Here is a 141,458-nt window from a genome sequence, read left to right as displayed (position 1 = left end):
CCGCTGGGCAGGGATTGCCACCGTTTCCGTAGTGTAGTGGTTATCACGTTCGCCTCACACGCGAAAGGTCCCCGGTTCGAAACCGGGCGGAAACAGACCGGCTTCCTTTGTCGGCACGCACAAAAGGGGATTGGGGATTCGCCTAGCGCAGTGATCGAACAGACCCACTCACCTCTTAGTGTGGCGGGATCTGCACAGTGCATGTCGCAGCGCATCCTGCTTTCACTTCAATGCGCGTCCTGATGTACCCCAGTCTCCCGCGTGACAGGTGCGGATAATCACCACTATACTAACGAGGAAGACATCGCTCTCTCCGACCCCCGGCATCGTGTCCCGACCCACCGTGCTGGAAGCCGACGCCTGCTGTGATTCCTTTACGGAGCAGAAATGACAAACGACCAACTCGGAATGATTTGCCTTTGATGCTTTCAAAGCGTTCTTTGTGCATCGAACAGACCCACTCACCTCTTAGTGTGGCGGGATCTGCACAGTGCATGTCGCAGCGCTTCCTGCTTTCACTTCAATGTGCTTCCTGATGTCGAGTCGTGTGCCGTGCGGAGGCTCTGAAAGCGAGAGCAATGAAAAGGTGCACGGCGCTGTGAAAGAAAACAGAGAAGTGAAAGGCAGTCCTTTCTCTAAGGAGGTAAAAGAAAAGCTTTCTACTCCCCGTCAGGGAATCGAACCCTGGTCTCCCGCGTGACAGGCGGGGATACTTGCCACTATACTAACGAGGAAGACACCGCACTCTCCGATCCTCGGCATCGTGTCCCGACCCAGCGTGCTGGAAGGCGACGCGTGCTGTGATTCCTTTACGGAACAGAAATGACAACCGAGGAGCCGAGAGATCATGTCAGCATTTCGCGTCTGAACGGAAAACACAAACGACCAACTCGGAATGACTTGCTTTTGACGCTTTTCAAAGCGTTCTTTGTGCACGACGACTGCGCCGCCTAGCAGATACAGATGGGTTGTACAACTCTGAACTAGCAAATGGAAGAGGGCTAAGCCCCCTCTCTTTTAGCCCAGGTTCGATCTGTCTCCCAGAATCACCAGGGCGCACGCACACACACACACCCGTGCCGTTGAAGTGCTCTGCTTCATTTCTAAGGGCAACTCAACATTCACTCCTACCCCGAGAACAGAAAAGACAGCGTCCGCAGCAACAACAGCTCAGGTCTCTGCACAGGAGCTAAGCTGCCCCCATCTCCTCTGCTCTGCGGCTCCTGCGGAGTGGAGTCCTGCCTGGAGCCGTGTTTGCAGGCGGCGGCTCCCCGCGCTCTGTCTGTGCGTCCAAGAGCTCCTGGGAGGAAGAGAGAGCCCTCCCACTCGGGGGCTTTTCCACGGTCTGTGTGAGGAGGGGCGGGTGTGTCCAGTAGCTTATCGAGCGGAAGCCTGGGGCGGCGGAGAGCTGTGATCGTGCAGACCTTGAGGTGTCACCTCTTTGTCTGCTTTCCCGCCCCCCCTCCTCCCAAGCTCTGCTCCAGAGTAGCCCGGCAACCCCTCACACCTGCACGTGTCACAACCTAAGGTGTGGTCATGAGACACCCATGGGGTGCTGCTCTGTTCTTGCTAATTGTTTCCTGCCCCTCGCAGGCAGGAGTCCATGCGAGGAAGATGCGCTGGACAGAGCTCAGAGGGCACAGCTGGGTGGCTTTCCTTCTGAGTGACGTTCCTGCAACACTCTCCCGCTCCTCTTGGTGCGCTCATGCCGCAACACAGGAAGGCTGGAGCAGGTGGCTGTGGGCTCTGCGCACTGCCGAAATAGGTCAGTTGGGAGAGCGTTAGACTGAAGATCTAAAAGTCCCTGGTTTGATCCCGGGTTTCGGCATTTTGTTTCATCGCGCCCTTTGTTCCTCTCTCCAGCGCCCCCTGCCTAAAGTGACGCTTCCCTTTCTCAGCCCGAAACGCAAGCGAGACACCAGCAGCGGTCCTTGCAGGTTTCCGTAGTGTAGCGGCTATCTCGTTCGCCTCACACGCGAAAGGTCCCCGGTTCGAGACCGGGTGGAAACAGCCTCTTTTTGCACGCTCCTGTACTTCACAGAGGTCTTGAGCGACCGGTCATTTGTTCCCAATGTATTTCCGGTGCCTTCATGCACTCTTGTACCAAACGCACGTTCCTTCTGTACGCGGAGCCGATCATTTGCAATTGGGCTGTGCCGACAGACCAGGACGAGCTCTGTCGGCTCAAAAGCAGCGCAGGACCTGCAACAACAACAGAAAGATTAGCATCCAGCGGGGGCCTCTTAGTGAGCCCAAGATCTCATCAAGAATCGGCTCCAGCAACAGGGCTGGGCGCATTGTTCCATTCTCCGACCACTCTCGGTGTAAACAAGTCCCTCCTGGTCTCTGCTTGAAATGCACTTTCCTGCGTTTGCTTTGGTGTAACTGGCTTCCCCTGCATGGGCGAATGTGAAGAAGATCCTTAGTAAGTCATTGAAGAAAACCGAGAAGAGGTCAGAGTGGCCTCTGTCGTTCATCAACGATCCAGTCAGGCAGTACTCCTCTGTAAAGCGCCGTTCGTTCACATCGATTGGCTTTTTTTTGCCTTCATTCGCGCAAGTAGTCAAAGCAGACGCCCCTATTCTGCCGTGACCCGGATTCGAACCGGGGTTGTTGCGGCCACAACGCAAAGTACTGACCACTATACGGTCACGGCGAGTTACCGATACACACATGGTACGGCGGAAAAGGCTGTGCTCTCTTCGTGTGACCTAATTCGGAAAAGTCCTGACGTTGCATTTCAACTGAGCCCCAGTATACATCGACCGTTCGACACTCTGAGTGACAACTCTCTTGCGTGTTTTCTCATATTTATGTAGTTTGCTTGCATGATGCCCGGAACAGCGGGGTTGTGTGCTCCCATATGGTCTAGCGGTTAGGATTCCTGGTTTTCACCCAGGCAGCCCGGGTTTGACTCCCGGTATGGGAACGTGTCAGTTTTGCCTCCTGCTTTCCAAAAGATCAGCACCGTGTACGAAGGAGCCGCATTAAAACCACTCGAACGTGCAAAACGCGCGAGAAGAGGGGGCGCTTGTTTCCAACCGAAGACTTCTCGCGTGTGAGACGAGCTGATCATCGCTGCAGGAGGTGGGAGGGTTACTCTGGTAGACAGGGCTGACCTTCGGCAATAGGATTTATACTCTCCAAGATGATATTTGCACTTTCTGGAGAGGCGATTTTCTCCACTTCAGTAGCCCGATTTCGTCGATTGCGTGGAGAGGGCTGTAGAATGTGGCGCCGCTTTTCCTGCTCCGTCCATGACAGGCGTGCTGGTCTCTGGAGAGAGAGCACGGTCCATCAGCGCACTCCAATAAAGGCACTGGAAGCAGCTGAATCGCATTGGCGAAGCTCAGCACTGGGCCGCTGGGAAGGGTTTGCTACCGTTTCCGTAGTGTAGTGGTTATCACGTTTGCCTCCCACGCGAAAAGTCAATGGTTCGAAACTGGGCGGAAACAGACCGGCTTCTTTTGTCGCCACGCACAAAAGGGGATTGGGGATTCGCCTAGCGCTGTGATCGCACAGACCCACTCACCTCTTAGTGTGGCGGGATCTGCACAGTGCATGTCGCAGCGCATCCTGCTTTCACTCCAATGCGCGTCCTGATGTACCCCAGTCTCCCGCGTGACAGGTGGGGATAATCACCACTATACTAACGAGGAAGACATCGCACCCTTCGACCCCCGGCATCGTGTCCCGACCCACCGTGCTGGAAGCCGACGCGTGCTGTGATTCCTTTACGGAGCAGAAATGACAACCGAGGAGCCGAGAGATCATTTCAGCATTTCGCGTCTGAACAGAAAACACAAACGACCAACTCGGAATGACTTGCCTTTGACGCTTATCAAAGCGTTCTTTGTGCATCGAACAGACCCACTCACCTCTTAGTGTGGCGGGATCTGCACAGTGCATGTCGCAGCGCTTCCTGCTTTCACTTCAATGTGCTTTCTGATGTCGAGTCGTGTGCCGTGCGGAGGCTCTGAAAGCGAGAGCAATGAAAAGGTGCACGACGCTGTGAAAGAAAACAGAGAAGTGAAAGGCAGTCCTTTCTCTAAGGAGGTAAAAGAAAAGCTTTCTACTCCCCGTCGGGGAATCGAACCCCGGTCTCACGCGTGACAGGCAAGGATACTCGCCACTATACTAACGAGGAAGACGTCACACCCTTCGATCCCCGGCATCGTGTCCCGACCCAGCGTGCTGGAAGGCGACGCGTGCTGTGATTCCTTTACGGAGCAGAAATGACAACCGAGGAGCCGAGAGATCATTTCAGCATTTCGCGTCTGAACGGAAAACACAAACGACCAACTCGGAATGACTTGCTTTTGACGCTTTTCAAAGCGTTCTTTGTGCACGACGACTGCGCCGCCTAGCAGATACAAATGGGTTGTACAACTCTGAACTAGCAAATGGAAGAGGGCTAAGCCCCCTCTCTTTTAGCCCAGGTTCGATCTGTCTCCCAGAATCACCAGGGCGCACGCACACACACACACCCGTGCCGTTGAAGTGCTCTGCTTCATTTCTAAGGGCAACTCAACATTCACTCCTACCCCGAGAACAGAAAAGACAGCGTCCGCAGCAACAACAGCTCAGGTCTCTGCACAGGAACTAAGCTGCCCCCATCTCCTCTGCTCTGCGGCTCCTGTGGAGTGGAGTCCTGCCTGGAGCCGTGTTTGCAGGCGGCGGCTCCCCGCGCTCTGTCTGTGCGTCGTGTCCAAGAGCTCCTGGGAGGAAGAGAGAGCCCTCCCACTCGGGGGCTTTTCCACGGTCTGTGTGAGGAGGGGCGGGTGTGTCCAGTAGCTTATCGAGCGGAAGCCTGGGGCGGCGGAGAGCTGTGATCGTGCAGACCTTGAGGTGTCACCTCTTTGTCTGCTTTCCCGCCCCCCCTCCGCCCAAGCTCTGCTCCAGAGTAGCCCGGCAACCCCTCACACCTGCACGTGTCACAACCTAAGGTGTGGTCATGAGACACCCATGGGGTGCTGTTCTGTTCTTGCTAATTGTTTCCTGCCCGTCGCAGGCAGGAGTCCATGCGAGGAAGATAAGCTGGACAGAGCTCAGAGGGCGCAGCTGGGTGGCTTTCCTTCTGAGTGACGTTCCTGCAACACTCTCCCGCTCCTCTTGGTGCGCTCATGCCGCTGGAGCAGGTGGCTGTGGGCTCTGTGCACTGCCGAAATAGCTCAGTTGGGAGAGCGTTAGACTGAAGATCTAAAGGTCCCTGGTTCGATCCCGGGTTTCGGAATTTTGTTTCATCGCGCCCTTTGTTCCTCTCTCCAGCGCCCCCTGCCTAAAGTGACGCTTCCCTTTCTCAGCCCGAAACGCAAGCGAGACACCAGCAGCGGTCCCTGCAGGTTTCCGTAGTGTAGCGGCTATCACGTTCGCCTAACACGCGAAAGGTCCCCGGTTCGAGACCGGGCGGAAACAGCCTCTTGTTGCACGCTCCTGTACTTCACAGAGGTCTTGAGCGACCGGTCATTTGTTCCCAATGTATTTCCGGTGCCTTCATGCACTCTTGTACCAAACGCACGTTCCTTCTGTACGCGGAGCCGATCATTTGCAATTGGGCTGTGCCGACAGACCAGGACGAGCTCTGTCGGCTCAAAAGCAGCGCAGGACCTGCAAGAACAACAGAAAGATTAGCATCCAGTGAGCCCAAGATCTCATCAAGAATCGGCTCCAGCAACAGGGCTGGGCGCATTGTTCCATTCTCCGACCACTCTCGGTGTAAACAAGTCCCTCCTGGTCTCTGCTTGAAATGCACTTTCCTGCGTTTGCTTTGGTGTAACTGGCTTCCCCTGCATGGGCGAATGTGAAGAAGATCCTTAGTAAGTCGTTGAAGAAAACCGAGAAGAGGTCGGAGTGGCCTCTGTCGTTCATCAACGATCCAGTCAGGCAGTACTCCTCTGTAAAGCGCCGTTCGTTCACATCGATTGGCTTTCTTTTGCCTTCATTCGCGCAAGTAGTAAAAGTAGACGCCCCTATTCTGCCGTGACCCGGATTCGAACCGGGGTTGTTGCGGCCACAACGCAAAGTACTGACCACTATACGATCACGGCGAGTTACCGATACACACATGGTAGGGCGGAAAAGGCTGTGCTCTCTTCGTGTGACCTAATTCGGAAAAGTCCTGACGTTGCATTTCAACTGAGCCCCAGTATACATCGACCCTTCGACACTCTGAGTGACAACTCTCTTGCGTGTTTTCTCATATTTATGTAGTTTGCTTGCATGATGCCCGGAACAGCGGGGTTGTGTGCTCCCATATGGTCTAGCGGTTAGGATTCCTGGTTTTCACCCAGGCGGCCCGGGTTTGACTCCCGGTATGGGAACGTGTCAGTTTTGCCTCCTGCTTTCCAAAAGATCAGCACCGTGTACGAAGGAGCCGCATTAAAACCACTCGAACGTGCAAAACGCGCGAGAAGAGGGGGCGCTTGTTTCCAACCGAAGACTTCTCGCGTGTGAGACGAGCTGATCATCGCTGCAGGAGGTGGGAGGGTTACTCTGGTAGACAGGGCTGACCTTCGGCAATAGGATTTATACTCTCCAAGATGATATTTGCACTTTCTGGAGAGGCGATTTTCTCCACTTCAGTAGCCCGATTTCGTCGATTGCGTGGAGAGGGCTGTAGAATGTGGCGCCGCTTTTCCTGCTCCGTCCATGACAGGCGTGCTGGTCTCTGGAGAGAGAGCACGGTCCATCAGCGCACTCCAATAAAGGCACTGGAAGCAGCTGAATCGCATTGGCGAAGCTCAGCACTGGGCCGCTGGGAAGGGTTTGCTACCGTTTCCGTAGTGTAGTGGTTATCACGTTTGCCTCCCACGCGAAAAGTCAATGGTTCGAAACTGGGCGGAAACAGACCGGCTTCTTTTGTCGCCACGCACAAAAGGGGATTGGGGATTCGCCTAGCGCTGTGATCGCACAGACCCACTCACCTCTTAGTGTGGCGGGATCTGCACAGTGCATGTCGCAGCGCATCCTGCTTTCACTCCAATGCGCGTCCTGATGTACCCCAGTCTCCCGCGTGACAGGTGGGGATAATCACCACTATACTAACGAGGAAGACATCACACCCTTCGACCCCCGGCATCGTGTCCCGACCCACCGTGCTGGAAGCCGACGCGTGCTGTGATTCCTTTACGGAGCAGAAATGACAACCGAGGAGCCGAGAGATCATTTCAGCATTTCGCGTCTGAACAGAAAACACAAACGACCAACTCGGAATGACTTGCCTTTGACGCTTATCAAAGCGTTCTTTGTGCATCGAACAGACCCACTCACCTCTTAGTGTGGCGGGATCTGCACACTGCATGTCGCAGCGCTTCCTGCTTTCACTTCAATGTGCTTTCTGATGTCGAGTCGTGTGCCGTGCGGAGGCTCTGAAAGCGAGAGCAATGAAAAGGTGCACGACGCTGTGAAAGAAAACAGAGAAGTGAAAGGCAGTCCTTTCTCTAAGGAGGTAAAAGAAAAGCTTTCTACTCCCCGTCGGGGAATCGAACCCCGGTCTCACGCGTGACAGGCAAGGATACTCGCCACTATACTAACGAGGAAGACATCACACCCTTCGATCCCCGGCATCGTGTCCCGACCCAGCGTGCTGGAAGGCGACGCGTGCTGTGATTCCTTTACGGAGCAGAAATGACAACCGAGGAGCCGAGAGATCATTTCAGCATTTCGCGTCTGAACGGAAAACACAAACGACCAACTCGGAATGACTTGCTTTTGACGCTTTTCAAAGCGTTCTTTGTGCACGACGACTGCGCCGCCTAGCAGATACAAATGGGTTGTACAACTCTGAACTAGCAAATGGAAGAGGGCTAAGCCCCCTCTCTTTTAGCCCAGGTTCGATCTGTCTCCCAGAATCACCAGGGCGCACGCACACACACACACCCGTGCCGTTGAAGTGCTCTGCTTCATTTCTAAGGGCAACTCAACATTCACTCCTACCCCGAGAACAGAAAAGACAGCGTCCGCAGCAACAACAGCTCAGGTCTCTGCACAGGAACTAAGCTGCCCCCATCTCCTCTGCTCTGCGGCTCCTGTGGAGTGGAGTCCTGCCTGGAGCCGTGTTTGCAGGCGGCGGCTCCCCGCGCTCTGTCTGTGCGTCGTGTCCAAGAGCTCCTGGGAGGAAGAGAGAGCCCTCCCACTCGGGGGCTTTTCCACGGTCTGTGTGAGGAGGGGCGGGTGTGTCCAGTAGCTTATCGAGCGGAAGCCTGGGGCGGCGGAGAGCTGTGATCGTGCAGACCTTGAGGTGTCACCTCTTTGTCTGCTTTCCCGCCCCCCCTCCGCCCAAGCTCTGCTCCAGAGTAGCCCGGCAACCCCTCACACCTGCACGTGTCACAACCTAAGGTGTGGTCATGAGACACCCATGGGGTGCTGTTCTGTTCTTGCTAATTGTTTCCTGCCCGTCGCAGGCAGGAGTCCATGCGAGGAAGATGCGCTGGACAGAGCTCAGAGGGCGCAGCTGGGTGGCTTTCCTTCTGAGTGACGTTCCTGCAACACTCTCCCGCTCCTCTTGGTGCGCTCATGCCGCTGGAGCAGGTGGCTGTGGGCTCTGTGCACTGCCGAAATAGCTCAGTTGGGAGAGCGTTAGACTGAAGATCTGAAGGTCCCTGGTTCGATCCCGGGTTTCGGCATTTTGTTTCATCGCGCCCTTTGTTCCTCTCTCCAGCGCCCCCTGCCTAAAGTGACGCTTCCCTTTCTCAGCCCGAAACGCAAGCGAGACACCAGCAGCGGTCCCTGCAGGTTTCCGTAGTGTAGCGGCTATCACGTTCGCCTAACACGCGAAAGGTCCCCGGTTCGAGACCGGGCGGAAACAGCCTCTTGTTGCACGCTCCTGTACTTCACAGAGGTCTTGAGCGACCGGTCATTTGTTCCCAATGTATTTCCGGTGCCTTCATGCACTCTTGTACCAAACGCACGTTCCTTCTGTACGCGGAGCCGATCATTTGCAATTGGGCTGTGCCGACAGACCAGGACGAGCTCTGTCGGCTCAAAAGCAGCGCAGGACCTGCAAGAACAACAGAAAGATTAGCATCCAGTGAGCCCAAGATCTCATCAAGAATCGGCTCCAGCAACAGGGCTGGGCGCATTGTTCCATTCTCCGACCACTCTCGGTGTAAACAAGTCCCTCCTGGTCTCTGCTTGAAATGCACTTTCCTGCGTTTGCTTTGGTGTAACTGGCTTCCCCTGCATGGGCGAATGTGAAGAAGATCCTTAGTAAGTCGTTGAAGAAAACCGAGAAGAGGTCGGAGTGGCCTCTGTCGTTCATCAACGATCCAGTCAGGCAGTACTCCTCTGTAAAGCGCCGTTCGTTCACATCGATTGGCTTTTTTTTGCCTTCATTCGCGCAAGTAGTAAAAGCAGACGCCCCTATTCTGCCGTGACCCGGATTCGAACCGGGGTTGTTGCGGCCACAACGCAAAGTACTGACCACTATACGGTCACGGCGAGTTACCGATACACACATGGTACGGCGGAAAAGGCTGTGCTCTCTTCGTGTGACCTAATTCGGAAAAGTCCTGACGTTGCATTTCAACTGAGCCCCAGTATACATCGACCGTTCGACACTCTGAGTGACAACTCTCTTGCGTGTTTTCTCATATTTATGTAGTTTGCTTGCATGATGCCCGGAACAGCGGGGTTGTGTGCTCCCATATGGTCTAGCGGTTAGGATTCCTGGTTTTCACCCAGGCAGCCCGGGTTTGACTCCCGGTATGGGAACGTGTCAGTTTTGCCTCCTGCTTTCCAAAAGATCAGCACCGTGTACGAAGGAGCCGCATTAAAACCACTCGAACGTGCAAAACGCGCGAGAAGAGGGGGCGCTTGTTTCCAACCGAAGACTTCTCGCGTGTGAGACGAGCTGATCATCGCTGCAGGAGGTGGGAGGGTTACTCTGGTAGACAGGGCTGACCTTCGGCAATAGGATTTATACTCTCCAAGATGATATTTGCACTTTCTGGAGAGGCGATTTTCTCCACTTCAGTAGCCCGATTTCGTCGATTGCGTGGAGAGGGCTGTAGAATGTGGCGCCGCCTTTCCTGCTCCGTCCATGACAGGCGTGCTGGTCTCTGGAGAGAGAGCACGGTCCATCAGCGCACTCCAATAAAGGCACTGGAAGCAGCTGAATCGCATTGGCGAAGCTCAGCGCTGGGCCGCTGGGCAGGGATTGCCACCGTTTCCGTAGTGTAGTGGTTATCACGTTCGCCTCACACGCGAAAGGTCCCCGGTTCGAAACCGGGCGGAAACAGACCGGCTTCCTTTGTCGGCACGCACAAAAGGGGATTGGGGATTCGCCTAGCGCAGTGATCGAACAGACCCACTCACCTCTTAGTGTGGCGGGATCTGCACAGTGCATGTCGCAGCGCATCCTGCTTTCACTTCAATGCGCGTCCTGATGTACCCCAGTCTCCCGCGTGACAGGTGCGGATAATCACCACTATACTAACGAGGAAGACATCGCTCTCTCCGACCCCCGGCATCGTGTCCCGACCCACCGTGCTGGAAGCCGACGCCTGCTGTGATTCCTTTACGGAGCAGAAATGACAACCGAGGAGCCGAGAGATCATTTCAGCATTTCGCGTCTGAACAGAAAACACAAACGACCAACTCGGAATGATTTGCCTTTGATGCTTTCAAAGCGTTCTTTGTGCATCGAACAGACCCACTCACCTCTTAGTGTGGCGGGATCTGCACAGTGCATGTCGCAGCGCTTCCTGCTTTCACTTCAATGTGCTTCCTGATGTCGAGTCGTGTGCCGTGCGGAGGCTCTGAAAGCGAGAGCAATGAAAAGGTGCACGGCGCTGTGAAAGAAAACAGAGAAGTGAAAGGCAGTCCTTTCTCTAAGGAGGTAAAAGAAAAGCTTTCTACTCCCCGTCAGGGAACCGAACCCTGGTCTCCCGCGTGACAGGCGGGGATACTTGCCACTATACTAACGAGGAAGACACCGCACTCTCCGATCCTCGGCATCGTGTCCCGACCCAGCGTGCTGGAAGGCGACGCGTGCTGTGATTCCTTTACGGAACAGAAATGACAACCGAGGAGCCGAGAGATCATGTCAGCATTTCGCGTCTGAACGGAAAACACAAACGACCAACTCGGAATGACTTGCTTTTGACGCTTTTCAAAGCGTTCTTTGTGCACGACGACTGCGCCGCCTAGCAGATACAGATGGGTTGTACAACTCTGAACTAGCAAATGGAAGAGGGCTAAGCCCCCTCTCTTTTAGCCCAGGTTCGATCTGTCTCCCAGAATCACCAGGGCGCACGCACACACACCCGTGCCGTTGAAGTGCTCTGCTTCATTTCTAAGGGCAACTCAACATTCACTCCTACCCCGAGAACAGAAAAGACAGCGTCCGCAGCAACAACAGCTCAGGTCTCTGCACAGGAGCTAAGCTGCCCCCATCTCCTCTGCTCTGCGGCTCCTGCGGAGTGGAGTCCTGCCTGGAGCCGTGTTTGCAGGCGGCGGCTCCCCGCGCTCTGTCTGTGCGTCCAAGAGCTCCTGGGAGGAAGAGAGAGCCCTCCCACTCGGGGGCTTTTCCACGGTCTGTGTGAGGAGGGGCGGGTGTGTCCAGTAGCTTATCGAGCGGAAGCCTGGGGCGGCGGAGAGCTGTGATCGTGCAGACCTTGAGGTGTCACCTCTTTGTCTGCTTTCCCGCCCCCCCTCCGCCCAAGCTCTGCTCCAGAGTAGCCCGGCAACCCCTCACACCTGCACGTGTCACAACCTAAGGTGTGGTCATGAGACACCCATGGGGTGCTGCTCTGTTCTTGCTAATTGTTTCCTGCCCGTCGCAGGCAGGAGTCCATGCGAGGAAGATGCGCTGGACAGAGCTCAGAGGGCACAGCTGGGTGGCTTTCCTTCTGAGTGACGTTCCTGCAACACTCTCCCGCTCCTCTTGGTGCGCTCATGCCGCAACACAGGAAGGCTGGAGCAGGTGGCTGTGGGCTCTGCGCACTGCCGAAATAGGTCAGTTGGGAGAGCGTTAGACTGAAGATCTAAAAGTCCCTGGTTTGATCCCGGGTTTTGGCATTTTGTTTCATCGCGCCCTTTGTTCCTCTCTCCAGCGCCCCCTGCCTAAAGTGACGCTTCCCTTTCTCAGCCCGAAACGCAAGCGAGACACCAGCAGCGGTCCCTGCAGGTTTCCGTAGTGTAGCGGCTATCACGTTCGCCTCACACGCGAAAAGTCCCCGGTTCGAGACCGGGCGGAAACAGCCTCTTTTTGCACGCTCCTGTACTTCACAGAGGTCTTGAGCGACCGGTCATTTGTTCCCAATGTATTTCCGGTGCCTTCATGCACTCTTGTACCAAACGCACGTTCCTTCTGTACGCGGAGCCGATCATTTGCAATTGGGCTGTGCCGACAGACCAGGACGAGCTCTGTCGGCTCAAAAGCAGCGCAGGACCTGCAACAACAACAGAAAGATTAGCATCCAGCGGGGGCCTCTTAGTGAGCCCAAGATCTCATCAAGAATCGGCTCCAGCAACAGGGCTGGGCGCATTGTTCCATTCTCCGACCACTCTCGGTGTAAACAAGTCCCTCCTGGTCTCTGCTTGAAATGCACTTTCCTGCGTTTGCTTTGGTGTAACTGGCTTCCCCTGCATGGGCGAATGTGAAGAAGATCCTTAGTAAGTCATTGAAGAAAACCGAGAAGAGGTCAGAGTGGCCTCTGTCGTTCATCAACGATCCAGTCAGGCAGTACTCCTCTGTAAAGCGCCGTTCGTTCACATCGATTGGCTTTTTTTTGCCTTCATTCGCGCAAGTAGTCAAAGCAGACGCCCCTATTCTGCCGTGACCCGGATTCGAACCGGGGTTGTTGCGGCCACAACGCAAAGTACTGACCACTATACGATCACGGCGAATTACCGATACCCACGTGGCAGGCCGGAAAAGGCTGTGCTCTCTTCGTGTGACCTAATTCGGAAAAGTCCTGACGTTGCATTTCAACTGAGCCCCAGTATACATCGACCCTTCGACACTCTGAGTGACAACTCTCTTGCGCGTTTTCTCATATTTATGTAGTTTGCTTGCATGATGCCCGGAACAGCAGGGGTGTGTGCTCCCATATGGTCTAGCGGTTAGGATTCCTGGTTTTCACCCAGGCGGCCCGGGTTCGACTCCCGGTATGGGAACCTGTCAGTTTTGCCTCCTGCTTTCCAAAAGATCAGCACCGTGTACGAAGGAGCCGCATTAAAACCACTCGAACGTGCAAAACGCGCGAGAAGAGGGGGCGCTTGTTTCCAACCGAAGACTTCTCGCGTGTGAGACGAGCTGATCATCCCTGCAGGAGGTGGGAGGGTTACTCTGGTAGACAGGGCTGACCTTCGGCAATAGGATTTATACTCTCCAAGATGATATTTGCACTTTCTGGAGAGGCGATTTTCTCCACTTCAGTAGCCCGATTTCATCGATTGCGTGGAGAGGGCTGTAGAATGTGGCGCCGCCTTTCCTGCTCCGTCCATGACAGGCGTGCTGGTCTCTGGAGAGAGAGCACGGTCCATCAGCGCACTCCAATAAAGGCACTGGAAGCAGCTGAATCGCATTGGCGAAGCTCAGCGCTGGGCCGCTGGGCAGGGATTGCCACCGTTTCCGTAGTGTAGTGGTTATCACGTTCGCCTCACACGCGAAAGGTCCCCGGTTCGAAACCGGGCGGAAACAGACCGGCTTCCTTTGTCGGCACGCACAAAAGGGGATTGGGGATTCGCCTAGCGCAGTGATCGAACAGACCCACTCACCTCTTAGTGTGGCGGGATCTGCACAGTGCATGTCGCAGCGCATCCTGCTTTCACTTCAATGCGCGTCCTGATGTACCCCAGTCTCCCGCGTGGCAGGTGCGGATAATCACCACTATACTAACGAGGAAGACATCGCTCTCTCCGACCCCCGGCATCGTGTCCCGACCCACCGTGCTGGAAGCCGACGCCTGCTGTGATTCCTTTACGGAGCAGAAATGACAACCGAGGAGCCGAGAGATCATTTCAGCATTTCGCGTCTGAACAGAAAACACAAACGACCAACTCGGAATGATTTGCCTTTGATGCTTTCAAAGCGTTCTTTGTGCACGACGACTGCGCCGCCTAGCATTGCTCTCCTACCCCGGAGAGCAATGAAAAGGTGCACGGCGCTGTGAAAGAAAACAGAGAAGTGAAAGGCAGTCCTTTCTCTAAGGAGGTAAAAGAAAAGCTTTCTACTCCCCGTCAGGGAATCGAACCCTGGTCTCCCGCGTGACAGGCGGGGATACTTGCCACTATACTAACGAGGAAGACACCGCACTCTCCGATCCTCGGCATCGTGTCCCGACCCAGCGTGCTGGAAGGCGACGCGTGCTGTGATTCCTTTACGGAACAGAAATGACAACCGAGGAGCCGAGAGATCATGTCAGCATTTCGCGTCTGAACGGAAAACACAAACGACCAACTCGGAATGACTTGCTTTTGACGCTTTTCAAAGCGTTCTTTGTGCACGACGACTGCGCCGCCTAGCAGATACAGATGGGTTGTACAACTCTGAACTAGCAAATGGAAGAGGGCTAAGCCCCCTCTCTTTTAGCCCAGGTTCGATCTGTCTCCCAGAATCACCAGGGCGCACGCACACACACACACCCGTGCCGTTGAAGTGCTCTGCTTCATTTCTAAGGGCAACTCAACATTCACTCCTACCCCGAGAACAGAAAAGACAGCGTCCGCAGCAACAACAGCTCAGGTCTCTGCACAGGAGCTAAGCTGCCCCCATCTCCTCTGCTCTGCGGCTCCTGCGGAGTGGAGTCCTGCCTGGAGCCGTGTTTGCAGGCGGCGGCTCCCCGCGCTCTGTCTGTGCGTCCAAGAGCTCCTGGGAGGAAGAGAGAGCCCTCCCACTCGGGGGCTTTTCCACGGTCTGTGTGAGGAGGGGCGGGTGTGTCCAGTAGCTTATCGAGCGGAAGCCTGGGGCGGCGGAGAGCTGTGATCGTGCAGACCTTGAGGTGTCACCTCTTTGTCTGCTTTCCCGCCCCCCCTCCTCCCAAGCTCTGCTCCAGAGTAGCCCGGCAACCCCTCACACCTGCACGTGTCACAACCTAAGGTGTGGTCATGAGACACCCATGGGGTGCTGCTCTGTTCTTGCTAATTGTTTCCTGCCCCTCGCAGGCAGGAGTCCATGCGAGGAAGATGCGCTGGACAGAGCTCAGAGGGCACAGCTGGGTGGCTTTCCTTCTGAGTGACGTTCCTGCAACACTCTCCCGCTCCTCTTGGTGCGCTCATGCCGCAACACAGGAAGGCTGGAGCAGGTGGCTGTGGGCTCTGCGCACTGCCGAAATAGGTCAGTTGGGAGAGCGTTAGACTGAAGATCTAAAAGTCCCTGGTTTGATCCCGGGTTTCGGCATTTTGTTTCATCGCGCCCTTTGTTCCTCTCTCCAGCGCCCCCTGCCTAAAGTGACGCTTCCCTTTCTCAGCCCGAAACGCAAGCGAGACACCAGCAGCGGTCCTTGCAGGTTTCCGTAGTGTAGCGGCTATCTCGTTCGCCTCACACGCGAAAGGTCCCCGGTTCGAGACCGGGTGGAAACAGCCTCTTTTTGCACGCTCCTGTACTTCACAGAGGTCTTGAGCGACCGGTCATTTGTTCCCAATGTATTTCCGGTGCCTTCATGCACTCTTGTACCAAACGCACGTTCCTTCTGTACGCGGAGCCGATCATTTGCAATTGGGCTGTGCCGACAGACCAGGACGAGCTCTGTCGGCTCAAAAGCAGCGCAGGACCTGCAACAACAACAGAAAGATTAGCATCCAGCGGGGGCCTCTTAGTGAGCCCAAGATCTCATCAAGAATCGGCTCCAGCAACAGGGCTGGGCGCATTGTTCCATTCTCCGACCACTCTCGGTGTAAACAAGTCCCTCCTGGTCTCTGCTTGAAATGCACTTTCCTGCGTTTGCTTTGGTGTAACTGGCTTCCCCTGCATGGGCGAATGTGAAGAAGATCCTTAGTAAGTCATTGAAGAAAACCGAGAAGAGGTCAGAGTGGCCTCTGTCGTTCATCAACGATCCAGTCAGGCAGTACTCCTCTGTAAAGCGCCGTTCGTTCACATCGATTGGCTTTTTTTTGCCTTCATTCGCGCAAGTAGTCAAAGCAGACGCCCCTATTCTGCCGTGACCCGGATTCGAACCGGGGTTGTTGCGGCCACAACGCAAAGTACTGACCACTATACGATCACGGCGAGTTACCGATACCCACGTGGCAGGCCGGAAAAGGCTGTGCTCTCTTCGTGTGATCTAATTCGGAAAAGTCCTGACGTTGCATTTCAACTGAGCCCCAGTATACATCGACCCTTCGACACTCTGAGTGACAACTCTCTTGCGCGTTTTCTCATATTTATGTAGTTTGCTTGCATGATGCCCGGAACAGCAGGGGTGTGTGCTCCCATATGGTCTAGCGGTTAGGATTTCTGGTTTTCACCCGGGCGGCCTGGGATCGACTCCCGGTATGGGAAACTGTCAGTTTTGCCTCCTGCTTTCCAAAAGATCAGCACCGTGTACGAAGGAGCCGCATTAAAACCACTCGAACGTGCAAATCGCGCGAGAAGAGGGGGCGCTTGTTTCCAACCGAAGACTTCTCGCGTGTGAGACGAGCTGATCATCCCTGCAGGAGGTGGGAGGGTTACTCTGGTAGACAGGGCTGACCTTCGGCAATAGGATTTATACTCTCCAAGATGATATTTGCACTTTCTGGAGAGGCGATTTTCTCCACTTCAGTAGCCCGATTTCGTCGATTGCGTGGAGAGGGCTGTAGAATGTGGCGCCGCCTTTCCTGCTCCGTCCATGACAGGCGTGCTGGTCTCTGGAGAGAGAGCACGGTCCATCAGCGCACTCCAATAAAGGCACTGGAAGCAGCTGAATCGCATTGGCGAAGCTCAGCGCTGGGCCGCTGGGCAGGCATTGCCACCGTTTCCGTAGTGTAGTGGTTATCACGTTCGCCTCACACGCGAAAGGTCCCCGGTTCGAAACCGGGCGGAAACAGACCGGCTTCCTTTGTCGGCACGCACAAAAGGGGATTGGGGATTCGCCTAGCGCAGTGATCGAACAGACCCACTCACCTCTTAGTGTGGCGGGATCTGCACAGTGCATGTCGCAGCGCATCCTGCTTTCACTTCAATGCGCGTCCTGATGTACCCCAGTCTCCCGCGTGACAGGTGCGGATAATCACCACTATACTAACGAGGAAGACATCGCTCTCTCCGACCCCCGGCATCGTGTCCCGACCCACCGTGCTGGAAGCCGACGCCTGCTGTGATTCCTTTACGGAGCAGAAATGACAAACGACCAACTCGGAATGATTTGCCTTTGATGCTTTCAAAGCGTTCTTTGTGCATCGAACAGACCCACTCACCTCTTAGTGTGGCGGGATCTGCACAGTGCATGTCGCAGCGCTTCCTGCTTTCACTTCAATGTGCTTCCTGATGTCGAGTCGTGTGCCGTGCGGAGGCTCTGAAAGCGAGAGCAATGAAAAGGTGCACGGCGCTGTGAAAGAAAACAGAGAAGTGAAAGGCAGTCCTTTCTCTAAGGAGGTAAAAGAAAAGCTTTCTACTCCCCGTCAGGGAATCGAACCCTGGTCTCCCGCGTGACAGGCGGGGATACTTGCCACTATACTAACGAGGAAGACACCGCACTCTCCGATCCTCGGCATCGTGTCCCGACCCAGCGTGCTGGAAGGCGACGCGTGCTGTGATTCCTTTACGGAACAGAAATGACAACCGAGGAGCCGAGAGATCATGTCAGCATTTCGCGTCTGAACGGAAAACACAAACGACCAACTCGGAATGACTTGCTTTTGACGCTTTTCAAAGCGTTCTTTGTGCACGACGACTGCGCCGCCTAGCAGATACAGATGGGTTGTACAACTCTGAACTAGCAAATGGAAGAGGGCTAAGCCCCCTCTCTTTTAGCCCAGGTTCGATCTGTCTCCCAGAATCACCAGGGCGCACGCACACACACACACCCGTGCCGTTGAAGTGCTCTGCTTCATTTCTAAGGGCAACTCAACATTCACTCCTACCCCGAGAACAGAAAAGACAGCGTCCGCAGCAACAACAGCTCAGGTCTCTGCACAGGAGCTAAGCTGCCCCCATCTCCTCTGCTCTGCGGCTCCTGCGGAGTGGAGTCCTGCCTGGAGCCGTGTTTGCAGGCGGCGGCTCCCCGCGCTCTGTCTGTGCGTCCAAGAGCTCCTGGGAGGAAGAGAGAGCCCTCCCACTCGGGGGCTTTTCCACGGTCTGTGTGAGGAGGGGCGGGTGTGTCCAGTAGCTTATCGAGCGGAAGCCTGGGGCGGCGGAGAGCTGTGATCGTGCAGACCTTGAGGTGTCACCTCTTTGTCTGCTTTCCCGCCCCCCCTCCTCCCAAGCTCTGCTCCAGAGTAGCCCGGCAACCCCTCACACCTGCACGTGTCACAACCTAAGGTGTGGTCATGAGACACCCATGGGGTGCTGCTCTGTTCTTGCTAATTGTTTCCTGCCCCTCGCAGGCAGGAGTCCATGCGAGGAAGATGCGCTGGACAGAGCTCAGAGGGCACAGCTGGGTGGCTTTCCTTCTGAGTGACGTTCCTGCAACACTCTCCCGCTCCTCTTGGTGCGCTCATGCCGCAACACAGGAAGGCTGGAGCAGGTGGCTGTGGGCTCTGCGCACTGCCGAAATAGGTCAGTTGGGAGAGCGTTAGACTGAAGATCTAAAAGTCCCTGGTTTGATCCCGGGTTTCGGCATTTTGTTTCATCGCGCCCTTTGTTCCTCTCTCCAGCGCCCCCTGCCTAAAGTGACGCTTCCCTTTCTCAGCCCGAAACGCAAGCGAGACACCAGCAGCGGTCCTTGCAGGTTTCCGTAGTGTAGCGGCTATCTCGTTCGCCTCACACGCGAAAGGTCCCCGGTTCGAGACCGGGTGGAAACAGCCTCTTTTTGCACGCTCCTGTACTTCACAGAGGTCTTGAGCGACCGGTCATTTGTTCCCAATGTATTTCCGGTGCCTTCATGCACTCTTGTACCAAACGCACGTTCCTTCTGTACGCGGAGCCGATCATTTGCAATTGGGCTGTGCCGACAGACCAGGACGAGCTCTGTCGGCTCAAAAGCAGCGCAGGACCTGCAACAACAACAGAAAGATTAGCATCCAGCGGGGGCCTCTTAGTGAGCCCAAGATCTCATCAAGAATCGGCTCCAGCAACAGGGCTGGGCGCATTGTTCCATTCTCCGACCACTCTCGGTGTAAACAAGTCCCTCCTGGTCTCTGCTTGAAATGCACTTTCCTGCGTTTGCTTTGGTGTAACTGGCTTCCCCTGCATGGGCGAATGTGAAGAAGATCCTTAGTAAGTCATTGAAGAAAACCGAGAAGAGGTCAGAGTGGCCTCTGTCGTTCATCAACGATCCAGTCAGGCAGTACTCCTCTGTAAAGCGCCGTTCGTTCACATCGATTGGCTTTTTTTTGCCTTCATTCGCGCAAGTAGTCAAAGCAGACGCCCCTATTCTGCCGTGACCCGGATTCGAACCGGGGTTGTTGCGGCCACAACGCAAAGTACTGACCACTATACGATCACGGCGAGTTACCGATACCCACGTGGCAGGGCGGAAAAGGCTGTGCTCTCTTCGTGTGATCTAATTCGGAAAAGTCCTGACGTTGCATTTCAACTGAGCCCCAGTATACATCGACCCTTCGACACTCTGAGTGACAACTCTCTTGCGCGTTTTCTCATATTTATGTAGTTTGCTTGCATGATGCCCGGAACAGCAGGGGTGTGTGCTCCCATATGGTCTAGCGGTTAGGATTTCTGGTTTTCACCCGGGCGGCCTGGGATCGACTCCCGGTATGGGAACCTGTCAGTTTTGCCTCCTGCTTTCCAAAAGATCAGCACCGTGTACGAAGGAGCCGCATTAAAACCACTCGAACGTGCAAATCGCGCGAGAAGAGGGGGCGCTTGTTTCCAACCGAAGACTTCTCGCGTGTGAGACGAGCTGATCATCCCTGCAGGAGGTGGGAGGGTTACTCTGGTAGACAGGGCTGACCTTCGGCAATAGGATTTATACTCTCCAAGATGATATTTGCACTTTCTGGAGAGGCGATTTTCTCCACTTCAGTAGCCCGATTTCGTCGATTGCGTGGAGAGGGCTGTAGAATGTGGCGCCGCCTTTCCTGCTCCGTCCATGACAGGCGTGCTGGTCTCTGGAGAGAGAGCACGGTCCATCAGCGCACTCCAATAAAGGCACTGGAAGCAGCTGAATCGCATTGGCGAAGCTCAGCGCTGGGCCGCTGGGCAGGGATTGCCACCGTTTCCGTAGTGTAGTGGTTATCACGTTCGCCTCACACGCGAAAGGTCCCCGGTTCGAAACCGGGCGGAAACAGACCGGCTTCCTTTGTCGGCACGCACAAAAGGGGATTGGGGATTCGCCTAGCGCAGTGATCGAACAGACCCACTCACCTCTTAGTGTGGCGGGATCTGCACAGTGCATGTCGCAGCGCATCCTGCTTTCACTTCAATGCGCGTCCTGATGTACCCCAGTCTCCCGCGTGACAGGTGCGGATAATCACCACTATACTAACGAGGAAGACATCGCTCTCTCCGACCCCCGGCATCGTGTCCCGACCCACCGTGCTGGAAGCCGACGCCTGCTGTGATTCCTTTACGGAGCAGAAATGACAACCGAGGAGCCGAGAGATCATTTCAGCATTTCGCGTCTGAACAGAAAACACAAACGACCAACTCGGAATGATTTGCCTTTGATGCTTTCAAAGCGTTCTTTGTGCATCGAACAGACCCACTCACCTCTTAGTGTGGCGGGATCTGCACAGTGCATGTCGCAGCGCTTCCTGCTTTCACTTCAATGTGCTTCCTGATGTCGAGTCGTGTGCCGTGCGGAGGCTCTGAAAGCGAGAGCAATGAAAAGGTGCACGGCGCTGTGAAAGAAAACAGAGAAGTGAAAGGCAGTCCTTTCTCTAAGGAGGTAAAAGAAAAGCTTTCTACTCCCCGTCAGGGAATCGAACCCTGGTCTCCCGCGTGACAGGCGGGGATACTTGCCACTATACTAACGAGGAAGACACCGCACTCTCCGATCCTCGGCATCGTGTCCCGACCCAGCGTGCTGGAAGGCGACGCGTGCTGTGATTCCTTTACGGAACAGAAATGACAACCGAGGAGCCGAGAGATCATGTCAGCATTTCGCGTCTGAACGGAAAACACAAACGACCAACTCGGAATGACTTGCTTTTGACGCTTTTCAAAGCGTTCTTTGTGCACGACGACTGCGCCGCCTAGCAGATACAGATGGGTTGTACAACTCTGAACTAGCAAATGGAAGAGGGCTAAGCCCCCTCTCTTTTAGCCCAGGTTCGATCTGTCTCCCAGAATCACCAGGGCGCACGCACACACACACACCCGTGCCGTTGAAGTGCTCTGCTTCATTTCTAAGGGCAACTCAACATTCACTCCTACCCCGAGAACAGAAAAGACAGCGTCCGCAGCAACAACAGCTCAGGTCTCTGCACAGGAGCTAAGCTGCCCCCATCTCCTCTGCTCTGCGGCTCCTGCGGAGTGGAGTCCTGCCTGGAGCCGTGTTTGCAGGCGGCGGCTCCCCGCGCTCTGTCTGTGCGTCCAAGAGCTCCTGGGAGGAAGAGAGAGCCCTCCCACTCGGGGGCTTTTCCACGGTCTGTGTGAGGAGGGGCGGGTGTGTCCAGTAGCTTATCGAGCGGAAGCCTGGGGCGGCGGAGAGCTGTGATCGTGCAGACCTTGAGGTGTCACCTCTTTGTCTGCTTTCCCGCCCCCCCTCCTCCCAAGCTCTGCTCCAGAGTAGCCCGGCAACCCCTCACACCTGCACGTGTCACAACCTAAGGTGTGGTCATGAGACACCCATGGGGTGCTGCTCTGTTCTTGCTAATTGTTTCCTGCCCCTCGCAGGCAGGAGTCCATGCGAGGAAGATGCGCTGGACAGAGCTCAGAGGGCACAGCTGGGTGGCTTTCCTTCTGAGTGACGTTCCTGCAACACTCTCCCGCTCCTCTTGGTGCGCTCATGCCGCAACACAGGAAGGCTGGAGCAGGTGGCTGTGGGCTCTGCGCACTGCCGAAATAGGTCAGTTGGGAGAGCGTTAGACTGAAGATCTAAAAGTCCCTGGTTTGATCCCGGGTTTCGGCATTTTGTTTCATCGCGCCCTTTGTTCCTCTCTCCAGCGCCCCCTGCCTAAAGTGACGCTTCCCTTTCTCAGCCCGAAACGCAAGCGAGACACCAGCAGCGGTCCTTGCAGGTTTCCGTAGTGTAGCGGCTATCTCGTTCGCCTCACACGCGAAAGGTCCCCGGTTCGAGACCGGGTGGAAACAGCCTCTTTTTGCACGCTCCTGTACTTCACAGAGGTCTTGAGCGACCGGTCATTTGTTCCCAATGTATTTCCGGTGCCTTCATGCACTCTTGTACCAAACGCACGTTCCTTCTGTACGCGGAGCCGATCATTTGCAATTGGGCTGTGCCGACAGACCAGGACGAGCTCTGTCGGCTCAAAAGCAGCGCAGGACCTGCAACAACAACAGAAAGATTAGCATCCAGCGGGGGCCTCTTAGTGAGCCCAAGATCTCATCAAGAATCGGCTCCAGCAACAGGGCTGGGCGCATTGTTCCATTCTCCGACCACTCTCGGTGTAAACAAGTCCCTCCTGGTCTCTGCTTGAAATGCACTTTCCTGCGTTTGCTTTGGTGTAACTGGCTTCCCCTGCATGGGCGAATGTGAAGAAGATCCTTAGTAAGTCATTGAAGAAAACCGAGAAGAGGTCAGAGTGGCCTCTGTCGTTCATCAACGATCCAGTCAGGCAGTACTCCTCTGTAAAGCGCCGTTCGTTCACATCGATTGGCTTTTTTTTGCCTTCATTCGCGCAAGTAGTCAAAGCAGACGCCCCTATTCTGCCGTGACCCGGATTCGAACCGGGGTTGTTGCGGCCACAACGCAAAGTACTGACCACTATACGATCACGGCGAGTTACCGATACCCACGTGGCAGGGCGGAAAAGGCTGTGCTCTCTTCGTGTGATCTAATTCGGAAAAGTCCTGACGTTGCATTTCAACTGAGCCCCAGTATACATCGACCCTTCGACACTCTGAGTGACAACTCTCTTGCGCGTTTTCTCATATTTATGTAGTTTGCTTGCATGATGCCCGGAACAGCAGGGGTGTGTGCTCCCATATGGTCTAGCGGTTAGGATTTCTGGTTTTCACCCGGGCGGCCTGGGATCGACTCCCGGTATGGGAACCTGTCAGTTTTGCCTCCTGCTTTCCAAAAGATCAGCACCGTGTACGAAGGAGCCGCATTAAAACCACTCGAACGTGCAAATCGCGCGAGAAGAGGGGGCGCTTGTTTCCAACCGAAGACTTCTCGCGTGTGAGACGAGCTGATCATCCCTGCAGGAGGTGGGAGGGTTACTCTGGTAGACAGGGCTGACCTTCGGCAATAGGATTTATACTCTCCAAGATGATATTTGCACTTTCTGGAGAGGCGATTTTCTCCACTTCAGTAGCCCGATTTCGTCGATTGCGTGGAGAGGGCTGTAGAATGTGGCGCCGCCTTTCCTGCTCCGTCCATGACAGGCGTGCTGGTCTCTGGAGAGAGAGCACGGTCCATCAGCGCACTCCAATAAAGGCACTGGAAGCAGCTGAATCGCATTGGCGAAGCTCAGCGCTGGGCCGCTGGGCAGGGATTGCCACCGTTTCCGTAGTGTAGTGGTTATCACGTTCGCCTCACACGCGAAAGGTCCCCGGTTCGAAACCGGGCGGAAACAGACCGGCTTCCTTTGTCGGCACGCACAAAAGGGGATTGGGGATTCGCCTAGCGCAGTGATCGAACAGACCCACTCACCTCTTAGTGTGGCGGGATCTGCACAGTGCATGTCGCAGCGCATCCTGCTTTCACTTCAATGCGCGTCCTGATGTACCCCAGTCTCCCGCGTGACAGGTGCGGATAATCACCACTATACTAACGAGGAAGACATCGCTCTCTCCGACCCCCGGCATCGTGTCCCGACCCACCGTGCTGGAAGCCGACGCCTGCTGTGATTCCTTTACGGAGCAGAAATGACAACCGAGGAGCCGAGAGATCATTTCAGCATTTCGCGTCTGAACAGAAAACACAAACGACCAACTCGGAATGATTTGCCTTTGATGCTTTCAAAGCGTTCTTTGTGCATCGAACAGACCCACTCACCTCTTAGTGTGGCGGGATCTGCACAGTGCATGTCGCAGCGCTTCCTGCTTTCACTTCAATGTGCTTCCTGATGTCGAGTCGTGTGCCGTGCGGAGGCTCTGAAAGCGAGAGCAATGAAAAGGTGCACGGCGCTGTGAAAGAAAACAGAGAAGTGAAAGGCAGTCCTTTCTCTAAGGAGGTAAAAGAAAAGCTTTCTACTCCCCGTCAGGGAATCGAACCCTGGTCTCCCGCGTGACAGGCGGGGATACTTGCCACTATACTAACGAGGAAGACACCGCACTCTCCGATCCTCGGCATCGTGTCCCGACCCAGCGTGCTGGAAGGCGACGCGTGCTGTGATTCCTTTACGGAACAGAAATGACAACCGAGGAGCCGAGAGATCATGTCAGCATTTCGCGTCTGAACGGAAAACACAAACGACCAACTCGGAATGACTTGCTTTTGACGCTTTTCAAAGCGTTCTTTGTGCACGACGACTGCGCCGCCTAGCAGATACAGATGGGTTGTACAACTCTGAACTAGCAAATGGAAGAGGGCTAAGCCCCCTCTCTTTTAGCCCAGGTTCGATCTGTCTCCCAGAATCACCAGGGCGCACGCACACACACACACCCGTGCCGTTGAAGTGCTCTGCTTCATTTCTAAGGGCAACTCAACATTCACTCCTACCCCGAGAACAGAAAAGACAGCGTCCGCAGCAACAACAGCTCAGGTCTCTGCACAGGAGCTAAGCTGCCCCCATCTCCTCTGCTCTGCGGCTCCTGCGGAGTGGAGTCCTGCCTGGAGCCGTGTTTGCAGGCGGCGGCTCCCCGCGCTCTGTCTGTGCGTCCAAGAGCTCCTGGGAGGAAGAGAGAGCCCTCCCACTCGGGGGCTTTTCCACGGTCTGTGTGAGGAGGGGCGGGTGTGTCCAGTAGCTTATCGAGCGGAAGCCTGGGGCGGCGGAGAGCTGTGATCGTGCAGACCTTGAGGTGTCACCTCTTTGTCTGCTTTCCCGCCCCCCCTCCTCCCAAGCTCTGCTCCAGAGTAGCCCGGCAACCCCTCACACCTGCACGTGTCACAACCTAAGGTGTGGTCATGAGACACCCATGGGGTGCTGCTCTGTTCTTGCTAATTGTTTCCTGCCCCTCGCAGGCAGGAGTCCATGCGAGGAAGATGCGCTGGACAGAGCTCAGAGGGCACAGCTGGGTGGCTTTCCTTCTGAGTGACGTTCCTGCAACACTCTCCCGCTCCTCTTGGTGCGCTCATGCCGCAACACAGGAAGGCTGGAGCAGGTGGCTGTGGGCTCTGCGCACTGCCGAAATAGGTCAGTTGGGAGAGCGTTAGACTGAAGATCTAAAAGTCCCTGGTTTGATCCCGGGTTTCGGCATTTTGTTTCATCGCGCCCTTTGTTCCTCTCTCCAGCGCCCCCTGCCTAAAGTGACGCTTCCCTTTCTCAGCCCGAAACGCAAGCGAGACACCAGCAGCGGTCCTTGCAGGTTTCCGTAGTGTAGCGGCTATCTCGTTCGCCTCACACGCGAAAGGTCCCCGGTTCGAGACCGGGTGGAAACAGCCTCTTTTTGCACGCTCCTGTACTTCACAGAGGTCTTGAGCGACCGGTCATTTGTTCCCAATGTATTTCCGGTGCCTTCATGCACTCTTGTACCAAACGCACGTTCCTTCTGTACGCGGAGCCGATCATTTGCAATTGGGCTGTGCCGACAGACCAGGACGAGCTCTGTCGGCTCAAAAGCAGCGCAGGACCTGCAACAACAACAGAAAGATTAGCATCCAGCGGGGGCCTCTTAGTGAGCCCAAGATCTCATCAAGAATCGGCTCCAGCAACAGGGCTGGGCGCATTGTTCCATTCTCCGACCACTCTCGGTGTAAACAAGTCCCTCCTGGTCTCTGCTTGAAATGCACTTTCCTGCGTTTGCTTTGGTGTAACTGGCTTCCCCTGCATGGGCGAATGTGAAGAAGATCCTTAGTAAGTCATTGAAGAAAACCGAGAAGAGGTCAGAGTGGCCTCTGTCGTTCATCAACGATCCAGTCAGGCAGTACTCCTCTGTAAAGCGCCGTTCGTTCACATCGATTGGCTTTTTTTTGCCTTCATTCGCGCAAGTAGTCAAAGCAGACGCCCCTATTCTGCCGTGACCCGGATTCGAACCGGGGTTGTTGCGGCCACAACGCAAAGTACTGACCACTATACGATCACGGCGAGTTACCGATACCCACGTGGCAGGGCGGAAAAGGCTGTGCTCTCTTCGTGTGATCTAATTCGGAAAAGTCCTGACGTTGCATTTCAACTGAGCCCCAGTATACATCGACCCTTCGACACTCTGAGTGACAACTCTCTTACGCGTTTTCTCATATTTATGTAGTTTGCTTGCATGATGCCCGGAACAGCAGGGGTGTGTGCTCCCATATGGTCTAGCGGTTAGGATTTCTGGTTTTCACCCGGGCGGCCTGGGATCGACTCCCGGTATGGGAACCTGTCAGTTTTGCCTCCTGCTTTCCAAAAGATCAGCACCGTGTACGAAGGAGCCGCATTAAAACCACTCGAACGTGCAAATCGCGCGAGAAGAGGGGGCGCTTGTTTCCAACCGAAGACTTCTCGCGTGTGAGACGAGCTGATCATCCCTGCAGGAGGTGGGAGGGTTACTCTGGTAGACAGGGCTGACCTTCGGCAATAGGATTTATACTCTCCAAGATGATATTTGCACTTTCTGGAGAGGCGATTTTCTCCACTTCAGTAGCCCGATTTCGTCGATTGCGTGGAGAGGGCTGTAGAATGTGGCGCCGCCTTTCCTGCTCCGTCCATGACAGGCGTGCTGGTCTCTGGAGAGAGAGCACGGTCCATCAGCGCACTCCAATAAAGGCACTGGAAGCAGCTGAATCGCATTGGCGAAGCTCAGCGCTGGGCCGCTGGGCAGGGATTGCCACCGTTTCCGTAGTGTAGTGGTTATCACGTTCGCCTCACACGCGAAAGGTCCCCGGTTCGAAACCGGGCGGAAACAGACCGGCTTCCTTTGTCGGCACGCACAAAAGGGGATTGGGGATTCGCCTAGCGCAGTGATCGAACAGACCCACTCACCTCTTAGTGTGGCGGGATCTGCACAGTGCATGTCGCAGCGCATCCTGCTTTCACTTCAATGCGCGTCCTGATGTACCCCAGTCTCCCGCGTGACAGGTGCGGATAATCACCACTATACTAACGAGGAAGACATCGCTCTCTCCGACCCCCGGCATCGTGTCCCGACCCACCGTGCTGGAAGCCGACGCCTGCTGTGATTCCTTTACGGAGCAGAAATGACAAACGACCAACTCGGAATGATTTGCCTTTGATGCTTTCAAAGCGTTCTTTGTGCATCGAACAGACCCACTCACCTCTTAGTGTGGCGGGATCTGCACAGTGCATGTCGCAGCGCTTCCTGCTTTCACTTCAATGTGCTTCCTGATGTCGAGTCGTGTGCCGTGCGGAGGCTCTGAAAGCGAGAGCAATGAAAAGGTGCACGGCGCTGTGAAAGAAAACAGAGAAGTGAAAGGCAGTCCTTTCTCTAAGGAGGTAAAAGAAAAGCTTTCTACTCCCCGTCAGGGAATCGAACCCTGGTCTCCCGCGTGACAGGCGGGGATACTTGCCACTATACTAACGAGGAAGACACCGCACTCTCCGATCCTCGGCATCGTGTCCCGACCCAGCGTGCTGGAAGGCGACGCGTGCTGTGATTCCTTTACGGAACAGAAATGACAACCGAGGAGCCGAGAGATCATGTCAGCATTTCGCGTCTGAACGGAAAACACAAACGACCAACTCGGAATGACTTGCTTTTGACGCTTTTCAAAGCGTTCTTTGTGCACGACGACTGCGCCGCCTAGCAGATACAGATGGGTTGTACAACTCTGAACTAGCAAATGGAAGAGGGCTAAGCCCCCTCTCTTTTAGCCCAGGTTCGATCTGTCTCCCAGAATCACCAGGGCGCACGCACACACACACACCCGTGCCGTTGAAGTGCTCTGCTTCATTTCTAAGGGCAACTCAACATTCACTCCTACCCCGAGAACAGAAAAGACAGCGTCCGCAGCAACAACAGCTCAGGTCTCTGCACAGGAGCTAAGCTGCCCCCATCTCCTCTGCTCTGCGGCTCCTGCGGAGTGGAGTCCTGCCTGGAGCCGTGTTTGCAGGCGGCGGCTCCCCGCGCTCTGTCTGTGCGTCCAAGAGCTCCTGGGAGGAAGAGAGAGCCCTCCCACTCGGGGGCTTTTCCACGGTCTGTGTGAGGAGGGGCGGGTGTGTCCAGTAGCTTATCGAGCGGAAGCCTGGGGCGGCGGAGAGCTGTGATCGTGCAGACCTTGAGGTGTCACCTCTTTGTCTGCTTTCCCGCCCCCCCTCCTCCCAAGCTCTGCTCCAGAGTAGCCCGGCAACCCCTCACACCTGCACGTGTCACAACCTAAGGTGTGGTCATGAGACACCCATGGGGTGCTGCTCTGTTCTTGCTAATTGTTTCCTGCCCCTCGCAGGCAGGAGTCCATGCGAGGAAGATGCGCTGGACAGAGCTCAGAGGGCACAGCTGGGTGGCTTTCCTTCTGAGTGACGTTCCTGCAACACTCTCCCGCTCCTCTTGGTGCGCTCATGCCGCAACACAGGAAGGCTGGAGCAGGTGGCTGTGGGCTCTGCGCACTGCCGAAATAGGTCAGTTGGGAGAGCGTTAGACTGAAGATCTAAAAGTCCCTGGTTTGATCCCGGGTTTCGGCATTTTGTTTCATCGCGCCCTTTGTTCCTCTCTCCAGCGCCCCCTGCCTAAAGTGACGCTTCCCTTTCTCAGCCCGAAACGCAAGCGAGACACCAGCAGCGGTCCTTGCAGGTTTCCGTAGTGTAGCGGCTATCTCGTTCGCCTCACACGCGAAAGGTCCCCGGTTCGAGACCGGGTGGAAACAGCCTCTTTTTGCACGCTCCTGTACTTCACAGAGGTCTTGAGCGACCGGTCATTTGTTCCCAATGTATTTCCGGTGCCTTCATGCACTCTTGTACCAAACGCACGTTCCTTCTGTACGCGGAGCCGATCATTTGCAATTGGGCTGTGCCGACAGACCAGGACGAGCTCTGTCGGCTCAAAAGCAGCGCAGGACCTGCAACAACAACAGAAAGATTAGCATCCAGCGGGGGCCTCTTAGTGAGCCCAAGATCTCATCAAGAATCGGCTCCAGCAACAGGGCTGGGCGCATTGTTCCATTCTCCGACCACTCTCGGTGTAAACAAGTCCCTCCTGGTCTCTGCTTGAAATGCACTTTCCTGCGTTTGCTTTGGTGTAACTGGCTTCCCCTGCATGGGCGAATGTGAAGAAGATCCTTAGTAAGTCATTGAAGAAAACCGAGAAGAGGTCAGAGTGGCCTCTGTCGTTCATCAACGATCCAGTCAGGCAGTACTCCTCTGTAAAGCGCCGTTCGTTCACATCGATTGGCTTTTTTTTGCCTTCATTCGCGCAAGTAGTCAAAGCAGACGCCCCTATTCTGCCGTGACCCGGATTCGAACCGGGGTTGTTGCGGCCACAACGCAAAGTACTGACCACTATACGATCACGGCGAGTTACCGATACCCACGTGGCAGGGCGGAAAAGGCTGTGCTCTCTTCGTGTGATCTAATTCGGAAAAGTCCTGACGTTGCATTTCAACTGAGCCCCAGTATACATCGACCCTTCGACACTCTGAGTGACAACTCTCTTGCGCGTTTTCTCATATTTATGTAGTTTGCTTGCATGATGCCCGGAACAGCAGGGGTGTGTGCTCCCATATGGTCTAGCGGTTAGGATTTCTGGTTTTCACCCGGGCGGCCTGGGATCGACTCCCGGTATGGGAACCTGTCAGTTTTGCCTCCTGCTTTCCAAAAGATCAGCACCGTGTACGAAGGAGCCGCATTAAAACCACTCGAACGTGCAAATCGCGCGAGAAGAGGGGGCGCTTGTTTCCAACCGAAGACTTCTCGCGTGTGAGACGAGCTGATCATCCCTGCAGGAGGTGGGAGGGTTACTCTGGTAGACAGGGCTGACCTTCGGCAATAGGATTTATACTCTCCAAGATGATATTTGCACTTTCTGGAGAGGCGATTTTCTCCACTTCAGTAGCCCGATTTCGTCGATTGCGTGGAGAGGGCTGTAGAATGTGGCGCCGCCTTTCCTGCTCCGTCCATGACAGGCGTGCTGGTCTCTGGAGAGAGAGCACGGTCCATCAGCGCACTCCAATAAAGGCACTGGAAGCAGCTGAATCGCATTGGCGAAGCTCAGCGCTGGGCCGCTGGGCAGGGATTGCCACCGTTTCCGTAGTGTAGTGGTTATCACGTTCGCCTCACACGCGAAAGGTCCCCGGTTCGAAACCGGGCGGAAACAGACCGGCTTCCTTTGTCGGCACGCACAAAAGGGGATTGGGGATTCGCCTAGCGCAGTGATCGAACAGACCCACTCACCTCTTAGTGTGGCGGGATCTGCACAGTGCATGTCGCAGCGCATCCTGCTTTCACTTCAATGCGCGTCCTGATGTACCCCAGTCTCCCGCGTGACAGGTGCGGATAATCACCACTATACTAACGAGGAAGACATCGCTCTCTCCGACCCCCGGCATCGTGTCCCGACCCACCGTGCTGGAAGCCGACGCCTGCTGTGATTCCTTTACGGAGCAGAAATGACAAACGACCAACTCGGAATGATTTGCCTTTGATGCTTTCAAAGCGTTCTTTGTGCATCGAACAGACCCACTCACCTCTTAGTGTGGCGGGATCTGCACAGTGCATGTCGCAGCGCTTCCTGCTTTCACTTCAATGTGCTTCCTGATGTCGAGTCGTGTGCCGTGCGGAGGCTCTGAAAGCGAGAGCAATGAAAAGGTGCACGGCGCTGTGAAAGAAAACAGAGAAGTGAAAGGCAGTCCTTTCTCTAAGGAGGTAAAAGAAAAGCTTTCTACTCCCCGTCAGGGAATCGAACCCTGGTCTCCCGCGTGACAGGCGGGGATACTTGCCACTATACTAACGAGGAAGACACCGCACTCTCCGATCCTCGGCATCGTGTCCCGACCCAGCGTGCTGGAAGGCGACGCGTGCTGTGATTCCTTTACGGAACAGAAATGACAACCGAGGAGCCGAGAGATCATGTCAGCATTTCGCGTCTGAACGGAAAACACAAACGACCAACTCGGAATGACTTGCTTTTGACGCTTTTCAAAGCGTTCTTTGTGCACGACGACTGCGCCGCCTAGCAGATACAGATGGGTTGTACAACTCTGAACTAGCAAATGGAAGAGGGCTAAGCCCCCTCTCTTTTAGCCCAGGTTCGATCTGTCTCCCAGAATCACCAGGGCGCACGCACACACACACACCCGTGCCGTTGAAGTGCTCTGCTTCATTTCTAAGGGCAACTCAACATTCACTCCTACCCCGAGAACAGAAAAGACAGCGTCCGCAGCAACAACAGCTCAGGTCTCTGCACAGGAGCTAAGCTGCCCCCATCTCCTCTGCTCTGCGGCTCCTGCGGAGTGGAGTCCTGCCTGGAGCCGTGTTTGCAGGCGGCGGCTCCCCGCGCTCTGTCTGTGCGTCCAAGAGCTCCTGGGAGGAAGAGAGAGCCCTCCCACTCGGGGGCTTTTCCACGGTCTGTGTGAGGAGGGGCGGGTGTGTCCAGTAGCTTATCGAGCGGAAGCCTGGGGCGGCGGAGAGCTGTGATCGTGCAGACCTTGAGGTGTCACCTCTTTGTCTGCTTTCCCGCCCCCCCTCCTCCCAAGCTCTGCTCCAGAGTAGCCCGGCAACCCCTCACACCTGCACGTGTCACAACCTAAGGTGTGGTCATGAGACACCCATGGGGTGCTGCTCTGTTCTTGCTAATTGTTTCCTGCCCCTCGCAGGCAGGAGTCCATGCGAGGAAGATGCGCTGGACAGAGCTCAGAGGGCACAGCTGGGTGGCTTTCCTTCTGAGTGACGTTCCTGCAACACTCTCCCGCTCCTCTTGGTGCGCTCATGCCGCAACACAGGAAGGCTGGAGCAGGTGGCTGTGGGCTCTGCGCACTGCCGAAATAGGTCAGTTGGGAGAGCGTTAGACTGAAGATCTAAAAGTCCCTGGTTTGATCCCGGGTTTCGGCATTTTGTTTCATCGCGCCCTTTGTTCCTCTCTCCAGCGCCCCCTGCCTAAAGTGACGCTTCCCTTTCTCAGCCCGAAACGCAAGCGAGACACCAGCAGCGGTCCTTGCAGGTTTCCGTAGTGTAGCGGCTATCTCGTTCGCCTCACACGCGAAAGGTCCCCGGTTCGAGACCGGGTGGAAACAGCCTCTTTTTGCACGCTCCTGTACTTCACAGAGGTCTTGAGCGACCGGTCATTTGTTCCCAATGTATTTCCGGTGCCTTCATGCACTCTTGTACCAAACGCACGTTCCTTCTGTACGCGGAGCCGATCATTTGCAATTGGGCTGTGCCGACAGACCAGGACGAGCTCTGTCGGCTCAAAAGCAGCGCAGGACCTGCAACAACAACAGAAAGATTAGCATCCAGCGGGGGCCTCTTAGTGAGCCCAAGATCTCATCAAGAATCGGCTCCAGCAACAGGGCTGGGCGCATTGTTCCATTCTCCGACCACTCTCGGTGTAAACAAGTCCCTCCTGGTCTCTGCTTGAAATGCACTTTCCTGCGTTTGCTTTGGTGTAACTGGCTTCCCCTGCATGGGCGAATGTGAAGAAGATCCTTAGTAAGTCATTGAAGAAAACCGAGAAGAGGTCAGAGTGGCCTCTGTCGTTCATCAACGATCCAGTCAGGCAGTACTCCTCTGTAAAGCGCCGTTCGTTCACATCGATCGGCTTTTTTTTGCCTTCATTCGCGCAAGTAGTCAAAGCAGACGCCCCTATTCTGCCGTGACCCGGATTCGAACCGGGGTTGTTGCGGCCACAACGCAAAGTACTGACCACTATACGATCACGGCGAGTTACCGATACCCACGTGGCAGGGCGGAAAAGGCTGTGCTCTCTTCGTGTGATCTAATTCGGAAAAGTCCTGACGTTGCATTTCAACTGAGCCCCAGTATACATCGACCCTTCGACACTCTGAGTGACAACTCTCTTGCGCGTTTTCTCATATTTATGTAGTTTGCTTGCATGATGCCCGGAACAGCAGGGGTGTGTGCTCCCATATGGTCTAGCGGTTAGGATTTCTGGTTTTCACCCGGGCGGCCTGGGATCGACTCCCGGTATGGGAACCTGTCAGTTTTGCCTCCTGCTTTCCAAAAGATCAGCACCGTGTACGAAGGAGCCGCATTAAAACCACTCGAACGTGCAAATCGCGCGAGAAGAGGGGGCGCTTGTTTCCAACCGAAGACTTCTCGCGTGTGAGACGAGCTGATCATCCCTGCAGGAGGTGGGAGGGTTACTCTGGTAGACAGGGCTGACCTTCGGCAATAGGATTTATACTCTCCAAGATGATATTTGCACTTTCTGGAGAGGCGATTTTCTCCACTTCAGTAGCCCGATTTCGTCGATTGCGTGGAGAGGGCTGTAGAATGTGGCGCCGCCTTTCCTGCTCCGTCCATGACAGGCGTGCTGGTCTCTGGAGAGAGAGCACGGTCCATCAGCGCACTCCAATAAAGGCACTGGAAGCAGCTGAATCGCATTGGCGAAGCTCAGCGCTGGGCCGCTGGGCAGGGATTGCCACCGTTTCCGTAGTGTAGTGGTTATCACGTTCGCCTCACACGCGAAAGGTCCCCGGTTCGAAACCGGGCGGAAACAGACCGGCTTCCTTTGTCGGCACGCACAAAAGGGGATTGGGGATTCGCCTAGCGCAGTGATCGAACAGACCCACTCACCTCTTAGTGTGGCGGGATCTGCACAGTGCATGTCGCAGCGCATCCTGCTTTCACTTCAATGCGCGTCCTGATGTACCCCAGTCTCCCGCGTGACAGGTGCGGATAATCACCACTATACTAACGAGGAAGACATCGCTCTCTCCGACCCCCGGCATCGTGTCCCGACCCACCGTGCTGGAAGCCGACGCCTGCTGTGATTCCTTTACGGAGCAGAAATGACAACCGAGGAGCCGAGAGATCATTTCAGCATTTCGCGTCTGAACAGAAAACACAAACGACCAACTCGGAATGATTTGCCTTTGATGCTTTCAAAGCGTTCTTTGTGCATCGAACAGACCCACTCACCTCTTAGTGTGGCGGGATCTGCACAGTGCATGTCGCAGCGCTTCCTGCTTTCACTTCAATGTGCTTCCTGATGTCGAGTCGTGTGCCGTGCGGAGGCTCTGAAAGCGAGAGCAATGAAAAGGTGCACGGCGCTGTGAAAGAAAACAGAGAAGTGAAAGGCAGTCCTTTCTCTAAGGAGGTAAAAGAAAAGCTTTCTACTCCCCGTCAGGGAATCGAACCCTGGTCTCCCGCATGACAGGCGGGGATACTTGCCACTATACTAACGAGGAAGACACCGCACTCTCCGATCCTCGGCATCGTGTCCCGACCCAGCGTGCTGGAAGGCGACGCGTGCTGTGATTCCTTTACGGAACAGAAATGACAACCGAGGAGCCGAGAGATCATGTCAGCATTTCGCGTCTGAACGGAAAACACAAACGACCAACTCGGAATGACTTGCTTTTGACGCTTTTCAAAGCGTTCTTTGTGCACGACGACTGCGCCGCCTAGCAGATACAGATGGGTTGTACAACTCTGAACTAGCAAATGGAAGAGGGCTAAGCCCCCTCTCTTTTAGCCCAGGTTCGATCTGTCTCCCAGAATCACCAGGGCGCACGCACACACACACACCCGTGCCGTTGAAGTGCTCTGCTTCATTTCTAAGGGCAACTCAACATTCACTCCTACCCCGAGAACAGAAAAGACAGCGTCCGCAGCAACAACAGCTCAGGTCTCTGCACAGGAGCTAAGCTGCCCCCATCTCCTCTGCTCTGCGGCTCCTGCGGAGTGGAGTCCTGCCTGGAGCCGTGTTTGCAGGCGGCGGCTCCCCGCGCTCTGTCTGTGCGTCCAAGAGCTCCTGGGAGGAAGAGAGAGCCCTCCCACTCGGGGGCTTTTCCACGGTCTGTGTGAGGAGGGGCGGGTGTGTCCAGTAGCTTATCGAGCGGAAGCCTGGGGCGGCGGAGAGCTGTGATCGTGCAGACCTTGAGGTGTCACCTCTTTGTCTGCTTTCCCGCCCCCCCTCCTCCCAAGCTCTGCTCCAGAGTAGCCCGGCAACCCCTCACACCTGCACGTGTCACAACCTAAGGTGTGGTCATGAGACACCCATGGGGTGCTGCTCTGTTCTTGCTAATTGTTTCCTGCCCCTCGCAGGCAGGAGTCCATGCGAGGAAGATGCGCTGGACAGAGCTCAGAGGGCACAGCTGGGTGGCTTTCCTTCTGAGTGACGTTCCTGCAACACTCTCCCGCTCCTCTTGGTGCGCTCATGCCGCAACACAGGAAGGCTGGAGCAGGTGGCTGTGGGCTCTGCGCACTGCCGAAATAGGTCAGTTGGGAGAGCGTTAGACTGAAGATCTAAAAGTCCCTGGTTTGATCCCGGGTTTCGGCATTTTGTTTCATCGCGCCCTTTGTTCCTCTCTCCAGCGCCCCCTGCCTAAAGTGACGCTTCCCTTTCTCAGCCCGAAACGCAAGCGAGACACCAGCAGCGGTCCTTGCAGGTTTCCGTAGTGTAGCGGCTATCTCGTTCGCCTCACACGCGAAAGGTCCCCGGTTCGAGACCGGGTGGAAACAGCCTCTTTTTGCACGCTCCTGTACTTCACAGAGGTCTTGAGCGACCGGTCATTTGTTCCCAATGTATTTCCGGTGCCTTCATGCACTCTTGTACCAAACGCACGTTCCTTCTGTACGCGGAGCCGATCATTTGCAATTGGGCTGTGCCGACAGACCAGGACGAGCTCTGTCGGCTCAAAAGCAGCGCAGGACCTGCAACAACAACAGAAAGATTAGCATCCAGCGGGGGCCTCTTAGTGAGCCCAAGATCTCATCAAGAATCGGCTCCAGCAACAGGGCTGGGCGCATTGTTCCATTCTCCGACCACTCTCGGTGTAAACAAGTCCCTCCTGGTCTCTGCTTGAAATGCACTTTCCTGCGTTTGCTTTGGTGTAACTGGCTTCCCCTGCATGGGCGAATGTGAAGAAGATCCTTAGTAAGTCATTGAAGAAAACCGAGAAGAGGTCAGAGTGGCCTCTGTCGTTCATCAACGATCCAGTCAGGCAGTACTCCTCTGTAAAGCGCCGTTCGTTCACATCGATTGGCTTTTTTTTGCCTTCATTCGCGCAAGTAGTCAAAGCAGACGCCCCTATTCTGCCGTGACCCGGATTCGAACCGGGGTTGTTGCGGCCACAACGCAAAGTACTGACCACTATACGATCACGGCGAGTTACCGATACCCACGTGGCAGGGCGGAAAAGGCTGTGCTCTCTTCGTGTGATCTAATTCGGAAAAGTCCTGACGTTGCATTTCAACTGAGCCCCAGTATACATCGACCCTTCGACACTCTGAGTGACAACTCTCTTGCGCGTTTTCTCATATTTATGTAGTTTGCTTGCATGATGCCCGGAACAGCAGGGGTGTGTGCTCCCATATGGTCTAGCGGTTAGGATTTCTGGTTTTCACCCGGGCGGCCTGGGATCGACTCCCGGTATGGGAACCTGTCAGTTTTGCCTCCTGCTTTCCAAAAGATCAGCACCGTGTACGAAGGAGCCGCATTAAAACCACTCGAACGTGCAAATCGCGCGAGAAGAGGGGGCGCTTGTTTCCAACCGAAGACTTCTCGCGTGTGAGACGAGCTGATCATCCCTGCAGGAGGTGGGAGGGTTACTCTGGTAGACAGGGCTGACCTTCGGCAATAGGATTTATACTCTCCAAGATGATATTTGCACTTTCTGGAGAGGCGATTTTCTCCACTTCAGTAGCCCGATTTCGTCGATTGCGTGGAGAGGGCTGTAGAATGTGGCGCCGCCTTTCCTGCTCCGTCCATGACAGGCGTGCTGGTCTCTGGAGAGAGAGCACGGTCCATCAGCGCACTCCAATAAAGGCACTGGAAGCAGCTGAATCGCATTGGCGAAGCTCAGCGCTGGGCCGCTGGGCAGGGATTGCCACCGTTTCCGTAGTGTAGTGGTTATCACGTTCGCCTCACACGCGAAAGGTCCCCGGTTCGAAACCGGGCGGAAACAGACCGGCTTCCGTTGTCGGCACGCACAAAAGGGGATTGGGGATTCGCCTAGCGCAGTGATCGAACAGACCCACTCACCTTTTAGTGTGGCGGGATCTGCACAGTGCATGTCGCAGCGCATCCTGCTTTCACTTCAATGCGCGTCCTGATGTACCCCAGTCTCCCGCGTGACAGGTGCGGATAATCACCACTATACTAACGAGGAAGACATCGCTCTCTCCGACCCCCGGCATCGTGTCCCGACCCACCGTGCTGGAAGCCGACGCCTGCTGTGATTCCTTTACGGAGCAGAAATGACAACCGAGGAGCCGAGAGATCATTTCAGCATTTCGCGTCTGAACAGAAAACACAAACGACCAACTCGGAATGATTTGCCTTTGATGCTTTCAAAGCGTTCTTTGTGCATCGAACAGACCCACTCACCTCTTAGTGTGGCGGGATCTGCACAGTGCATGTCGCAGCGCTTCCTGCTTTCACTTCAATGTGCTTCCTGATGTCGAGTCGTGTGCCGTGCGGAGGCTCTGAAAGCGAGAGCAATGAAAAGGTGCACGGCGCTGTGAAAGAAAACAGAGAAGTGAAAGGCAGTCCTTTCTCTAAGGAGGTAAAAGAAAAGCTTTCTACTCCCCGTCAGGGAATCGAACCCTGGTCTCCCGCGTGACAAGCGGGGATACTTGCCACTGTACTAACGAGGAAGACACCGCACTCTCCGAAACTCGGCATCGTGTCCCGACCCAGCGTGCTGGAAGGCGACGCGTGCTGTGATTCCTTTACGGAACAGAAATGACAACCGAGGAGCCGAGAGATCATGTCAGCATTTCGCGTCTGAACGGAAAACACAAACGACCAACTCGGAATGACTTGCTTTTGACGCTTTTCAAAGCGTTCTTTGTGCACGACGACTGCGCCGCCTAGCAGATACAGATGGGTTGTACAACTCTGAACTAGCAAATGGAAGAGGGCTAAGCCCCCTCTCTTTTAGCCCAGGTTCGATCTGTCTCCCAGAATCACCAGGGCGCACGCACACACACCCGTGCCGTTGAAGTGCTCTGCTTCATTTCTAAGGGCAACTCAACATTCACTCCTACCCCGAGAACAGAAAAGACAGTGTCCGCAGCAACAACAGCTCAGGTCTCTGCACAGGAGCTAAGCTGCCCCCATCTCCTCTGCTCTGCGGCTCCTGCGGAGTGGAGTCCTGCCTGGAGCCGTGTTTGCAGGCGGCGGCTCCCCGCACTCTGTCTGTGCGTCCAAGAGCTCCTGGGAGGAAGAGAGAGCCCTCCCACTCGGGGGCTTTTCCACGGTCTGTGTGAGGAGGGGCGGGTGTGTCCAGTAGCTTATCGAGCGGAAGCCTGGGGCGGCGGAGAGCTGTGATCGTGCAGACCTTGAGGTGTCACCTCTTTGTCTGCTTTCCCGCCCCCCCTCCGCCCAAGCTCTGCTCCAGAGTAGCCCGGCAACCCCTCACACCTGCACGTGTCACAACCTAAGGTGTGGTCATGAGACACCCATGGGGTGCTGCTCTGTTCTTGCTAATTGTTTCCTGCCCGTCGCAGGCAGGAGTCCATGCGAGGAAGATGCTCTGGACAGAGCTCAGAGGGCACAGCTGGGTGGCTTTCCTTCTGAGTGACGTTCCTGCAACACTCTCCCGCTCCTCTTGGTGCGCTCATGCCGCAACACAGGAAGGCTGGAGCAGGTGGCTGTGGGCTCTGCGCACTGCCGAAATAGGTCAGTTGGGAGAGCGTTAGACTGAAGATCTAAAAGTCCCTGGTTTGATCCCGGGTTTCGGCATTTTGTTTCATCGCGCCCTTTGTTCCTCTCTCCAGCGCCCCCTGCCTAAAGTGACGCTTCCCTTTCTCAGCCCGAAACGCAAGCGAGACACCAGCAGCGGTCCCTGCAGGTTTCCGTAGTGTAGCGGCTATCACGTTCGCCTCACACGCGAAAGGTCCCCGGTTCGAGACCGGGCGGAAACAGCCTCTTTTTGCACGCTCCTGTACTTCACAGAGGTCTTGAGCGACCGGTCATTTGTTCCCAATGTATTTCCGGTGCCTTCATGCACTCTTGTACCAAACGCACGTTCCTTCTGTACGCGGAGCCGATCATTTGCAATTGGGCTGTGCCGACAGACCAGGACGAGCTCTGTCGGCTCAAAAGCAGCGCAGGACCTGCAACAACAACAGAAAGATTAGCATGCAGTGAGCCCAAGATCTCATCAAGAATCGGCTCCAGCAACAGGGCTGGGCGCATTGTTCCATTCTCCGACCACTCTCGGTGTAAACAAGTCCCTCCTGGTCTCTGCTTGAAATGCACTTTCCTGCGTTTGCTTTGGTGAAACTGGCTTCCCCTGCATGGGCGAATGTGAAGAAGATCCTTAGTAAGTCGTTGAAGAAAACCGAGAAGAGGTCGGAGTGGCCTCTGTCGTTCATCAACGATCCAGTCAGGCAGTACTCCTCTGTAAAGCGCCGTTCGTTCACATCGATTGGCTTTTTTTTGCCTTCATTCGCGCAAGTAGTAAAAGCAGACGCCCCTATTCTGCCGTGACCCGCATTCGAACCGGGGTTGTTGCGGCCACAACGCAAAGTACTGACCACTATACAATCACGGCGAGTTACCGATACACACATGGTAGGGTGGAAAAGGCTGTGCTCTCTTCGTGTGACCTAATTCGGAAAAGTCCTGACATTGCATTTCAACTGAGCCCCAGTATACATCGACCCTTCGACACTCTGAGTGACAACTCTCTTGCGTGTTTTCTCATATTTATGTAGTTTGCTTGCATGATGCCCGGAACAGCGGGGTTGTGTGCTCCCATATGGTCTAGTGGTTAGGATTCCTGGTTTTCACCCAGGCGGCCCGGGTTTGACTCCCGGTATGTGAACGTGTCAGTTTTGCCTCCTGCTTTCCAAAAGATCAGCACCGTGTACGAAGGATCCGCATTAAAATCACTCGAACGTGCAAAACGCGCGAGAAGAGGGGGCGCTTGTTTCCAACCGAAGACTTCTCGCGTGTGAGACGAGCTGATCATCGCTGCAGGAGGTGGGAGGGTTACTCTGGTAGACAGGGCTGACCTTCGGCAATAGGATTTATACTCTCCAAGATGATATTTGCACTTTCTGGAGAGGCGATTTTCTCCACTTCAGTAGCCCGATTTCGTCGATTGCGTGGAGAGGGCTGTAGAATGTGGCGCCGCTTTTCCTGCTCCGTCCATGACAGGCGTGCTGGTCTCTGGAGAGAGAGCACGGTCCATCAGCGCACTCCAATAAAGGCACTGGAAGCAGCTGAATCGCATTGGCGAAGCTCAGCACTGGGCCACTGGGAAGGGTTTGCTACCGTTTCCGTAGTGTAGTGGTTATCACGTTTGCCTCCCACGCGAAAAGTCAATGGTTCGAAACTGGGCGGAAACAGACCGGCTTCTTTTGTCGCCACGCACAAAAGGGGATTGGGGATTCGCCTAGCGCTGTGATCGCACAGACCCACTCACCTCTTAGTGTGGCGGGATCTGCACAGTGCATGTCGCAGCGCATCCTGCTTTCACTCCAATGCGCGTCCTGATGTACCCCAGTCTCCCGCGTGACAGGTGGGGATAATCACCACTATACTAACGAGGAAGACATCGCTCTCTCCGACCCCCGGCATCGTGTCCCGACCCACCGTGCTGGAAGCCGACGCGTGCTGTGATTTCTTTACGGAGCAGAAATGACAACCGAGGAGCCGAGAGATCATTTCAGCATTTCGCGTCTGAACAGAAAACACAAACGACCAACTCGGAATGACTTGCCTTTGACGCTTATCAAAGCGTTCTTTGTGCATCGAACAGACCCACTCACCTCTTAGTGTGGCGGGATCTGCACAGTGCATGTCGCAGCGCTTCCTGCTTTCACTTCAATGTGCTTTCTGATGTCGAGTCGTGTGCCGTGCGGAGGCTCTGAAAGCGAGAGCAATGAAAAGGTGCACGACGCTGTGAAAGAAAACAGAGAAGTGAAAGGCAGTCCTTTCTCTAAGGAGGTAAAAGAAGAGCTTTCTACTCCCCGTCGGGGAATCGAACCCCGGTCTCCCGCGTGACAGGCGGGGATACTTGCCACTATACTAACGAGGAAGACGTCACATCCTTCGATCCCCGGCATCGTGTCCCGACCCAGCGTGCTGGAAGGCGACGCGTGCTGTGATTCCTTTACGGAGCAGAAATGACAACCGAGGAGCCGAGAGATCATTTCAGCATTTCGCGTCTGAACGGAAAACACAAACGACCAACTCGGAATGACTTGCTTTTGACGCTTTTCAAAGCGTTCTTTGTGCACGACGACTGCGCCGCCTAGCAGATACAAATGGGTTGTACAACTCTGAACTAGCAAATGGAAGAGGGCTAAGCCCCCTCTCTTTTAGCCCAGGTTCGATCTGTCTCCCAGAATCACCAGGGCGCACGCACACACACACACCCGTGCCGTTGAAGTGCTCTGCTTCATTTCTAAGGGCAACTCAACATTCACTCCTACCCCGAGAATAGAAAAGACAGCGTCCGCAGCAACAACAGCTCAGGTCTCTGCACAGGAACTAAGCTGCCCCCATCTCCTCTGCTCTGCGGCTCCTGCGGAGTGGAGTCCTGCCTGGAGCCATGTTTGCAGGCGGCGGCTCCCCGCGCTCTGTCTGTGCGTCGTGTCCAAGAGCTCCTGGGAGGAAGAGAGAGCCTTCCCACTCGGGGGCTTTTCCACGGTCTGTGTGAGGAGGGGCGGGTGTGTCCAGTAGCTTATCGAGCGGAAGCCTGGGGCGGCGGAGAGCTGTGATCGTGCAGACCTTGAGGTGTCACCTCTTTGTCTGCTTTCCCGCCCCCCCTCCGCCCAAGCTCTGCTCCAGAGTAGCCCGGCAACCCCTCACACCTGCACGTGTCACAACCTAAGGTGTGGTCATGAGACACCCATGGGGTGCTGTTCTGTTCTTGCTAATTGTTTCCTGCCCGTCGCAGGCAGGAGTCCATGCGAGGAAGATGCTCTGGACAGAGCTCAGAGGGCGCAGCTGGGTGGCTTTCCTTCTGAGTGACGTTCCTGCAACACTCTCCAGCTCCTCTTGGTGCGCTCATGCCGCAATACAGGAAGGCTGGAGCAGGTGGGTGTGGGCTCTGTGCACTGCCGAAATAGCTCAGTTGGGAGAGCGTTAGACTGAAGATCTAAAGGTCCCTGGTTCGATCCCGGGTTTCGGCATTTTGTTTCATCGCGCCCTTTGTTCCTCTCTCCAGCGCCCCCTGCCTAAAGTGACGCTTCCCTTTCTCAGCCCGAAACGCAAGCGAGACACCAGCAGCGGTCCCTGCAGGTTTCCGTAGTGTAGCGGCTATCACGTTCGCCTAACACGCGAAAGGTCCCCGGTTCGAGACCGGGCGGAAACAGCCTCTTGTTGCACGCTCCTGTACTTCACAGAGGTCTTGAGCGACCGGTCATTTGTTCCCAATGTATTTCCGGTGCCTTCATGCACTCTTGTACCAAACGCACGTTCCTTCTGTACGCGGAGCCGATCATTTGCAATTGGGCTGTGCCGACAGACCAGGACGAGCTCTGTCGGCTCAAAAGCAGCGCAGGACCTGCAAGAACAACAGAAAGATTAGCATCCAGTGAGCCCAAGATCTCATCAAGAATCGGCTCCAGCAACAGGGCTGGGCGCATTGTTCCATTCTCCGACCACTCTCGGTGTAAACAAGTCCCTCCTGGTCTCTGCTTGAAATGCACTTTCCTGCGTTTGCTTTGGTGTAACTGGCTTCCCCTGCATGGGCGAATGTGAAGAAGATCCTTAGTAAGTCGTTGAAGAAAACCGAGAAGAGGTCGGAGTGGCCTCTGTCGTTCATCAACGATCCAGTCAGGCAGTACTCCTCTGTAAAGCGCCGTTCGTTCACATCCATTGGCTTTTTTTTGCCTTCATTCGCGCAAGTAGTAAAAGCAGACGCCCCTATTCTGCCGTGACCCGGATTCGAACCGGGGTTGTTGCGGCCACAACGCAAAGTACTGACCACTATACGATCACGGCGAGTTACCGATACACACATGGTAGGGCGGAAAAGGCTGTGCTCTCTTCGTGTGACCTAATTCGGAAAAGTCCTGACGTTGCGTTTCAACTGAGCCCCAGTATACATCGACCCTTCGACACTCTGAGTGACAACTCTCTTGCGTGTTTTCTCATATTTATGTAGTTTGCTTGCATGATGCCCGGAACAGCGGGGTTGTGTGCTCCCATATGGTCTAGCGGTTAGGATTCCTGGTTTTCACCCAGGCGGCCCGGGTTTGACTCCCGGCATGGGAACGTGTCAGTTTTGCCTCCTGCTTTCCAAAAGATCAGCACCGTGTACGAAGGAGCCGCATTAAAAGCACTCGAACGTGCAAAACGCGCGAGAAGAGGGGGCGCTTGTTTCCAACCGAAGACTTCTCGCGTGTGAGACGAGCTGATCATCGCTGCAGGAGGTGGGAGGGTTACTCTGGTAGACAGGGCTGACCTTCGGCAATAGGATTTATACTCTCCAAGATGATATTTGCACTTTCTGGAGAGGCGATTTTCTCCACTTCAGTAGCCCGATTTCGTCGATTGCGTGGAGAGGGCTGTAGAATGTGGCGCCGCTTTTCCTGCTCCGTCCATGACAGGCGTGCTGGTCTCTGGAGAGAGAGCACGGTCCATCAGCGCACTCCAATAAAGGCACTGGAAGCAGCTGAATCGCATTGGCGAAGCTCAGCACTGGGCCGCTGGGAAGGGTTTGTTACCGTTTCCGTAGTGTAGTGGTTATCACGTTTGCCTCCCACGCGAAAAGTCAATGGTTCGAAACTGGGCGGAAACAGACCGGCTTCTTTTGTCGCCACGCACAAAAGGGGATTGGGGATTCGCCTAGCGCTGTGATCGCACAGACCCACTCACCTCTTAGTGTGGCGGGATCTGCACAGTGCATGTCGCAGCGCATCCTGCTTTCACTCCAATGCGCGTCCTGATGTACCCCAGTCTCCCGCGTGACAGGTGGGGATAATCACCACTATACTAACGAGGAAGACATCGCTCTCTCCGACCCCCGGCATCGTGTCCCGACCCACCGTGCTGGAAGCCGACGCGTGCTGTGATTTCTTTACGGAGCAGAAATGACAACCGAGGAGCCGAGAGATCATTTCAGCATTTCGCGTCTGAACAGAAAACACAAACGACCAACTCGGAATGACTTGCCTTTGACGCTTATCTAAGCGTTCTTTGTGCATCGAACAGACCCACTCACCTCTTAGTGTGGCTGGATCTGCACAGTGCATGTCGCAGCGCTTCCTGCTTTCACTTCAATGTGCTTTCTGATGTCGAGTCGTGTGCCGTGCGGAGGCTCTGAAAGCGAGAGCAATGAAAAGGTGCACGACGCTGTGAAAGAAAACAGAGAAGTGAAAGGCAGTCCTTTCTCTAAGGAGGTAAAAGAAAAGCTTTCTACTCCCCGTCGGGGAATCGAACCCCGGTCTCCCACGTGACAGGCGGGGATACTTGCCACTATACTAACGAGGAAGACATCACATCCTTCGATCCCCGGCATCGTGTCCCGACCCAGCGTGCTGGAAGGCGACGCGTGCTGTGATTTCTTTACGGAGCAGAAATGACAACCGAGGAGCCGAGAGATCATTTCAGCATTTCGCGTCTGAACGGAAAACACAAACGACCAACTCAGAATGACTTGCTTTTGACGCTTTTCAAAGCGTTCTTTGTGCACGACGACTGCGCCGCCTAGCAGATACAAATGGGTTGTACAACTCTGAACTAGCAAATGGAAGAGGGCTAAGCCCCCTCTCTTTTAGCCCAGGTTCGATCTGTCTCCCAGAATCACCAGGGCGCACGCACACACACACACCCGTGCCGTTGAAGTGCTCTGCTTCATTTCTAAGGGCAACTCAACATTCACTCCTACCCCGAGAACAGAAAAGACAGCGTCCGCAGCAACAACAGCTCAGGTCTCTGCACAGGAACTAAGCTGCCCCCATCTCCTCTGCTCTGCGGCTCCTGCGGAGTGGAGTCCTGCCTGGAGCCGTGTTTGCAGGCGGCAGCTCCCCGCGCTCTGTCTGTGCGTCGTGTCCAAGAGCTCCTGGGAGGAAGAGAGAGCCCTCCCACTCGGGGGCTTTTCCACGGTCTGTGTGAGGAGGGGCGGGTGTGTCCAGTAGCTTATCGAGCGGAAGCCTGGGGCGGCGGAGAGCTGTGATCATGCAGACCTTGAGGTGTCACCTCTTTGTCTGCTTTCCCGCCCCCCCTCCGCCCAAGCTCTGCTCCAGAGTAGCCCGGCAACCCCTCACACCTGCACGTGTCACAACCTAAGGTGTGGTCATGAGACACCCATGGGGTGCTGTTCTGTTCTTGCTAATTGTTTCCTGCCCGTCGCAGGCAGGAGTCCATGCGAGGAAGATGCGCTGGACAGAGCTCAGAGGGCGCAGCTGGGTGGCTTTCCTTCTGAGTGACGTTCCTGCAACACTCTCCCGCTCCTCTTGGTGCGCTCATGCCGCTGGAGCAGGTGGCTGTGGGCTCTGTGCACTGCCGAAATAGCTCAGTTGGGAGAGCGTTAGACTGAAGATCTAAAGGTCCCTGGTTCGATCCCGGGTTTCGGCATTTTGTTTCATCGCGCCCTTTGTTCCTCTTTCCAGCGCCCCCTGCCTAAAGTGACGCTTCCCATTCTCAGCCCGAAACGCAAGCGAGACACCAGCAGCGGTCCCTGCAGGTTTCCGTAGTGTAGCGGCTATCACGTTCGCCTAACACGCGAAAGGTCCCCGGTCCGAGACCGGGCGGAAACAGCCTCTTGTTGCACGCTCCTGTACTTCACAGAGGTCTTGAGCGACCGGTCATTTGTTCCCAATGTATTTCCGGTGCCTTCATGCACTCTTGTACCAAACGCACGTTCCTTCTGTACGCGGAGCCGATCATTTGCAATTGGGCTGTGCCGACAGACCAGGACGAGCTCTGTCGGCTCAAAAGCAGCGCAGGACCTGCAAGAACAACAGAAAGATTAGCATCCAGTGAGCCCAAGATCTCATCAAGAATCGGCTCCAGCAACAGGGCTGGGCGCATTGTTCCATTCTCCGACCACTCTCGGTGTAAACAAGTCCCTCCTGGTCTCTGCTTGAAATGCACTTTCCTGCGTTTGCTTTGGTGTAACTGGCTTCCCCTGCATGGGCGAATGTGAAGAAGATCCTTAGTAAGTCGTTGAAGAAAACCGAGAAGAGGTCGGAGTGGCCTCTGTCGTTCATCAACGATCCAGTCAGGCAGTACTCCTCTGTAAAGCGCCGTTCGTTCACATCGATTGGCTTTTTTTTGCCTTCATTCGCGCAAGTAGTAAAAGCAGACGCCCCTATTCTGCCGTGACCCGGATTCGAACCGGGGTTGTTGCGGCCACAACGCAAAGTACTGACCATTATACGATCACAGCGAGTTACCGATACACACATGGTAGGGCGGAAAAGGCTGTGCTCTCTTCGTGTGACCTAATTCGGAAAAGTCCTGACGTTGCATTTCAACTGAGCCCCAGTATACATCGACCCTTCGACACTCTGAGTGACAACTCTCTTGCGTGTTTTCTCATATTTATGTAGTTTGCTTGCATGATGCCCGGAACAGCGGGGTTGTGTGCTCCCATATGGTCTAGTGGTTAGGATTCCTGGTTTTCACCCAGGCGGCCCGGGTTTGACTCCCGGTATGGGAACGTGTCAGTTTTGCCTCCTGCTTTCCAAAAGATCAGCACCGTGTACGAAGGAGCCGCATTAAAACCACTCGAACGTGCAAAACGCGCGAGAAGAGGGGGCGCTTGTTTCCAACCGAAGACTTCTCGCGTGTGAGACGAGCTGATCATCGCTGCAGGAGGTGGGAGGGTTACTCTGGTAGACAGGGCTGACCTTCGGCAATAGGATTTATACTCTCCAAGATGATATTTGCACTTTCTGGAGAGGCGATTTTCTCCACTTCAGTAGCCCGATTTCGTCGATTGCGTGGAGAGGGCTGTAGAATGTGGCGCCGCCTTTCCTGCTCCGTCCATGACAGGCGTGCTGGTCTCTGGAGAGAGAGCACGGTCCATCAGCGCACTCCAATAAAGGCACTGGAAGCAGCTGAATCGCATTGGCGAAGCTCAGCACTGGGCCGCTGGGAAGGGTTTGTTACCGTTTCCGTAGTGTAGTGGTTATCACGTTTGCCTCCCACGCGAAAAGTCAATGGTTCGAAACTGGGCGGAAACAGACCGGCTTCTTTTGTCGCCACGCACAAAAGGGGATTGGGGATTCGCCTAGCGCTGTGATCGCACAGACCCACTCACCTCTTAGTGTGGCGGGATCTGCACAGTGCATGTCGCAGCGCATCCTGCTTTCACTCCAATGCGCGTCCTGATGTACCCCAGTCTCCCGCGTGACAGGTGGGGATAATCACCACTATACTAACGAGGAAGACATCGCTCTCTCCGACCCCCGGCATCGTGTCCCGACCCACCGTGCTGGAAGCCGACGCGTGCTGTGATTTCTTTACGGAGCAGAAATGACAACCGAGGAGCCGAGAGATCATTTCAGCATTTCGCGTCTGAACAGAAAACACAAACGACCAACTCGGAATGACTTGCCTTTGACGCTTATCTAAGCGTTCTTTGTGCATCGAACAGACCCACTCACCTCTTAGTGTGGCTGGATCTGCACAGTGCATGTCGCAGCGCTTCCTGCTTTCACTTCAATGTGCTTTCTGATGTCGAGTCGTGTGCCGTGCGGAGGCTCTGAAAGCGAGAGCAATGAAAAGGTGCACGACGCTGTGAAAGAAAACAGAGAAGTGAAAGGCAGTCCTTTCTCTAAGGAGGTAAAAGAAAAGCTTTCTACTCCCCGTCGGGGAATCGAACCCCGGTCTCCCACGTGACAGGCGGGGATACTTGCCACTATACTAACGAGGAAGACATCACATCCTTCGATCCCCGGCATCGTGTCCCGACCCAGCGTGCTGGAAGGCGACGCGTGCTGTGATTTCTTTACGGAGCAGAAATGACAACCGAGGAGCCGAGAGATCATTTCAGCATTTCGCGTCTGAACGGAAAACACAAACGACCAACTCAGAATGACTTGCTTTTGACGCTTTTCAAAGCGTTCTTTGTGCACGACGACTGCGCCGCCTAGCAGATACAAATGGGTTGTACAACTCTGAACTAGCAAATGGAAGAGGGCTAAGCCCCCTCTCTTTTAGCCCAGGTTCGATCTGTCTCCCAGAATCACCAGGGCGCACGCACACACACACACCCGTGCCGTTGAAGTGCTCTGCTTCATTTCTAAGGGCAACTCAACATTCACTCCTACCCCGAGAACAGAAAAGACAGCGTCCGCAGCAACAACAGCTCAGGTCTCTGCACAGGAACTAAGCTGCCCCCATCTCCTCTGCTCTGCGGCTCCTGCGGAGTGGAGTCCTGCCTGGAGCCGTGTTTGCAGGCGGCAGCTCCCCGCGCTCTGTCTGTGCGTCGTGTCCAAGAGCTCCTGGGAGGAAGAGAGAGCCCTCCCACTCGGGGGCTTTTCCACGGTCTGTGTGAGGAGGGGCGGGTGTGTCCAGTAGCTTATCGAGCGGAAGCCTGGGGCGGCGGAGAGCTGTGATCATGCAGACCTTGAGGTGTCACCTCTTTGTCTGCTTTCCCGCCCCCCCTCCGCCCAAGCTCTGCTCCAGAGTAGCCCGGCAACCCCTCACACCTGCACGTGTCACAACCTAAGGTGTGGTCATGAGACACCCATGGGGTGCTGTTCTGTTCTTGCTAATTGTTTCCTGCCCGTCGCAGGCAGGAGTCCATGCGAGGAAGATGCGCTGGACAGAGCTCAGAGGGCGCAGCTGGGTGGCTTTCCTTCTGAGTGACGTTCCTGCAACACTCTCCCGCTCCTCTTGGTGCGCTCATGCCGCTGGAGCAGGTGGCTGTGGGCTCTGTGCACTGCCGAAATAGCTCAGTTGGGAGAGCGTTAGACTGAAGATCTAAAGGTCCCTGGTTCGATCCCGGGTTTCGGCATTTTGTTTCATCGCGCCCTTTGTTCCTCTTTCCAGCGCCCCCTGCCTAAAGTGACGCTTCCCATTCTCAGCCCGAAACGCAAGCGAGACACCAGCAGCGGTCCCTGCAGGTTTCCGTAGTGTAGCGGCTATCACGTTCGCCTAACACGCGAAAGGTCCCCGGTCCGAGACCGGGCGGAAACAGCCTCTTGTTGCACGCTCCTGTACTTCACAGAGGTCTTGAGCGACCGGTCATTTGTTCCCAATGTATTTCCGGTGCCTTCATGCACTCTTGTACCAAACGCACGTTCCTTCTGTACGCGGAGCCGATCATTTGCAATTGGGCTGTGCCGACAGACCAGGACGAGCTCTGTCGGCTCAAAAGCAGCGCAGGACCTGCAAGAACAACAGAAAGATTAGCATCCAGTGAGCCCAAGATCTCATCAAGAATCGGCTCCAGCAACAGGGCTGGGCGCATTGTTCCATTCTCCGACCACTCTCGGTGTAAACAAGTCCCTCCTGGTCTCTGCTTGAAATGCACTTTCCTGCGTTTGCTTTGGTGTAACTGGCTTCCCCTGCATGGGCGAATGTGAAGAAGATCCTTAGTAAGTCGTTGAAGAAAACCGAGAAGAGGTCGGAGTGGCCTCTGTCGTTCATCAACGATCCAGTCAGGCAGTACTCCTCTGTAAAGCGCCGTTCGTTCACATCGATTGGCTTTTTTTTGCCTTCATTCGCGCAAGTAGTAAAAGCAGACGCCCCTATTCTGCCGTGACCCGGATTCGAACCGGGGTTGTTGCGGCCACAACGCAAAGTACTGACCATTATACGATCACAGCGAGTTACCGATACACACATGGTAGGGCGGAAAAGGCTGTGCTCTCTTCGTGTGACCTAATTCGGAAAAGTCCTGACGTTGCATTTCAACTGAGCCCCAGTATACATCGACCCTTCGACACTCTGAGTGACAACTCTCTTGCGTGTTTTCTCATATTTATGTAGTTTGCTTGCATGATGCCCGGAACAGCGGGGTTGTGTGCTCCCATATGGTCTAGTGGTTAGGATTCCTGGTTTTCACCCAGGCGGCCCGGGTTTGACTCCCGGTATGGGAACGTGTCAGTTTTGCCTCCTGCTTTCCAAAAGATCAGCACCGTGTACGAAGGAGCCGCATTAAAACCACTCGAACGTGCAAAACGCGCGAGAAGAGGGGGCGCTTGTTTCCAACCGAAGACTTCTCGCGTGTGAGACGAGCTGATCATCGCTGCAGGAGGTGGGAGGGTTACTCTGGTAGACAGGGCTGACCTTCGGCAATAGGATTTATACTCTCCAAGATGATATTTGCACTTTCTGGAGAGGCGATTTTCTCCACTTCAGTAGCCCGATTTCGTCGATTGCGTGGAGAGGGCTGTAGAATGTGGCGCCGCCTTTCCTGCTCCGTCCATGACAGGCGTGCTGGTCTCTGGAGAGAGAGCACGGTCCATCAGCGCACTCCAATAAAGGCACTGGAAGCAGCTGAATCGCATTGGCGAAGCTCAGCACTGGGCCGCTGGGAAGGGTTTGCTACCGTTTCCGTAGTGTAGTGGTTATCACGTTTGCCTCACACGCGAAAAGTCCCTGGTTCGAAACTGGGCGGAAACAGACCGGCTTCTTTTGTCGCCACGCACAAAAGGGGATTGGGGATTCGCCTAGCGCTGTGATCGCACAGACCCACTCACCTCTTAGTGTGGCGGGATCTGCACAGTGCATGTCGCAGCGCATCCTGCTTTCACTCCAATGCGCGTCCTGATGTACCCCAGTCTCCCGCGTGACAGGTGGGGATAATCACCACTATACTAACGAGGAAGACATCGCTCTCTCCGACCCCCGGCATCGTGTCCCGACCCACCGTGCTGGAAGCCGACGCGTGCTGTGATTTCTTTACGGAGCAGAAATGACAACCGAGGAGCCGAGAGATCATTTCAGCATTTCGCGTCTGAACAGAAAACACAAACGACCAACTCGGAATGACTTGCCTTTGACGCTTATCAAAGCGTTCTTTGTGCATCGAACAGACCCACTCACCTCTTAGTGTGGCTGGATCTGCACAGTGCATGTCGCAGCGCTTCCTGCTTTCACTTCAATGTGCTTTCTGATGTCGAGTCGTGTGCCGTGCGGAGGCTCTGAAAGCGAGAGCAATGAAAAGGTGCACGACGCTGTGAAAGAAAACAGAGAAGTGAAAGGCAGTCCTTTCTCTAAGGAGGTAAAAGAAAAGCTTTCTACTCCCCGTCGGGGAATCGAACCCCGGTCTCCCGCGTGACAGGCGGGGATACTTGCCACTATACTAACGAGGAAGACATCACACCCTTCGATCCCCGGCATCGTGTCCCGACCCAGCGTGCTGGAAGGCGACGCGTGCTGTGATTTCTTTACGGAGCAGAAATGACAACCGAGGAGCCGAGAGATCATTTCAGCATTTCGCGTCTGAACGGAAAACACAAACGACCAACTCAGAATGACTTGCTTTTGACGCTTTTCAAAGCGTTCTTTGTGCACGACGACTGCGCCGCCTAGCAGATACAAATGGGTTGTACAACTCTGAACTAGCAAATGGAAGAGGGCTAAGCCCCCTCTCTTTTAGCCCAGGTTCGATCTGTCTCCCAGAATCACCAGGGCGCACGCACACACACACACCCGTGCCGTTGAAGTGCTCTGCTTCATTTCTAAGGGCAACTCAACATTCACTCCTACCCCGAGAACAGAAAAGACAGCGTCCGCAGCAACAACAGCTCAGGTCTCTGCACAGGAACTAAGCTGCCCCCATCTCCTCTGCTCTGCGGCTCCTGCGGAGTGGAGTCCTGCCTGGAGCCGTGTTTGCAGGCGGCAGCTCCCCGCGCTCTGTCTGTGCGTCGTGTCCAAGAGCTCCTGGGAGGAAGAGAGAGCCCTCCCACTCGGGGGCTTTTCCACGGTCTGTGTGAGGAGGGGCGGGTGTGTACAGTAGCTTATCGAGCGGAAGCCTGGGGCGGCGGAGAGCTGTGATCGTGCAGACCTTGAGGTGTCACCTCTTTGTCTGCTTTCCCGCCCCCCCTCCGCCCAAGCTCTGCTCCAGAGTAGCCCGGCAACCCCTCACACCTGCACGTGTCACAACCTAAGGTGTGGTCATGAGACACCCATGGGGTGCTGTTCTGTTCTTGCTAATTGTTTCCTGCCCGTCGCAGGCAGGAGTCCATGCGAGGAAGATGCGCTGGACAGAGCTCAGAGGGCGCAGCTGGGTGGCTTTCCTTCTGAGTGACGTTCCTGCAACACTCTCCCGCTCCTCTTGGTGCGCTCATGCCGCAACACAGGAAGGCTGGAGCAGGTGGCTGTGGGCTCTGTGCACTGCCGAAATAGCTCAGTTGGGAGAGCGTTAGACTGAAGATCTAAAGGTCCCTGGTTCGATCCCGGGTTTCAGCATTTTGTTTCATCGCGCCCTTTGTTCCTCTCTCCAGCGCCCCCTGCCTAAAGTGACGCTTCCCTTTCTCAGCCCGAAACGCAAGCGAGACACCAGCAGCAATCCTTGCAGGTTTCCGTAGTGTAGCGGCTATCACGTTCGCCTAACACGCGAAAGGTCCCCGGTTCGAGACTGGGCGGAAACAGCCTCTTGTTGCACGCTCCTGTACTTCACAGAGGTCTTGAGCGACCGGTCATTTGTTCCCAATGTATTTCCGGTGCCTTCATGCACTCTTGTACCAAACGCACGTTCCTTCTGTACGCGGAGCCGATCATTTGCAATTGGGCTGTGCCGACAGACCAGGACGAGCTCTGTCGGCTCAAAAGCAGCGCAGGACCTGCAAGAACAACAGAAAGATTAGTATCCAGTGAGCCCAAGATCTCATCAAGAATCGGCTCCAGCAACAGGGCTGGGCGCATTGTTCCATTCTCCGACCACTCTCGGTGTAAACAAGTCCCTCCTGGTCTCTGCTTGAAATGCACTTTCCTGCGTTTGCTTTGGTGTAACTTTCTACTCCCCGTCAGGGAACCGAACCCTGGTCTCCCGCGTGACAGGCGGGGATACTTGCCACTATACTAACGAGGAAGACACCGCACTCTCCGATCCTCGGCATCGTGTCCCGACCCAGCGTGCTGGAAGGCGACGCGTGCTGTGATTCCTTTACGGAACAGAAATGACAACCGAGGAGCCGAGAGATCATGTCAGCATTTCGCGTCTGAACGGAAAACACAAACGACCAACTCGGAATGACTTGCTTTTGACGCTTTTCAAAGCGTTCTTTGTGCACGACGACTGCGCCGCCTAGCAGATACAAATGGGTTGTACAACTCTGAACTAGCAAATGGAAGAGGGCTAAGCCCCCTCTCTTTTAGCCCAGGTTCGATCTGTCTCCCAGAATCACCAGGGCGCACGCACACACACACACCCGTGCCGTTGAAGTGCTCTGCTTCATTTCTAAGGGCAACTCAACATTCACTCCTACCCCGAGAATAGAAAAGACAGCGTCCGCAGCAACAACAGCTCAGGTCTCTGCACAGGAACTAAGCTGCCCCCATCTCCTCTGCTCTGCGGCTCCTGCGGAGTGGAGTCCTGCCTGGAGCCGTGTTTGCAGGCGGCAGCTCCCCGCGCTCTGTCTGTGCGTCGTGTCCAAGAGCTCCTGGGAGGAAGAGAGAGCCCTCCCACTCGGGGGCTTTTCCACGGTCTGTGTGAGGAGGGGCGGGTGTGTACAGTAGCTTATCGAGCGGAAGCCTGGGGCGGCGGAGAGCTGTGATCGTGCAGACCTTGAGGTGTCACCTCTTTGTCTGCTTTCCCGCCCCCCCTCCGCCCAAGCTCTGCTCCAGAGTAGCCCGGCAACCCCTCACACCTGCACGTGTCACAACCTAAGGTGTGGTCATGAGACACCCATGGGGTGCTGTTCTGTTCTTGCTAATTGTTTCCTGCCCGTCGCAGGCAGGAGTCCATGCGAGGAAGATGCGCTGGACAGAGCTCAGAGGGCGCAGCTGGGTGGCTTTCCTTCTGAGTGACGTTCCTGCAACACTCTCCCGCTCCTCTTGGTGCGCTCATGCCGCAACACAGGAAGGCTGGAGCAGGTGGCTGTGGGCTCTGTGCACTGCCGAAATAGCTCAGTTGGGAGAGCGTTAGACTGAAGATCTAAAGGTCCCTGGTTCGATCCCGGGTTTCAGCATTTTGTTTCATCGCGCCCTTTGTTCCTCTCTCCAGCGCCCCCTGCCTAAAGTGACGCTTCCCTTTCTCAGCCCGAAACGCAAGCGAGACACCAGCAGCAATCCTTGCAGGTTTCCGTAGTGTAGCGGCTATCACGTTCGCCTAACACGCGAAAGGTCCCCGGTTCGAGACTGGGCGGAAACAGCCTCTTGTTGCACGCTCCTGTACTTCACAGAGGTCTTGAGCGACCGGTCATTTGTTCCCAATGTATTTCCGGTGCCTTCATGCACTCTTGTACCAAACGCACGTTCCTTCTGTACGCGGAGCCGATCATTTGCAATTGGGCTGTGCCGACAGACCAGGACGAGCTCTGTCGGCTCAAAAGCAGCGCAGGACCTGCAAGAACAACAGAAAGATTAGTATCCAGTGAGCCCAAGATCTCATCAAGAATCGGCTCCAGCAACAGGGCTGGGCGCATTGTTCCATTCTCCGACCACTCTCGGTGTAAACAAGTCCCTCCTGGTCTCTGCTTGAAATGCACTTTCCTGCGTTTGCTTTGGTGTAACTTTCTACTCCCCGTCAGGGAACCGAACCCTGGTCTCCCGCGTGACAGGCGGGGATACTTGCCACTATACTAACGAGGAAGACACCGCACTCTCCGATCCTCGGCATCGTGTCCCGACCCAGCGTGCTGGAAGGCGACGCGTGCTGTGATTCCTTTACGGAACAGAAATGACAACCGAGGAGCCGAGAGATCATGTCAGCATTTCGCGTCTGAACGGAAAACACAAACGACCAACTCGGAATGACTTGCTTTTGACGCTTTTCAAAGCGTTCTTTGTGCACGACGACTGCGCCGCCTAGCAGATACAGATGGGTTGTACAACTCTGAACTAGCAAATGGAAGAGGGCTAAGCCCCCTCTCTTTTAGCCCAGGTTCGATCTGTCTCCCAGAATCACCAGGGCGCACGCACACACACCCGTGCCGTTGAAGTGCTCTGCTTCATTTCTAAGGGCAACTCAACATTCACTCCTACCCCGAGAACAGAAAAGACAGCGTCCGCAGCAACAACAGCTCAGGTCTCTGCACAGGAGCTAAGCTGCCCCCATCTCCTCTGCTCTGCGGCTCCTGCGGAGTGGAGTCCTGCCTGGAGCCGTGTTTGCAGGCGGCGGCTCCCCGCGCTCTGTCTGTGCGTCCAAGAGCTCCTGGGAGGAAGAGAGAGCCCTCCCACTCGGGGGCTTTTCCACGGTCTGTGTGAGGAGGGGCGGGTGTGTCCAGTAGCTTATCGAGCGGAAGCCTGGGGCGGCGGAGAGCTGTGATCGTGCAGACCTTGAGGTGTCACCTCTTTGTCTGCTTTCCCGCCCCCCCTCCGCCCAAGCTCTGCTCCAGAGTAGCCCGGCAACCCCTCACACCTGCACGTGTCACAACCTAAGGTGTGGTCATGAGACACCCATGGGGTGCTGCTCTGTTCTTGCTAATTGTTTCCTGCCCGTCGCAGGCAGGAGTCCATGCGAGGAAGATGCGCTGGACAGAGCTCAGAGGGCACAGCTGGGTGGCTTTCCTTCTGAGTGACGTTCCTGCAACACTCTCCCGCTCCTCTTGGTGCGCTCATGCCGCAACACAGGAAGGCTGGAGCAGGTGGCTGTGGGCTCTGCGCACTGCCGAAATAGGTCAGTTGGGAGAGCGTTAGACTGAAGATCTAAAAGTCCCTGGTTTGATCCCGGGTTTCGGCATTTTGTTTCATCGCGCCCTTTGTTCCTCTCTCCAGCGCCCCCTGCCTAAAGTGACGCTTCCCTTTCTCAGCCCGAAACGCAAGCGAGACACCAGCAGCGGTCCCTGCAGGTTTCCGTAGTGTAGCGGCTATCACGTTCGCCTCACACGCGAAAGGTCCCCGGTTCGGGACCGGGCGGAAACAGCCTCTTTTTGCACGCTCCTGTACTTCACAGAGGTCTTGAGCGACCGGTCATTTGTTCCCAATGTATTTCCGGTGCCTTCATGCACTCTTGTACCAAACGCACGTTCCTTCTGTACGCGGAGCCGATCATTTGCAATTGGGCTGTGCCGACAGACCAGGACGAGCTCTGTCGGCTCAAAAGCAGCGCAGGACCTGCAACAACAACAGAAAGATTAGCATCCAGCGGGGGCCTCTTAGTGAGCCCAAGATCTCATCAAGAATCGGCTCCAGCAACAGGGCTGGGCGCATTGTTCCATTCTCCGACCACTCTCGGTGTAAACAAGTCCCTCCTGGTCTCTGCTTGAAATGCACTTTCCTGCGTTTGCTTTGGGGTAACTGGCTTCCCCTGCATGGGCGAATGTGAAGAAGATCCTTAGTAAGTCATTGAAGAAAACCGAGAAGAGGTCAGAGTGGCCTCTGTCGTTCATCAACGATCCAGTCAGGCAGTACTCCTCTGTAAAGCGCCGTTCGTTCACATCGATTGGCTTTTTTTTGCCTTCATTCGCGCAAGTAGTCAAAGCAGACGCCCCTATTCTGCCGTGACCCGGATTCGAACCGGGGTTGTTGCGGCCACAACGCAAAGTACTGACCACTATACGATCACGGCGAGTTACCGATACCCACGTGGCAGGCCGGAAAAGGCTGTGCTCTCTTCGTGTGACCTAATTCGGAAAAGTCCTGACGTTGCATTTCAACTGAGCCCCAGTATACATCGACCCTTCGACACTCTGAGTGACAACTCTCTTGCGCGTTTTCTCATATTTATGTAGTTTGCTTGCATGATGCCCGGAACAGCAGGGGTGTGTGCTCTCATATGGTCTAGCGGTTAGGATTCCTGGTTTTCACCCAGGCGGCCCGGGTTCGACTCCCGGTATGGGAACCTGTCAGTTTTGCCTCCTGCTTTCCAAAAGATCAGCACCGTGTACGAAGGAGCCGCATTAAAACCACTCGAACGTGCAAAACGCGCGAGAAGAGGGGGCGCTTGTTTCCAACCGAAGACTTCTCGCGTGTGAGACGAGCTGATCATCCCTGCAGGAGGTGGGAGGGTTACTCTGGTAGACAGGGCTGACCTTCGGCAATAGGATTTATACTCTCCAAGATGATATTTGCACTTTCTGGAGAGGCGATTTTCTCCACTTCAGTAGCCCGATTTCGTCGATTGCGTGGAGAGGGCTGTAGAATGTGGCGCCGCCTTTCCTGCTCCGTCCATGACAGGCGTGCTGGTCTCTGGAGAGAGAGCACGGTCCATCAGCGCACTCCAATAAAGGCACTGGAAGCAGCTGAATCGCATTGGCGAAGCTCAGCGCTGGGCCGCTGGGCAGGGATTGCCACCGTTTCCGTAGTGTAGTGGTTATCACGTTCGCCTTACACGCGAAAGGTCCCCGGTTCGAAACCGGGCGGAAACAGACCGGCTTCCTTTGTCGGCACGCACAAAAGGGGATTGGGGATTCGCCTAGCGCAGTGATCGAACAGACCCACTCACCTCTTAGTGTGGCGGGATCTGCACAGTGCATGTCGCAGCGCATCCTGCTTTCACTTCAATGCGCGTCCTGATGTACCCCAGTCTCCCGCGTGACAGGTGCGGATAATCACCACTATACTAACGAGGAAGACATCGCTCTCTCCGACCCCCGGCATCGTGTCCCGACCCACCGTGCTGGAAGCCGACGCCTGCTGTGATTCCTTTACGGAGCAGAAATGACAACCGAGGAGCCGAGAGATCATTTCAGCATTTCGCGTCTGAACAGAAAACACAAACGACCAACTCGGAATGATTTGCCTTTGATGCTTTCAAAGCGTTCTTTGTGCGTCGAACAGACCCACTCACCTCTTAGTGTGGCGGGATCTGCACAGTGCATGTCGCAGCGCTTCCTGCTTTCACTTCAATGTGCTTCCTGATGTCGAGTCGTGTGCCGTGCGGAGGCTCTGAAAGCGAGAGCAATGAAAAGGTGCACGGCGCTGTGAAAGAAAACAGAGAAGTGAAAGGCAGTCCTTTCTCTAAGGAGGTAAAAGAAAAGCTTTCTACACCCCGTCAGGGAATCGAACCCTGGTCTCCCGCGTGACAGGCGGGGATACTTGCCACTATACTAACGAGGAAGACACCGCACTCTCCGATCCTCGGCATCGTGTCCCGACCCAGCGTGCTGGAAGGCGACGCGTGCTGTGATTCCTTTACGGAACAGAAATGACAACCGAGGAGCCGAGAGATCATTTCAGCATTTCGCGTCTGAACGGAAAACACAAACGACCAACTCGGAATGACTTGCTTTTGACGCTTTTCAAAGCGTTCTTTGTGCACGACGACTGCGCCGCCTAGCAGATACAGATGGGTTGTACAACTCTGAACTAGCAAATGGAAGAGGGCTAAGCCCCCTCTCTTTTAGCCCAGGTTCGATCTGTCTCCCAGAATCACCAGGGCGCACGCACACACACCCGTGCCGTTGAAGTGCTCTGCTTCATTTCTAAGGGCAACTCAACATTCACTCCTACCCCGAGAACAGAAAAGACAGCGTCCGCAGCAACAACAGCTCAGATCTCTGCACAGGAGCTAAGCTGCCCCCATCTCCTCTGCTCTGCGGCTCCTGCGGAGTGGAGTCCTGCCTGGAGCCGTGTTTGCAGGCGGCGGCTCCCCGCGCTCTGTCTGTGCGTCCAAGAGCTCCTGGGAGGAAGAGAGAGCCCTCCCACTCGGGGGCTTTTCCACGGTCTGTGTGAGGAGGGGCGGGTGTGTCCAGTAGCTTATCGAGCGGAAGCCTGGGGCGGCGGAGAGCTGTGATCGTGCAGACCTTGAGGTGTCACCTCTTTGTCTGCTTTCCCGCCCCCCCTCCGCCCAAGCTCTGCTCCAGAGTAGCCCGGCAACCCCTCACACCTGCACGTGTCACAACCTAAGGTGTGGTCATGAGACACCCATGGGGTGCTGCTCTGTTCTTGCTAATTGTTTCCTGCCCGTCGCAGGCAGGAGTCCATGCGAGGAAGATGCGCTGGACAGAGCTCAGAGGGCACAGCTGGGTGGCTTTCCTTCTGAGTGACGTTCCTGCAACACTCTCCCGCTCCTCTTGGTGCGCTCATGCCGCAACACAGGAAGGCTGGAGCAGGTGGCTGTGGGCTCTGCGCACTGCCGAAATAGGTCAGTTGGGAGAGCGTTAGACTGAAGATCTAAAAGTCCCTGGTTTGATCCCGGGTTTCGGCATTTTGTTTCATCGCGCCCTTTGTTCCTCTCTCCAGCGCCCCCTGCCTAAAGTGACGCTTCCCTTTCTCAGCCCGAAACGCAAGCGAGACACCAGCAGCGGTCCCTGCAGGTTTCCGTAGTGTAGCGGCTATCACGTTCGCCTCACACGCGAAAGGTCCCCGGTTCGAGACCGGGCGGAAACAGCCTCTTTTTGCACGCTCCTGTACTTCACAGAGGTCTTGAGCGACCGGTCATTTGTTCCCAATGTATTTCCGGTGCCTTCATGCACTCTTGTACCAAACGCACGTTCCTTCTGTACGCGGAGCCGATCATTTGCAATTGGGCTGTGCCGACAGACCAGGACGAGCTCTGTCAGCTCAAAAGCAGCGCAGGACCTGCAACAACAACAGAAAGATTAGCATCCAGCGGGGGCCTCTTAGTGAGCCCAAGATCTCATCAAGAATCGGCTCCAGCAACAGGGCTGGGCGCATTGTTCCATTCTCCGACCACTCTCGGTGTAAACAAGTCCCTCCTGGTCTCTGCTTGAAATGCACTTTCCTGCGTTTGCTTTGGTGTAACTGGCTTCCCCTGCATGGGCGAATGTGAAGAATATCCTTAGTAAGTCATTGAAGAAAACCGAGAAGAGGTCAGAGTGGCCTCTGTCGTTCATCAACGATCCAGTCAGGCAGTACTCCTCTGTAAAGCGCCGTTCGTTCACATCGATTGGCTTTTTTTTGCCTTCATTCGCGCAAGTAGTCAAAGCAGACGCCCCTATTCTGCCGTGACCCGGATTCGAACCGGGGTTGTTGCGGCCACAACGCAAAGTACTGACCACTATACGATCACGGCGAGTTACCGATACCCACGTGGCAGGCCGGAAAAGGCTGTGCTCTCCTCGTGTGACCTAATTCGGAAAAGTCCTGACGTTGCATTTCAACTGAGCCCCAGTATACATCGACCCTTCGACACTCTGAGTGACAACTCTCTTGCGCGTTTTCTCATATTTATGTAGTTTGCTTGCATGATGCCCGGAACAGCAGGGGTGTGTGCTCACATATGGTCTAGCGGTTAGGATTCCTGGTTTTCACCCAGGCGGCCCGGGTTCGACTCCCGGTATGGGAACCTGTCAGTTTTGCCTCCTGCTTTCCAAAAGATCAGCACCGTGTACGAAGGAGCCGCATTAAAACCACTCGAACGTGCAAATCGCGCGAGAAGAGGGGGCGCTTGTTTCCAACCGAAGACTTCTCGCGTGTGAGACGAGCTGATCATCCCTGCAGGAGGTGGGAGGGTTACTCTGGTAGACAGGGCTGACCTTCGGCAATAGGATTTATACTCTCCAAGATGATATTTGCACTTTCTGGAGAGGCGATTTTCTCCACTTCAGTAGCCCGATTTCGTCGATTGCGTGGAGAGGGCTGTAGAATGTGGCGCCGCCTTTCCTGCTCCGTCCATGACAGGCGTGCTGGTCTCTGGAGAGAGAGCACGGTCCATCAGCGCACTCCAATAAAGGCACTGGAAGCAGCTGAATCGCATTGGCGAAGCTCAGCGCTGGGCCGCTGGGCAGGGATTGCCACCGTTTCCGTAGTGTAGTGGTTATCACGTTCGCCTCACACGCGAAAGGTCCCCGGTTCGAAACCGGGCGGAAACAGACCGGCTTCCTTTGTCGGCACGCACAAAAGGGGATTGGGGATTCGCCTAGCGCAGTGATCGAACAGACCCACTCACCTCTTAGTGTGGCGGGATCTGCACAGTGCATGTCGCAGCGCATCCTGCTTTCACTCCAATGCGCGTCCTGATGTACCCCAGTCTCCCGCGTGACAGGTGGGGATAATCACCACTATACTAACGAGGAAGACATCGCTCTCTCCGACCCCCGGCATCGTGTCCCGACCCACCGTGCTGGAAGCCGACGCCTGCTGTGATTCCTTTACGGAGCAGAAATGACAACCGAGGAGCCGAGAGATCATTTCAGCATTTCGCGTCTGAACAGAAAACACAAACGACCAACTCGGAATGATTTGCCTTTGATGCTTTCAAAGCGTTCTTTGTGCATCGAACAGACCCACTCACCTCTTAGTGTGGCGGGATCTGCACAGTGCATGTCGCAGCGCTTCCTGCTTTCACTTCAATGTGCTTCCTGATGTCGAGTCGTGTGCCGTGCGGAGGCTCTGAAAGCGAGAGCAATGAAAAGGTGCACGGCGCTGTGAAAGAAAACAGAGAAGTGAAAGGCAGTCCTTTCTCTAAGGAGGTAAAAGAAAAGCTTTCTACTCCCCGTCAGGGAACCGAACCCTGGTCTCCCGCGTGACAGGCGGGGATACTTGCCACTATACTAACGAGGAAGACACCGCACTCTCCGATCCTCGGCATCGTGTCCCGACCCAGCGTGCTGGAAGGCGACGCGTGCTGTGATTCCTTTACGGAACAGAAATGACAACCGAGGAGCCGAGAGATCATGTCAGCATTTCGCGTCTGAACGGAAAACACAAACGACCAACTCGGAATGACTTGCTTTTGACGCTTTTCAAAGCGTTCTTTGTGCACGACGACTGCGCCGCCTAGCAGATACAGATGGGTTGTACAACTCTGAACTAGCAAATGGAAGAGGGCTAAGCCCCCTCTCTTTTAGCCCAGGTTCGATCTGTCTCCCAGAATCACCAGGGCGCACGCACACACACCCGTGCCGTTGAAGTGCTCTGCTTCATTTCTAAGGGCAACTCAACATTCACTCCTACCCCGAGAACAGAAAAGACAGCGTCCGCAGCAACAACAGCTCAGGTCTCTGCACAGGAGCTAAGCTGCCCCCATCTCCTCTGCTCTGCGGCTCCTGCGGAGTGGAGTCCTGCCTGGAGCCGTGTTTGCAGGCGGCGGCTCCCCGCGCTCTGTCTGTGCGTCCAAGAGCTCCTGGGAGGAAGAGAGAGCCCTCCCACTCGGGGGCTTTTCCACGGTCTGTGTGAGGAGGGGCGGGTGTGTCCAGTAGCTTATCGAGCGGAAGCCTGGGGCGGCGGAGAGCTGTGATCGTGCAGACCTTGAGGTGTCACCTCTTTGTCTGCTTTCCCGCCCCCCCTCCGCCCAAGCTCTGCTCCAGAGTAGCCCGGCAACCCCTCACACCTGCACGTGTCACAACCTAAGGTGTGGTCATGAGACACCCATGGGGTGCTGCTCTGTTCTTGCTAATTGTTTCCTGCCCGTCGCAGGCAGGAGTCCATGCGAGGAAGATGCGCTGGACAGAGCTCAGAGGGCACAGCTGGGTGGCTTTCCTTCTGAGTGACGTTCCTGCAACACTCTCCCGCTCCTCTTGGTGCGCTCATGCCGCAACACAGGAAGGCTGGAGCAGGTGGCTGTGGGCTCTGCGCACTGCCGAAATAGGTCAGTTGGGAGAGCGTTAGACTGAAGATCTAAAAGTCCCTGGTTTGATCCCGGGTTTCGGCATTTTGTTTCATCGCGCCCTTTGTTCCTCTCTCCAGCGCCCCCTGCCTAAAGTGACGCTTCCCTTTCTCAGCCCGAAACGCAAGCGAGACACCAGCAGCGGTCCCTGCAGGTTTCCGTAGTGTAGCGGCTATCACGTTCGCCTCACACGCGAAAGGTCCCCGGTTCGGGACCGGGCGGAAACAGCCTCTTTTTGCACGCTCCTGTACTTCACAGAGGTCTTGAGCGACCGGTCATTTGTTCCCAATGTATTTCCGGTGCCTTCATGCACTCTTGTACCAAACGCACGTTCCTTCTGTACGCGGAGCCGATCATTTGCAATTGGGCTGTGCCGACAGACCAGGACGAGCTCTGTCGGCTCAAAAGCAGCGCAGGACCTGCAAGAACAACAGAAAGATTAGCATCCAGTGAGCCCAAGATCTCATCAAGAATCGGCTCCAGCAACAGGGCTGGGCGCATTGTTCCATTCTCCGACCACTCTCGGTGTAAACAAGTCCCTCCTGGTCTCTGCTTGAAATGCACTTTCCTGCGTTTGCTTTGGTGTAACTGGCTTCCCCTGCATGGGCGAATGTGAAGAAGATCCTTAGAAAGTCGTTGAAGAAAACCGAGAAGAGGTCGGAGTGGCCTCTGTCGTTCATCAACGATCCAGTCAGGCAGTACTCCTCTGTAAAGCGCCGTTCGTTCACATCCATTGGCTTTTTTTTGCCTTCATTCGCGCAAGTAGTAAAAGCAGACGCCCCTATTCTGCCGTGACCCGGATTCGAACCGGGGTTGTTGCGGCCACAACGCAAAGTACTGACCACTATACGATCACGGCGAGTTACCGATACACACATGGTAGGGCGGAAAAGGCTGTGCTCTCTTCGTGTGACCTAATTCGGAAAAGTCCTGACGTTGCGTTTCAACTGAGCCCCAGTATACATCGACCCTTCGACACTCTGAGTGACAACTCTCTTGCGTGTTTTCTCATATTTATGTAGTTTGCTTGCATGATGCCCGGAACAGCGGGGTTGTGTGCTCCCATATGGTCTAGCGGTTAGGATTCCTGGTTTTCACCCAGGCGGCCCGGGTTTGACTCCCGGCATGGGAACGTGTCAGTTTTGCCTCCTGCTTTCCAAAAGATCAGCACCGTGTACGAAGGAGCCGCATTAAAACCACTCGAACGTGCAAAACGCGCGAGAAGAGGGGGCGCTTGTTTCCAACCGAAGACTTCTCGCGTGTGAGACGAGCTGATCATCGCTGCAGGAGGTGGGAGGGTTACTCTGGTAGACAGGGCTGACCTTCGGCAATAGGATTTATACTCTCCAAGATGATATTTGCACTTTCTGGAGAGGCGATTTTCTCCACTTCAGTAGCCCGATTTTGTCGATTGCGTGGAGAGGGCTGTAGAATGTGGCGCCGCTTTTCCTGCTCCGTCCATGACAGGCGTGCTGGTCTCTGGAGAGAGAGCACGGTCCATCAGCGCACTCCAATAAAGGCACTGGAAGCAGCTGAATCGCATTGGCGAAGCTCAGCACTGGGCCGCTGGGAAGGGTTTGCTACCGTTTCCGTAGTGTAGTGGTTATCACGTTTGCCTCCCACGCGAAAAGTCCCTGGTTCGAAACTGGACGGAAACAGACCGGCTTCTTTTGTCCCCACGCACAAAAGGGGATTGGGGATTCGCCTAGCGCTGTGATCGCACAGACCCACTCACCTCTTAGTGTGGCGGGATCTGCACAGTGCATGTCGCAGCGCATCCTGCTTTCACTCCAATGCGCGTCCTGATGTACCCCAGTCTCCCGCGTGACAGGTGGGGATAATCACCACTATACTAACGAGGAAGACATCGCTCTCTCCGACCCCCGGCATCGTGTCCCGACCCACCGTGCTGGAAGCCGACGCGTGCTGTGATTTCTTTACGGAGCAGAAATGACAACCGAGGAGCCGAGAGATCATTTCAGCATTTCGCGTCTGAACAGAAAACACAAACGACCAACTCGGAATGACTTGCCTTTGACGCTTATCAAAGCATTCTTTGTGCATCGAACAGACCCACTCACCTCTTAGTGTGGCGGGATCTGCACAGTGCATGTCGCAGTGCTTCCTGCTTTCACTTCAATGTGTTTTCTGATGTCGAGTCGTGTGCCGTGCGGAGGCTCTGAAAGCGAGAGCAATGAAAAGGTGCACGACGCTGTGAAAGAAAACAGAGAAGTGAAAGGCAGTCCTTTCTCTAAGGAGGTAAAAGAAAAGCTTTCTACTCCCCGTCGGGGAATCGAACCCCGGTCTCCCGCGTGACAGGCGGGGATACTTGCCACTATACTAACGAGGAAGACATCACACCCTTCGATCCCCGGCATCGTGTCCCGACCCAGCGTGCTGGAAGGCGACGCGTGCTGTGATTCCTTTACGGAGCAGAAATGACAACCGAGGAGCCGAGAGATCATTTCAGCATTTCGCGTCTGAACGGAAAACACAAACGACCAACTCGGAATGACTTGCTTTTGACGCTTTTCAAAGCGTTCTTTGTGCACGACGACTGCGCCGCCTAGCAGATACAAATGGGTTGTACAACTCTGAACTAGCAAATGGAAGAGGGCTAAGCCCCCTCTCTTTTAGCCCAGGTTCGATCTGTCTCCCAGAATCACCAGGGCGCACGCACACACCCGTGCCGTTGAAGTGCTCTGCTTCATTTCTAAGGGCAACTCAACATTCACTCCTACCCCGAGAACAGAAAAGACAGCGTCCGCAGCAACAACAGCTCAGGTCTCTGCACAGGAACTAAGCTGCCCCCATCTCCTCTGCTCTGCGGCTCCTGCGGAGTGGAGTCCTGCCTGGAGCCATGTTTGCAGGCGGCGGCTCCCCGCGCTCTGTCTGTGCGTCGTGTCCAAGAGCTCCTGGGAGGAAGAGAGAGCCCTCCCACTCGGGGGCTTTTCCACGGTCTGTGTGAGGAGGGGCGGGTGTGTCCAGTAGCTTATCGAGCGGAAGCCTGGGGCGGCGGAGAGCTGTGATCGTGCAGACCTTGAGGTGTCACCTCTTTGTCTGCTTTCCCGCCCCCCCTCCGCCCAAGCTCTGCTCCAGAGTAGCCCGGCAACCCCTCACACCTGCACGTGTCACAACCTAAGGTGTGGTCATGAGACACCCATGGGGTGCTGTTCTGTTCTTGCTAATTGTTTCCTGCCCGTCGCAGGCAGGAGTCCATGCGAGGAAGATGCTCTGGACAGAGCTCAGAGGGCGCAGCTGGGTGGCTTTCCTTCTGAGTGACGTTCCTGCAACACTCTCCAGCTCCTCTTGGTGCGCTCATGCCGCAATACAGGAAGGCTGGAGCAGGTGGCTGTGGGCTCTGTGCACTGCCGAAATAGCTCAGTTGGGAGAGCGTTAGACTGAAGATCTAAAGGTCCCTGGTTCGATCCCGGGTTTCGGCATTTTGTTTCATCGCGCCCTTTGTTCCTCTCTCCAGCGCCCCCTGCCTAAAGTGACGCTTCCCTTTCTCAGCCCGAAACGCAAGCGAGACACCAGCAGCGGTCCCTGCAGGTTTCCGTAGTGTAGCGGCTATCACGTTCGCCTAACACGCGAAAGGTCCCCGGTTCGAGACCGGGCGGAAACAGCCTCTTGTTGCACGCTCCTGTACTTCACAGAGGTCTTGAGCGACCGGTCATTTGTTCCCAATGTATTTCCGGTGCCTTCATGCACTCTTGTACCAAACGCACGTTCCTTCTGTACGCGGAGCCGATCATTTGCAATTGGGCTGTGCCGACAGACCAGGACGAGCTCTGTCGGCTCAAAAGCAGCGCAGGACCTGCAAGAACAACAGAAAGATTAGCATCCAGTGAGCCCAAGATCTCATCAAGAATCGGCTCCAGCAACAGGGCTGGGCGCATTGTTCCATTCTCCGACCACTCTCGGTGTAAACAAGTCCCTCCTGGTCTCTGCTTGAAATGCACTTTCCTGCGTTTGCTTTGGTGTAACTGGCTTCCCCTGCATGGGCGAATGTGAAGAAGATCCTTAGTAAGTCGTTGAAGAAAACCGAGAAGAGGTCGGAGTGGCCTCTGTCGTTCATCAACGATCCAGTCAGGCAGTACTCCTCTGTAAAGCGCCGTTCGTTCACATCGATTGGCTTTTTTTTGCCTTCATTCGCGCAAGTAGTAAAAGCAGACGCCCCTATTCTGCCGTGACCCAGATTTGAACCGGGGTTGTTGCGGCCACAACGCAAAGTACTGACCACTATACGATCACGGCGAGTTACCGATACACACATGGTAGGGCGGAAAAGGCTGTGCTCTCTTCGTGTGACCTAATTCGGAAAAGTCCTGACGTTGCATTTCAACTGAGCCCCAGTATACATCGACCCTTCGACACTCTGAGTGACAACTCTCTTGCGTGTTTTCTCATATTTATGTAGTTTGCTTGCATGATGCCCGGAACAGCGGGGTTGTGTGCTCCCATATGGTCTAGCGGTTAGGATTCCTGGTTTTCACCCAGACGGCCCGGGTTTGACTCCCGGTATGGGAACGTGTCAGTTTTGCCTCCTGCTTTCCAAAAGATCAGCACCGTGTACGAAGGAGCCGCATTAAAACCACTCGAACGTGCAAAACGCGCGAGAAGAGGGGGCGCTTGTTTCCAACCGAAGACTTCTCGCGTGTGAGACGAGCTGATCATCGCTGCAGGAGGTGGGAGGGTTACTCTGGTAGACAGGGCTGACCTTCGGCAATAGGATTTATACTCTCCAAGATGATATTTGCACTTTCTGGAGAGGCGATTTTCTCCACTTCAGTAGCCCGATTTCGTCGATTGCGTGGAGAGGGCTGTAGAATGTGGCGCCGCTTTTCCTGCTCCGTCCATGACAGGCGTGCTGGTCTCTGGAGAGAGAGCACGGTCCATCAGCGCACTCCAATAAAGGCACTGGAAGCAGCTGAATCGCATTGGCGAAGCTCAGCACTGGGCCGCTGGGAAGGGTTTGCTACCGTTTCCGTAGTGTAGTGGTTATCACGTTTGCCTCACACGCGAAAAGTCCCTGGTTCGAAACTGGGCGGAAACAGACCGGCTTCTTTTGTCGCCACGCACAAAAGGGGATTGGGGATTCGCCTAGCGCTGTGATCGCACAGACCCACTCACCTCTAAGTGTGGCGGGATCTGCACAGTGCATGTCGCAGCGCATCCTGCTTTCACTCCAATGCGCGTCCTGATGTACCCCAGTCTCCCGCGTGACAGGTGGGGATAATCACCACTATACTAACGAGGAAGACATCGCTCTCTCCGACCCCCGGCATCGTGTCCCGACCCACCGTGCTGGAAGCCGACGCGTGCTGTGATTTCTTTACGGAGCAGAAATGACAACCGAGGAGCCGAGAGATCATTTCAGCATTTCGCGTCTGAACAGAAAACACAAACGACCAACTCGGAATGACTTGCCTTTGACGCTTATCAAAGCGTTCTTTGTGCATCGAACAGACCCACTCACCTCTTAGTGTGGCTGGATCTGCACAGTGCATGTCGCAGCGCTTCCTGCTTTCACTTCAATGTGCTTTCTGATGTCGAGTCGTGTGCCGTGCGGAGGCTCTGAAAGCGAGAGCAATGAAAAGGTGCACGACGCTGTGAAAGAAAACAGAGAAGTGAAAGGCAGTCCTTTCTCTAAGGAGGTAAAAGAAAAGCTTTCTACTCCCCGTCGGGGAATCGAACCCCGGTCTCCCGCGTGACAGGCGGGGATACTTGCCACTATACTAACGAGGAAGACATCACACCCTTCGATCCCCGGCATCGTGTCCCGACCCAGCGTGCTGGAAGGCGACGCGTGCTGTGATTTCTTTACGGAGCAGAAATGACAACCGAGGAGCCGAGAGATCATTTCAGCATTTCGCGTCTGAACGGAAAACACAAACGACCAACTCGGAATGACTTGCTTTTGACGCTTTTCAAAGCGTTCTTTGTGCACGACGACTGCGCCGCCTAGCAGATACAAATGGGTTGTACAACTCTGAACTAGCAAATGGAAGAGGGCTAAGCCCCCTCTCTTTTAGCCCAGGTTCAATCTGTCTCCCAGAATCACCAGGGCGCACGCACACACACACACCCGTGCCGTTGAAGTGCTCTGCTTCATTTCTAAGGGCAACTCAACATTCACTCCTACCCCGAGAACAGAAAAGACAGCGTCCGCAGCAACAACAGCTCAGGTCTCTGCACAGGAACTAAGCTGCCCCCATCTCCTCTGCTCTGCGGCTCCTGCGGAGTGGAGTCCTGCCTGGAGCCATGTTTGCAGGCGGCGGCTCCCCGCGCTCTGTCTGTGCGTCGTGTCCAAGAGCTCCTGGGAGGAAGAGAGAGCCCTCCCACTCGGGGGCTTTTCCACGGTCTGTGTGAGGAGGGGCGGGTGTGTCCAGTAGCTTATCGAGCGGAAGCCTGGGGCGGCGGAGAGCTGTGATCGTGCAGACCTTGAGGTGTCACCTCTTTGTCTGCTTTCCCGCCCCCCCTCCGCCCAAGCTCTGCTCCAGAGTAGCCCGGCAACCCCTCACACCTGCACGTGTCACAACCTAAGGTGTGGTCATGAGACACCCATGGGGTGCTGTTCTGTTCTTACTAATTGTTTCCTGCCCGTCGCAGGCAGGAGTCCATGCGAGGAAGATGCTCTGGACAGAGCTCAGAGGGCGCAGCTGGGTGGCTTTCCTTCTGAGTGACGTTCCTGCAACACTCTCCCGTTCCTCTTGGTGCGCTCATGCCGCTGGAGCAGGTGGCTGTGGGCTCTGTGCACTGCCGAAATAGCTCAGTTGGGAGAGCGTTAGACTGAAGATCTAAAGGTCCCTGGTTCGATCCCGGGTTTCGGCATTTTGTTTCATCGCGCCCTTTGTTCCTCTTTCCAGCGCCCCCTGCCTAAAGTGATGCTTCCCATTCTCAGCCCGAAACGCAAGCGAGACACCAGCAGCGGTCCCTGCAGGTTTCCGTAGTGTAGCGGCTATCACGTTCGCCTAACACGCGAAAGGTCCCCGGTCCGAGACCGGGCGGAAACAGCCTCTTGTTGCACGCTCCTGTACTTCACAGAGGTCTTGAGCGACCGGTCATTTGTTCCCAATGTATTTCCGGTGCCTTCATGCACTCTTGTACCAAACGCACGTTCCTTCTGTACGCGGAGCCGATCATTTGCAATTGGGCTGTGCCGACAGACCAGGACGAGCTCTGTCGGCTCAAAAGCAGCGCAGGACCTGCAAGAACAACAGAAAGATTAGCATCCAGTGAGCCCAAGATCTCATCAAGAATCGGCTCCAGCAACAGGGCTGGGCGCATTGTTCCATTCTCCGACCACTCTCGGTGTAAACAAGTCCCTCCTGGTCTCTGCTTGAAATGCACTTTCCTGCGTTTGCTTTGGTGTAACTGGCTTCCCCTGCATGGGCGAATGTGAAGAAGATCCTTAGTAAGTCGTTGAAGAAAACCGAGAAGAGGTCGGAGTGGCCTCTGTCGTTCATCAACGATCCAGTCAGGCAGTACTCCTCTGTAAAGCGCCGTTCGTTCACATCGATTGGCTTTTTTTTGCCTTCATTCGCGCAAGTAGTAAAAGCAGACGCCCCTATTCTGCCGTGACCCGGATTCAAACCGGGGTTGTTGCGGCCACAACGCAAAGTACTGACCACTATACGATCACGGCGAGTTACCGATACACACATGGTAGGGCGGAAAAGGCTGTGCTCTCTTCGTGTGACCTAATTCGGAAAAGTCCTGACGTTGCATTTCAACTGAGCCCCAGTATACATCGACCCTTCGACACTCTGAGTGACAACTCTCTTGCGTGTTTTCTCATATTTATGTAGTTTGCTTGCATGATGCCCGGAACAGCGGGGTTGTGTGCTCCCATATGGTCTAGTGGTTAGGATTCCTGGTTTTCACCCAGGCGGCCCGGGTTTGACTCCCGGTATGGGAACGTGTCAGTTTTGCCTCCTGCTTTCCAAAAGATCAGCACCGTGTACGAAGGAGCCGCATTAAAACCACTCGAACGTGCAAAACGCGCGAGAAGAGGGGGCGCTTGTTTCCAACCGAAGACTTCTCGCGTGTGAGACGAGCTGATCATCGCTGCAGGAGGTGGGAGGGTTACTCTGGTAGACAGGGCTGACCTTCGGCAATAGGATTTATACTCTCCAAGATGATATTTGCACTTTCTGGAGAGGCGATTTTCTCCACTTCAGTAGCCCGATTTCGTCGATTGCGTGGAGAGGGCTGTAGAATGTGGCGCCGCTTTTCCTGCTCCGTCCATGACAGGCGTGCTGGTCTCTGGAGAGAGAGCACGGTCCATCAGCGCACTCCAATAAAGGCACTGGAAGCAGCTGAATCACATTGGCGAAGCTCAGCACTGGGCCGCTGGGAAGGGTTTGCTACCGTTTCCGTAGTGTAGTGGTTATCACGTTTGCCTCACACGCGAAAAGTCCCTGGTTCGAAACTGGGCGGAAACAGACCGGCTTCTTTTGTCGCCACGCACAAAAGGGGATTGGGGATTCGCCTAGCGCTGTGATCGCACAGACCCACTCACCTCTTAGTGTGGCGGGATCTGCACAGTGCATGTCGCAGCGCATCCTGCTTTCACTCCAATGCGCGTCCTGATGTACCCCAGTCTCCCGCGTGACAGGTGGGGATAATCACCACTATACTAACGAGGAAGACATCGCTCTCTCCGACCCCCGGCATCGTGTCCCGACCCACCGTGCTGGAAGCCGACGCGTGCTGTGATTTCTTTACGGAGCAGAAATGACAACCGAGGAGCCGAGAGATCATTTCAGCATTTCGCGTCTGAACAGAAAACACAAACGACCAACTCGGAATGACTTGCCTTTGACGCTTATCAAAGCGTTCTTTGTGCATCGAACAGACCCACTCACCTCTTAGTGTGGCTGGATCTGCACAGTGCATGTCGCAGCGCTTCCTGCTTTCACTTCAATGTGCTTTCTGATGTCGAGTCGTGTGCCGTGCGGAGGCTCTGAAAGCGAGAGCAATGAAAAGGTGCACGACGCTGTGAAAGAAAACAGAGAAGTGAAAGGCAGTCCTTTCTCTAAGGAGGTAAAAGAAAAGCTTTCTACTCCCCGTCGGGGAATCAAACCCCGGTCTCCCGCGTGACAGGCGGGGATACTTGCCACTATGCTAACGAGGAAGACATCACACCCTTCGACCCCCGGCATCGTGTCCCGACCCACCGTGCTGGAAGCCGACGCGTCCTGTGATTCCTTTACGGAGCAGAAATGACAACCGAGGAGCCGAGAGATCATTTCAGCATTTCGCGTCTGAACAGAAAACACAAACGACCAACTCGGAATGACTTGCCTTTGACGCTTATCAAAGCGTTCTTTGTGCATCGAACAGACCCACTCACCTCTTAGTGTGGCTGGATCTGCACAGTGCATGTCGCAGCGCTTCCTGCTTTCACTTCAATGTGCTTTCTGATGTCGAGTCGTGTGCCGTGCGGAGGCTCTGAAAGCGAGAGCAATGAAAAGGTGCACGACGCTGTGAAAGAAAACAGAGAAGTGAAAGGCAGTCCTTTCTCTAAGGAGGTAAAAGAAAAGCTTTCTACTCCCCGTCGGGGAATCGAACCCCGGTCTCCCGCGTGACAGGCGGGGATACTTGCCACTATACTAACGAGGAAGACATCACACCCTTCGATCCCCGGCATCGTGTCCCGACCCAGCGTGCTGGAAGGCGACGCGTGCTGTGATTTCTTTACGGAGCAGAAATGACAACCGAGGAGCCGAGAGATCATTTCAGCATTTCGCGTCTGAACGGAAAACACAAACGACCAACTCAGAATGACTTGCTTTTGACGCTTTTCAAAGCGTTCTTTGTGCACGACGACTGCGCCGCCTAGCAGATACAAATGGGTTGTACAACTCTGAACTAGCAAATGGAAGAGGGCTAAGCCCCCTCTCTTTTAGCCCAGGTTCGATCTGTCTCCCAGAATCACCAGGGCGCACGCACACACACACACCCGTGCCGTTGAAGTGCTCTGCTTCATTTCTAAGGGCAACTCAACATTCACTCCTACCCCGAGAACAGAAAAGACAGCGTCCGCAGCAACAACAGCTCAGGTCTCTGCACAGGAACTAAGCTGCCCCCATCTCCTCTGCTCTGCGGCTCCTGCGGAGTGGAGTCCTGCCTGGAGCCGTGTTTGCAGGCGGCAGCTCCCCGCGCTCTGTCTGTGCGTCGTGTCCAAGAGCTCCTGGGAGGAAGAGAGAGCCCTCCCACTCGGGGGCTTTTCCACGGTCTGTGTGAGGAGGGGCGGGTGTGTACAGTAGCTTATCGAGCGGAAGCCTGGGGCGGCGGAGAGCTGTGATCGTGCAGACCTTGAGGTGTCACCTCTTTGTCTGCTTTCCCGCCCCCCCTCCGCCCAAGCTCTGCTCCAGAGTAGCCCGGCAACCCCTCACACCTGCACGTGTCACAACCTAAGGTGTGGTCATGAGACACCCATGGGGTGCTGTTCTGTTCTTGCTAATTGTTTCCTGCCCGTCGCAGGCAGGAGTCCATGCGAGGAAGATGCGCTGGACAGAGCTCAGAGGGCGCAGCTGGGTGGCTTTCCTTCTGAGTGACGTTCCTGCAACACTCTCCCGCTCCTCTTGGTGCGCTCATTCCGCTGGAGCAGGTGGCTGTGGGCTCTGTGCACTGCCGAAATAGCTCAGTTGGGAGAGCGTTAGACTGAAGATCTAAAGGTCCCTGGTTCGATCCCGGGTTTCGGCATTTTGTTTCATCGCGCCCTTTGTTCCTCTCTCCAGCGCCCCCTGCCTAAAGTGACGCTTCCCATTCTCAGCCCGAAACGCAAGCGAGACACCAGCAGCGGTCCCTGCAGGTTTCCGTAGTGTAGCGGCTATCACGTTCGCCTAACACGCGAAAGGTCCCCGGTCCGAGACCGGGCGGAAACAGCCTCTTGTTGCACGCTCCTGTACTTCACAGAGGTCTTGAGCGACCGGTCATTTGTTCCCAATGTATTTCCGGTGCCTTCATGCACTCTTGTACCAAACGCACGTTCCTTCTGTACGCGGAGCCGATCATTTGCAATTGGGCTGTGCCGACAGACCAGGACGAGCTCTGTCGGCTCAAAAGCAGCGCAGGACCTGCAAGAACAACAGAAAGATTAGCATCCAGTGAGCCCAAGATCTCATCAAGAATCGGCTCCAGCAACAGGGCTGGGCGCATTGTTCCATTCTCCGACCACTCTCGGTGTAAACAAGTCTCTCCTGGTCTCTGCTTGAAATGCACTTTCCTGCGTTTGCTTTGGTGTAACTGGCTTCCCCTGCATGGGCGAATGTGAAGAAGATCCTTAGTAAGTCGTTGAAGAAAACCGAGAAGAGGTCGGAGTGGCCTCTGTCGTTCATCAACGATCCAGTCAGGCAGTACTCCTCTGTAAAGCGCCGTTCGTTCACATCGATTGGCTTTTTTTTGCCTTCATTCGCGCAAGTAGTAAAAGCAGACGCCCCTATTCTGCCGTGACTCGGATTCGAACCAGGGTTGTTGCGGCCACAACGCAAAGTACTGACCACTATACGATCACGGCGAGTTACCGATACACACATGGTAGGGCGGAAAAGGCTGTGCTCTCTTCATGTGACCTAATTCGGAAAAGTCCTGACGTTGCATTTCAACTGAGCCCCAGTATACATCGACCCTTCGACACTCTGAGTGACAACTCTCTTGCGTGTTTTCTCATATTTATGTAGTTTGCTTGCATGATGCCCGGAACAGCGGGGTTGTGTGCTCCCATATGGTCTAGTGGTTAGGATTCCTGGTTTTCACCCAGGCGGCCCGGGTTTGACTCCCGGTATGGGAACGTGTCAGTTTTGCCTCCTGCTTTCCAAAAGATCAGCACCGTGTACGAAGGAGCCGCATTAAAACCACTCGAACGTGCAAAACGCGCGAGAAGAGGGGGCGCTTGTTTCCAACCGAAGACTTCTCGCGTGTGAGACGAGCTGATCATCGCTGCAGGAGGTGGGAGGGTTACTCTGGTAGACGGCTGACCTTCGGCAATAGGATTTATACTCTCCAAGATGATATTTGCACTTTCTGGAGAGGCGATTTTCTCCACTTCAGTAGCCCGATTTCGTCGATTGCGTGGAGATTGCTGTAGAATGTGGCGCCGCTTTTCCTGCTCCGTCCATGACAGGCGTGCTGGTCTCTGGAGAGAGAGCACGGTCCATCAGCGCACTCCAATAAAGGCACTGGAAGCAGCTGAATCGCATTGGCGAAGCTCAGCACTGGGCCGCTGGGAAGGGTTTGCTACCGTTTCCGTAGTGTAGTGGTTATCATGTTTGCCTCACACGCGAAAAGTCCCTGGTTCGAAACTGGGCGGAAACAGACCGGCTTCTTTTGTCGCCACGCACAAAAGGGGATTGGGGATTCGCCTAGCGCTGTGATCGCACAGACCCACTCACCTCTTAGTGTGGCGGGATCTGCACAGTGCATGTCGCAGCGCATCCTGCTTTCACTCCAATGCGCGTCCTGATGTACCCCAGTCTCCCGCGTGACAGGTGGGGATAATCACCACTATACTAACGAGGAAGACATCGCTCTCTCCGACCCCCGGCATCGTGTCCCGACCCACCGTGCTGGAAGCCGACGCGTGCTGTGATTTCTTTACGGAGCAGAAATGACAACCGAGGAGCCGAGAGATCATTTCAGCATTTCGCGTCTGAACAGAAAACACAAACGACCAACTCGGAATGACTTGCCTTTGACGCTTATCAAAGCGTTCTTTGTGCATCGAACAGACCCACTCACCTCTTAGTGTGGCGGGATCTGCACAGTGCATGTCGCAGCGCTTCCTGCTTTCACTTCAATGTGCTTTCTGATGTCGAGTCGTGTGCCGTGCGGAGGCTCTGAAAGCGAGAGCAATGAAAAGGTGCACGACGCTGTGAAAGAAAACAGAGAAGTGAAAGGCAGTCCTTTCTCTAAGGAGGTAAAAGAAAAGCTTTCTACTCCCCGTCGGGGAATCAAACCCCGGTCTCCCGCGTGACAGGCGGGGATACTTGCCACTATGCTAACGAGGAAGACATCACACCCTTCGACCCCCGGCATCGTGTCCCGACCCACCGTGCTGGAAGCCGACGCGTCCTGTGATTCCTTTACGGAGCAGAAATGACAACCAAGGAGCCGAGAGATAATTTCAGCATTTCGCGTCTGAACAGAAAACACAAACGACCAACTCGGAATGACTTGCCTTTGACGCTTATCAAAGCGTTCTTTGTGCATCGAACAGACCCACTCACCTCTTAGTGTGGCGGGATCTGCACAGTGCATGTCGTAGCGCTTCCTGCTTTCACTTCAATGTGCTTTCTGATGTCGAGTCGTGTGCCGTGCGGAGGCTCTGAAAGCGAGAGCAATGAAAAGGTGCACGACGCTGTGAAAGAAAACAGAGAAGTGAAAGGCAGTCCTTTCTCTAAGGAGGTAAAAGAAAAGCTACTCCCCGGTGGGGAATCAAACCCCAATCTCCCGCGTGACAGGCGGGGATACTTGCCACTATACTAATGTAGAATTTGGGCATTTAAGGGGACAATTATTAATTGTAGCCGTAAATCACGAAATGGATTCTTTTAATGGCCTTAGAATCCAACCATGCGATATAACTCAAACAACACACACACACACACACACACACACACAGGTACTAATACACGAGGATACATTTATTAATACATAAAATATGCATGTAAACCTAACAGATCTTATCGTGACGGTTTTCAGAATACAAAAGATATATATTCATTCAGTTACAAAGAGTTACATATATCAAGAGGACATAAGTTCAGTATATCATTCATTTAGACCGTTTCGTAATTGAACTTGGTTACAACTTCTACATTAGATACTCAAAACAAGTACATAACTCTTAGGAATAAAATTGATATCAACTGGTTGGGATAACAATTGAATTCTTGAGCTGTAATGCATTGAAGTTGAATACTCATCCAATCTCTGGGGATTCAGATCTCCTGCGGGCTCTTTGGCTCCGTGCCAGGCTGTGCTGTGCTGCAGATGCTCACTGACCGGCTAGTTAGTGTTGGCTTTAACTAGCAAAGTTTGTGCACAGGAGAAAAGATGACTGTGGGTCCCAGCAAGTCAGGAAGAGGACCGGTTCATTCCTGATGAAGCGCTAGTTCTGAATAGTGATTCAGCTGTCCACAGTTCCGACCTGTTCACAAGGCTTGCTGCTGGTGCTTACCTCAGGTGGATCCTCTGGTTACTCTCTGGCAACCTCCGCTCTAGACTCTTAGAACAAAGGAAAGTTCTGGCACTCGGACACACTGGTCGTTCCGTGGTTGTCCAGGCTGACTCTTAGGATGGTCAGGAGGCGCGCTGCGAGAATGTCCTGCCCTTGGGAGCCTTTGGCTCCTGGGCCGTCCTGCCCTGGAATTCTCCTTTGAATTCCCTTTAGAAAAGTCCAGGAAATAGTCTCTCAGGCCCTCTGTGTTGCCTGTTTTTACCTGGAGGAACTTCAGCTCGTTCATTGGCTGAAAGTTCCATGGGCATCAGAGTCCCACGTAGGTTACTCGGCCCTACCAGTCCCTGATTGGTTGTTGAAGGTGAGATGTGAGTCACTTACTCCTGACACTTAGGAATGCAGTCCAGATGTCCATCTGGCACACCCTAGAAAGATAGGCGCCAATGGATGACCATTGATCATGATAGCCAGGCTTAGCTAAGTGCATCCCCATTTGGGAGCTGTCCCTTATCAAAAGAAAACATCTTTAAATCAGCCTGCATGAATAGTTTCTCTGTGGCTGCACCACAGAGATGAACAGAGAGATGGGGCCTCATTTGAAAAAGCACAGCAACACTTAATTCTGTCTTATTAACAACCATTGCCGCTACAAGTGAAAGGCTGAAGTGAAATAGAGCGGGGACGAAGGCAGTGAAGAGAGAGAACGTGGGAAGAAGAGAAAAACGCAAGGGAAAAAAAGCAGCGTCGTAAAAGAGGTGACGGAGCTGTCCTCTCTAATAGAAGGGTGCCAGTGAGCCCTGCTGTCCCTTATGGCCACACCCCCTTGAGCACGCCTGATCTCGTTTGATTGCGGAAGCTAAGCAGGGACGGGCCTGGTTAGTACTTGGATGGGAGACCGCCTGCGAGTACTAGGTGTTATAAGCTTTTAAGCGCAGGAGGCGCCCTATCCCCGCTCGCTCGCTCATTCCCCTGTTCACACGTGCAGTGCGGCTTTTCTGTCTGTTTATTTGTCAGCTTTGGCGAGACACGGGTGCTTGTGTATTAGCGTGAGCCTTTTTTATTCTGATCATGAACAGTTTTACAAGTCCGCAAAGGATCGAGGAAAGGTTTATCGCCAGCTGAAAAGAGACACAGCGCTTCGGCTGTGGAGACTTGTTCGGCTGGCGTTCGGGGAGTCGCCTTTTTCAGAATTGTATTGAGATCATTTTCCACAGAGCTCAGATGTCAAAGCACAGCAGCAGCTCTCCACAGCGATCCTCTATAGCGCCCTTTCTCCCGCAGCTCCGTCCTCATTGGAAGGAAGCAAGAGTGAAAGGCTGAAGTGAAATAGAGCGGGGACGAAGGCAGTGAAGAGAGAGAACGTGGGAAGAAGAGAAAAACGCAAGGGAAAAAAAGCAGCGTCGTAAAAGATGTGGCGGAGCTGTCCTCTCTATAAGAAGGGTGCCAGTGAGCCCTGCTCTCGCTTACGGGCACACCCCCTTGAGCACGCCTGATCTTGTCTGATTTTGGAAGCTAAACAGGGATGGGCCTGGTTAGTACTTGGATGGGAGACCGCCTGGGAATACCAGGTGCTGTAAGCTTTTAAGCGCAGGAGGCGCCCTATCCCCGCTCGCTCGCTCATTCCCCTGTTCACACGTGCAGTGCGGCTTTTCCGTCTGTTTATTTGTCAGCTTTGGCGAGACACGGGTGCTTGTGTAATAGCGTGAGCGTTTTTTATTCTGATCATGAACAGTTTTACAAGTCCGCAAAGGATCGAGGAAAGGTTTATCGCCAGCCATTTATTCTTATCATGAACCTTATATACTGTATCTCTACATCCCATAACCTTTAACGGCAGGTGCCTGAGTGTGGACATGTTGTGATGTAATATTTATTTTAAAAGTAAACATTTTAGTAAAGTCTGTTATATTGTTAAAATCTATAAGCGTCTATAATCTATAAGATCAATTTTTGCTCGTGCTTATAAGTTATCGCTGCTAAATGTGTCTTATTCAATTATTTTAACACTTTTATGACCTATCCACTAAAATATAAAGACCCGCCCTACAATGCTCTTCTCAAAAGATAAAATAAGTTTTACATTTTTTGATTCAATGTAATTTCTTTTCTAGAGAAACACACATCATTTGAGGCTTGGGTTGCATGTTAATATTTTTAAGGTTTAAAGACTTTACGTTCACGGTACGTGGAAAATCATTTCAAACTTTTGAAAAGTTGTTGAGAATTTGTCATTGAAATAAGCTTACATATTTTAATTCAACGTGATTACTTTTCACTCTCGATAAAACACGTGTGATTTTGGGGCGGGGGGATATGGTGGGGCGTTCTAAAACATCACAACCATTTGAAAAATGTCTTGAGCATGGTTACAAATTTGGAGTTTATGCTTAAATTAGCCGACTTGCCAGTTTTGAAGTGTGACACCTGAGCTGTGAGGCCCCGATATTGACTGCTGCGAAGATGGCTTCTTTGAGTAGTGAATCATCGGATTCCTCTGCTATGCAAACTGAAGAAGTAGGTTGCTAAAATATTTTTTCTGATCGTGGAATTGTTGTTTCAATCTGCGTTTAGCGTATTTCGTTTTCAACACTTTGTCTTCTTTTTAGCAAAAGCTGACTCAGCACTCAGTGGTGTGTGACAGTGGCTGTCATGTGAACTCTGATGGCGATTCAGGTGTTGGGGGTCCGTCAACGACTGATGAAGAGTTGCTACAAATGGTAAATATTAAACCACAGCAAGTTCGAAGCAAACAAAGAACTCTAACACAAAAGAGGCATTACAATTTAAATATTTTAGGTAAAAAGCATGCCTATTTATTTTGTTAAGCCTTCCTTTTCTTTTTTCCTTTAATAGAATAACGAAGAGGTCGATGCATCAATCTTCAAACTACCATCAAGCTTGAATGTTTCGTGTCTGTTCATGTGTGTTCGCCAAAATGTGATTAATGATAATGTTCAACCTAGTTTAGCTAACGATGGCTCTAATGAGCCCGATGCTATGGATCAGATTGTAAAGTGGGTGGTATGTTGCACCTTCAACCATTGTTTAAAGGGGGTTGTGGTTGATGAATGCGCGGCCTGTTTGATTAATCATCCAGGTCAACGGGGTCACACATGCCTGGTTGTCGGGTGCGCGGATGGGTACTGTGGTGTCTCCGGGGGAAAGTTTATGTAAATGAAAGTAGTACTCACACCACACTTTTCTTTCCTGAGTTTTGTGGCGTTTCTTCCTCCAACTATCTTCCAAATACAGTCCGTAATCCGTTCCCTTAATCCTGATCCGATCCGAGTTCCAAAAGTCCGTAATAAAGCCAATCCGCGATGTATCTTTATCCAGTGTCCGTAATCCAAAAACCATAAACCTTTTCTCCTTTCAGTAGTCCGTTATTCTTTAGCCCGATCTTTAACATACACCTCTTTCCTCTCTTTTCCTCCAAACCGCATTCACCTTATCGGCTTCCGCCCTGTTCACTGCCTCCGGGGCACTTATATTTCGGTTCCTGATGCGGCTCAGCTGTGTCTCATTGTTTCTCAGGGTAGACCCTTTCCATTTACCGGTCAGCTGATTCTTTTTGGCAGCCATTTTGCTAAGGTCCATATCTAGTATTTTAAGTAGGTCATTCCGAAAATACCTGTTATGAATGACCCTTCCCCTGGTCATGTTACAGTACAAAGATGTGTTGTTTGCCGCATTAGAAATTTATAAGTGTCTCAGTTTAGCCCAAATTTTATCGGCTGTTCTGTACATCGCCAGTGGCCTGGGTGCCTATACTTTTACAGATGATACTGAGCAGATTATAAAGCACTTGCTGAGAAAAATAATTGACGACCGCTCGCCATATGAGAATGTACGCTCCTTACTTGTAAAGGTAGATGGAAAAATACTACACGTGACTTTTGGTGCGTTGCAAAACTTATTTTATACTTATTTATACTTATTTTTACAGAAAAGAAAAAAGATCTATGTAAAACCAGGGCTGTGAAATACTCGCAATGTGAATAGAGCTTTCACTCTGTTTTACAGACACAGGTGTGCCATTGTGAGAAGAACGAAAAATTTCGAATGTATACGTAAGAATTCTTACAAAAAGTGCTTTACACTCTTCTTTCTGCAAAGCTTGAAATGAAAATCAATTAACTGAATGCTAATGTCCTTGAATTTGTTAAAGAGATAGATGTGCATGTAAAGAACATGAGTGAAATTACTGCGATTCTGATGTTTTCAGATCAGAAACTGAAGCCTGGCGGATTCAGCGGTGTGTATTCCAAAATACAACGTATTTTACATAGAACCTGTGGTAACACCGTCCCTCTGATCACTCAGGCTAATTTATTTGCTCTGTTAGGGTCGCCCAGTTCGGTGTTCATGGCTATAAAAAATGGCAAGAGAAAGGGCGTTATGAATGCTTTTTCAGATGCTGCTGAGTTTCTGAACAATGTTGGGGCGATAGCTACAACTAATTTTCTGCACCAACATTTAATTGGCGATTGCAAGCAGTAGTCTGTAATGTGTGTGAAAAGTTTAAAAGTGTATACTGGGATGTTTCTGTAATTTAAAACCTACCGATGAAATAAAGTGGTTCACATTTCACATGCTATTTGTCCTGCGAGTTCTTTCTGTGACACTTTACTCAGTCAGTCAGTGTGCATGCGTGCGTGCGTGCGCTCACACCCAAGAAACTCGCGGCACTCACCAGACTTCCCACACCGCCGATTCCCTAGGGTTATAATAGATTGCATTCAAACCTGCAGCAGACATGATCACCTTCCATCCCTCGTTGCTAATACGCTCTTTCACACACTTATTTATAAATCGAAGGGGATGCGGTGGTGGGCATTTGGACCCTGAGGCCTGGGGCTGCTAGGGGTGGAAGGCGGGACAACAACACTCATTATGACACACCATTGGCTCTCGAGGGGGCGGGACATCCGCCCATAACATTGCACCATTGGCCGATAAGGGGGCAGGACATCTGCCCATGGCGGCCTCCCATTGGCTGAAAAAGGGGGCGTGGTACCTGTCAAAATGTTTGATGAAAAGTGTCGCTTTATTCTACTCCCGGGCCAAAAACAGCCCTCGGATCATCAACTCAATCAAGAACTCCCAGTCTCACAACTGCATTCCCTCGGTGCTTCCCTACCACCCTAACCCAATTTCTATCCCCAGGACCATCATTAACAATGACTACATTTTACAGGACGATCCCTCCATTGGTACTCTTTTTTCCGACCGCCCAATCATCTCTTATCGCTGACCACCACATAAGCTTCTTCTTCACAGCTCCCTCACACTCAGCACCTTCCCCTGCAATAGCACTCGCTGCATCACTGGCAAATACATATCTAACGACAATCAGGGCATCACAGGACAATTCCAGATAACCCTGACAACATCCTGAATCTCATTTACTGTATCTCTTGCAAAAAATGCCCAGCTATCTACATTTGGGAAACCGAAAGGAGACTAGGAGAATGCTTCAGAGAACATATTAGGGCTGGGAAGGTTAAAGATTTCTCCAAGCCCATAGTTTTTCTTTTCACCTCAAATAGCCAGGATCTCTCAATGACTGACTTATTTTAATGTAATCTTCTCTATTCTCTTGCAGGTTTTGACTTCACACCTTTCTTCACCTCTCTCCATTTTGCACTTCCTGAGTGGCCTCTCTGCTGCTCCTGCCTCCTCCCTTCTCCCAGCTTTTGTTCTTCTGTGCTATTTAATCTTTGTAATCTGCCCTGTCTTTCTCACACCTGAAGAAGGCTTCACAGCCGAAACATTGAGTTTTCTCTCTTCTCTTTTCAGTATGGAATAAACCTATTACTTGTTCCTTTGCAGACTACACATGCTGACATAGTGTAGTTCAGGTGGGTAGCTGCTTCAATATACATTTGTAAATGTCAATTTAAACTGTAAAAATAGTAAGATTGTAACTCCACTTTAAAACGTGGCAAGAAATAGACACATGGCAGGCTACACCCTGGAAAGGACACCAGTCCATCCCAGGGCAAAGATATAAAAAATAAACATATAGGCAGCACATATCAAGCCTTACAAGAAATCATTAACACCCTCAACACACACCACAGGTCCATTAAACTCAAATACACCAAGCATGGTAGCCTGATAGACTTCCTAGACACCACCACATACAAGGTTTCTTCCTTCAACAACACAGACAAACTGGACATCAAGGTATTTTTCAAAGACACATTCACACGGCTTACTGCACAAGGATAGCTTCCACCCAAAACATACTTTAAAAGGACTGGTAAAATCACAACTCCTACACTTCCACAAAATCTGTACACAACAACAAGACTTTGAGGAAGCCAAATACACACTCTTCCCAGCTTTATGCCAGAGAAGATACACACAAAGTTTCCTCAAAAATGTGGCACAAACATTTCTAAATAGAAAAACTCCAGATGACAGAAAAATACCCCTCAACACATCATATTCTCAACTCAGCATAAAAACCAACCAAAAACCATGATATTAGAAAACACAAACATACTGAGGGAGCACAAAATCATATCTGCACACAGAAAAAAACAAAAACCTTCAGCATTAATTAGTCCAAAGCAAGCTAAAACCTGTACAAAACAGATCATATACACCAAGAGCCAAACATTTCATAACAGAAAACAATGATCCAAAACAAAGAAACTAAAGAAATCTTCCAGTTGCAAAGGGCACTCTCAGAAAACATCAATAACGCCATCTACAGCATCCAGTGCAAAAAGTGCGGGGTGACCTATGTGGGGGGAACGGGTAACTCCATCCGAACCCAGCTGACACAACACAGGTACATCAGGAACCACGGGACTGGAAAGCAACCCCAACTGGACAGAGATAGAAAGAAAGAAAAAGGAAAGGGAGTGGATCAAAAGACTTAATACTATCTTTACACAAGACCTGAACATCAGAAAAACCGGGAGGGTTTTAGTCGTTGGAAGGAGAGTGCTCTCCTTGTCCCAGATGGTCCCCTCTCGGATAAAATCTGGGAGAAGGAGCTTTGTTCCCCTCTCCTCAATAGCCAGACCCTACAGGGACTGGAACTCTTCACCATACTAACACGCAACAAACAGAAGAATAACTGAAACCAATCAGCTATGGAAACTCGCACAGCTTGCACAGTCCTACTAGGGAGGAAAACAAAAAGACCCTGATTTCCTATTGAGATGTTAATGGTCCATGCATAATCCCCACCAGGGAAAGCAGAAACCCATTCACCAACTGAAACTGCACCTACTCGTACAGAAACATACAGAAGGAACACAGACCATAGGATACAAACTAGCCCCCTAGGAGGAACTACAACACACTGCCCCTTACAAAACAGGATAAAAACAGGCCAGCATGGACACAGTGTTCCAGAACAATGCCTGAAGAAGACCCAGGCAGAAACATAGCGACACACAGAAAGGCAAGATTGTCTTCCTATGGAGCCACAGATTCTACAGAGGTAAAGCTGCCTAACAGTGGAAACCTAATGGTGTCAACGAAGCTTTAGGCATTTAAATGGTAAGTATGGATCAATCCAGAGTTGACAACGCACGCAACCGTACGGTCACCCTCCACACTGCCTACACAACAAACATGTCAAACAGACAGGATACCTTCCAACAAGGAACCAGGATCATCTACAAAATGATCCAAACAGTCCACCATTTACAAAACACAGCAGTTTTATTGGACGGGAGAACCGAGCACCCGCCAGCCTACGACGGAAGACCAAGGAACTCATAAAACCTGCCAAGCCACCCAAACTCACATATTTGAAGCTGGTAAGCAATGCCAAAAATTGGCTTCACACCACACTGCAGATCCTCGAAGAGCAAAATCTGTCATACAACTAGAGGATCTTGAGCTTCCCCACTGGGAGGAAGCTTTCACACTTGCTCCCAACTGATCAAAGAAACATTATGGGAGGAAATTGCAGAACACCACCTTTGGACCCTACAGTACACAAGCTATCAATACTGGGTTAGGGAAGGACACTCAGGCAGATCAAATTATCACAGCAGTTTTTAAATTCTACAACGACTTCTACTGGAAAGACTGCGAACAAGACCAAGTAAGAGTTAAGTTGTTTTATAAAGTCATTATTTTAGAGCAAGGTATAATTCTGATAAAAATACAATAAACAATATGGTGAAGCTATTGGAGAGAAAATTAAGGCTCGGTTAAGAAACTGAAACAGTCTTGACTTGTTCCTTTACACAAAAGTTATTTATTTTCAAAAGAGACCCATGAGGATTCCTCTGGTGTGCAAGACCTGCCTGAAGACATTTGACCAGTTTCCTCTTCACCTAAAGAGGGTGTGTATGAAATGAGCCTCAGCAGAGGAGATCAGCAAGTTCCTTCTCCAGGCCAGGAAGGACTTGTTGAATCACCTGAGGAATGGGCAGGTCGGGGATTGCAAGAGCATAGGGCTCATGTGTGGTGAGAATGTGAGACTGGCGGAGTCCATGGACTGTTTTATGTGGAATCCTGAAGACACATCAGCAAGGTAAGATATTTATAATTTATAAGGGTTCTTCTGTTTCATTTCTAACCTTTACCTTTATGTAAGGGTATGTTAAAATGATATACCAGTGGTCCAGATGCCCTGAGCAAGAGGCTGCTGTCCAGGAGGAAGAGATGCCAGAGACTGAAGTGGAAGAGGAAGGGGAAGATGTGAGTTCTGGAGAACTTTCTATTTTTTCCAAATGTATCTTTTGTTTTATACTTGTATTCTAGTTTGTCTTAGAAGTAAAAATGTTTAAATGTGTATTTTGTATTCGTACTGTCCCCCAGTTATTAAAAGCCATCAGCAGGCTCTCAGGAAGACGGTGAACCAGGCTGGACTGGACAGAACGCACTCCCTGGATGCTCCTCACCTGGCTGGGTTTAAACAGGACCTTACCAAGGATCTTGGAGTGGCAGATTGCTCTCAGGAGGTATTTATTTTTAAAGGCATTTAAAATTGAGCAGTGATATTTCCATAGCACATGTTTTTACTCCTTAGCTTAAAATTCACCCATGTGAAATCTCAGCCATAAACATAGTGACTCTACATTTGTGAGGTAGAAAATGTTTCCAGATTCCTGTTTTTATGGATCCATCTGCATCTTCCTTAAACTTTGTAAAGGGCCTATCCAAAACAACAATTATTGTAACCAAATGAAGACCACTGGACTGTCTCACCAAATCATTGCTAATTATATTAAGAACATAAACCATTTTCCGGGCTACATCCTAAATGATATCAGTGTGAAAGTAGAGGATCCCAGCCTGGCTAACCTCATCATCAACTTCCAAAGTATCCTAAAGGATATTCAGAAGAAGAACAGTAAGAATGTTGCCAAGAGATTACTAAAAATAGGTCATTTTCATTTTAAAACTTCTTTCAGTTGTACTTTTAATTTGAATACAAAAAAAGTTGATGAGTATTAATTTCTCCCACAGATATAGACAGTTGCAGAGTCCAGAACCAAGTACGAAGGATTGCTGGAAGGTGTTGCAAAGTGTTGCAAAGAGAGATGTGTTGCACAGACTGGGCAAGACATCACCTTGCCTGAGCAGCTTCTTGTACTGTATTACCTGCAGGCCTTTCTCCAGCTGAAGCACCTGTAGCACCCAGGGGTGGTAAAGAACATGACAGTAAGAATACTTTCATACAACAAAAGTAAGAAATTACATAGATGGGATTTTTACAGTTTGGTGTATTCATTTTTATTTTCTCGCTATTACAGGTTGAGGAATGGGTGCAAAGAAAGTGTTGTTTCAACAAGTGGGCACAAAAATGGTCATAATTCCTGTTAAAGAGCACAAAACCTCAAACAACAGCTGGCTTCCTTTGCATTGAGTGAAGAAGAGGAACATGCAAGTTGATGGCTACATTGATATACCCATCCACTCAATTCAGGGTTGTGGTAGAACTGGAACCATCCTGGCAAGCAGTGGATGCAAAGTACTGTATCACCCATAATGTGACACCAGTCCATCACAGGACTCACTCACACCATGGCCAATTTTCATAGAAGCCAATTAAAATCCATGTTAATACCGAACAAAAGACCTCCACCTGCATAGCTCCAATCATGTACGGTATTTAAGAAAATCTGGAATGTACCTTAATTGCATTTTATTTGTGTTTTATCAGCCGTTTCATCTTTACTTCACTAAACTGCGCTGTAATGCCCAGGTCAGCAGCTGTGAAAGGAGACGGAGAAGATGGACTGGTCAGCCAATGTATCAACAGTGTCTGAAGTGCTTGAGGAGTGGAAGCCCAACACAGGACTGCCACCAAATGGCATGCAAATTAAAAAGTTGATAAAGTATCAAATCTGGGAAGGCCTGAGCATCACTGACGATCCTGTGAAGGGGAAGAAGTTTGTGACTGCCAGGTGTTTCCAGAAGGGAGAGGTGGTGTGTGATTACAACGGCAAGGTCATCACAAAGACAACTGCTGAAGCTCACAGATGACAGAGGGAGACATGAGATGTCTTTTCTTTTCAGATGAACCTGCACAAAAACTGTGCATTGATGCTCGTGAAAAACACTGAGCCTGCCTCCCGGATAAGGAGGCAAATTGGAAGATGGATAAATCCATCAAAGAGAAAAGACAATGTAAGGGCTGTAAGAAAGTCATTTATAATCAACGAACAGCCTGTCATAATTCTGTCTGTGACAAAAAGGGACATTGTTGAGGGGAGAAGAGCTCCTCTGTGATTACAGCATTTCCAGGAAATAATTTCAAGGTTGAAGGACAAGCTCTGGAGTGGTTGGTTCACTGACCATTTCCAAAAAAGAAACTAAGTAAGTTTATTAAAGTGCATATTTTGAAGATATTCATTTTCTTGTACCTTGGAATTAATGTAAAAATTATATTCGTGTTAATGTCTTGAAAATAGCATTTCTCATTCTCATCAGCAAGCATATAAGGAAAGGATATGGGACTGCTAAAAAGATACATGATTTTCAGAAGAGTATAGAAGGCAGATAACTATCCCACTCAATTGTTACTGCAAAGAAATGCCACAGTGTAAACCAAAAGGTGAACCATTCTTGAAATTTATTGACAGAATCTGAATAGCACAGCATTCCCAGACCAGGCACTGGAGTTTCCTGCAGCGTTAGATGGGTAGTCTCTTGGTAAGAGAGAGATCGACAGAGTACTGGACTTCATGAACGACACCTTTCCAATTCATCGAGAACAGAGCCCACAAGATCTAGAGTCTAGAGAACAATTTCTTACAATATTAGTGGTAGTTTCTGAATAGGTTAAGGACAACATAGTTGTAGAGATATCTTGCAACTTCTTAAAAGTTGTAAAAGTGATTACCACATTGCCAGTGGTTTATATTTAAAACCTAAAGATTTTAAATTGAATCTTTCTTAAACAAAGGACATTTTTCACAGGAACAGCAGCCTAAATCAGTTGATGACTGTAAATATGACAAGCTTGTGATAAATTGTAAAGTGCAAAACAAAGTTGTTTGTTTTGGTTTTGTCTTCAACATCATATTAATAGGCATGTTATTTTTAGAGCAGCTGCCTGCCATTCACCATCAGCCAAGATGCCACAAGGTACATGAAATGACCCAGAAGTACTTAATGATACAGAGAAGAGCATATGGGGGAAAAAAAAAGAAGACAAGAAATATCCATTAACACGTCCATCTAGAAGCCAGAAGACGGGTGATGATCAGCATTTCAAAAGCAGACACTGGAGGTTGAATTCAAGTTTTAACAGTGATTGTCTATGTTTGGCTTCAACACAAATCATATTTATATGCTCACATTATTAATTTGTACAAAGTCCCCAATATTCATTACAGGCGACGTTCCCAGGAGTACACACGACCCAGCCAGAACGTGGCTAGCTGAAGTGCAGTGGACCTCAGGGAAAGAACTCTTGCCCACACGGAAGTCTCTGCTCTGAAAACCACTGGATAAAGGTATATGGCGGTCTGTTCTCAGCTGTTGATTTTGTGAAAAATATTGAATATGAAAGATTGAAGTGTCACTATTCAATGAAGTTCAGACATAAGTATTATGTTGAGAAGCTAGATCTGTTCTACTAATAGCTTTAGTACCTTAATATTGTACTGTTTGCTCTGGTTTTCAGACATCAGTCCAAGATCATTGGTGGGTTAATTGATTTCTGGTAAGATTGGCCCCACGTGTGAGTGTGTGTTTACATTTCTATCTGGCATCCTCAAAAGATGGTTTTGTTTCCTTTTCTTAATTGCTCTTGATTACTAGAGTTTATTTGGCATGATACATTTGTGATAAATGCTTTTTCTTTGTGAATAGTCTTATTTTAATCTACATAATGTCAATGAGTTAGTACCTTAAAGAACAAGCAGTAAAAGAAATGACATTTCAGGTTTATTAGCTAAAGTTTTTATAAGTGAACTGAGATTCCTTTACAGTGCAGAGACCCATCTTTAATATGCTGTGTGTGCTCATAATGGACTTGAAATTTGTTTTTGTCACAATGTAAAGGTATAATAAATAGATAATATACTCTATTTATCAAGACTTGACTATTTTAATTCCATACTTCCATTGACTGCTTTGGAATGCATTCCTTACAATTTTCCTAAATAATCATTGTCTCACAGTGTAGACCTGGGTGACATAACAGGGGTCAGGGCTGTGTTGACTGGAGGTTTGTGTAGACTGGCCATTGTCTATGTGAGACTGTGGGATCACTAGGGGTTCCCCCCCATCACCTGTAACATTGTCAAGTGGTATAATTACCTACAAAAGCTGAAGTTTCCTCCATTAAGGGGTCACTATTTGTTACATTCTGGCGGAACAAGAGACAAGATAAACCTCTCACTGTCACTGACCGAGCAGTCCGGGACACTCTATGCTAGATTGGACTGTTGTCTTTGGAAGATGGGGTCACAGGTGATGAAATAGACCACAGTGGCAGTCCTGCCTAGCTGTTATATCACTGAGAGACTCACCCACACATTGAGAAGAGAGCACTGGTTTCTGTGCAGAAAGCAGAACAACTCACTTTAACTGGTCAATTAGGTCTAATGAGTTTTATTGCCCTTGACATCTAACTTACTCCAGCCCCCCTTGTGGAAACAACCCCTAATTACTGTTCATGAGCTCCTGGCCACACTTGTTCCCAGTGGAACCAACCTGGAGCAGCAGAACAGAGGTTTTTGTTTCTTTAAGTTGTCTGCTGTTGTAAAACAAGTCATTCCTTAGGAATAAAAACTCTCCCTCTAGTCTGGTTGCTATCTCCTTTATTTGCCCCACATTCCCAGGGCAATGCAGCTGAGTGATCGAAAGCTGAACTGCAAGGAGCTGAATTTCACACTGGCTTACAACAGACCCTGGTGGGAGAATGGGCAGGAGAGGGCCGGTTGTGCTCCTGAACTAGTCCCCTCCTCTCCTACTCTCGTATTTGCATCACAGTCTATAAACTCCAGCCCTATTGCTTTTCTTCCAGTTCATTTTTTTTAATACAGCTCGTGGATTATGTATACTCTTGTGAAGTATCAAGAAAGCACTCTTATCTTTATTTCACGTACAGTATACAGCAGACTGCTTGACAAAAAAATAAATAAAAGCGCTATTCCCGACGGTCTAGCACAGTAACCACAACTCCAATAACTTTAACTAGAGGAAGAAACCCAGCTTCTGCTCAAAAGGAAAAAAAAAACATTGAAATCATAAATCTCCAACACTGGCTGGAGACTCTGTGTGTCCGTGCTCAGCGGTTATATAGGACAGGACTCAGCGCGCAGCAGGTGCGGCTCATTGCTCTACGCTCCCCGTGCGGAATGCGCGTCTCCTCCTTCCAGACTAGTAACACCGCTGCATACATCCCTCTTAAATCCCAGAAACACAGAAACTCCGGGGTGTTTCTGTGAGTCAGTACTGGGTTTCTCTGTTCGAGGTTACAAGCAGAAACAAAAAAAGCGCTGAAAGCAGGAAGTTATTTCTGCTCGTAGGCATAAACGTGTAGAAATAAATTTTCTGATTCCTAAAACCCTAATAAAATCCATCTAAGTCTCCCTTTCGTTCCCAATGCACATAACTGAATATAAACCAGTCAAGTTCAGGTACTTTTCTGATGTACAGTATCTGAATAGTTCTGGCGCGGCTGTTGTAACAAAGATACTTAAGAACTTATTTTTCATACGAGCTCTTGCCGTTTTTAAAATGAATATTTTTTTGAATTCGCTAAATCACACGAAACACCAGCATCACTTATCGTAAGCATCTGACCAATTACATTCCTGAATGTTAAACCCATTTAGTATTTATTTTTAACTTGTTTTATTTTTTTTTAAATTACACACCTGTTAACTTAGTCCGGATCGCGGTCACCGAGGACCACTCCTGTCTCCCCAAATGACACTTTTTATTTTTAAGATAAACGCGAGATAAACAACGTTTGTTTGAAACCGCTCCACAAATTTTCTCACATGCACGTATTCTCAAATATCACCACAACAAAACCATAAAGTTTGTTTCCACAGACATGACACTATTATGCAATAAACCAATAAATTAATGAACTAGCAGAATCCCAATAGAAACACACGGCAACCCGGCAAGCACAACATGTCAATATCATACATTTTTACCAACAAAACCGCAAAAGCAAAAACCAGCAAATATATATATATCCCATGTTTTTACCTTATTCTGGAGCATGATATATATCCAAAATAACGCAGACTAGTTTATCTCAAGAGCTAGAGACTAGTAAACGTTACTGATTACGTAATAAATTTTTGAAGAATGAGCGCCAGAAATAAGGCGATTTGATTGGTAAAAAACGCTGTCATTCTTTGTGTTTTCAGCCATTCAGAGCCCTTAGGGGGTGAGACTTCCTCTAGAAGCTTCAGGCTGCATTTTTAGCTGTCAATCATTGACTCAGAAGGGATAATCAATCAGTTTTTTATCAGTTTCTTATCAGTGCTCCTTTTTTTCACACCAGAAGGCAACTCTGAGGTTTTTTTTCATTGCATAACAGCAGATAATGGCTCTCTAGCAGTGTCTTAAGGTTTTTATAGCAATTGCAATGGTTTTTATTCTTATTATTTTCAATATTTTTATGATTTTTTATTATAGGCCGAAAATTTCATTCCAGGTCCAGTCTTCACAAAACATGATGTAAAATTTTTTCTAATTGATCAATTTGTCCCAAATTTTTATCCAAGCTAGTAGCCACCTAGAACAAGGTTTACAAATCATTCCCAGGCCCTTGACATGCATATAGTTGAAAATCTGACCTCTGAAGACCAAAAAAAATGTTCGCCAAAACTGTTTTTTTTGTTTTTTTTCATATGTTTGTCTGCTGAGTGGACACATTAAGAAATATAAGAAATTTGACTATTCACACTCAAAGCCAAAGGGGTTAGCTTCAATTTAAGACCTGAACCAGGCTCCTGCTATGTTCTGCTGCAGAGATATAACAAATGTTTAAGGGGGAGGAAATTCCAGGTGGACATTGGCTAAATAAGTCACTGGTAGTAAAAGGTTAAGTATTCTTGCCATTTTTAGCATATTGTAAGTGGATTTTTTGCAAACATTTTATTTTTTATATCACATGAAACACAATCAACCCATTGTAACTTCACATTGATAATTCCTGAGCTTTATAACTGTGTATTATTACTTTGTACCTTGTTTTAATATTTTTTTTATTATTTTTGCATTTTACAGAGCTTTCTAATATATTGTGAGCATTTTAGTGTCATTTTAAAATAGGACTATCAATGCTCCTGACTTTTAAACCTGTATTTATTCTGACATTATTCTCTCCACCTGCAGATGAGGGAGGTATTTGATTTTAAATTTGTTGATTTGGGGGGAAAATATACATTCATTTCCTTGTATGTATCACCAGTGGGAAACTTGGCATTTTTGGATGAATTGCAATCTTTACTGCAAGGCGTTCAGACTGATATAGAAATGACTGGAGATTTAAATGACACATTTGATAAATCAGACAGGAACAGCATAACATCTAAAATGGCAGAACCCTCTAAAGTACTGAAAAATTTCCGGCACATTCATAATCAATAAAATTTATTTAATTTAAAGCATAAAATTTGCTTTAAAAAGAAAACCACAATTTGTACGATATCATATTTCAATATCGACGTTCAGATGAAGAATTTGAGGATTTGAATATCAATGGAGAGTACATTGATTTTGGGACAATGTTTGCATCTGAATAATCCTTCCTCCTGGAAAGAAGGAAAAAAAAAGTTTTGAGTCTCAGTCTTCAGGATCCCCCCCAAAAAACGTGCAAATTTGTTTCCGATGTATTTTGGATAAAGATATAACTCTCATAGAAGATACATTTTATCAGTTGAATGCAGTCGATACTTTCGACTTTTTATATGATGATAGGACCTACATTTAGGGCTCAGTACTGATAACACTGCTGCTATTGATGGATTAGAAATAAGTGATGTACTGGCAGTTTTTTTTTCTGAGGCAAGAAGTCCTAGAACACCTCCTATAAAAATGTTAAGATTCAGAGCAAGAAATATTTTTCCACCTCACCTAATGCTATTGCATTAACGAGGCTGAAGTTGGCTTCTTATTCGCCAGCTGCTGCTTTGCGTTTTTCGTTCCATCTTAAATGCTGCTGCTGTGATGTTATGTCGTCTTTCGCCTGTAGATGGCTCATTTTTAAATGAGTCATTTAAATAGTCATTTTTAAAAATACTTATCCGGATGTATTACTGTACATTTCCTCAGTAAAGGGGAATATGTAAGTAGAGACTGTCCAAATTGCATTTTTGTATGAAGCACATTTCAGAAACACAACTCACAATAAAACAAACTGGCATGTTATACCACGAGTAAATAAGACAAAGGCAAAACGTAAATTCACTGGCACTTTCTGCATATTTTCCACGACCTTGCCTTCTGATCATAAAAAGTCTCAAACTCTTGCATTTTACAAGAAATTTTAATATAGCAGTTTTAAATGGGACATTTAGAACATGGCATATGAGACTATATGGTTAACTGAGGATGAGCAGAGGGTGATCAAACCTACCTCCTGGTTATAAAAATGTCTAAAAATTCTGACACAGATGTGAGAGACACAATGGAAAAGACTATCAAAATCCTGAACTTCAGAACATTGTACTGTACCGTTTTTTAAATACGACCCTCTGAACATGGCATGAGAGAATACATTGTCAAATGGTAAATGCAATGTTTGCTATATTGCTAGGGCCCTCCCTCCTGATTTTAAAATCGTCTCATATTTCTGACATCAAGGTGTGAGACACAATATAACAGACTGTCAAAATCCTGAACTTCAGGACATTTAATGATACCATTTTTAAAATATGACCCTCTGAGCATGGCATGTGAGAAAATGGCATGTGAGAATGCATTGGGAAAAGGTGAATGCAATTTCTGCTGAATTGCTATGGCCCTCCCTCCTGATTACAAACTCGTCTCACAATTCTGACATCAAGGTGTGAGACACAATATAACAGACTGTCAAAATCCTGAACTTCAGGACATTTAATGATACCATTTTAAAAATATGACCCTCTGAGCATGGCATGTGAGAAAATGGCATGTGAGAATGCATTGGGAAAAGGTGAATGCAATTTCTGCTGAATTGCTATGGCCCTCCCTCCTGATTACAAACTCGTCTCACAATTCTGACACTGAGGTGTGAGACACAATGTAACAGACACTGTTAAATTGTGAAGTACAAGAGATTATACTGTTAGGTTTTTTTTTAATATTGACCCTCTGGCATGGGAGGACTGTAGTCAACAAAATAGCACACATTCTGCCAATTTGCTTTGTCCCTCCTTCCTCGTTACCAAAACATCTTAGTATACCGACACTAAGGTAAATGTCTCTAAATCCAGAAGTTAAGTTGTCAAAGTATATCGGAGTCAACCGATACTGATCAGGTTCTGCTGATGCTGAGCCCGCAGCCTTCACCATAAGGTCCAATTCCCCAAGCCTACTGACCTTATATGTCCATCCCTTCTCGTCAAAATTCGTATTTTCACAGGGTACCCTTCAGAAATTGCAGTATAGAATGAAAATAACTCCAATAGATATCGGCCACTGTTGGCGATTTTCCTTTAAGATAGATAGATAATACTTTATTAATCCCGTAGGGAAATTGACAAATGATTCTCCAGAAATTTTACGGAGTGTATCACTTTCACTGAGACCGAGAAGTGTTAAGCTGTACATGAGTCTTTATGGCTCGGTTGTTAACCAAAAGGGTGGTGGTTTGAGACCTCCCAGGGACGCTATGAGCCTTTTAATGAACACACCCTCTTCACTTCATTTCTCCACGGCCAGTCTTGTACTGCAATCAAATACAGAGCCCGTAGGGGCCAGTAAGCCCGCATATATAGCTCACTGTGTATATAATAAAGAAGCGGAGGTTAGTTTCTCATCTGCATGTTGCAGAGCCTTATGCAACTCGTACCAACAGTTGGGGTTTGATCCCTGCGTGGGCTATTAGTTGAAAGACCATTGTAAATGACGTGTAACAGATTTATCCAGCTGGCTTTTATGTTTCATACTAAATTGCTATCTTGAAACCAAAATAATTAGAAATATGGAACACAACTGTTGTTCCCCATGAAGGAAAGCTGTTTTACACTGACGTCACTCCTTTTTATTTAATCCAGATTTTAAAAACAACTCCGCCCTATCAAAGGAAAATGTTACACAAAAGTTGGAAAGCACACTCTGAATCCAGATGTATATTTGATTTCCGCAATCCGTTCAAGGCTGCCTATGTTAATCGTAAGTGTATAGAAGAAACATTTAATATATTGTTCAGTTTAAATCAAAATGCTTTACTACTACAAGAGAGAAGTATAGTATGGAGGATGCGACAAATGTGTGATTTCTTGGAATAAAACTACTTTTCTTTGCGTTCGAAATTAATCGAAACAATTGACACACAAACCCTTTGTCTTTTTTAAAGAGATTATATCTTTAAGCAGACAAATGTATAAAATGTGTTTTTTTTACCTAGAGATTTTGGACAGGGGCGATGTATTACTAGTAGAGGCTGCTGACTAATTAACACTGTACTGTCTGGAGATCAGCTCCATTTGCAATAAAAAAACGTGCGTAACAAAGCTGGAGAGCAGCTGAACTTGTGCTCAGTAGTCAGTATGGTGCTGAGGGTTCAATACTGGCGTTGTTGTATTAGCACAAGCTGCACAGGCTCTGAATCAGACCATTTCAATTAGTCTGATCAGTGCAGGACAAGTTAATGTAGAATTATTGCTTTGTCTGTCTCTTGTTTGTATATAAATGAATGTCTCTGATAACTTAATGTTAGTTTTTAATTTAGTTTTAGTTTTACGATGTAGGTCATGCGTTGATATATGACATGTCTCATTCCTGATTCAGCTCATGCTCCATAGGAGAGAAGAGATTCCTCCTGTTTCTCGTACAACCATATCAGAACAAAAGCCCGTGTCACCCAGCTCTGATTCAAGATCGAGTTGCATCTTCAACATTTTGTTTTTGTTTCTGATCATAAATTTCTTTAGTTATGATCAATATTGAACTTTTTCTAAATAAAACAAAAATAATCAAACATGCAGGCAGATTTTTGAAAAGTATTAGGAGTTGACAGGGCGCTCCTTCGGAATAGTCGTCAGAAAATGTGAGAAAAGGAAAGTTACGTAAGTTCTCACACACAGCATTAAAGATTGGAATCTGATCATAAAAAAACTAGCTGTCTCCCCGTCGGTAATCAAACCCCGGTTTCCCACGTGACAGGCAGGGACACAAACAACTTTACTAACTAGGAGCGCTTGCTAGCTATTAGGAGGCATTTACTCTTAAATATGTTACTGTTTTGGGATTTGACTTTAATTTTCCCGATACCAGCTTTTAACAAAAGTAAAGGCACACGGCACATGTGTGCCACATCACGTCCGAGTTTAGTGACAACTACCTCAGAGATTGTAAGCTGGGTAGTTTCAGATCAGATCACTTTTTTTTATCAAAGGTTCAAGCAAACCCGAATACTTTTGCAAGAGACATTTCAGAATCCCAGTCAAATCCAGTACGATTGCTGGATCCTTCGAATTCGACTGAACTATAGCACAGATCTGCAGTCCACCATTAGAATACTGTGGGTGTGTTGTATAAGCCACATGGCCAAAATAGTTCTAAAACAGGAGATGCATCCTCGTTTAGGAATTTGGTATAAAGTGAAATGGTCTGGGAAGAGTCCTACGTTTGAACAGTTCAAAATAGACGTAAAGGGGTATTTACGGACTCTTTCGAAATGTAAGAACAAGCTGTGCGGACCTTATCTTTATTTACCTTGTGTAATCGTTTTTCATAAAGTGTAATTGTATTATAGCATGTGCCCCTGACGATGTTCTTGATACGTTATATGTGCTCTTGTTTGTATTGTATGTAGTTTTGTTGTTCAAATAAAACGTAAAAGACACAACTTTCCGAATGCGGCTGCTGTAAAGATAAAATGACATCAAGGGTGCTGTACGCAGAGGTCTGAAACCTGCTCCACAGAAGATCTTTATCCAGAGGTGTTAAAGAAGTCGAGATCTCGCCATGAGAGGGGAAGCATCTCAGAAAAAGCAGGTGCAGTCGGTTCCACGGTCATAACGCCACTAAGTCGGGCGACAAGAGCAAAACCCACCCGACCTCCTCCGAGCAAGTAACGAGACAAAGAAACAGCGCACAGCGGGTAGCGTGGCCGAGCGGTCTAAGGCGCTGGATTAAGGCTCCAGTCTCGAATCCCACCGCTGCCAGGTGCTTCTGTCGCCACCTCCTTTCAGCTGACTTCAGATGAAAGGGAGGGAGCTGCTCTTTGGCAGTCTCTCGAGAAACTAAGCAAAGTGTTTAAAGATGCTTTCTCAGCTTGACATCAAGGCACAAAACAAAAACCTTCTTGCGTCCTCTCAACCCAAAAGCGCTTTGCCACTTTTTGCGTTATGCAGGGAACGACGTCTGCCCAGATCACTTTTGTGTCAATGCAAATCGTAGTGTGCCCTCCGTTTTAATGTTGGCTGTGCTGGCGTGCCGCTTCTGTCTGTGAAACTTGAATGTTCTGCTTCTTCACACCGAATCGTTGGCGGGGGTTGAGCTTGTTAAATCTTTGCGCATAGCGCTCCTTTGGAAGTACTTTGTCCAAGTTCAAAAGCGATCGTGGGATTTACTTCATGCGTTCAAGAAGCATGCCTCGCACGACAGATTTAAATGGGGAATGGAGCCTGCTTCTTGCTGTTTTTCCTGTGGTTGCAGTTACAAAGTTGATCGTGCTTTCACATTCTGTTAACAGTATTCACTGGCTGAGCTTTATCAGTTGGTTCGTAAAGGAATCTCTGCTTCGGTTCCAGAAAAGTCATCTGTAGTGTGTTTTTTTCCGAGCCCATGGCAGTCTTTTAAAGCTGGTAGTAATGGCGGCGAAGTTAATTTTTTATCCTCTTTAAAAGAATAAGGACGGGCTGGGGCGAGCTCCATTTGCCACTCTTTCAGCTAACCGCCGAACTCGCGAACTGATTACACTGCAGAGCCACAGGCGCCTCGCTTTTCTCCATTCTCTGGGTTAGGGTGAAAAAAAAACACTGCTGGTATTAGCTGGCCTGCTGGGAGTACCTCTTCTTCACTGATAAGCAAGATTTGTGTTTCATCTTTCGCAAGCTGTATAGATTTCTTTCAAAACAAGTTGTTCCAGAAAGGAAACGAACACTTGCATTCACCTGAATTAAAAGGCATGGGATTTGCCTGTAAGGATAAATTCTGTACAGTAAGACAGGAAGAAAGGCACCGCTGGGAATCGGACCCAGGATCTCCTGTTTACTAGACAGGCGCTTTAGCCAACTAAGCCACGGCGCCGGCAAAGTGCCGTCCTTTGACAGTCACTTGGACACGTCTCAACTGCTCTGAGACATCTGCGTTCGGTGTGCACCGAGCCTGCTCGCCTTGCAAGTTGCTTCATTTACATGCGATAGCTCCACCACTAAGAGAAAGGATGAGAAATGGCTTTTATCTGGCACTTTTCATGTCAGAGGATCTCAATCTGCTTTCCGTGTACAAGAGGATGTCCAACTCATGTAGCTAAAGACGTAGACGACAGTGCTCCACTGAAATCTTGATCTCACAACCCTCGGCATGACTCCGCTGTGTTCTGCTTTAGACAAAGGGGGAAAAGACTTCTTTCATCACACGTTTTGCACTGTTTACGGTGTTTGCAGTGCTCTTTCTTAAATGAAAACCAGGAATCGGCACCATATGAGGTGTGACTAGATAATATTGGAACAAGTAGCCTCGCCATTCCATGCGTGACGTGAGCAAAGTGTAATTCCTGTCTTTATAGTGTGCTTGTTAGAGACTTAGCTGGCACCCAGAGCGCTTTAAATCCGGGAGTCAGCAGCCCAAGACAAGAGAGCTTCCTTCGTCTATGTTTTTTGTGTGAAGGGGGGAAACCGTGCGTGTGCTGCAAACGATCTTAGTATCGAAGTGCCGTCCCACATAACCGATCCGAACAATCTGCTTTACAGAGGAGCACTGCCGGAGCTTATCGTTGGCAAACTGAAGACCAGGCCGACCTCTTCTGTGACTCAAGGTGAATCTCAAGGTTGTGAATTCAAGCTCCTCGCTGGCGGGAAATTCCATAGGTAATGATCACATTTTCTTGCATGCTAATCAAAAGAAATATTAAGAAACTTTTCCCGATACCAGTTTTTTACAAAAGTAAAGGCACACGGCACATGTATTTAGTAACAACTACCTCAGAGATTGTAAGCTGGGTAGTTTCAGATCAGATCACTTTTTTTATCAAAGGTTCAAGCAAACCCGTGTAGCGGCAATGCTTGTTAATAAGACAGAATTAAGTGTTGCGGTGCTTTCCCAAATGAGGCCTCATCTCTCTGTTCATCTCTGTGGTGCAGCCACAGAGAAACTATTCATGCAGGCTGATTTAAAGATATTTTCTTTTGATAAGGGACAGCTCCCAAAGGGGGATGCACTTAGCTAAGCCTGGCTATCATGATCAATGGTCAACCATTGGCGCCCATCTGTCTAGGGAGTGCCAGAAGGACATCTGGACTGCATTCCTAAGTGTCAGGAGTAAGTGACTCACATCTCACCTTGATCAACCAATCAGGGACTGGTAGGGCCGAGTAACCCACGTGGGACTCTGATGCCCATGGAACTTTCAGCCAATGAACGAGCTGAAGTTCCTCCATGTAACAACAGGCAACACAGAGGGCCTGCAAGAATTCTGTGAACTTTTTCGGACAATTTAAAGGAGAATTCCAGGGCAGGACGGCCCAGGAACAGAAGGCTCCCAAGGGAAGGACATTCTCGCAGCGCGCCTCCTGACCATCCTGAGACTCAGCCCGGACAACCACGGAACGGCCAGTGTGTCCGAGTGCCAGAACTTTCCTTTGTTCTAAGAGTCTAGAGCGGAGGTTGCCAGAGAGTAACCAGAGGATCCACCCGAGGTTAGCATCAGCAGTAAGCCTCGTGAACAGGTCGGAACTGTGGACAGCTGAATCACTATTCAGAACTAGCGCTTCATCAGGAACGAACCGGTCCTCTTCCTGACTTGCTGGGACCCACAGTCATCTTTTCTCCTGTGCACAAACTTTGCTAGTTAAAGCCAACACTAACTAGCCGGTCAGTGAGCGTCAGCAGCGCACTGTCGCAAGCAGCACAGCACAGCCTGGCACGGAGCCAGAGAGCCCGCAGGAGATCTGAATCCCCAGAGATTGGATGAGTATTCAACTTCAATGCATTACAGCTCAAGAATTCAATTGTTATCCCAACCAGTTGATATCAATTTAATTCCTAAGAGTTATGTACTTGTTTTGAGTATCTAATGTAGAAGTTGTAACCAAGTTCAATTACGAAACGGTCTAAATGAATGATATACTGAACGTATGTCCTCTTGATATATGTAACTCTTTGTAACTGATTGAATATATATCTTTTGTATTCTGAAAACCATCACGATAAGATCTGTTAGGTTTACATGCATATTTTATGTATTAATAAATGTATCCTCGTGTATTAGTACCTGTGTGTGTGCGTTGTTTGAGTTATATCGCATGGTTGGATTCTGCCATTAAAAGAATCAATTTCGTGATTTACGGCTACAATTAATAATTGTCCCCTTAAATGCCCAAATTCTACATTAGTATAGTGGCAAGTATCCCTGCCTGTCAAGCGGGAGACTGGGGTTTGATTCCCCGCCTCTCTCGGCTCCTCGGTTGTCATTTCTGCTCTGTAAAGGAATCACAGCACGTGTTGGCTTCCAGCACGGTGGGTCGGGACACGATGCAGGGGGTCGGAGAGAGCGATGTCTTCCTTGTTAGTATAGTTGTGAGTATCCCCACCTGTCACGCGGGAGACCGGGGTACATCAGGACGCGCATTGAGGTGAAAGCAGGAAGCGCTGCGACATGCATTGTGCAGATCCCACCACACTAAGAGGTGAGTGGGTCTGTTCGATCACAGCGCTAGGCGAATCCCCAAACAGTGTGCGTGGAGACAAAAGGCGCCGGTCTGTTTTCTCCCGGTTTCGAACCGGGGACCTTTCGTGTGTGAGGCGAACGTGATAATCACTACACTACGGAAACGGTGGGAAATCATGCCCAGCGGCCCAGTGCTGAGCTTCGCCAATGCGATTCAGCTGCTTCCAGTGCCTTTATTGGAGTGCGCTGATGGACCGTGATCTCTCTCCAGAGACCAGCACGCCTGTCATGGACGGAGCAGGAAAGGCGGCGCCACATTCTACAGCCCTCTCCACACAATCGACGAAATCGGGCTACTGAAGTGGAGAAAATCGCCTCTCCAGAAAGTGCAAAATTCATCTTGGAGAGTATAAATCCTATTGCCAAAGGTCAGCCCTGTCTACCAGAGTCACCCTCCCACCTCCTGCAGCTTTCCGAGCTGCAGCAATGATCAGTTCGTCTCACACGCGAGAAGTCTTCGGTTGGAAACAAGCGCCCCCTCTTCTTGCACGTTCGAGTGGTTTTAATGCGGCTCCTTCGTACACGTGCTGATCTTTTGGAAAGCAGAAGGCAAAACTGACACGCTCCCATACCGGGAGTCGAACCAGGGCCGCCGGGGTGAAAACCAGGAATCCTGCTCTTCAGGGCATCATGCAAGCAAACTACATAAATATGAGAAAACACGCAAGAGAGTTGTCACTCAGAGTGTCGAAGGGTCGATGTATACTGGGGCTCAGTTGAAATGCAACGTCAGGACTTTTCCGAATTATGTCACACGAAGAGAGCAGAGCCTTTTCCGCCCTGCCACGTGTGTCTCGGTAACTCGCCGTGATCGTATAGTGGTCAGTACTTTGCGTTGTGGCCGCAACCGGGTCACGGCAGAATAGGGGCGTCTGCTTTTACTACTTGCACAAATGAAGGCAAAAAAAAGCTAATCGATGTGAACGAACGGCGCTTTACAGAGGAGTACTGCCTGACTGGATCGTTGATGAACGACAGAGGCCACTCTGACCTCTTCTCGGTTTTCTTCAATGACTTACTAAGGATCTTCTTCACATTCGCCCATGCAGGGGAAGCCAGTTACACCAAAGCAAACGCAGGAAAGTGCATTTCAAGCAGAGACCAGGAGGGACTTGTTTACACCGAGAGTGGTCGGAGAATGGAACAATGCGCCCAGCCCTGTTGCTGGAGACGATTCTTGATGAGATCTTGGGCTCACTAAGAGGCCCCCGCTGGATGCTAATCTTTCTGTTGTTCTCGCAGGTGCTGCGCTGCTTTTGAGCCGACAGAGCTTGTCTTGGTCTGTCGGCACAGCCCAATTGCAAATGATCGGCTCCGCATACAGAAGGAATGCGCGTTTGGTACAAGAGTGCATGAAGGCACCGGAAATACATTGACTGGTGGCTCAAGACCTCTGTGAAGTACAGAAGCGTGCAAGATGAGGCAAACGTGATAACCGCTACACTACGGAAACCTGCAAGGTCTGCTGCTGGTGTCTCGCTTGTGTTTTGGGCTGAGAAAGGGAAGCGTCACTTTAGGCAGGGGACGCTGGAGAGAGGAACAAAGGGCGCGATGAAACAAAATGCCGAAACCCGAGATCTCCTCCCTCCTTTGCAGTGAGCACTATTTTTTTCATTTTCTTCCCTTGTATTTTCCTTGCTCTTTTACTGTCCCTTTCTCCCACGCAGAGACGGAAAACATGCCGAAACCCTGTTTCACCCTGTGTTTGTGCAACGTCAGTTTGTGAGGCAAAGTCAATCGTGCAGCTTCAGTGGCGCAATCAGTCAGCGTGTGGTATTTATACAGCAGCGCACAGTGGAGTCATGCTGAGGTTGTGAGTTTGAGTTTTACCTGGAGCAGTGTAGCCTGTTTCTTTAGCTACTGAAAGCAACTTTTTAGTTTAGGTGCTCTTAGGTATTTGCTGGAGATCAGGTCTAAATTAACATGAATGAAACAAGTAAAGGTTTACTCTGTACCACACCCAATGAAGACTCCACTGCCAAAACGTTGTTCAGCATGGAATAAACCTTTACTCGTTCCTTTGCAGCCCATGCATGCTGACACAGCTACTTACTTAAATTACCATCAGCTGTGGACCCCCAGCTGGCCTGTACACAGATAGATGAGAGATATGTTCTTAGACGGGAGGAGCACGATGGAGTACCGAAAACGTGAAAAGGCTCTCGCAGTTAGATTCTGTGTTTTTGTTGTTCCCCAGATATGCTTTTAATGTTCTTTTACTTTTTGTTTTGCAGTGAGCACTGTTTTTTCATTTTCTTCCCTTGTGTTTTCCTTGCTATTTTACTGTCCCTTCCCTCCCAGGGGGAGACAGAAAACATGCCGAAACCCTGTTTCACCCTGTGTTTGTGCAACGTCAGCCTGCGCTGGTCTTTAGCTTCTGAAAGCAACCAGTTTAGATGCTGCTATGTATAGGTTGTCCTTAACACCTTATGCAGTGGGATTGTAGTCTGTTAGGTATTTGCTGGAGATCTGGTCTAAATTAACATCAAAGGAACAAGTAAAGGGTTTATTCCATGTCACACTTGAAGAAGGGTCCACGTCATGTTTCTTTCTCTTTTCAGCATGGAATAAACTTTTCTGTACTTCCTGTACTTTTTCCTTTGCAGCTCATGCATGCTGACGCAGGTCACTACTTAATTTCCCATCAGCTGTGGACCCCCTGCTGATCTGTTCACAGATAGATGAGAGATATCTTCTTATACGAGAGGTCTACTGGGACTAAGGGAGCACGATGGGGTACCTGGGGTACCGAAGACGTGAAAAAGTTCTCGCATTAGATTCTGTGTTTATGTTCAAATCAAATCAAAGTTTATTAATCAAATGCACAACAATACAGCGTGTAGCAGTAGTTTCTGGCAATGAAATGTCTTTTTCTGCGAGCTCACAAAAATCACAAGAATCACAAGAATCACAAAAACACAAAAACACAAAAATCACAAAATTGAGGTTACATTTTTGAAATTGAATAAAACTCAATATGAGTAGAGCTGTTATGTGTCCATGGTGTATGCAATATATACATGTATTGCAGTTATGCTGAATACAGTGAAAACTGTGTGTCCATGTAGCCATTACAGGTGATTTGCTGAAGGAGCTGCAGGTTGGCTATTTAGCAGTCTTACAGATGCAGCCATTCAAAGTGCGCGGCACAGAGACGTACCGGAGGTAATTGGCTACGGCCTCGCGCTTTGTGACGCGCGATGACGCAAAATACCGCGGTACGTGATTGGTTGACCGACAGGGGCACTCGTGGTGTGTTGGTCGGTCATAGAAAGATTTAAATGTCTTTACTGTGCACGTTTTAGTATTGAATATTTATATGGAATTTTACCACTGAAGGGAAATCTTAGTAGCTTAGCATATAAAGAATGGAAGCATACTTTAACGCGTGTGAAGGCCATAAACGATATTCATTTTGGAACATAAACATACAGTATATGGCTGGTCTCGGTACTTTAAAGAAAACACACACCAGTATTCCATTTCTCCCTAAACATTTTAAGCATTGAAGTCTTTAACTAACGTGATACTGGAGTCAACAAGCATACTTTTAGAATTTGATTAAAAGGGAATATAGTATGGAATCGCGTATCTAAAGAAATTAATAACACTATAATTATATTCATGTACCGCAACACAAGAATTGTACACGCTGCATGATGTCTGTTGATATTGTTTGTAGGGCTTTTGCAACACTCCTTACATGGCACTGTGGGTTAGGCTCCTGACTCCCACCTCACACGTTGGGTGTTTGAATCTAGCTGGAGCCATGACTTTTTTTTTAACAAACATTTCTTTGAAAAAATAAAAAGTTTCCCTGGGTCAGAGATTAAATAAAACTTCACTCGCACCAAACAAATTTATATTTCTAAATATCACAACATGATCGAATTTAAGTCATTTTAATAACAATGAATAGTCACCTATGCATTACAATATAAACATTTATATTGATTTAAATCGCGTTTAAATCGCCTTTATTTAAAACACATAAATAAAGCTGATACTGTTTAGACTTTTAAGTATTTAAAACTGTATTACAGCAGCACAATGCACAATGCAACATAAATCGCTATCTTTGTCTTCTGCGTAATAATGTTCACCTCTCTGTCCAGCAAATTAACAATAGTAATAATAATGAACTTTATTGTATATGGCGCCTTTAAAGGTGGCTCCTCAAAGTGCTTTACAGGATAAAAACAATAACAACAATACTGTTAGGCTGGGCAAACGATTTTTTTTTTAAAGAAATACAAAATGAGATATAATGATGTGTTCCGGCTTAGACATTAACAAAGAGCATAACACGGGGGCAGCGTAGCGGTCGGCTCTGGCTTTCCCATCTATACCGATGCACTGCAAATACAACCCCCCCTCTCTGCGGGAGTGCTGGCTATGACGAATTAAACCGGTTTCACAGGTATTTTCAAAGTAGAAGGGGGCAAGATTTCCAGTGAAAGACACCTCCCCCCTCCAAAACCCAGTAAGTACAGTACTTACTAGTTAAGAAAGCTAGGCTCCTCAATGAAATCGCTTTAACATGCTAATGCTTGGTGTAACAGCAAGCTTCTAATGTCTCCCGACTACGGCGAAAGGAACCCTTCTTTCATTGGAAGACAATGAACATATTCTAGCCCTAAATGAATTAATAGCAAACATGGTTTACATAAAATACATTTTTCCAAGAAAGTTTAGCCTTTGTCACTAACGAAACCACTAAATAAATACATAATTTTTTTTTCTTATAAAATATACTTTAATCAGAAAAAAACACCTCAAAAGAAAACATCTCACACATTAACACTCCATGTAATAAAAACAACGGCGGAACGGCGGTGATTGTCCGTTATCAATCATTGCAAGTGTGGGCGGATTTGCGCTATTATGAGAGTCCCTCCAAACCCTATCACTTGCTGTTAACCATTAATCCCTGTACAGGGTCCATAGTCCTTTCCAGTGCTCCCTCACCGTGGGGAAACCCCATTTGGCTACGCCGCGCTTCATCCTCCTCCTGAGGTCCGCCAGGATCCTCTCCTCCAGCTCTCTTGCTCCCCACTCGATGTTGTGCCGGATGAGATTGTTCCTCGCGTCCCACAGGCCTTTTTTTGTGAGGGACAGCAGCAGCCACATCAGGAACTGCGTCCCCTTGTCCAATCCGGTAGGTGCCAGCCCCAGCAGAATGTACTGGTAACTGAGCACCGCACCCGTCCCCAGGAGTTGCATGGTGTTGTCCATTCTGCCCCACACCGCCTTGGTGAAGGGGCAGCTCCAGAACACGTGCTCCTGAGTCTCCTCGACGAAACACATGTCCCGGGGGCAGTGCGGGTTCCTGGAGATCGAGTGTCTGTAGAGGACCTCTCTGGTGGCCAGTCTCTTGTGTACGGCCATCCAGTTGAGGTCCTTCAGTTGATTGTCCAGTTCTTTAGGCTGCGTCCTTTCCCAGACTTGTCTGGGAACTTGCAGCCTTTCGTCGGCGACCAGATGCCCCCTCACCTCTTTGTACAGGGCTCTGTGGTTGGTGCAGAGCTCTGGCTGTCTCGTGGCCTCGTACCTCCTGCTCCACTTGACAGCGTGGGTGTAGAACTTCGGTCGCCTCTCTGCCTTGGGCCCAGTGTTTGACCACTGGACCAAGTGCCTCATCGGGACGGAGAGCCACAGCCTGACAAAGTACTGGTACTTGTGGCCGATGGGCTCCCGCAGCACCCGACAGAGGTTGCAGAAAAAGATGCAGTCGAGTTTCAGGGGGAAATGTGGGACATCTCGACCCCCTTCCTCGACCGGCTGACACATCCGGTTTCTCGTGATGTACTCGTACTTGCCGCCCCAGACGAAGCCGAAGATCATCCCTTGCAGCGCTCGTCTGAGTCTGGCCGGCAGCGGGTACACCACCGCCAGGTAAACCAAAGCTGGCAGGACGTCTGCTTTCAACACCATCACTTTCCCTGTGTAGGACAGCGACCGCGTTTTCCACAGACCCAGCTTCGCGTTCACCTTGGCGATCCTCTCGGTCCAGTTGTTGGTCTCGTTGTCCTGGCTCTGGAAGGAAACCCCCAGTATTCTGAGGGGCTCCGTGCAGAGCTCGAGACCCTCCGGCGCCGTCGTCCTGTGCTTCCAGGGCCCGAAGAACTTCAGTTTGCTCTTTCGGCGGTTGAGCTTTGACCCCGAGGCTCTGGAGTATTGCTCCATGACCTGCAGGGCCCTCCTCAACCCCCTGTCCGACCTCAGGAACAGCGTCGTGTCGTCGGCATACTGGGAGATCTTCAGGGTTTCCCCCGCGCCTCCCGGTATCTCCAGGCCGTCGATGACAGTTTCCCGTCTCACCGCCTCTGCTAAGGGCTCTGTGAAGAGAACATAGTGAAGGGGTGAAAGGGGGCAGCCCTGTCGTACTCCGGATTCCTGGGGAATGAAATCCCCCAGGTTTCCGTTCACGTTCACTCTGCTGCCCACGTCAGAGTACAGAATCTGAATCCAGCGGCTGAAACTCTCTCCGAAACCGAAGCATTCCAGCACCCTGAACAGATAGCTGTGGTTCACTCTGTCGAAGGCTTTCTCCTGGTCCAGGCTGACCACCATCATGGGCATGTTCCGGTCCTCGGCCCAGGCGATGGCGTCTCTGGTCAGCTGGAGGTTCCAACTGACGGATCGCCCCTCCACCCCGCACGTCTGGTCGCTGTGGATGATGTTGGGGAGGGCGGTTCTCAGTCTGCCGGTCAGGAGCTTGGACAGGATCTTTACGTCCACGCAGAGCATCGTGATCGGCCTCCAGTTTTTGAGGTCGGCGGCGTCTCCTCCCTTGAAGAGCAGGGAGATGACGCCCTCCCTCATGGTGTCTCCGAGTTTCCCCCGGCGGAAGATCTCCTGCGCCACTTCCACCAGATCTGGCGCCAGGGTGTCCCAGAAGCAGGTGTAGAATTCCTTGGGGAGTCCGTCCGGCCCCGGCACCTTGCCATTCTCCATGGACAAGAGCACCGCCTTCAGCTCCTCGGCCGTGATTGGACCCTCCAAGTCCTCCCTCACCTCCTCCGGTACTCGTGCCTTCAGCCCCTCCAGAAAAGCATCGCCTGCCTCCACCTCCGTCTGCTTTTCTGAAAAGAGCTCCGTGTAGAAAGCGTCGGCCGCTTCTACTTTGTCGTTCTCGTCCAGCACTTCCTCTCCGTCTCCCCGTCTCTGTGGATCACCCTCTTTTTCTGGGCTCCTCGGACCTGATTGAAGAAATAGGAGGAACAGGTTTCATTATTTTCATAATGCTCCCTTTGTGCATTGACCAGGAAAGCCTTGGCTTTCTCGGTGTGCAGTTTGCGGAGCCTCTCCTTCAGGTCCCGTGCCCGGGCTGAATTGAAGGCTCCTCCCCCGTTAGCCGAGCTGTACTCCTCCTCGAGTTGCCTCTGGAGTCGTGCAGCTTCCTTCCTCTCCCTGGCCGCCTTCCGTCTGCAGTACGTCTGCGCCAGGGTTTGGGTCCTGTCCTTCACCGACTCCCACCATTCCACCACGGAGCTGTAGCCGTCTCTCAGATCGACCCAGCTCACGTAGTCTTTCCGGAACAGTGCCCTGAAGTCGTCTTCCTCCAGTATCTCTCGGTTCAGCTTCCAGTACCCACGACCGAATGCCGGCAGGCTGGTGTTAGCCACCACCGTCAAACGCTCGTGGTCGGAATACCACGCCGGGGACACCGTCGCCGACTCCAGGGAGCAGGTCGTGTGCAGGAAGATGTAGTCCAGGCGGCTGCACACTCCCCGGGAGTTTTTCCAAGTCGTTCCGGCGTCGTTAGGGTGGCACCGTCTGAAGCCATCTACCAGGGAGAACTGCTTGAGTAGCGACTCCAGCTCTGCCGAGCTAGCGTCGCTCCCCTTCTCCCGGTCGACGTTGAAGTCCCCGCCGAGCACCATCTGTCTCTTGGTGGTGCAGCAGCTGGCCAGGTCAGCAAACACTTCCTTCCGGATAGAGGGTTCGGTAGGAGCATAGACGTTAATTGCTCTCAACTTCTGCCCCCTCCAGTCGATGTCTGCGACCAGGACCCGGCCCTGCACCACCGAGAAGGAGGAAACCAGCGTCATCTCTGGGTTTCCGAGGAGGATTCCCACTCCGGAAGAGTGGACCCCTCCTACGCTCCAGCATGATTCTCCCTTCGTCCATTCCCTGGTGAATGTCAGCTTGTCGCTTTCATCCTTCAGGTGGACCTCCTGTAAGAAACAAACTGAGAAAGACTTTGAGGCCAGATCATGAAAGACTCCCCGTCTTTTCACCGGGTCTCTCAGCCCTCTCACGTTAGTTGTTAGGAAGGTTAGTTTCACAGTCATGATTAAACTAGTGAAAGTTAAACCTCCTCTCTGTGCTTACAGTTGGAACTTGGGAGTCTACATCTGGGCACTGTTTAGCCTAGATGTAACTCCTCTCGTTCGGGTCCTGGGGGGAATATGCTGGGCTCCCTCCCTCGCTGGGGACTGAAAAGTAAACATGCTGGACAGGTCCAGCCCTACCATCAGTCCGGGCTCCAGGGCGGCTTTGAAGTAATCCTCGTCTTCCTCGAGGATACTCTCCGCCACCGCTTCGGGAAGACTCCTTTCTTCCCTTTCTCCGGGAGTTTCGGGGACCTCCAGTTGCTCCTGGGCCTCGGGGGAGGGGGGCTCCAATTCCTGGGCTGCCTCTTCCTGTTGTTCCTGGGCCTCGGGGGAGGGGGTTCCGACTTCCTGTGCTGCCTCTTCCTGTTGCCCCTGGGCCTCGGGGGAGGGGGTTACCTCTTCCTGGGCTGCCTCCTCCTGTTGTCCGTGGGACTCGGGGGAGGGGGGTTCCGTTTCCTGGGTTGTTACTTCCTGTCGTCCTTGGGCCTCGGGGGGGAGGGTTTCCATTTCCTGGGCCGCCTCCTCCGGTTGTTCCTGGGCCTCGAGGGAAGAAAGTTCCGTTTCCTCTAGGACGAGGAAACGGTTCTCCCTTACCACTCTTTTTTTTCTGTCCTTCCGAAGGTGGATCCGCCCTGGCTCTCTTCTCCCGCTTTCGCTTCCCCTTCTTGCTGGGAGTTATCCAGGGCTCTTCCTCCGGTCGTCCTTCTTCCTGGCGGCCATCTTGTGGCACCGGTGCGGCTGGGGGTGTGGCCTCGGCAGTTTCGGGGTCTCTGCGGGGGAGGTGCGGGTTCTTTGTTCTCACCTCTCTCCCTTTGTCTGGAGACCGGTTTCTGCTGGCCGGCTTCCACCACCTGCAAAACGTCTTCGTTGCAGTTGTGACATCTGACGATGTCACACGTGTTTGCCTTGTGGCCGGACTGTCTGCACTTGTTGCAGAAATCCGGCATCCTGGGGTAGAAAAGGTACCCCCTGTCGGCTCCGATGTTGAAGCGAGCCGGGGGGTACTGGAAACCGTCAACGCCCTCTGGGTCCTCTTTCAGGAGGACTCGGTACTGGCGTTTGCTGTACCAGACGCCGTCGTCCCTGATCTCTGTCGGTTTTCCCACCACAGTTACATACCTCCCTAGGTACGCTGTTACCCATTCCGTTGGTACGTAGGGGTTGTATGTGTGAACTGTGATGGTCCTCTGATTCGTCTTCCTCATAGGCTCCGGCCTGAAATCAGAGAAACCGGGGTGCTTACCTTTTTCCCTGATCAGTCTTGTTGCCTTTTCATACGAGGCGTCCGTGGCCATGTAGGCCTCCATGTATCTCTCTGTCTTGTTGTCCTGGAGGCAGTAGAGATCTCCGGCCACCAACTGCAAGATCCCTCGCAGGAAGGTCATGAAAAAGGATTTTGCAGTCGGCATCGTCTCTGTTTTCTTGGTCCAGTGGAACCGGATCAGTGTCCTCTTGTCTGCCATCTGTAGAGGAGAAAAGGGGAAAAAACGGAGGGAAAGAGAGAGAGCAAAGGAGCAGCGAGGGAGCCCTGGCCTTTGTCCTTGTGGGCGTGAAGCAGGCGGGGTGAAGCGCTCCTTCTGGCTTTCCGGTTGCTCAAGGGCGGCCTTCCCCCCTTTAGGCCGTCCCGCTCCCGTTTCCCGACGGCCTTCAGAGTCCCCAGGGCTCCGGCGCCTGGCACTCCCGGGCGATGTGCCCCCTCTCCCCACAGCGGTGGCAGATGACCCACCGTCGTCGCTCCCCCGGAGTCGCCGCGCTGACGGTCTCCTCCTCCCCATCTGATTCCCCGTGTGCCCCTCTGTTGGTGCCCACCAGTCTCCTCGAATACAGCGTCAGCCTGCTCAGACAGAACCAGGGCCTGCTCCAAGAGGACCGACGCGGCCAGCATCATGTGGCGCTGCACCTCAGTCGGCGCCAGGGCCCAGAGGAACGCCTGGAGCGCTATCTCCCGGTGGGCCTCCTCCGGGAGAGTAGGGTAACCCTGGCGGGCTAAGTAGGCCACGTCTGCGGCGACTGGACCCAGCGGCTCTCCCGCTAGGCAGCAGCGTTGGGCCAACCTTGCCCACAGCAGTCCCAGTGCCTCCCCTCTCCTGCCAAAACGCCTCCGGATGGACGACGCCAACGCCGCGTAGTTGTACCGCTGGTCCCCGGGTACATCCAGCAACGCCTAGCAGGCCTTCCAGTCCAGGACGGCGGCCAGGTGGCCCACCATCTTCACCTGAGACCAGCCGTTTGCCCAGTCTGCCATCTGGAACTGGGCCTCAAACATCAGCCATGGGATCTCCCCATTATAACGGTTCGGTCTCACTGGCGCAGGCTGGAGCAGGGGTGGCGGGCTGGACCCCGCTGGTCTGGCGTCTCCTTCCTGTCACACGGCCTGAGGTGACCCATGAAAGGGCCCCCCTTCCGCTGAGTAGGTCACCGTGGGGTAGCCCTGATAAGGGCTGTGGCCACTGGCGGTGCTGAGGGGTCGTCCCGGCCCCTGGCGGCTGCTGCTCGCCCCCAAAAGGCGCTTTAGGGGGTCACTCGGCTGCTGGGGGAACCGGCGCTTCTCTGAGTCCGACATCATCAGCCGTTCACTGTCCATCCTCCTGCTTCTGACACCAATGTAATGAATTTGAGTTCGTTGAGGACGAACACAGAGACTCAAACCTGTGGAGTTAAAAACTGCGCTTTATTTCTTCTCCGTCACCACCCGCCAGCAGCACTCTTGCACCCAGATGAGAGAGAGACACAAGACAAGCCTGCCAAGAGCGCGGGCCCGAGAGAGAGACAGAGAGAGGGACAGAGAGAGAGACACCAAGGGGTGCGGAACCAGGGAACTATTTACATGGAAAACGGGCAATCTCCCCAGACTGTACGCCTGTTTCACTGTTACCTGGATACCTCTTGGGGGATATCCTCTATATCCTCTTGGGGGGAATATCCTCTTGGGGGATATTCTAACAACAAGTGATTATAAGACGATCTGTCAAAGTGCAATGAAATACAATATGCTGGACAGTATGCTTCTCAAAGTGCTTTACGGGATAACAACAATAACAACAACAATTTTACAAGTCCTGGGAGGAAGAATATCATCAATATTAATAATAATAAACTTTATTTTATATAGTGCCTTTAAAGGTGGATTTAAAAAAAAACTTTTTTTAAGTGCATTTGCATTTGCACGCAGAGCAGTGTTTACTTGAACATGGAGATGCCATACTGAATAATTCCTGCACACAACCATTGCAGTGGAATTTGCATCGTTTGGCAGGGCTATGATTCATACAAGTGGTGGTGGATTTGGAGACAAAATGTATTTACATTGGGTTGCTGTAAGTGGAGCGCTAACAAGCCCAAAGCTCTACTTATTATTTTACAAGAGAATGCGCCTGACAAGCTGGACAGTATGCTTCTCAAAGCGCTTTACAGGATAACAACAATAATAACAACAACAATTTACAAGTTCTGGCAGTAAAAATATGATCAATATTAATAATAATAATAAACTTTATTTTATATAGCGCCTTTAAAGGTGGCTCCTGAAAGTGCTTTACAGGATAACAACCAATGAAACAACAGTGGCTGGGGGTTGAAAATACCTGGGAAACTGGTTTGTTTACAATGTACTGTAGACACAGAGTGTTACACCAACGTATTAGCATGTTAAAGCGATTCCACTGAGGAGCCGGGCGCGATAACTGTTTTATTCCTTGATATCTGATCTGCAAGGCCATTTTGCTGCAGCGAATGTGAATTCTGTCTGAAAAAATAAAAGTATTTTAATCAAGATTCCTTTATAAAATTAACGTGAAACAAAACAAAAACTAAAAATAAGATACAATCTACAGACATTCACAACAAACATATCTTAAAACATTTACATATATTGTTAAATTATTACTTTAAATATATACTTTAAGTTACTGAAACAGCCAGTTAATAAAATCGTTGCAATTTTGTTCTTGTTTGGAGGTGGGGATATTCTGACAACAATTGATTTAAAGACAATCTGTCAAAGTGCAATGAAATACAATATTACGGGGGTACCTTTAAAGCGGAGACGACGAAAATAAAGTTTATTATTAATTTGCTGGACAGAGAGGTGAAAATTATTATGCAGAGGACAAAGATAACGATTTACGTTGCATCACCAGATTGTGAATCAATAAAAATATTTAATTAAACACGGGTTTGCGATTTAAATGGAAATGGGGGTAACGGGAACTCTTAATCTAAATAAAAATAAAATAAATAAAACAGATTTCGATAGTTAATAACCACTTTTTATGCGCGAAACATTTTTCTTCCTCCTGATCAGCTTAGAAATCTGTGTACGCTGAAAGGTTTTTACTTCCTAATTAAACTTTTAAAATACGCATTTCGAATAGAAGCAGCATATGCTCACGTCTTCCTGTTATGTAGAACAGATCAGCAAGTTTTTTTTTCCCCAGTCAGAGGGGTGTCAGATGGTGTCAGCCAATCACCATTCTGAAGCCTACCGTAATCTCTGGTATAGGAACACCCCAGAATTCTGTCGCATTTTCATTTTAATGAAAAGGCCCGTCCGTGCCTTCTTAATTCATCCCCACCTTCCTTTATCTGGGTCTACATGGAAACCTACGTCTACATGTCTTCTTGTTACTCTTTCTGTGAAAGTGCACAGTTGTCTGTTAAAGCCTAAATGGATTGCGGAAATTTAATATATGGAATTTGTTAAGAACTTAATTGTCTTTTCACAAATAAATACAGAATGATACAAAGAAGACATTTTATAGTCATAAACTGGAACCAGTAACAGTATCTACGCAAACATTCAGAAGAGATTACAATGCCAATAGAAAAAAGCATTTGCTCCGTTAAATTAGATCACTTATCATTTTAAACCATTTTTTAACGCAACATTTGGTGGTGCTAGTTTCCGCGATGAACTAAAACACATTTTTTTCTCTTACAGGATTTCTCGTTTACTTATCAACGAGTATAGAAAGAATGGGGAATAAAGCAGTTTCGCAAATAACCCAAAGGTCTGTCACCCTTTGGGAGATGTCAAGCACATTGAGCTCCTTGGACATAAAAAGTGCCATAAAAAAGCCAAAACACGACTGTGGAACTGACTTAAGGACGTGCAGAAACTCCCTGCACACAAGCTATCCACCACAATCAAAGAACGCCCGCAGTTCCTCACTCTTTCGTTTTCTTTACTACAGAGTTAATTCATGGGAATGAAGAAATAAGGATTGTGTTTCTGCACCATTTCGTGCACAGTACACAATTTTTATCTAACAATAACCTGTTTCTGGACTAAACGCATCTACACATCTACTGCTACATCTGTTCTCTTTCTTTTTCTTTTTCTTTTTCCCGTTTACAACCACTTTTTGTGCAATATATGCCAGGGACCTGTGCAATACATTTATATTTATATCTATAGTTACATCTATATTTATATTCATATGTGTGATATGAGTATGATACGATTTTCTGTGTACTGTTCTGTTCTAGTTTGTTCTTGTGCGTCCGGACTGTGAGTAACTCTTGTATTGTATTGTATGTATTGTACTATTATTATATAATTCGTTACACTGTGGCTGTGTTGTGTGTGTTAAGCTGCTGTTGCACTGCAATTTCCCTCACGGGATCAATAAAGTATCTATCTATCATCTATCAATAAAACAACAGACACAGCAAGGGCTTTACACGCAGTATGGGTAATTTCCCCCTTTTATATTTCTGCCACTTTATATCGAACCTGTTATACTCCTAAAAGTGCGCAGTAGCTTGCACTTAACAAAACTGAAAAGTTCACCGCTGGTATAAACATACAGTATGTGTGCCTTGTTTGCCTTTGTAAGCATTTGTTTAAAAAATAAGTTCACAATACGTTAAAACACAAAAAGCACAAACTTAATAATACATCGATACAAAATCAAAACCAAATCCAAAAGCCAATTAAGTACCTATCCTTTGAAATTAGAGAACACCTTTATATCTACAATAAAAACGTGACATTTGTATCTACGTTTGAATTACTGTACAAAGCAGACAGAGCAGTCCCTGAATTCAAAGATCAGATATTGGCGAAAACAAGACAATCAGACGTGAGCTAAATTCGGAACAAGAGCCTCTGCTTCGTCGTTTATTGAACTCTTTTATCAAAATACACAAAAAGCCCCTTCCTTCAAGCTGGAGTCAAACCAGCATCCTAAGGATTCCCCACTGTTTCCACTATAGTCCGCAGCGCTACCCACTGAGCTATCGAAGGGAGATCAGCTGCTGCTCTCTGGCACATACTGCCCAATGTAGTGAAATGTTCCGGGTGATTTAAATTCCAGTTCGACATCAAGTTTCCAACTCGTTTCCTTAGTCTTGTTTACCTTGAACTTAAGCCACGAACCAGTATTCTACTGTATAATCCAGGGATATTACAAAATGTTTGATGGGGCATCAATCATTCCAGGCGGAAATTGACTCCTTTTTTTTCTCGAGGTATCATATTAAACATTTCATTAGGATGGAGAGGAGGATCACCATGAGACACAAAACAAACAGCTTTTTTCTGTCTTTATTAGAAAGTAGCATTTGTGCTACATTAATAATATTTTTGTAGAAATATTGATTGTTGTAAATTTTAAAATTTATATTTGAATCGAAGTGTGGGTTTGAGTTAAATATTAGCGTGTTCATGAAATTAGTTTGTGTTTGTCATTACTATATATATATATTGCCATGTTACTAGAATTTGTAACTGAAGTTTACTAGTTGTGTTTTTTATGATGATTAATTTTGTTTATTACAATATTGTATATAATGTATAATTTGAACTACATATTTTTAAGGTGTGAATAATTGTATATTTTCAGAATAAATTTCTAAAACAAATCAATGGTTTGATTCTTTCGTTTCTACACCTATAACATCTATCTTTGATGTATAATAGAGCTTTAACCATATATGTATAATAGTCCTCTAAAGTTATCCGTATAATAGAACTCCAACCATATATGTATAATGAACATATAATCATAGATCTAATTGACGTATAATGATATACGCATATTAGAATTTCATTCTAGACGAATTACGGACCACATTTATATGTCTAATATATGAGTTTAATAGACGTATATTCTACATCTTTTGCCCACTGGGATGTCCCGATTTTAATTGAACAAAGCTAGATACACATTTTCTAATGCAGCCTTAATTACAAGACAGTTTATTTCTCGAAAGCTTGCTATGTAAAAAAGAGAAAAATGAAAATATATTAATGACAATCCTTCAAAGCTGAAGATTTTAATTTTGAAAAATTGACATTTTATGTATGCAGTGGCATTCACTGGTTTTAGACCTTTGCTGTGCTTTCTGAATCATTTTCAGTGTTATAAACTGGGTGGAGAAGGAGCGATCTCTTCGTAAAGCAGTTGATAGGCTGGAGCTGTTCAGACTACTCTTGTTATTTCTCAAATGCTTCCATCATTTTTCTGTCATGCTATGATGCGAGTGTGTACATGTGTTTGGTTTTCATTTCACTGATTCTCATTGAAGATTTGGGAATTAATGACGAAAGAATCAGTTGCCTCGGAAAGCAGAAGCTTTGGTTCACAATGATCTTGAAGACACGCCCATGTAGAGCAGCATGTGATATTTGTACTATAAAAAACCAAGTGCTCAAAGTTACGTCTGCGGTTACCGTTGAGACTTTTCATCTCGGGCGCACTTTTTTGCTGAATCGCTCCACATCTTCTGTTAGCAGAGTGGCACAGCGGAAGTGTGCTGGGCCCATAACCCAGAGGTTGATGGATCGAAACCATCCTCTGCTATGCACGTTTTACACACGATTGTTCAGCACACCATCAGTTTAATGAAGTGAATTAAAACTGATTTTTTCTCTTGTGTGTGTCCAAGCTTCACACTTACTGTATTCGTTAATCTTTACCAATAGCAGATGCCCAAATGTATCTTTGGTTGTTCTGAGATCCTTGATAGTTTCCTCAAATCCTTCAAATGAACATCCATATCAAAGCAATTATGTTTATATTTATTACAATTAAGGTACATATACAAAATATCAACACACATTTGTATAATGCTCATTTAATAATGATTGTCAAGGATTGTCAAGTTCTCCAACAAATATGTGTTCTAATTTTAAAATATTTTTGCTAAGGATACAACGAGTGTATAAATGAATTCTCCCAACAGCCAGTTGAAGATAAAATTCCACACGTGAAAATGTTTTTCTTGGACATTGACTTAGGTACTTAATTGTTTACTTGTAGTTCCACACGAGTAAAATGCAAATTTCCTGCAAAGTTCAAGAGGAAATCCCATCAAGTTTTAGCAGAGATTATGGTTACAGCGGAACAATCCCCTCATGCCTGAGTGGGTTTGAACCACCAGCCCTATGTTTAACAGCTGCACAGAGACACACTCCCGTTGCTTTTCACCATTCACACGTTTGTAGTTGAAGAAAATAAAATACTGACATTTTCCTGCCAGCCGGCAGTATTTCTCCTGCACTGACCATGAATATCCAATAACTTTATTTAATCTTTCGCAGGCTGTAATCTACAGAAAAGGGAGTGAATACATGTATTAAGCTAAATCAAGCCGATGGAAATGCACTGCCGTTGTTTTTCTCAACTTTTCGTTAAAAGGAGAAAAATCACTGGCATTTTCTTGCGGTATTTCTTCTGTCCTGATAAGCAAGATTTGTATTTTATCTTTCAGAAGTTGTATGAATTTCTTGAAGTTCAGAAACAACTTGTTCAAGAAAGGAAATTAACACTTGCTTCAAAGTAAATCAAGACGTATGTCTCTCTCGCTGCGTGTGCTCTAATCTGTCCATCTCTCTCTCCTCTTCTCTCTAGCAGTCTGTGCAGAGTATCTGAAGGGGATGTAACACCACTTGGCAAAGAAGAAAAACTTTGAGGCAGAATAAAAAAAAAACATTATTCTCTTCTCAGTCAGATTCACAGCTCAGACTCACACTCAGACAGAAGCTCAACGCCATACTGCTCTCTATCCTCACAATCCAGAACCAGAAGATATTCAAACAATCAGTGCTGCTACATGAACAATATCAGACAGAACAGCCTGGAGTCAAGTCACATTTCCCCCTTTTATCCTTTCTCCCAGCCCTCTTAGAGACATAAAAGAGCTCCTGGTTCTCCTCTCTGTGAACTGGGCTCAGGGGTCTCTGATCTGGCAGCTGTGGGCTCTGTTCCAGTTTGGAAGCAAGAAGGTTCTATTAACCCTTTCCAGGACTTCCAGCCCTTCAGTATTACTTTCTTTACTGTATATCAGGCTCAAACATGTTTTTTAAGTGTTTTATAACACAAGTGAGTGTGGAATTGTCTTTGTATTTATGTAATAAACACCAGTATTGACACTCTGATCAGTATATTGATTATTAGTAGCCAAAGGCCGATGGTTGTGACTACAATAGTGACCAGTTGACCAGTCTGTAGCTCTGAGCAGTGGGACTCAGATCACACAGAAGAAGACCTGTCTGTGTGTGATTCTACACCAGCCCTGGGATTCAGCTGCTCTCAGAAGTGTCTCACAGGCAGTCTTATAAATGTACAATTAGATAAAGTCTTGTAACAGTTATACAGTTAATTTAAATCATCAGACTACCTATAGAGCTGAGAGCTGGGTTGAAATAAAACCAGGATACACGTTTTAACCTCCAGGAACATGAGTCTGATCCTCCTGGCTTCTATACTCTGATGATTCGTGTAAAACCCTTGAAAGTGCTTATTTCAGGGACTCATGCTCGTTCTCTACTGCTCCACATGGGTACACTTTGTAACACATTAATCTGTGAAGTAAATGCTTTTCTTTTTGCAACATTTCGAATACCTCTGGCATTCATGAAAAAGACACTCAAAAGCAGCAGAGACGCGCTCTGCTCTGTCAGAATAAGCGCTGTGATGTCACAGACACCAGCCAGAGCGCCGGGATCAGAGAGAGAGAGAGACCGCGGGAGGCGCACGGAGCGCACGGAGAAGAGTTATTGATCACTTATCTATCGACAACCAATTATTTAAACTGAAGAACCGTAGAAAAATCGATTAACTTCACCGATTGGTGAGTACTGATTCATTTCTTGACCCTGTTTAAGTATCTAGAAAACAGTTAATAAAGACTGTATCGACCAATTATCATAGTGCGTTTAGGGTTAATAATGTTCAATCCGAAATTAAACAATGATTATTCATATTATTATTTAGGTAACTGTATCCCAGAGCTAGAAAATGATATTTCAAGTTCATAAATGTATGTAAGTAACAGTTTAAATGCATTTTTCCAGTGTTTATAAATCATAAGAATGGTAATCACGGCAACAGGCGCCCCGTCACTCCTCGCGTATAAGTGTCTCGCATTTGTCACAGAGAGCGGTGTGACGTCACGGGTAGCAACTAATACTAATATCAGTGTCTTCATGTTAATATTAGTGAGATTACAACTGGTAGTTTTAATGCTAGTGTTCATGTGAGTATTAATGACAGTGGCACTACTGATTGTTTTAGTTTTAATGTTCATATTCATGTTAATATGAATTATAATTATAGTGTTACTGTTGAAGTATTAGTAGTATTTATATTTGTGTTAGTTATCGTGTATCTGTAGATAAGTGTATTTGTGGTATCTGTGCGTGTGTGGGTGCGTGTCTGGAAGTCTGTGGTGTCTGTGAGTGTGTGGGTATGTGTCTGTTAGTATGTGAGCGTGTGGGGTCTCTGAGTGTTTGGTGTCTATGAGTATGCGTAGTGTCTCTTTGTTTCTGTGAATGCATGACTGAGAATGTGTGTGTATGGTTTATGTCCGTGAGTGTGTGGTGTCTGTCAGTGTGTAGTTTTATATTTGTAAGTGTATGTGTGGGCATGTCTGTCAGTGTGTGTAGTGTCTATGTGAATATTAATGATGATAGCATTATTGATAGTTTTAGTTTTAATGCTAGTATTTATGTAATATTAGTGATACTTATAGTGTTAGTGTCAGAGTATTAACACTCATCATCATCATGTTAGTTTTCATGAGAGTATTACTGTTATTATAAGTATTATTAGTCTAGTAGTAGTTTTTGTCAGTGTTAGTAACAATGATAGTGTAAGTTTTGGTGATAGTGTTACTGTTGTAATATTAGGAGTATCTGCATTAGTGTTAGTTATAGTGTATCTGTACCTAAGAGTGTATGTGGTGTCTATGTGCGTATATACAGATGCAGCCATTCAAAGTGCGCGGCACAGACACCGCGGTACAGATACCGCAGGTATGATGACACGGGATACCGCGGTGCGTGATTGGTTGACCGACAGGGGCACTCGTGGTCCGTTGGTCTGTCATAGAAAGACTTACTGTAAACGTCTTTACTGTGCCCGTTGTAGATATTGAATTTTACCACTGAAGGGAAATCTTAGTAGCTGAGCATAAAAAGAATAGGAGCATACTGTAACGCGTGTGAAGGCCATAAACGATATTAATTTTGGAACGTAAACATACAGTATATAGCTGGTCTTGGTACTTTAAAGAAAAAAATACACACCGGTATTCCATTTCTCCCTAAACATTGTAAGCTTCGAAGTCTTTAACTAACGTGATACCGGAGTCAACAAGCATACTTTTAGAATTTGATTAAAAGGGAATATAATATGGAATCGCGTATCTCAAGAATTTAATAACGGTATGATTATATCCGTGTACTGCGGCAGGGCTGTGTAGGGCTGTTTCGCCTGCCTGATCATGCGAGCTCTCTTGTAGCCTACTGGTCTAGGTGTGTGTGACTACCAACTGGCAGGTTGTGTGTTCGAATCCAGCTGGTGCTGGACTTTTATTTTAACAAATATTTCTTCGAAAAAATAGGTAAGCGATATTATGGACAATCAGTTGACTTTTATATTTCAAAATATCGCAACATGATCGATATTTGCGATATTTTGAACATATCTTCCCTTCTGACAGCGGTTCCTGCTTCTATTGTGTGTGTGTGTGCAACAGTAAATTTTTATAGAGAAATGGAGGCTGGACAGTATGCGTTACAATATAAACATTTATATTGATTTAAATCGTGTTCTGATTTAAATCGCAAACGCGTGTTTAATTATGTGTTTTTAATCATAATCAGGCTAATGCATTTCTACATTTTCTGTATGAACCAGCTTAGAGGTTCATACAGAAAGACAGCTTGTGTTTAAATTGAGTGTAAGGTAATTTATGCTTCTAAAGTCATGGTCAGTATTATTGTACTGTGCTGTACTGTGTCACATTATTTTATAGCGTTTTTATTGTGTTCTTAAATCCGGTGGCGCTGTGTTAGTTTCCTGACTCACATTATTTAAACTACCACATTGATCATTCATCTCTAAATAAACTTTATTTTATATAGCGTTTTAAGCGATTAGGTAATTAGATTGCTCATAAACCTAATCGCTTTTTCTACATAAACACAGCGTGATTGCTCTCTGAAAATGCTTTTCCTTTATTTTTAAAGTAGGCTCAGATTTCAACTATAGATCGTATTATTATAAACTTTCTTGGAAAAATGTATTTTATGTAAACCATGTTTCCTATTAATTCATTTAGGGCTAAAATACGTTCATTGTCTTCCAATCGAGTCGAGTTGACATTGGAAGCCTGCCACACCCGGACTGTTAAACCAACGCATTAGCACGTCAAAGCCCATTGAGCCAGTATCGGCTTTAGTATCCCCCCCTTCTCCCCTCAATTCAATTCAATTCAAGGTGTTTTATTTGCATGACAGATGGGTACAAGCAGTGTTGGGTATGTATATTGTAACGCTTACGGCAGACAGGCACTGTGTAAGAGCCGGCGCACCAGAGCAGCGCACCGAGGGAGCGTCTGCATTTCTAACTTAGTTTTTAAAATTAGTCAAGCAATATGAAGCATCTCCTTTTACTTAGTGCCTGAGCATAAAAAGAATAGGAGCATACTGCAACGCGTGTGAAGGCCATAAACGATATTAATTTTGGAACATAAACATACAGTATATGGCTGGTCTTGGTACTTTAAAGAAAAAAATACACACCAGTATTCCATTTCTCCCTAAACATTTTAAGCATCGAAGTCTTTAACTAACACGATACCGGAGTCAACAAGCATACTTTTAGAATTTGATTAAAAGGGAATATAATATGGAATCGCGTATCTCAAGAAATTAATAACGATATAATTATATTCATGTTGCAAAAGAACTGCAACGGACATAAAAACTCCCTTGCTTTTAACAGAGCGTTCCATAATTTCTAACTACGAAAATGCCAGGTGAAAGGATTTGTAAACATATTTTGTTAAAGCAAGTCAGTTTTTTCCACAACACATAAAAGACATTTTTCCAAGAAAGTTTAGCCTTTGTCACTAATGAAACCACTAAATAAAGACACAAAACTTTATTTGATATATCACCATTAAAGGTGGCATCTCAAAGCAATACAGTAGATGTAAAAACAGATAAAAGGACCACAGATTACAAAGTAAATGCATATAAGAAAGACAAGCAGTTAGAGGTGCTACCAAAATTAGAAAATGAAGCAGATACAGACACTAAGTCTTCTGAAAAGAAAGGTTCTGAGGTTAGATTTAAACTGGCCTTGGTGTGTGTGTGTTTGTGTCTGTCTGTCCTGTGATGGACTGGCGCTATGTCCAGGGTGTATTCTGCCTTGTGTCCGTCGCTTACTGGGATAGGCTCCAAATCCTCTGTACAGGATAAAGAGATTAGAAATGGATGGAAGTAAAGGCACTGTGTGGATGGAACTATACACAGTGTTAGAAACCCACTATGAAATGGCAGCATCTGGCTTAAGGAAACAGCCTTTCCACCTCTCTTGCACATCAGTATCCATACCTAGTTATTTAAACAAATTGCCTCTAATTATAAACATCTTAATATGCTGGCTCTGTGGTCCGCATCAGCTATGTTTGCCCATTCCTTCAATTCATGTGCATCCAACACACAGTTCAACGCTAGCAACTACACAAAATCTAAAATATGAGCTCTACTTGCCACTTACAGTACCAACAGTACCAGCTAACTTTAGTAGTGACATTTTCATGGATCTTTTTAACAATAAAATTTACAACATCAGACTTCAGACACAATTAAACAGGCCTCAAAAAAGTCTGGTACAAACATTTTCAGCATGGAATAAACCGTTACTTTAATGGTATAAACCTTAAATGGATTCATATTCTCAATAAGATTTGGTGCTCAGTAACATGACTTAGAAAATGACAGAAGACATACGTATCATGCTTATCCTTCTATTTTTCATAATCGTAAACTCCTTAAGGCAGTTACATTTTCTCTGTTCTGACCTGGAGTTACAGAGAAATTTAAATTCTAATAAGAGATTTGTAATGAGGAAAGTCATACCAATCACTCATACAGTACCAGGATTTGCAATTACAATACAAATACTTTCTTTCTGTATGTGTTTATTTTGCAGTTTGAGTCTATGGCATTCCTTTGGGGGTCTATACTCCAAGGCATGACTTTTTTATGTATAAACATCAGTATTTACTGCTATTAATTACTGTACGATTTATAGTTGAAATCTGAGCCTAGATATAAAGTTAGATATAAAGTTAAAATCTCGACAAAGCAATGTAGGAAATACAGAGAAAATAAATCCTTTCTGACATCTAAAATCAGTTTCGATCAAGGTCTCTAAAACGAACAAGAAAAAGAAGATTTTCGGAGGGCAATTACGCTGTGTTTATATAGAATAAGTGATTTATGAGCAATCTAATTTCTTGTTCGTTTAAAACAGTGAAATGTCAGCTGTAAAAGATCGCACCAGAAACAGCACTCTCTCTGCCTGTCATAGACATTCAGGAAAGGCTGAATGAAGTCATGTCAAGTACAATAATTCGGAGATCAATAATAACAGTTGTAGGACAGTATATAAGGAGGATAAGGATTTTGAAGTTGACTCGAAATCTGATAGGTAACCAGTGCAAGGACTTGAAAACAGGTGTAATGCATCCCTGATAGGATTCTTGCTGTCATATTCTGAACATATTGAAGATTGCTCAGTGTGGATTTAATTTCCTCAGTGAACAGGATGTGCATTTATTAATTCTAGAAAAAAACTAGATTTCTCTAGTTCTTAGTTTCTCTAGTTCCCTTTAAAATAAACTATTATTCCACAATGCAGAGTATTACATGGCCAGTATTTACACATGATATTTGTGATTTAAAGAAATTAACACAAGCAGCTTTTGGAGATTTAAGTGTTGGCTGAGTTATTGCAGGATAAAAGACTAGAGATGTTGGCAAGAAGAAGATAGTTTGGGGAAAGCTGAGGAATACACTTATAACAAGAACACTTCCTAATGGGGTTAGGCATACTTTTGATGAAGATGATGAAGTTAACAGACTATATGTTTACATAGATACTGAAATAAGGATTGTATTTTAGATTATGTGTAGTTGCTGGCATTGAACTGTGTGTTGGATGCACATGAATTGAAGGAATGGGCAAACGTAGCTGATGCGGATCCACAGAGCCAGCATATTAAGATGTTTATAATTAGAGGCAAGTTGTTTAAATAACTAGGTATGGATACTGATGTGCAAGAGAGGTGGAAAGGCTGTTTCCTTAAGCCAGCAGTATAAAATATTTTATTCTCAGTGAGATGCTGCCATTTCATAGTGGGTTTCTAACACTGTGTATAGTTCCATCCACACAGTGCCTTTACTTCCATTTCTAATCTCTTTATCCAGTACAGAGGATTTGGAACCTATCCCAGTAAGCAACGGACACAAGGCAGAATACACCCTGGACATAGCGCCAGTCCATCACAGGACAGACAGACACAAACACACACACACCAGGGCCAGTTTTCCCATAAACCGATTAACTTACCAGTATGTTTTGGAGTGCGAGAGGGAGTCATATCACACATATGGAGAAAAACCATGTAACCCAGAGAGAACATGTAAACCCCACACACACAGAATGGCAGGAATTGAACCTAGGACCCCAGTGCTGCAAGATAGCAATGCTAACCACTTTGCCACCATTATAAATGGATGGACAGCTTAGTTATCTTTCTAGTTCACAGGTTTGCATGCATAATTTAATTTTGAAAGCCACTGAGACATCAGGTACTACTGTTGTATTTATGAAAAAGAAACAAAACAAAAAACATACTAACAACTGTGCCATCCTACTCCTTAGCTAATACATTTTATTATTCATAAACAGTTAACATTGTTAGCAAAATATTTTGAATTATATTTAACCCTATTTTTTCTTTAGTTTTGTATTTAACTTATTATATGATAGTCAGACTTAATGTATATTTGAACAATGAAAATATATTTTTACAAGATTTTACATTAAGCACTTAAAATTAATATGGTTAATAATAGTAAACTGTAACATGCTGTAACAAGATCGGTTAAACTGCGAAGAAAATGCTTTCAGAGAAAATGTTTCAGGTGTGAAGAACATAGATCTCCAATGCAATTTCAACCAAACCTGTTCCCACACACCCTGCCCCCACTACCATTAGAATATACACAAAGCACTCAAATCTTTCGAGCTAATGATCAGGTGACCCGAGAGAGAGCGAGAGAAACACCAAGGGGTGCGGAACCAGGGAACTATTTACATGGAAAACGGGCGATCTCCCCAGACTGTCCGCCCGTTTCACTGTTACCTGGATACCTCTTTATTTAGAACTCACAAACACTGATTTTTAGTTTAGAAGGATTCAAGTAGGGTTTTAGATGAAAGGCAGCGACCTTAATCAAGCCCAAATCACAATTGAACCCATTCAGAGCCTACATTACATTTTAGCGTTTCATTCTGAGCAGAAGACCCTCACACCTGAAGAAGGGGGAGGTGTTTTTCGCTGGAAATCTCGCCTGCTTCTACTTTACAACCGGAGTGCTGGCTGTGACGAATTAAACCGGTTTTACAAGTTTCAATCACAGACCATGTGACATGGGAGTCAGGAAACTCCACCGGATTTGATAACGCTATAAAAACGTTATAAAATAATGTGACTTGGCACAGAACAAGTTTACAGCACAGTACAATAATAAATGCTGACCATGACTTTAGAAGCATAAATTGCCTTACACTCAATTTAAACACAAGCTGTCTTTAGCCCTCTAAGCTGGTTCATACAGAAATGTAGAGATCCAGGCTCAGAACACACAGCTTCATTAGCGAATACATATGCAGGACAACTAGAGAAGACGTTTTACAGAGGATGGATTTTTAGAAACATCCCATCAGTGACATCACTGAAGTCAACTCCTAGGTACTGTAACTGTCGTGTGGATAGTTTCACAAGAATCAGACAAAGGTTTAAGCATCGCTTGTTCTAGATAAAACTGCATAAAAAAAACAACAACCCATAATGTACTTCTTTGCGGCTCTGTTTGCCCAAATCATATATTCACAACGTGAAATCTAGAAAATAATATTACGTAACCAAAATCCGCAATATGGAAACAGAACCTGTGTAATTGTTGATAGATGATGTACTCGTAACATTTTTTCAAGACGAACTACAGCATTTAAAAAATGACTTGTATGTACTTGATATCTCTAATCAATCCACGGGTCCCAGCACGAAACGAAACTAAAACGCATACCGTTTCGCGCTTCTTATTAGTTGCTCAAAAGTAATTTGACCTTATGAAATGCATAATATAAACCTAGAAACATATACGTGAGCAGTACTTAAGCACTGTAGTATCGGTGTTAAGACATACCTCTCAAATACTGTAAATCAAGTTAAAAATATCTCAAGACAGATTCTGGTCATAATGAAACCATGTTTCGTGTATGTTTTCTTTAAAGTACTGAGACCAGCCATATACTGTATGTTTATGTTCCAAAATTAATATCGTTTATGGCCTTCACACGCGTTGCAGTATGCTCCTATTCTTTTTATGCTCAGCTACTAAGATTTCCCTTCAGTGGTAAAATTAGATATGAATAGTCAATACTTAAACGGGCACAGTTAAGACATTAAATATACATATACATACTGTATACAGTACAGTTTGCATACGGTAATATGTTTATGTTCCTAAATCAATCTCTTTTATGAGCATGTGAAAGGCATGGTGAATCACTGTACTTTGCATGATTGGAAACAAATGCGTGATTGCGAAATGCTCTGGTGTTACTTTTACAAAGATGGTCAATGAAAAAAAGAATGTTGACCAGGGCAATACTTTGAGTTTACACTTACAGCTTGTCCAAGGTCATTCATTATTAATACTATTAGTAATATCTTCGTTAAAGAGTTTGATGGCCACAGCTCAAACATGAGAGGTTGAGCTTTATTAGCTCCACCTTGCGGAAATTCCGGATACTATTATTTTGCTTGTCGTATTATAGGAGAATTTACGGTAACTCGCGGTATTTACCGGTAGCTTGCGGTAGACTGCGTACAGCGTACCGCAAAATAATGCGGTATCGCCCGCGCATTTTGAATGGCTGCATCTGTAGTGTCTATTTGTGTATTTGTGAGTCTGTGAGTGTATATATGTGAGTGTGTGAGTGTCTTATTGTGTGTATAATTGTGTGATGTGTCTGTGAGTGTAAATGTGTGTGAGAGTGTAGGTGTACAGTATATCTATCAGTGTGTGTGAATGTGTGTGTAGGTGGGTATTGGGTTCCACTGATGTGTCTGACAGAAGTGACCCATCAACAGGTGTTGAGTTCCAGAGCCGATTGCAAATAAAAAGACTTTCTAGAGTCCAGGCCAATGTCCAGAGAGCTGTGAGGTCTCTGTTTTTATCAGTATTAGTAATAATGACAGAAGTAATTCCCACGCAAATGATTATTAACCAAAACAGACATCAGAAAATATCGCCTTTGCAATTATGTCACTCCTCTTTTTAATGAATTTTCTTTAATGACATTTCTCTGTCTGAGTGCCTGCTGCGAATAGTGTGACAAGCCATTTCTTTCCAATATTTTCTAGTTCAGTTATTTATCGCATACAAAATATTATTTTACCTGCAAAGTCACAGTGAAACTACTACGGCGAATGAACTTTTTATGGGTGGAAAACGTTCAAAAGACTTAATGCTCCAGGGAAAGCTTGAACACACAACCTCATTATAACTCCACTGTGCACAGCTACATGCATACCACACACTAACCAACTGTGCCACTGGACCTCTGTAAGGCAGGCTCCTACACCAAATGTAAAACTGGCACAAACGTAGGGCGAAACACGGGGTTTTGGCTGTGGATACATCTCCACATGGGGGAAAGGGACAGTCAAATAGTAAGGAAAATAAAAGAGAAGGAACTGAAATATACAGTATGTGCTCACTGTAATGTAGGAAGAGGTGGTCAACAAGCAAAACAGCTTTGCGGATAATGTGAAGCGACATTGTTTTGTGTCAATTAGCCCATGGATTTCGCTTCATGTGCCTTAAGCTGTGCAATTTGTATGATTGTTGAATGAGATTGGTTTCTTCACAAGCCCGGTCAATTGCCAGTGGAGAGCTTGACGACGCACACCTTCATGAAGACTCTCTTTAAGATGATCACACCTTTCATTGTCAAGTCGCCTCCTTTGCATACAATAGTAGCACCAACACTAAGAGAAAGGATGAGAAATGGCTTTTATCAAGTGATTGCAGTGTTTGTTTGACTGAGGATCCTTGTGTGCTGAACTGTGTAGTGCAGTAAAAGAGAAGGTTTGTGTCACTCAAGACTGTAACGGAACAGAACAATACAATTACAATACTTTTATGAAAGTAAATAATACTGGTGCATCACAGTTCTTATAATGGTGAAAATAGGAGCACCTTCTCTACATTTTTGACTGACGTATTTAAACGGCAAGAAATACTATCACTATGCAATTAATTAATGCAGTTGAGCTCCTCTAAATGTTCTAGTCTGATGAAACAATGTATAGAATTAGGTGACAATATCGGAATTCATTCAAATGCACAAGATTAATTTTCAGCAGCAAAAATACGCTCGAAAATATTTTACAAGAAAGAAACCTTACATTCACCCTCTACATTAACAGAGAACAGTAGGACAGTTAGTGTCACTGGACACTGCATCACAGAGGCTGATCTTTTCGGACTTCAGTGAGTCTTCCGACTTGTCGTAGCTGTTGAAGAAGCACCTGTTGAATCTCAACCGAGATTTCCTGAGAGATCGTTCAGCGAGCGAGTCCTCCCTCTGGACTCCGCACTGAGCTGAAAGCTGTGCGAATTCCTCACTGTATGTCCTGTACTGTTACATCCATTCTTGTGTACGTGTTATCTTGTGTTATCTACGTGTAGAAATGTGACAAGAACACATCGAACTTTTTCCATGTGTGAAGGAAAATGCTAAAGAGCCTGAAAACTTTGAACATTTAAGTTCGCGTGCTTTATATACTGTATATTTTTTACTTTACTTTATATGCTTGGGGTGGCTAAGGATCTGTGCCTGTGGCTGGAAGGTTGCTTGTTCAAATCCCTCTGCCGGCAGAGGAATCCTACTCCGTTGGGCTCCTGAGCAAGGCCCTTAACCCCAACTGCTCCAGGGCACCATACAATGGCAGACCCTGTGCTCTGACCCCAGGCTCTCTCCTTATCTGTGTGTCTCATGGAGAGCAAGCTGGGGTATGCAAAAAGATAATTCCTAATGCAATAAATTGTAAATGGTTAATAAAGTGATGTTATTATTATTCCTTACAGCAGAGCAAGCAAATTGTTACAAAAAACACCAGCTAATGTCCACCAGCGGAATTAACATTAATATACTGTAAGGTGCTGTTACTTGGGAGTGTTAATCTACAGATAAATTAAACAAATGGTATTTATAGCTCTAAAGAGGTTAACATAGACGTCTGTAACAGATCTTTTCAGTTCATTGCTGTTCCTCTGACTTGGTGAGCCTTTGGAATTTTAAAAGCGTTTTGCTTGCCTCTCGTGTGGTCTGTGTACCAGTCCATTAAGAGCCCCACTATCACTGTGTCGTGTGTGGTCCTACACAACTACACAGCTATCTACTGGAGTCGTCTTCTGTCCGTTGGTAGTTGAGAACAGATTTAATACGGAGCTGTGCAGAAATTTCTGTGGCAAATATCGCTGCAGAACTAGCCCGTGCACAACAACGAAGAGAAAAAGAAATACCACAGTGTTGCCCATAAGAGGGAAAAATAGAAATCAATTGTTCAAACAATTACAACATTCTTACAGTGGTCTCATGTTATTTTTCTTGCCATAAGAACAGTGGGATTGTTCAATTGTATTGTTCCCCAAATGGTTGAATAATAATAATAATGATAATAATAGTGGTGGTAGCTGATCGTTCTTGTCCGTGGCAGAGTGACCTGTGCGAATAAAGTATGTTGATTTATTCTCCACAAGGCATCACTTTAGCGTGGGTTTTAACCCATTCAGTGCTTATTTCAACTAACGCCACGTTCCTTTTTCTAGGTCTTCAAATAGTTTACAATGTAGAGGTATCTTTAGTAATAAGAAAAAAGCTGCACCTCGGAGATCCATCTCACAAAAGCAAAGACTTCTTAAAGTGCACTTATGAGCTGTAGAACCTGAAGGAGTTCTCTCTCCTAGAAATTAAACGTGCAGATAATGAAATCAGTGATTTACGATTTCCGCAACCTTCCAATAAATACATCTAAGACATGTAACAAACACATTGTTCAGCTGCAGTGGTGCATTACATAGTGGAGTCATGCCGAGGTTGTGAGTTCAAGCCTCACCAGTGGCAGTTTTGCCTGTGATTTCAGCTGCAGAAACTTGCTGTTGGATTTTGGTTGGTTCTTCTGTTACTTCTTCCGCTCGATGGAGCTTTATTAATGCAGGCACACCTGCTTCCCCTGCATTTTATTTTATCGCTGCTCACAAACCAACATACTGCAGACACCTCTGATACTGTTAATGCTTGTGGGCCACGTGTTCCTGCTGTCAGCCTATTATACCATGTTCATGCGCGTCTAGAAACATTACTGCTCTAGTACAGGAGCGAAAGACTAAACGAAATCACACGCACTTTGAAAAAATCACGTTTGACAAACCATAGGATGACGAGAATGGGATTCTTTGGTTGTTTGAGTACATAAATCAAAGACACTGCGTTCAGCATATTCACATCAGGCTCTCGGACAGAGATAAACCCAGAGAAACTCTTCTCACGTTTTAATCTGTAACTGCAGGAATCAACAAATTGTTAATTATCTCAACTTCACTTACAATTTTTAAACAATTTACAAAGCCCACAGTTGATGACATTTGGCTCCGGCACACATCAGTTGCTTGGAATATCATTGTAATATTTAATTTGCTTTCCTGTCACACCACTTTTATTAATAATGAAGTTTATCAATAAACGTTTATTTAAAACATGTCATTTATTATTGATACAGTTTCATTCTGTCTTTATTAGGAGCTGTATCACAGCTAATGCATGTAAAGCCTTCAGGATGCGATGGTGAGAGTTCAGTTATCCCAGGGAGTGAAGAGAACTGAAATTTAGTAAATACATATTTTAATAGAGTGAAAATCTTCAAAGTGTTCTGTCACTTCAAAAGCAAATTACAGGAGCAGGGATTGAACCCACATAGACATTTGCTCAGTGGGCTATAAATTCAACACCTTAACCACTCAGCCATCCTGATCGACAGTTTCAGCTGCTCAATTGCTCAGCCATCCTGATTTCACCTTTCCAGCTCTGTGTTACACAGTTCATTGAATATATTAATTTAATAAATTTGTTATATTTTTGAATGGAATGAGACGGTACACTGGTGGTTCCCAGGGGAAAACAGGGTTATTGAGCCATTTGGTATTCTGAGAATAAATTGGGTGGGTGAATGTAACCGTGCGGTAAAGTAAAACAGTCCTCTTAGATGAAGCGCTACAAATGCAGCCCCTGAAAGTGTATAAGACTTACATTTATAGTACTGCTGACACAAATGGAGCCTCTACATCAGACCGAAATAGCGATGTGTTCGCTTAATTGTGCGTAGGATCTCCTCATGAAACTGTCTCATTCATCAGTGGAAATAGAAGCCATTACAATACGATACATGTTCACCTTCAACCCCGCAGCTGTTGGATGTGCTTGTTTTGGGACTATTTGCAATGAGTACTGAATTACGAGTTAGGTGTCCATACTGGTATCTTCTAAACTGTGAGGGACATTGGGTTATATACGAACAGGACAGAGACACAGTAAAAATCCTATATTAATGTGTCCTGCATTTTAATTTACTGATCAGATAAATTGAAATGTTCTGATTCAGAGCCCGTGCAGTTTGTGCTAATTATAACCACAACAATACCCCTGTGTCCTGAGCACCACACTGAGCACACGTTAAGCTGGGCTCTGACTTTGCTCAGCACGACTGCTTGTTGCAGTTGAGCTCAGAGCTGGAGATGATCTCCATATTCTACTGCACTAACTAGTCCGAAACTTAGTACACAGTACACACTTTCTAAATGAAGTCAGGTTGTTAAAAAATTTAACCAGCGCCCTGTCACAGAAACGTAACCCGGTCTCTCGCGCGACAGGCGAGGTTACTCAGCACTGTACTAACAAGGAGCGCTTGTCCGCAGCTGAGGGTGAGCTCAGTTTACTGTCAGCAGACATTTCTTCTTTTCCAAAGACGTTTTCGACTTCTCTCAGCTTTTTAAAGACGGTCATAAACGCTCATGAAGTAATTCATGTCAGTTTGAAGTCTGTTTCTGTTGTCTCAGCTCTTGATAAAGAAAAGCCGTGCGTGGGAGACTCCCTCTCTAAAGAAGTTTGCCGTCACCCTGCAAGAGAGAAGAGCCATCAATCACCGAGGCAACCACTGAGACAATTAACATTAAACACGTGAAATGCGAGATGTTGTGATTTTTTCCCACTTAAGGCTTCTATCGTTTCTACTCTAACGAGAAAAAGAGTACTTATTAGAAGTACGATTTGAACAAACGTCTCCAGAGGAAACTGCGACCTGAACGCCTTAGACCACCAGCCATCTTGCCTTTAGTTCTTATAATGAATTATGTATTTTATTTCTTTCTCCTCGTTGATCATGGAATCATGTAACTAGAGAAATTTCTTTTTTCATGAGGAAAACCAGCACAAGCAAATGTAAAGTTTAGAGCAGCGCTCAATAAAAACGATCAGAAACGAAAGCGCTTATTTTGCGGATCAGTATATTCCGATACCGCTGGTTCTGCAGAAGAAATAAGAAAAGCCGGACTCCTAACACTGTGTTGCCATTAAGGCTACTTAGTTAAAAGAAAAATGTATCGTCACCTTTTTGAACGTGATTATTAGAGACCTGTTGAATCTCCACCGGGGTTTCTTGAGAGATCGTTCAGCGAGCCAGTAATAAAAAACTACTTCGCTCAATCTCTGCTGTCACTGTAAACTCGGACGTGATGTTCCACAGATGTGCAGAGTGTGCTTTTCCTCTTGTTGTATTCAAGAGTACTCGCTGTGTGAGCTCCTCACTGCGTTTCCTTTACTTTTCCTGTGATTATCTACGTGGAGTGCGGTGACAAAATAGTCTTGAACATTTTCGGTTTGTGAAAGGAAACACTAAAGAAAATACAAGTGATGAACTTTTAAAATATCAACAGTACAGCTAGAAGAGTGGAAGATAAAATACGATTTATAATGAAATTCACAATACACTTAAGGAAAACATAAACGCCCGAACAGGGACTTGAACCCTGGACCCTCAGATTAAAAGTCTGATGCTCTACCGACTGAGCTATCCGGGCCCTGGAAAACGAACGACACTGTCGGGATCCTCGTAAGTCACATATCTCTTCTTGTGCCGAAGCGCAGTCATACCTGACCCGTCTGGAATGACCACTGACAGACTTTATCCAGAAGCGACGACACCTCACCCAGTAGAATGAGTGAGAAATACAGCATGACATGGGGAGGTAAGGGGCTCCCACAATTAATCTTTCCTCACATTACTGATTTTTTCAATAGCATTTTGACCTTTTTTCACATTCAGATTTTTTCGCATTTAATAAGATCTTTTAATCAACAACATTAAGAACGAAAACAAATGGAAAATTTTTTGGAACAACAATTAAAAAAAAACCTTTCAATGCCTTGGTTCTATAACTGTGCACACCCTTTATAAAGGGAGTTGTAACTATGCTGAAATTTAAAGAGCATTTCTGTAGAGAAAACAAAACATTTTCTCTGCCTTGATGTTAAGCTCAGGGAGCCTGCCTTTTAGAAATTCTATCTCTAAACACCTTGCGCAGCCTCTCGAGAGACTAACAAATATTGTTTTGAGAAATTGGCTCACACACCGGAAGGCACTAACGTTTCTCTTCGTTAGTGTATGTGAATAACTGTTTAACCCAAGATGTTTGTAATTGTGATTTTGTTAAAATTCAATAAATCGTCTATCAGCAGCAAGAAATTACTATGAAAGTAAGATTTTTTTTATATCATAAACTGTAAGACATGAAGAGAGTTTACAGGTCGTATCCTTCGCTTTGTCTCTTAAATTAAGCGTTCAGGATTCAAACCTGTGTTCGGACTGTTGTGTTTCTTGAATTTCTTATAATCATCAAATGTCATTGTTTAGTCCATCAGTTTTTTTCTCAGTTGTACAATGGAATTCACGCAGCTTTCAGCTCAGTGCGGAGTCCAGAGGGAGGACTCGCTCGCTGAATGATCTCTCAAGAAATCCTGGGTGAGATTTAAAAGGTGTCTTCTTCAACAGCCACGACACGTCTGAAGACCTCTGGATTTCCTGAATATAACATAAAATTAGTTCAAATCATTTGGTAGTTAACAGAGCTAAATGCTTTAGAGGTACATTTAAAACAGCAGAGCAACACCATAGCACTTCGAGTGTGCCTGAATTTAATTGTGTAAATCTGGCTCTCTATGAACACGAGCAAAGAGTTCACATTCAACAGAAGATTGCGATGTGAGCACAGTAATATAAAGCACCTAAAGATACCGGGATCTCATACATGCAAAGCATGCCTTCTATCACTGAGCTAAATCCTCAACAGACCTATCAATGGAACTGACTTAGAGATGTGCTGATACTCTCTGAACACAATCCACCACTCACGAAGAATGCCTACAGTTTCCCGCTTTCGCGTTTCCTTTACTACAGAGTAAATTCATAGGAATGAAGAAATAAGGAAGGAAAAATAATCGCATCGAAACTTCCAGAGACTGGGTAAAAATGAATCAGTTATTTTTATATCCAGTCACACGGGCGACAATGATTGATTTATCGACGGGGGAGTGCTTTTTTACCTCCTCACTCGACTACCTTGATTAAACTACGCATAGAACAACAGCAGTACTGATGATTTTCATGGACCGACTTGTTTTGTACAACTCGAGTGATAAAGCCCTGTCTGCAAATATTGTAGAAGAACGAAAAAGGGCGAAACAACGCTCCAACGACAGGAATGGTAACAGGAAGGATCATGTTATTTAATATGTCCTTTGGAGATGCCTTGTCAACGCACACAGGCGTTAGAGCTGGACAAATAATTGATAGTGGTGTTTGTAAACAATCATGGAACATTATTTCTAAACCAGGAAGAAAGGAGCAAACTTAAACTTTAAGAGACAGAAACGACACCTTATCACAGCTAACATTAATTAAAATGACATCACAATAAAAGAGCGGAGCCTTGAGTGAATCAAATTAGTTTTCATTGGACGTCTGTCTCTTCATAACTTTGTAGGTGAGAGGGAGGATTGCGGAAATGTGCCGGTGTTTCTCAGAAGTGCGTTGGTGCTACAGTATAGGTGCCTTCTAAATAATTGAGCCGGGTTTGAATCCCGGCAAGTGCATCCCCAAATCTTTTCAAGAAAATCTGTGATCCGGTAACATATCTTTTGAAACTAGCATTCAAGGTAGGATACGTGTTCTTAAACACCAAAACACTCAATAAGGAAAAAGCAGATCTCTGTACACAAGACGGCAGTGCGATCTTAGAATTCCTGTGTTGTTGACGGATTCAGACTCCTTCTCAGAGGTCTTTGCTAGCCAAATAACTTTGCAGCTGAGGAAGAGCACTACGGAAAATACCAAACACAACCAGCGAGCGTGCTCTTAATGCAAGGAGCTGTTTTTTTTTTCCTCGCAATAATCATTATTAACCAAAAACAGCAGCACAGGTAGGTCGCATTTGTGATTATGTCACTTCTCTGCTTCAGGAGGTCAATAAAAGACTCTGAAAGTAGTAAAGCAAAACTGAACTCAAAATCATATTAGGAATTCTGAGCGATATATCCATACAGGTAATCCAATAAGAATGTTGAAATATTTGAATATCATCTCTCTATATATTTCGCTGCTTTTTACCCGGAGTAAAACTATTGGATTGAAGGAATGCTAACCGCTGGGTTAAAATGTATAGTTGTTATTTGGAGAAATCTGTAAACTCGTGATCTTATATGTTTTAAAAGACAGCACAGGAAAAAACGACAGTGCTGATTATTTTCCGGAGACGGAGCACTGATGACCTATCCGAGCTGATTGATAAAGCCCACCCAGTGGATACTCTAGTAGAACGTCAAAGAACATTCACCATTGTATCCAAAGAAACCACAGGAACAACATCAGGAAGCACAATCAATTCCCCTTTTAAATCTTTCCTGTAAGGTATGCTATGTGAATTCATGAAGTTAATCCTCTGATCTCTTTTGACCACGAACAAAGTATTTCTGATGGAGCGCTATGTTCGAAGATTTAATAAGCTTTACCCCTGCCAATGATTCGGCGTGAAGAATTAAAAGTTTCACAGACAAAAGCAGCTCACCACCACAGCCAATATTAAATGTACTTGCCGGTACACTATCATGTGCACTGCCTCAAAAGTGATCTCGGCAGATGTTGTTCCCTACATAAAGCTGAACATAATTACAAAGATAATTTATGTTGAGAAAACAAAATATTTTTGTACCTTGATGTTAAGCCTGTATTTTAGAAAGTCTATCTCTAAACACCTCCCGCAGCCTAACAAGAAGTGCTTTTACTGATCGTATTGCAGGTCTTAAAGCACTAACATTTGGCAGCGGTGGGATTCGAACCCACGCCCCCAGAGAGACTGGAGCCTAAATCCAGCACCTTAGACCACTCGGCCACGTTACCTTCCTCCATGCCCAACTTCCTCACATTGCTGGCTTGGTAAATGCCGGGGGCTTCAGCTCTTGTCGTCGGATCTAATGATATCATGACGTGGAAGTGACTGCACCTTTATCTTCCGAGATGCTTTCAATACCACAAACACTACTTTCACCGGCACAAACAGCAATAATGAAGGAGGTGGGATTCATCCTTTGTGCTGTTTGTAGGGGCGCAACTCTACGGTGATCTACTGACTTAAAAAGCAAAATTCAAAATCCTCTGCTACTACTGTTGCTTTTTTCATAGTTTCTTCAGATCCTTCATTTGAACGTCGATTTTGAAGGATATTGATGATAATACCACATAAATTGTGGTTTTCTTGTGCTCGCCAATTTTATTCAAATACCAGCCTTTTTTACAGTTCCTTGCGTGTTTCACAAGGTATAATATCCCCCTCGCATCCTCAGCTAACATATTTTAAAATTACAATAAATTATACAGCATGCATGTTTACATTTATATTAAAATTAAAGTAAATATACCAGAACACATACAGTGCTAACCCAATAATTATTGTCAGGTTCTCCAACAAATCTGCGTTGTTATTTTAACATGTTTCAGCTGAGGGTGCAACAGGAGTATAAATGAATTTTCCCGCCAGCCATTCAAAGACCAAATTCCATGAGTGAACATTATTTTCTCAGACGTTGCCGGCATTGGACTTTGCCGGTGGTATTGAATTATGTCCACAACTATTGTAGTAGTTCCTTCTTGAAGTTCGACACGTGCAAAGCACTCGTAATATCATAGGTGTTAAAGTTCGCTGAGTCTATTCGAGTCGTGGTGTGTATCTCTGCCTATCATTGGGAGACGGGTAGCTTTTTTACACTCAGATTCCAATCTTCAATGCTTTGTGTGAGAGCTTACATAACTTTCATTTTCTCACATTTTCTGACGACTGTTCCAAAGGGGCACCCTGTCAATTCTGAATACTTTTCAAAAATCTGCCTGCATGTTTGATTATTGTCACTTCATTTCGAAAAAGTTCAATATTGATCATAACTAAAGAAAATAATGATCACGAACAAAAAAGGGATAAAGATGCCAGTCGATCTTGAATCACTGCTGGGTGACACGGGCTTCTGTTCTGATATGGTTGTACGAGAAACAGGAGGAATCGCCTATCTCCTATAGAACATGAGTTGAATCAGGAATGAGACATTTTGTATACTCGTGCATATGTCAACGCCTGACCTACATCGTAAAACTAACATTAAGTTGTCAGAGACATTCATTTATATACAAACAAGAGACAGACCAAGTAATAATTCTACATTAGTTCAGGTGGGTAAACCTGAACTAACTAACAAACCTATTAATAATTCTACATTAACGTGTCCTACACTGATCAGACTAATTGACATGGTCTGATTCAGAGCCTGTGCAGTTCGTGCTAATTACAACAACGACAGTTCTGAACCCTCATCACCGAACTGAGCACAAGTTCAGCTGTTCTCCAGTTTTGTTAGGCATGGTTTTTCATTGCAGTTCAGAGCTGGAGCTGATCTCCAGACAGTACAGTGTTTTGGGTAAGTTGTCGAAATTCGCATGAGGCTGCAGACAACTTACCCAAAGTGTTTTCTATAGCTTTCAGGTGCAGTTCATTTATATAAAAGAATGTAAGTGGTATAAACGCAACAAGCCAGACGGCAGTAGAACCTATAATTTTCTGACGCGAGGCCTGACGCGCTAGTCATTACGCCACTGACCCTGCTACTGTAGTGCTAAAAAAACACGTTTTCTACATTTATGTCTGTTTAAAAATCACTCTCTAAAAAAGACAAAGGGTTTGTGTGTCGCGCTAAAATTCCGCTTCATTTCGAATGCAAATAAAAACCGTTTTGTTCCAACAAATCTTAAATTTGTCACATCCTTCATACTATACTTCTCTCTTGTATTAGTAAAGCATTTTGATTTAAACTGAACAATATATGAAAGGTTTCATCTATACACTTACACATAATAAGTATACGAATAAATACTCGGAAGAAGCCGCAGCTCAGGTATTAGAGAGATTTAAATCGGATCGGAGGATTTAGAGTCCAGACTGCAAAAAGACAGCTGACACAGGTCTTTTATAGAACCGTTTTGATTTTCTCTCCTTTGTCCCCGTGGCGTCATTGTCCTGCTCGCAGCCGAGCCCGACACACGTCTGGTTTTTGTCGCTAGGCGCACACCCTGCGGTCCATGTGGGTCCTAATACCCCAGTACAATGACGGAACACTAAACTGTAAACAGGTGCCGTCCTTCGGCTGAGACGTAAAACCGAGGTCCTGACTCTCTGTGATCGTTCAGGAGAATGGTGGTGGTGGAGGGGAGTCCCCATTACCTGTAAAGCGCATTGAGTGGAATATCCAGAACAGCGCTATATAAGTGTAAGCAATAATGATTATTATTATTATAATGTAAAATGCAATAAAAAATAAAAAAATATATCAAACTTTGATTCAAAATAGATTAATGTAAAAACTGATGAAGCTAATGCTTTTTTCAGGGCTATATCCACTTTTGTTTTAAAAAGCGAAGTCTGTCGCGATTGTGAAAGTTAGAGAATGTGTCCCAGCGGGTGCCTTCATATCGCGAGCGTCAGTCTCGCCCGTAGCTGCGAGAAGGTTAAAAGCGCCCAAGTGATCTGTCTTTCGTCAGAGTACTTGCCGGAGCAGTAAGACGCAGAGCACCATCCAGCAGCTGTAGACGATGTTCGGGGAAGAGCTAATTCTGTTTTTAGCACAGGGAGTGAGAATGAGCTCAGTCCAGCTCCCAGCACAATCCATCCTGGTTTGGTTAAAGTGCGTCTGAGGCTCTTTGGATCGTAACGTAAAAAAAAAACAATTGCTCACATCGTGTGACTTCCACGACAGGAAGGAAAGGTATCACTTAAAAAAATCAGAACTGAAGATTTGGATCCTGGGCCTCAATTTGATCAAATTATTAAAATGATAATTATCAAAATATCAGACTGTGTTTCTGCAACATTTCGTGCACAGTACGCCATTTTAATCTAAAACAGTCACAACGAGGGCTTTACACGCAGTGTGGGGTATTTTCCCCTTTTATATTTTTGCCACTTTATATCGAACCTGTTATACTCCCAGAAGTGCACAGTAGCTTGTACTTAATAAAAATGTACAATTCACCACTGGTATAAACAGATGTGTGCCGTGTTTGCCTTTGTAAGCAGTTGTTTAAAAAATAAGTTCACAATACGATAAAAACACAGAAAGCACAAACTTTATAATACAACGATACAAAATCAATACCAAATCATTATGCCAATTAAGTACCTATCCTTTGAAAACAGAGAACACCTTTATATCTACAAAAAAACTTGACATTTGTATGTATTTTTGACTTACAAAGCAGACAGTGTAGTCCCTTAATTCAAAGATCAGATCTTGGCCAAAACAAGACAATCAGACGTG

At 49.0% G+C, this 141,458-nt stretch overlaps 26 non-coding genes and 2 pseudogenes across 26 annotated transcripts; 26 read left to right on the top strand and 2 right to left on the bottom strand.

Moving 5' to 3' along the window:
* Positions 1-22: 22 nt before the first annotated feature.
* Positions 23-95, top strand: trnav-cac (transfer RNA valine (anticodon CAC)). The gene has a single exon. It is a non-coding gene; the product is annotated as a tRNA-Val (tRNA).
* A 10,069-nt stretch (positions 96-10,164) lies between these two features.
* trnav-cac (transfer RNA valine (anticodon CAC)) lies at positions 10,165-10,237 on the top strand. The gene has a single exon. It is a non-coding gene; the product is annotated as a tRNA-Val (tRNA).
* A 2,810-nt stretch (positions 10,238-13,047) lies between these two features.
* Positions 13,048-13,119, top strand: trnae-uuc (transfer RNA glutamic acid (anticodon UUC)). The gene has a single exon. It is a non-coding gene; the product is annotated as a tRNA-Glu (tRNA).
* Positions 13,120-13,572: 453 nt separating this feature from the next.
* On the top strand, positions 13,573-13,645 carry trnav-cac (transfer RNA valine (anticodon CAC)). Its single transcript has one exon. It is a non-coding gene; the product is annotated as a tRNA-Val (tRNA).
* Positions 13,646-16,897: 3,252 nt separating this feature from the next.
* On the top strand, positions 16,898-16,970 carry trnav-cac (transfer RNA valine (anticodon CAC)). Its single transcript has one exon. It is a non-coding gene; the product is annotated as a tRNA-Val (tRNA).
* Positions 16,971-20,257: 3,287 nt separating this feature from the next.
* On the top strand, positions 20,258-20,330 carry trnav-cac (transfer RNA valine (anticodon CAC)). Its single transcript has one exon. It is a non-coding gene; the product is annotated as a tRNA-Val (tRNA).
* A 3,339-nt stretch (positions 20,331-23,669) lies between these two features.
* Positions 23,670-23,742, top strand: trnav-cac (transfer RNA valine (anticodon CAC)). The gene has a single exon. It is a non-coding gene; the product is annotated as a tRNA-Val (tRNA).
* Positions 23,743-27,081: 3,339 nt separating this feature from the next.
* trnav-cac (transfer RNA valine (anticodon CAC)) lies at positions 27,082-27,154 on the top strand. Its single transcript has one exon. It is a non-coding gene; the product is annotated as a tRNA-Val (tRNA).
* Positions 27,155-30,441: 3,287 nt separating this feature from the next.
* trnav-cac (transfer RNA valine (anticodon CAC)) lies at positions 30,442-30,514 on the top strand. The gene has a single exon. It is a non-coding gene; the product is annotated as a tRNA-Val (tRNA).
* Positions 30,515-33,801: 3,287 nt separating this feature from the next.
* On the top strand, positions 33,802-33,874 carry trnav-cac (transfer RNA valine (anticodon CAC)). The gene has a single exon. It is a non-coding gene; the product is annotated as a tRNA-Val (tRNA).
* A 3,339-nt stretch (positions 33,875-37,213) lies between these two features.
* Positions 37,214-37,286, top strand: trnav-cac (transfer RNA valine (anticodon CAC)). Its single transcript has one exon. It is a non-coding gene; the product is annotated as a tRNA-Val (tRNA).
* Positions 37,287-42,398: 5,112 nt separating this feature from the next.
* trnaf-gaa (transfer RNA phenylalanine (anticodon GAA)) lies at positions 42,399-42,471 on the top strand. Its single transcript has one exon. It is a non-coding gene; the product is annotated as a tRNA-Phe (tRNA).
* Positions 42,472-45,789: 3,318 nt separating this feature from the next.
* trnaf-gaa (transfer RNA phenylalanine (anticodon GAA)) lies at positions 45,790-45,862 on the top strand. The gene has a single exon. It is a non-coding gene; the product is annotated as a tRNA-Phe (tRNA).
* A 1,015-nt stretch (positions 45,863-46,877) lies between these two features.
* On the top strand, positions 46,878-46,949 carry trnae-uuc (transfer RNA glutamic acid (anticodon UUC)). The gene has a single exon. It is a non-coding gene; the product is annotated as a tRNA-Glu (tRNA).
* Positions 46,950-49,180: 2,231 nt separating this feature from the next.
* On the top strand, positions 49,181-49,253 carry trnaf-gaa (transfer RNA phenylalanine (anticodon GAA)). The gene has a single exon. It is a non-coding gene; the product is annotated as a tRNA-Phe (tRNA).
* Positions 49,254-50,268: 1,015 nt separating this feature from the next.
* trnae-uuc (transfer RNA glutamic acid (anticodon UUC)) lies at positions 50,269-50,340 on the top strand. Its single transcript has one exon. It is a non-coding gene; the product is annotated as a tRNA-Glu (tRNA).
* A 6,779-nt stretch (positions 50,341-57,119) lies between these two features.
* Positions 57,120-57,191, top strand: trnae-uuc (transfer RNA glutamic acid (anticodon UUC)). The gene has a single exon. It is a non-coding gene; the product is annotated as a tRNA-Glu (tRNA).
* Positions 57,192-57,644: 453 nt separating this feature from the next.
* trnav-uac (transfer RNA valine (anticodon UAC)) lies at positions 57,645-57,717 on the top strand. The gene has a single exon. It is a non-coding gene; the product is annotated as a tRNA-Val (tRNA).
* Positions 57,718-61,052: 3,335 nt separating this feature from the next.
* On the top strand, positions 61,053-61,125 carry trnav-cac (transfer RNA valine (anticodon CAC)). Its single transcript has one exon. It is a non-coding gene; the product is annotated as a tRNA-Val (tRNA).
* Positions 61,126-66,231: 5,106 nt separating this feature from the next.
* trnaf-gaa (transfer RNA phenylalanine (anticodon GAA)) lies at positions 66,232-66,304 on the top strand. Its single transcript has one exon. It is a non-coding gene; the product is annotated as a tRNA-Phe (tRNA).
* A 3,318-nt stretch (positions 66,305-69,622) lies between these two features.
* On the top strand, positions 69,623-69,695 carry trnaf-gaa (transfer RNA phenylalanine (anticodon GAA)). The gene has a single exon. It is a non-coding gene; the product is annotated as a tRNA-Phe (tRNA).
* Positions 69,696-70,710: 1,015 nt separating this feature from the next.
* Positions 70,711-70,782, top strand: trnae-uuc (transfer RNA glutamic acid (anticodon UUC)). The gene has a single exon. It is a non-coding gene; the product is annotated as a tRNA-Glu (tRNA).
* Positions 70,783-73,501: 2,719 nt separating this feature from the next.
* Positions 73,502-73,574, top strand: trnaf-gaa (transfer RNA phenylalanine (anticodon GAA)). The gene has a single exon. It is a non-coding gene; the product is annotated as a tRNA-Phe (tRNA).
* A 1,015-nt stretch (positions 73,575-74,589) lies between these two features.
* On the top strand, positions 74,590-74,661 carry trnae-uuc (transfer RNA glutamic acid (anticodon UUC)). The gene has a single exon. It is a non-coding gene; the product is annotated as a tRNA-Glu (tRNA).
* A 3,193-nt stretch (positions 74,662-77,854) lies between these two features.
* Positions 77,855-77,973, top strand: LOC148812951 (5S ribosomal RNA; annotated as a pseudogene).
* Positions 77,974-78,510: 537 nt separating this feature from the next.
* LOC148812950 (5S ribosomal RNA) lies at positions 78,511-78,629 on the top strand (annotated as a pseudogene).
* Positions 78,630-134,553: 55,924 nt separating this feature from the next.
* Positions 134,554-134,626, bottom strand: trnak-uuu (transfer RNA lysine (anticodon UUU)). The gene has a single exon. It is a non-coding gene; the product is annotated as a tRNA-Lys (tRNA).
* Positions 134,627-137,918: 3,292 nt separating this feature from the next.
* trnal-uag (transfer RNA leucine (anticodon UAG)) lies at positions 137,919-138,000 on the bottom strand. Its single transcript has one exon. It is a non-coding gene; the product is annotated as a tRNA-Leu (tRNA).
* Positions 138,001-141,458: the final 3,458 nt, after the last annotated feature.

The sequence above is a fragment of the Atractosteus spatula genome (assembly GCF_055471065.1).
Source record: "Atractosteus spatula isolate fAtrSpa1 chromosome 10 unlocalized genomic scaffold, fAtrSpa1.hap1 SUPER_10_unloc_13, whole genome shotgun sequence".
NCBI classification, from domain to species: Eukaryota; Metazoa; Chordata; class Actinopteri; order Semionotiformes; family Lepisosteidae; genus Atractosteus; species Atractosteus spatula.
This window is presented reverse-complemented; position numbering and strand designations above follow the sequence as displayed.